The 144,179-nt window shown below is 41.4% G+C and overlaps 6 protein-coding genes across 22 annotated transcripts in view; 2 read left to right on the plus strand and 4 right to left on the minus strand.

Moving 5' to 3' along the window:
• Positions 1 to 17,748: 17,748 nt before the first annotated feature.
• On the minus strand, positions 17,749 to 23,972 carry LOC126995728 (protein JTB-like). Its single transcript, XM_050855566.1, has 4 exons — positions 23,888 to 23,972; positions 21,036 to 21,190; positions 20,661 to 20,754; positions 17,749 to 20,057 (listed from the first exon to the last, which is right to left on the minus strand). Exons 1-4 carry the CDS (start codon positions 23,941 to 23,943, stop codon positions 19,895 to 19,897), a joined length of 468 nt encoding a protein of 155 aa, XP_050711523.1. The 5' UTR covers positions 23,944 to 23,972; the 3' UTR covers positions 17,749 to 19,894.
• A 4,289-nt stretch (positions 23,973 to 28,261) lies between these two features.
• On the plus strand, positions 28,262 to 43,114 carry LOC126995729 (uncharacterized). 2 transcript variants are annotated; one of them, XM_050855568.1, is made up of 7 exons: positions 28,262 to 28,409; positions 29,123 to 29,264; positions 29,790 to 29,875; positions 30,129 to 30,233; positions 30,710 to 30,856; positions 35,878 to 35,914; positions 38,146 to 43,114. In XM_050855568.1, the coding sequence occupies exons 1-7, from the start codon at positions 28,353 to 28,355 to the stop codon at positions 38,166 to 38,168; spliced, it is 597 nt and encodes a 198-aa protein (XP_050711525.1). In that variant the 5' UTR covers positions 28,262 to 28,352; the 3' UTR covers positions 38,169 to 43,114. The 2 variants fall into 2 exon arrangements, with proteins under 2 accessions (XP_050711525.1, XP_050711524.1); XM_050855567.1 differs by lacking the exon at positions 35,878 to 35,914.
• Positions 43,115 to 43,682: 568 nt separating this feature from the next.
• On the minus strand, positions 43,683 to 51,687 carry LOC126995730 (putative uncharacterized protein DDB_G0291608). The gene is made up of 7 exons (XM_050855570.1): positions 51,606 to 51,687; positions 50,389 to 50,542; positions 49,617 to 49,802; positions 48,011 to 48,122; positions 47,251 to 47,582; positions 46,701 to 46,817; positions 43,683 to 45,993 (listed from the first exon to the last, which is right to left on the minus strand). The coding sequence occupies exons 2-7, from the start codon at positions 50,536 to 50,538 to the stop codon at positions 45,313 to 45,315; spliced, it is 1,578 nt and encodes a 525-aa protein (XP_050711527.1). The 5' UTR covers positions 50,539 to 50,542; positions 51,606 to 51,687; the 3' UTR covers positions 43,683 to 45,312.
• Positions 51,688 to 57,530: 5,843 nt separating this feature from the next.
• On the minus strand, positions 57,531 to 63,591 carry LOC126995733 (inositol hexakisphosphate kinase 3-like). Of its 5 annotated transcripts, none has more exons than XM_050855583.1 (6): positions 63,493 to 63,591; positions 61,168 to 61,247; positions 59,844 to 60,100; positions 59,249 to 59,481; positions 58,646 to 58,821; positions 57,531 to 58,245 (listed from the first exon to the last, which is right to left on the minus strand). In XM_050855583.1, the coding sequence occupies exons 2-6, from the start codon at positions 61,216 to 61,218 to the stop codon at positions 57,565 to 57,567; spliced, it is 1,398 nt and encodes a 465-aa protein (XP_050711540.1). In that variant the 5' UTR covers positions 61,219 to 61,247; positions 63,493 to 63,591; the 3' UTR covers positions 57,531 to 57,564. The 5 variants fall into 5 exon arrangements, with proteins under 5 accessions (XP_050711540.1, XP_050711543.1, XP_050711541.1 ...); XM_050855586.1 differs by lacking the exon at positions 63,493 to 63,591 and adding an exon at positions 63,342 to 63,403; XM_050855584.1 differs by lacking the exon at positions 63,493 to 63,591 and adding an exon at positions 63,178 to 63,331.
• Positions 63,592 to 63,877: 286 nt separating this feature from the next.
• On the plus strand, positions 63,878 to 88,563 carry LOC126995734 (uncharacterized). Of its 2 annotated transcripts, XM_050855588.1 has the most exons (4): positions 63,878 to 64,989; positions 85,975 to 86,130; positions 86,463 to 86,556; positions 87,101 to 88,563. In XM_050855588.1, the coding sequence occupies exons 1-4, from the start codon at positions 64,549 to 64,551 to the stop codon at positions 87,223 to 87,225; spliced, it is 816 nt and encodes a 271-aa protein (XP_050711545.1). In that variant the 5' UTR covers positions 63,878 to 64,548; the 3' UTR covers positions 87,226 to 88,563. The 2 variants fall into 2 exon arrangements, with proteins under 2 accessions (XP_050711545.1, XP_050711546.1); XM_050855589.1 differs by lacking the exon at positions 86,463 to 86,556.
• A 5,430-nt stretch (positions 88,564 to 93,993) lies between these two features.
• The window catches only part of LOC126995731 (A-kinase anchor protein 13-like), a 198,806-nt gene continuing 148,620 nt past the window's right edge, over positions 93,994 to 144,179 (minus strand). For 7 of the 11 annotated variants that reach the window (XM_050855573.1, XM_050855579.1, XM_050855578.1 and 4 more), the window contains 24 exons: positions 141,440 to 141,570; positions 138,209 to 138,336; positions 132,146 to 132,212; positions 131,583 to 131,694; positions 130,722 to 130,795; positions 129,580 to 129,612; positions 127,781 to 127,974; positions 124,972 to 125,103; positions 121,132 to 121,191; positions 114,585 to 114,640; positions 114,166 to 114,254; positions 113,473 to 113,577; positions 111,945 to 112,187; positions 110,905 to 111,129; positions 109,131 to 109,285; positions 108,658 to 108,790; positions 107,708 to 107,865; positions 107,426 to 107,529; positions 107,068 to 107,252; positions 105,800 to 105,977; positions 105,321 to 105,585; positions 104,773 to 104,956; positions 104,291 to 104,450; positions 93,994 to 96,035 (listed from right to left, as the gene is read on the minus strand). In XM_050855573.1, coding sequence (XP_050711530.1) covers positions 95,263 to 96,035; positions 104,291 to 104,450; positions 104,773 to 104,956; positions 105,321 to 105,585; positions 105,800 to 105,977; positions 107,068 to 107,252; positions 107,426 to 107,529; positions 107,708 to 107,865; positions 108,658 to 108,790; positions 109,131 to 109,285; positions 110,905 to 111,129; positions 111,945 to 112,187; positions 113,473 to 113,577; positions 114,166 to 114,254; positions 114,585 to 114,640; positions 121,132 to 121,191; positions 124,972 to 125,103; positions 127,781 to 127,974; positions 129,580 to 129,612; positions 130,722 to 130,795; positions 131,583 to 131,694; positions 132,146 to 132,212; positions 138,209 to 138,336; positions 141,440 to 141,570 — 3,944 coding nt within the window. In that variant the 3' untranslated portion in view covers positions 93,994 to 95,262. Of the gene's footprint in view, positions 96,036 to 98,885; positions 99,003 to 104,290; positions 104,451 to 104,772; positions 104,957 to 105,320; positions 105,586 to 105,799; positions 105,978 to 107,067; positions 107,253 to 107,425; positions 107,530 to 107,707; positions 107,866 to 108,657; positions 108,791 to 109,130; positions 109,286 to 110,904; positions 111,130 to 111,944; positions 112,188 to 113,472; positions 113,578 to 114,165; positions 114,255 to 114,584; positions 114,641 to 121,131; positions 121,192 to 124,971; positions 125,104 to 127,780; positions 127,975 to 129,579; positions 129,613 to 130,721; positions 130,796 to 131,582; positions 131,695 to 132,145; positions 132,213 to 138,208; positions 138,337 to 141,439; positions 141,571 to 144,179 lie in introns of all 11 variants that reach the window. The other 4 variants (XM_050855582.1, XM_050855581.1, XM_050855574.1 and 1 more) reach the window with 4 other exon arrangements.

Consider the following 144,179-nt stretch of genomic DNA (forward strand, 5'->3'; position numbering starts at 1 on the left):
ATAAACTTAGGCAGGTCATATCAGACGTATGACTGACAATAACTGGACGAGCAACCTAGCAGAGTGGCAACCCAGAAACTGTAGGTTAGGGCGAACAGAGGATTAGGTGGAGAGATGAAACTGAAGCATTTGTCGCAACAGGAAGGAGTAGCTTGACATCAGACAAGAGAGAGATGGAGGGCATTGGGAAAGACCTTAATCCAACATTAGACTATAGACCAGTAGTAGTAGGGACTGTTGAAGATGATGATGATGATGATGATGATGACTTTTTTTTTACAGCAAAGGAGTCAGTTTAAGGGCATAAAAAAAGGAAACAAATATGAATGAAAAACCCGCTACTCACTGCTTCCAAAAAGAGTTAGAGGAGTGGCCGAAAGATAGGTCAATTTCGGGAGGAGAGGTGTCCTAATGATGAAGATGATGATGGTGATGATGATGATGACCTAACTGACCCCGAAACACACAATAATATAACATAGTAACACATTAAAATCACTCTTCCTTCATTTTCGCCATCCAAAGAAAAATAATTGAGAAAACTTTTATTTTGGAGAAGTGCTTTTGGAACATTTTTCTGCCGCTTTCCCCTTGAGCAGCACCCTTTACTATAAAAACAACAACGAAAAGAGAGTTATCAAAATATGCACAACCCGAAACGATGAAGGAGGAAAACGTGACGTGGTATAAAGGGGGAAAGGAGGTAGGCGTCATGTGGTAAAGGGGAGAGAGAGCCGCGGAAGGCCATAAAAAAAAAAAAAAAAACACGAAACGCACAAAGAGCCTTGGAGGTGCGTAAAACATCCACCCGAGGGAGCCTGCATGCACTCGTCTTCTTCAGCGTTTCGGTACCTTAGTTCGCCGGTTTAAAAGCCTCTCGTAGACCTTACTAGGGTTTTCACGGCCCGTTTTGTGATCCGCGTGATAGTTGTACCCGACTTCTGCATCTTGAGCTGGAAAATCGCCAATGAAGACAAGGTTAATCTTCTCAACGGCCTTAGGACACTTCTACTCAATTCAGTTAAAATAAAATTAAGTTTCTAAAAATTAACTAAAACACATAACTAATAAATGTTCCCGGCCTCTTGAATATGGACCCTGGAGCCTCGCTAAGCATGGGAGTCACGCACGCACGGGGGAAAGAGGAAGAGGGGAGGAACACAAAGGAACACAAAGGAAGAACAAACAACAGCAGAGGAGGAGAATCAAGGAGAAAGGAGTCGAGTATGCCATTTATCGCTTGCAGGGGTAAAGGATAAGCACTGGTGGCAGAAAGACCTTTAAGTGTCCCGTCGTTTATCCTTCGAGACAAGGCCCCGAGCACCAGTCCCGGAGGCCGCCGATGACGCTGGTTGGCCACGCAAATATCACCGCCAATCAAAATACGTCGGTCACCCCTAATTCGTTGAGGGTAAACTGGCCTAAGGTTTTGTTGCACTCTTGCCCAATTACCTCCGTACGGTTAAGTGGGGGTCACTGTTGGTCTTCCTGGTGAAACGCGAGGGAAAAACTATGATTTGTCCCCGTCAATCAGAGTGAACTGGATACTCTCACCCCGGCAGCGTGAAAGGTGCTGTGTCTGAGGTGGTGTTTTTGCATGGCGTGGTGTGTGTGTGTTCTTGGCCAACTCCCTGCTCCTTACGGTTATATGGTGGTCTTGATATTAATTAATCTTCCTGCTGAGTGTTTGTATGATAGAGAGATATCGTGACTTTTGCTTCAACTCACGAGCTTAATATTAAACTTGGTGTTACGAAATTTATCCTTCAGATGTTCCTAGGGAGATGTTATTTATGTATGTATGTTTGGGAAAGATTATTATTATTATTGTTGTTGTTAGTATCATTATTATTATTATTATTATTATTATTATTATTATTATTATTATTATTATTATTATTATTATTATTATTATTATTATTATTATTATTATCATTACTAGTCTTCCACAGCACGCCCTTTGCTTCCCTTCCGTTTCTCCCTCAGCTTCCCGTACATATAAGGTTGTACCATAAGAGTCTTACAATAAAAGGCCTTAAAATTGGAGAATAAAATATTTTCGTTTTTTTTTTTTTTTTTTTTTTTGGCCTTCCGCGGCTCTCTTTCCCCTTTACCACATGATGCCTACCTCCTTTCCCCCTTCATACCACGTCACGTTTTCCTCCTCTCCTCCTTTCTTTTCATTCTCCCTTCCGCCACTAACACCCCAACACGTCTCTATCAAGTTGTATGCAATAATTTTCCTTTCCTCCCTTATACCGCATCACGTCTTCCTCCTCTTCTCCTTTCGTTTCATCCTCCCCCCTGCCACAAACACCCCCCACGTCTGTATTAAGTCGTCTGCAATAATATAACAACACAGGACTAAAATAGGATCAAACTTTGGCCTCTCACAACAAGTCTCCTCTGTTTACACGCGCCGCAGTCCCGTTGGTGGCCAAGGAAAAAAATAGTACGGTTGAGTCTCCTCTTTGCTCTTCGATAACTCACCCAGCACCTTTTTTTTTGTCTCTGTTCTTCATGCGACTGCTTTCTATACCATAATCTTTGGGTGCATGTATTTTTTTTGTGTGTGTATAATTATGTATGTATGTATGTATATGTGTACGTATGTATGTATGTATGTACGTATGAATGTATGTATTTTCGTGAGTCAGGGATAATTTGAGGCGGTGGGAAGATGTCACGACCCATTGATCCCTGTGTCTCCCTTGGGCGGTGATCATATGTTTCCTGCATTCCCCGCCGCGCACACCCTCGCGGCGCCGGCAAAAAGTTCAGTGTTCCTCCGGGTCACGCGGCGTCCGTTATGGAAACTGGCGTGGCGGCTGTGCGGACTGCAGGTGCCAGATGGCCTTAGCGCCGCATGCTGGACAAGAAAGGAAAACAGAAAGCCTCAAAGATACATACAAAGGAAATGTTGTTTTTTCTCTCTAATTTCGTGAAACTGAAAGGTCGGGGCGGGGAAGGCGGTGACCTTATGGCTGCGTGAGGGATGGGGGAGGGAGGGAAGCAGGATGGCGTGATGTGGAAAGGGAGGAAGAGAGTGGCAAAGGGCCAATAAACCACAGGAAAATATATTAGCCTTTCCATTTTAGCCCTTCCTTTGACGCGCCGCCGTGGTGTAGTGGATAGCCCGCCAAGCCACGAGTCAGCTGGCCAGTTTTTAATTCCCGGCCCGGGCTGTAGACGCGCACCCCGCCCACTTGCTCGTGCTTCCGGTTTGAGCTGCTCGATTAATGAGAACACGGGGTAACCTGGGGAAGGGAAACTGAGGTAACCCGGATGTCACACTTACCGGATATCAAACTTGCACCCATCCATCTGTCCATACATTCATACATACATACGTATATACACACATACTACATACATGCATACGTACATAAATTGATACACACGCATATTCATTCATAGAGACACAGACAGACAGACAGACAGACAGACAGACAGACAGACAGATAGACATAAATGAAAAAAATCGCCGCAGAATCAATGTAGCAATCATATATACAAAAAAAAAATGAGTTGCATGAGTTATCGGGAAAAAAACCAGAGGGGATTATACCTTTTTTTTTTCTTCTTTTTGGGTGTTAACAACGGGATTGCAACGCCTACATATAGAGAGAGAAGACCTGTCGTTGAAGGCCGATAGAAGAAATATAGCTACAAGGCCGTGAATATACGAATCAAAAGGTCCTTAATAGTTACTGGAACGATCTGGCTGCGGGGACAGGTAAAAAATGCACAGGAAATAGATCAAATTACAATTGAAGTAGACGGACATAACCAAAGAGAGAAAGAAGACAATGGAAGCTTAATGAGGTCAGTTAGGAAATAGTTAATATAAAAGAAAAGGGTATTGCAGGTGTAGGATATAAAGAAAAGTTAGATTGAGAAAGACAAATACACATTGACTTAGAAAAATAGGGTGATTGATAGAGATACAGATAAACACATAAGTAGACTGACAAAGAGATAGATGGATGGAGAGATAGATAGACAGATATATAGAAAGAAAGAGAGAAAGAAAGAAAGAAAGAAAGAGGGAGAAAGAAAGAAATGGAGAAAGAAAGAAAGAAAGAAAAAAAGAAAAAAGGATAGAAGATAAAAAGAAAGAGAGGAAGGAAGAAAGAAGGAAAGAAAGAAAGTTAGAGAGAAAGAAAGATAGAAAGAAAGAAAAAGGAAGAAAGAAAGAAAGATAGAAAGAAAGAAAGAAGGAAAGAAAAGAGGGATAAATAGAAAAAGAAAAAGAAGGAAGAGAAAGAAAATGAGATAGATAGATAGATAGATAGATAAAAAAACAATAAAACCTAATTTCACAATACATTATGGCCTAACATACTTTCCCTCAACCTAACCTTACCTCACCGAGCATAATCTCCCTCACTTATTGATCTCACCTCATCTCACCTCAACCTAACCAACATCTGTTTCTCCCGACCTTTCCCCGATCTTCCTTCCATGACCGCCGTCACTTATTTCAAAACCTGCAACTCATGGAGGAACACATCAAGGACAGTTTTTATTTCTTCTCCCGGCTGTTTCTTTCTTGTGCCTGTCTGCCTATTGCTCCATCCGGGGAACCTCGAGAGAAACACTTTCCTTGTCACAATGGGGAAACCAGCTGCAGGTGTTGTGAACCAGGGAAGGAGTATTCGTATTTATTACTTCTCCCGGCTGTTTCTTTCTTGTGTTTGTCTGTCTGCCTATTGCACCATCCGGGGAACCTCGAGAGAAACACTTTCCTTGTCACAATGGCAAAACCAGGTGCAGGTGTTGTGAATTATTAATAGAAATCAAGTATCCTCATTCTCATTCGCGCACAGAACATCCGAAAACTTCCTGTGTTTCCCTCTTTCTTTCTTACTTCTCATATTTCTTTTTTATTATATGTTCCTTATCTTTAGTCGTCTGTTTTACTATTCATTTACTTATTATTTCGCTCTTATTATAAAGATAATTGAGTAGAAAATGTCCGGAGGGGGAAATGTCCAGAAGGGAATATGTCCAGGGCGGGAACATGTTCGGCACCCACTGCTACTACTGCCATTACTTCTACTACTACTACTAACACTACAACTACTACTACTACTACTACTACTACTACTACTACTACTACTACTACTACTATACTACTGGAGAAGGAAAGGATGTAAGTCTCTCTCTCTCTCTCTCTCTCTCTCTCTCTCTCTCTCTCTCTCTCTCTCTCTCTCTCTCTCTCTCTCTCTCTCTCTCTCTCTCTCTCTCTCTCTCTCTCTCTCTCTCTCTCTCTCTCTCTCTCTCTCTCTCTCTCTCTCTCTCTCTCTCTCTCTCTCTCTCTCTCTCTCTCTCTCTCTCTCTCTCTGTTAAAAGTTCGGGGAAGCTTAACCTATGTTCTCATTTATTTCTTCAGGTCTGTGATGGTTTGTACACATTGGGTTGCTTAAAGCACTCGCATTTCATATAATGATTAAAAGTTGCGTGTATATGATGCCCTCTTATAGCTTAAAACTCACACCCACTAAAGATACACAAGCCAGGACACGTTTTACTTCACCAACCAACCCTTTACCGATGCATATTCGTAAGAGCATCCTCGTAATGCAAGGAAACACGAGGCGGATAACCACTCCTCCCTCCAGCACGCAGCACGCCGCCTCGGGCCCGGTAGTTGCACAGAAAATTGGTATTCTGAGGTCTTTTATGATTTTTGGTGACAAATCTATTATGATGAATTACTTTAACTCTTTTATACTTCCTGGTCTGGAGTACTGATCCCCAGTTTGGTCATCAGCTGAAAACTCTCGTCTTAGATTATTGGATAAAAACTTGCGTGCAGTTAATTTCTTATTCCTGACTGAACAACTCAAAACACTTCAAAAAAACAACAAAAATAGCATCACCATCACCACTACCGCCACGACCATCACCACCACCGCCGCCATCACAAAAAACAACAACAATAACCCGCGTCCGTCACACCTTGGGAACTTTTTTAACTACTCATTTTCCCGCCGCGCTCAGAGTTCCCCGCACCGCAAGGCCGTTCATTATTCTCTTCACCACACACGCCGCCCCTTCCAAGGCTGCCCCGTGACCTACCCTCAAGAGACACCAAAGTCATTCTATCTATCTACGTTTCAATCTTCATATGATACCTTTTTTTACCTTTTACAGTAATTACGTGGCAGTGGAATGTAGGGATAATGAGGTCCCTATATGTGTTTTATTCTACCTATCCTTAAGAGACGGGAAAGAAGGCATGCTATCTATCCCAATCTCAGTCTCCGTATGGTGCCTTTTTTACCCTCTACAGTAATTACGTGGGAGAGGAATGTAAGGGTAGTGAAGCGAGGTGAGGTGCATTAGCTGAATAGGGAAGTATACTGTGAATGTCTACCGATCTGTGTTCTATTCTGCCTGTCCTTAACCCGGTAGCAACGACGGGCCAAATTTGTGGTTTTACCGTGTACCAGCGACGGGCCACATTTTCGTCGTGATATAAACCCCCAAAAGAGATGATGTATAAACTGATCACAAATGCGTTGATATATATTATGAAATGGTTTGCGAGAGTGATGATTTTTTCTCATTAATTAGAGGAGCCTTTAAGAAACATGATCCCCGCAGCTACCAGGTTAAGAAACGGGAAACAAGGAAGTCTGTCTATCTCCATTTCAATCTCCATATATTCCTCCTCTCTTTTTGTCCTCTACAGTAATTACGAGGGAGAGGAATGGGTGGGTAGTGAGGCGTAGTGAGGTAAGTTGGTTGAATAGGGAAGTGTACTGTGACATTCTATCTATCTAAGTTTCGTTCTTTGTCTCCCTTTTTTTATAGTAATTACGTGGGAGTGGAGTGGAAGGGCAGCGAGGCGAGGTCCGGTAAGTTAGTTTGAATAGGGAAGTAGGCTGTGACATTCTACCTATCTAAGTTTCGTTCTTTGTTCCCCTTTTTTTATACACGCCGCTAGTGATCACCTGGACGAGGGAGGAATGGAAGGGCAGTCCGGCGAGGTGTGGTAAACAGGGCGAATAGAGAAACACACTGTGACATTTTACTTATCTCCGTTTCTCTGTAAACCATTTTTTGTTGCGTCGAGGGATTACATGTTAGAGGTATGCAGACTGCTACACTACCGGTGGCCTATGTCTGTCCCTTCCCTATCCTAGTAGGGCGAAGGAGACGTGGGGGAAGTCTAATGAGCGGAACAGTTAACCTTTTACACGACACACACGTCACTTACAGCTTCAAGGCGTAAACAAACACCCACTTGCTGATATTCCGTATAGGTCATCTCTCTCTCTCTCTCTCTCTCTCTCTCTCTCTCTCTCTCTGACTCACTCAAGCGCACTAAAAAGGTGGCATTCCGTTCTACTTGATCAGTGCTTTAAATCAACGATCTGTAACTCTATTTGGAATCTTGCAAACATTTGATCTACACACACACACACACACACACACACACACACACACACACACACTCTCTCTCTCTCCAGTAGCTTCGAACAATGCCCTCACTTCCGTCTTTTCATTACATACGCCATGCACGAAACAGTCCCGCTGGCGAGATGTGACACTGTGTAGCTGCGGGAAGTGTGAATGGAAGAGGGAGGAAAGAAGTGGCTGGGCGGATGTTAAAGAGAGATTTGACTAATTAAGAAGATGGTAGTAATTGTTAGTTAAGATATACAGAGGTGACTTGAAAAAATGCAGTTATATAGTTGACTAATTAATTGATGAGAAGTAAGAAGGATTGGTCGAGGGTAAAGCAGATATGGATGATTAATATGACAGTAATTGTGATGGTAGCCAAACAGGGGTGACGATGGGAAAACACACCGATAGCTAAGTAGTAATAATTGATGGAATATAAGAACATAAGAACATAGGGAGACTGCAAGACCCCTAATGGCCTACACGGGGCAGCTCCAGATTCCCCCCCACCAAGAGGAAAAATATAGCAGACAGACCAGGAAAACAAAATTGACTGATGGATAAATGAAGACAGATATAAACAGATAGCTATACAGATACTGATATGGAGTAGTGATAAAGTGAGAGAGGAAATTGAGTACAGATATCAAGGAAAGAGAGAACAACAACAGAAGAGATAAATAAGATAACATGTGGAAATAGGAGGAGAGGAGATGCTCGCTTGGGCAGGAACGAGTGTAGGTTCAGATCTTTGGGAGGGAGAAGGAGTATAAGAAGCGCCTTGCAGATGGTGCTAAACGGACTGATATATAGTAAGATGAGGCTGGGCGGTCTAGTAGGCTTGCAGAAGAAGGCTGGAGTTAACGTCTGATCAAAGCGATTAGGTCTAACTTACGACTGGGCGAGGGAGGAGGATGAGACAATAAGCTGGGTAAGGGAGAGCGGGGCGGCGTAACTGGTGCTTGGAAGAGGAAGAAGAGGAGAGAAGGAGGGGGAGAACATTGTGTGAGATGAAAAGGAAAGTAGGAGAACACCGTAGGATGAGAAGGAAAGGATATAGGAGGAGGAAACTGAAGGGAAGAGAAGGGAAGAGAAGGAAAGGAGGAGGAGGAGAGAGGTAAGGAGGGAGATCGTGCAAGTTATACGAACAGAAGACGGTGACGAGGTAAATGTCGACGAAGAGAGAAGAAAACACGGTAAGGACAAGAAGAAAGAAGACAAGAGAGTGTGATTTGTACGGAAAGAATGCCATCAAGAACCACCTAGCCTAAGTCCACATTACCGGGGTGTGGGGGGGAGGGAGAGGGTGGAGGCTGCTGGGTGGTGGGGCGTGGGTGGTGGAGGAGGTGCGGGGGAGGCTGACCATGAAGGAGGAAGTGAATAGGCCAGCGCGCGCGTGTTAGGTATTGTTATTTTTTGCCTCTACACTCGCCCTGGCTGAATTTGTACCTTCGTCCCTGTTAAAATGACTTAGCACCGCACTCGTTCCTCTTCCTCATGACGTCAGGATCAAGTTCAAAAATCCCTTCACTGAATATCATAACGAGAGAAGTCTTTTTGCGTGCTAACGTGATGGTATTTGCGACGGAACAATTATATACCATCACCTTTAAGGATGATAAATGGATTGCCGGCCGCCTGTCTTCACGGATTAGGGAGTCGCGCCATTGTGATTTTCTCTTTAATGGTTGCCGCAGCATGACCAAATACGTGTGGTGAATAGCGTGCTGAACCTCCGGGGCGGTTCCGTGTACCTGCAAGATTGGTATTATTAGGCCATTTATGAGTGTCCTTTGCTTCCCCACCCTGCGTCCTACTCCTCCTCCTCGTTCTCTTCCTCCTCCTCCCGCTTCCCCACTCTCCATCTCCCTCTTCCTTCTTCTTCCCCACCCTGCGTCCTCCTCCTCCTCCTCGTTCTCTTCCTCCTCCTCCCGCTTCCCCACTCTCCATCTCCCTCTTCCTTCTTCTTCCCCACCCTGCCTCCTCCTCCTCCTCCTCCTTCTGGCTCCCCACCCTGCCTCCTCCTTCTCCTTCTGCTACTCCCCCACCTACTTACTCTTTCTTCTCGTCCTACTCCTCCTCTTCCTTCTGTTCCCCCACGCTAGTTACCTCTCCTTCTTTCTATTTCCCCACCATCCCTCCTCCTCCTCCTCCTCCGCCTTCTCCGTTGCAGGTTTTTTGCGTGAGCCAGGACAAGGTTTTTGCCGAGAGCAGCGGCCGCACACTCGCTCACTTTCCGTTTCCTACGACCTTGAGGCGAGCGAGGATGAGGGCGTCCTTCTTGCCCCAACACTCGGGATGAAGTATTTTTGCGCCTTATGTTACGTGTGTGTGTGTATGTGTGTGTGTGTGTGCTGATCGTCTATCTTGCAGCTATTATACACTCAGGCGATGTGAGGTTGTTGTTTTTTTTCGTGTACCGACGTCGCTGGAGTGATGTCGAGCGTGGCGTTTCTCATTTGTTGTTCGTCGTTACGCGTGTTTTAATTACTCCAATTTGGGTCTTGCCATGCGCGCACCTTCTCTTGTGAAGTGCGGAGAGCGTTACCTTTGACCGATGCGTGTTTTTGCTCGTAGGCGGTGTTTTTTTTTGTTATTATCAGCATGTAGATTTGGTGTTCGTCTCGTAGCCATGTGTAGGTATGTAGGTCTTGCTGATACACCGTTGCGTTCATCTGTCTGTCTGTCTGTTTGTCTGTCGTTGCCGGAAGGAGGATACACGCTTTTCATAAACAGTGACACACACACACACACACACACACACACACACACACATGGGAGGGTACCTGCTGGCGATTACGAGTCCAATACTTGATCAGGCCGTGGTGAAATTACACACACACACACACACACACACACACACACACACACACATCAGCACCCTCACATGCGCTGCCGGTGATGTGTAAGCTGCTGACCTGTAAATAAGCGCCATACCTTTCTTATGAAGGAACAAATGTGGTAAGAAGCATTACTTGAGACTTGAACTCTTTAAGAAGGAGGGTATCAGGGCACCTCTCCTCCCCAAACTGACCTATCTTTCGGCCACTCCTCTTGACTCTTTTGTAGGAGCAGTGAGTAGCGGTCTTTTTTACATTATTGTTTCCTTTTTTTTTTTTGCCCTTGAACTTTTTCCTTTATTGTAAAAAAAAAAGACGCATCATGACTCTCCCCTCCCCCACCCAAGCGCTGCCGGTGATGTGTAACCTGTCCACCAGTTGATGAGCTATACACTTTTGCTCGTGTATGTACGTTTCCTTAAATGTCCAGTGTTCGTTTTTTTAATATACATAAATGTTTACAGTTACTCATGAAGCACTCTCCTTTTTCCCCACCCTCGAGGAAGAAAGAATTTAACAAAGAAAGAATTTTAATTAAGCGAGAGCAAGTTTATAGAGTGACCAGATAACTTCTTTTGTCGAACCTTCTATGATGGGTGATTTTGTTTTAATGATGAATGAACGAAGCTGGAAAGGCGATAAGGCAGTAGGTACCAACGAGACAATATTTGAATTAGGCCTTACTCAGATGCATCCCTAACGTTTACGCAATGACGAGAGAATGAGCTTTGGCGAACCTTATGTGATGAGTGATTTTGTGCGTTGCCTGATGAATGACCGATGCTGGGGAGGGGACGAGACAGCACTAAGGAGATAATACTTTTAACTAGATGCCAAACTACTCAGATGCCTCCCTTGATCGTCGCCCCTTACATCGAAATACCTCAAGGGGAAAAGACAGTACTAACGAGACATTATTTAACCAGATGACAAACGTTATTCAGATGCCTCTTTGTGTGGGTCGTCCCCTACGCACTGACAATGTATAAAATGTTCCTCAAATACCTCTTTTTATGTGTGTCGCCCCTTGCCCCGATGTGTCTAAGGGGACAAGACAGTATTAACGAGACAATATAAAAATGTTCCTCAAATACCTCCCTTATGTCACCCCTTCCCCCGATATACCTAAAGGAACAAGACAGTATTAACGAGACAATATATAAATGTTCCTCAAATGCCTCCTTTATGTGCGTCGCCCCTTGCCCCGATATATCTAAGGGGACGAGACAGTATTAATGAGACATAATTTAACTACTAGATGCTAAACGTTCCTCAGGTGTCTCCCTTATGCGCGTCGCCACTTACAGCTAGATGCGACAGAGCAGCCTCGCGACGAGCTTCATCATCGCAGGACCTTTCGCGTTAGGACAGGCCTTGGCGAAAACATTTTAACAGCGATGCAAAAAAAGTGTTCCGCATAGTTAACTCCATTAAAATCAGACAGTAGGTGATTTTTTTCCTCTCATATTTCTTTAAAACTCTAAATTCGTTTATTTTCAAGCGTTTAAATGAAACTCGTGGATCACTAGCTGAACACGTTCAGTATACGTAATTATGCTCTCTCTCTCTCTCTCTCTCTCTCTCTCTCTCAATTAGACTTTATTATTTACGTTCGCCTAAGGCGCCGGTAGGCTTTCTTGGTGGGCCTGGTGGTCGGCCCCAGCCCGTTATGGTGCAGGCAAGTGTTTATGGCGTTATGTGCACCATCTTCCTTGGCTCATGCTGTCCCCCGGAGCTCATCTCTAATCCTCTTTGAGAGAGAATCTAGAGTCCCGGTTAATAAGAGGCCTTCAGGATAACATGTGGGTAATCTTAGGCCAGTCAGCGATGACTGAAAAATTGCCAGCTTGTTTGTAGCGGCGGGGGGGGGGTGGGGGGTGCGAATTTGAGTCCTACTGGACGCCGCGCCCGCGCGCTGACCACTCAGCCACCGCCTCCCCACACACACATTCTTCATTACCATGGATTCATGTTCCTGATAATCTTGACAAAATAATAAGTAAAAAGCCATACAGCTACACACATCCACGGGAACAGAATCAGAAGAAATGAGTAACTGTGCCAAAAGTCATTGAAAGGAAAACAACTTGTGCACTCCTACGCAATTATAATTAGAAAAACGCAGCAATTGTGCTACGTAGTGTGGCTCTGGCCAGCCACGCAGCCTGGCCAGTCACCCCCAGCCGTACAGGTTCTTGCGGTGATATGACGAGCAAGGAGCCGTTGTTGCTGGCCTTCCCGACTGTAATCCTCCTTCCCTGCATTCATCCAGGCACCTACAGCTAAGGTGTGGCCTCAAACAAGGACAGCCTAGAATCCCTTGATGGTAAGAAAGGCTGTTGCGATTTGATATTCGCCAGCACGAAGACCGAGGGAGCTATGCTTGAGCCCAGTAAGAAAGGAGACAACCGTGGTCTTCCCTGCACACACCCACCCAGCTCGCTAGAGCCGGGTCAGTGTGGCTCAAGGAAGGACAGTCTAAGTGGCGAGAAAGGCGAAGGTCCCACCACCAAACACCTTGGCACTGACCCGTCCCAACACCAAGCCTGCCAGGTTGATGACACTCGAAACTGTCCGCCAGGAAACGCTGGATTTACACACTCATATTCTGAAGCTCATCTAAATAGCTGTTTGGATATAAGTCTACAGGTTTAAAGTATGAAGGTCAATGGTAAGTTATCCAAGGAAAGCTGATATTCACCGAGGACAGAAAAAGAAGAAGCGGCTGGGTGGAGGCGCGGCAGATGGTAACCCGGGAATTCTAGGCGACCAGTTTTTATGAGGGAAGGCAAGGAAGAAGGTCTCCCAGAGATTGCTAAGCGCCGGGACGACTCTGTCCCTCCACTTGACATTGTTTACTTTCACGGTGAGGGTCACACAAGGCCATAGCAGCAGCTTCTCCTCATAAGACGAGTGAGATAAAAGTAGCTAGACGTAAAAAGTAAAAGATATTATTACACTTCACTGGTTTTATATTATATCGTAACGTTCATCGATATAAAAGACATTGACAGCCGGCAAGGACGATGGTCAATTTGTCTTCGGTTCAGTGGGGCGGAAAAGTTAACAGCAACAAAGACCGGCGTAAAGGGTTGTCCCTCCGATTGGGGTTCCATGAAATACCGTAACCAACACAAGCGAAAGGCAAGCCCAGAATGAGGTAAAGGAGGCCCCAGAGATATACAAAGTTAGGAGATTTAGAAACAGATAACCACGAGACTGATATACAGCAATATGAAACGATCCTTTTCTCTCGTTGTTTTACTAGAAAAATATATATGAAGAGCACTTTCATTTATTCGAAAGTATGATGTAATGGGGAGCCTTTTAAAACACAGGTAGTCCTAACCGAAGGCACGTCTGTTAGTCCCATGTCAGCATTGCCAAAACCCTGTTCTCCCTGTCTCATGGTCAGTGGTTATTCGTGTGGTGAAGCGTTCAACATTCAAGGTGGGGAGAGGGGCATCTTTATATAGGGCGCAAAAAACTAGTTAAGTGCGTTCGGGTTGAGGAAAGTTTGAGAGTGAAACATACGGACCTGATCAAGTGCACAAATGACAAAAATGCTAATGAATAAAATAATTCAGTGTAAACAACGCGTAGTAAGTGGATTTTCTATCCCTTGAACCTTCATAAAAAAAATCCCTGACACTGAAAAGTTGCGTGATTTTTTTTCTATTGAATGTGGAAAATAATCGAGAACGCAGGTGCATAGAAGAATGTAGAAGTGTTAAGGTATATAGAAGTGTATAGACCCGGCGTGGTGTCGTCAGCCATCCCGTATCGTGAGACATCCCATCCTAAATACATACATGAATTTCGACACGGTACCGTGTCTTTTGTCGATTGCTCGTCGGGATCTGTCCCACCCAAGTTTATTTATATTATTATAAAAGCAAATGATGACGTATATGTATATATAACTAGGATATCAACAATCACTCTTCTTCCCTTTTGCATCGCTTTTTAGTTCCTCCTTGATACTTTTTCACACTTAGATGCTTCACTTAGTTACTCTGTGATAATAAAGATTAGGTTCCGCCACAGTATTGCGTCGCGACAAACAAGTTACTGGATCGTCACTTCTTCGATAATAGATAACTGAGCACCAGACGGCGGGAGACACTCAGCTCTGAAGTCCATATTCTCACACACTTCGGGATCCCAAAAAGGAACACAACAGGGGGAATGGTCGGTGCCTCAGAGAACAGACGGAGTGAGTGAGTGAGTGGCGACGCTGAATATTCCTAATCTTCTTGCCTCTTCCTCTTCAGTTATCCAGCAGCAAAAAAAGAAAAGTAATGGCAAAGTATACCACTGAACACTGCGCTGCTGGAAGATCATTTTACACTGATAACTGAATTAGCTCACGACTTGCAGCACGAAATTTTGACTTACGAATATAAATAAAAAAGGAGTGTGGAATGAAGTGCGTTGGTTAATAGTCCACAACGAAACGCTATCATAAAAAGTCTGGCAATTTGGCAGCGAAAAAAAACAGTGTACTACCCAGAGTGAGCAATGCAGTAACTCTCTGAAAGGGTATTACGGTCGATATTATAAAACACTTTGGCTTCACACATTTCCTATTTCTAAAGGTCAAAGAGAGGGTTAATCGGGTTCTAATGAGTGTTTCTTTAGGTTCACGGCACAGAGGAAGGGTCAAACTACCACCAGGGCCATGAAACTACTCCTGGAAATGTCCCAAACTCCTATGAAAGCCTTGTTAAATATGTGTTCTTGGACGACGAAATGTTTAGTAAAACGGCCCAACATGTCTGCGCTTTTGTGCGAGGCGTGGAATGCAATAGCAGTTAACAAGGTCACGTGCAAGCAAAAACTCAACCGTAGACTGAATAAAAACACGCTGACCTCACAACCCTAGGTGCACCGTAGAGCAGCACCTACAATGGCTGTTGTTATGTTGGTCCATTGCCTTATTTATATGCATTTCTAAGTGAAAATTCCAAACTTATCGGTGATGAAGTGCACGGTGAAGCGGTAGCAGAATCGTCACTAGCTCTAGGGGCGTGGGATACGAAGCTGTACATCTGTTTCCAGTAAAATTGCATGGCACTCTAATCCATCAGATATGTTTGCTAACACCGATATTTATATTACAGAGAACCATGTCTCTCCTCTCCATTTTGGGGGGGGGCAGTAAGTAGCGGGATTTTTTTCATTATTGTTTTTTTTTTAAGCCCTTGATCTGTCTACTTTGCTGTAAAAATAAAAATAATAAAAAATCCTGCAAGTAAATCTTCATCGTGCAAAACTCAATGCATCATTCACTATTTAATGTGGACGTGCCTTATTTAAACACAAGTAAGAACCGTGGAGTGGCATGAGAATGAAAAAGATGACCACGCCCACCAGGCCATGATCTCTGTACCAGGATATCGCACCTTATTCCAGAGCACCACATACAGTAAGTACTTGCCATTTTGCCGGAGCAGGAAGGAGTACATTAACATCAGACAATGAGAGGTGGAAATGTTGAAGAAGACATTTGTCATGCATTTGAATAGTATTGGCTATAAAGGTGATTAAATGATCATCGAAGAGCATATCACTCGGCTAGGGTTACAAGCATAGAGACTTCCTTGGTTTTAAGAAAGCGCTGCCTATCTCACCAAGAAGCCGCCGTGAGCTGGGATTGAACTCGCATCCCATCAGTTGCGAGCCTAGCACCAAACTCACTGAGCTACTAGGTCCTCTCAAAGATGATGATGATGACTTCATTATTACCGTTCATATTCGTGGATGATGCCCATTCAGCTAATATAAAACATATGGGAGCTTTAATTCATTAACCTACTGACTGCTATTTATTACCTATTTATTTATTATCTTCTCTGCAAAGGATTAATTTACATGAGTCGTTTATAAATGTACGAACACTACTATTTTGTCTTGGTTTCCTTTAGGTCCGAGAAACGAGAACCTTGCGGCGAAAACGATCCTAAAGAATGCTGAAGAGCACTTTGAGACCTATCAGAAAACATGTTTACCACCAGAGTTGAGATGGCGGAAGACTGGAGTGATACCTTACTTAATGATAAGCATTGGGTGTGTTTAACATAAAAACAAGGCATGTACTTTAGATCGCTGAGGTGGCGTACAATGCTTTGCAGCCCAATACTTTGCTCTTCCATCTCTGTGCGGGCAAAGCGTAAACGCATGCTTTTTCCCTCACCCTTCGATGGTTAACTCAACTATCGCTGATGCGGCAGGCCCACCACCTTCTGAGAAAGTAAACCGAGAAGATCAAAAAAGTAATATAATGAAAGTATCTGTAAAAACCGTTGACGCGGCATACTCACCACTTTTGGGCAATATATCTGCGTCAGCAAAACGCCGCGCCGTTGAAGGGCAGCAGGAACCCAAAGACTAAACATGATTAAAAATAGCAGGGTGTTGTCATTGAGGAAGATAAAATCACTTCTGCCACAGAGAATAAGAAAGTAACAATATGGGGTGAGGATGTGGACGAAAGCGGAAGAGAACGGCCTTAGATTTCAGTTTTTTTCCTTTAATTAAATCAGTCTTGCCTGGTCTTGCCCGTCCGCCAACACCACAAACCACGTTAATAAGACAGAACCTAAGACATCCCTCCCTCCCCTTGCCTCTGTTTCACCCCCCAAAACACCACCTCTGCCACCCATCCCTCCCCCTGTCTTTGTGTCACCCCGGCAACACCATCCCAGCCACCCACCCCTCCCCTGCCCCTGTTTCACCCCCAGCAACACCACCTCAGCCACCCACCCCTGCCCCTGCCTCTATTTCACCCCAATCAACACCCCCCACCCACCCGTCCTCCTGCCCATGTTTCACCCCCAGCGACACCACCTCAGCCACCGACCCCTGCCCCTGCCCCTTTTTCACCCACAGCAACACCATCCCTGCCTCTGTTACACTCCAAACACCACCACCCCAGCCCCTGCCCCCGTTTCACCTCCAACAACACCCCTCCAGCCACCCACCCCTTCTCCTCCCTCTGTATGCTAAATGTACTAAGAATGCATATATATTGAATCATAAATGTAATCAACTTCAAACAATACTGATTTCTGCCACTACTCCCTCTTACCTCGTTCTTGGAGCAGCATATTACAGGCCTCTATTCTTGTCTCTACCTTCTTAGATTAGGCATGTTTCCTTATCCTGTAAAGTAATAAATAAATAGATGCCTATCATGATCATTGTCCTAAAGCAATTAAACTATTTATATTTACGTTGTACTTGCTTGTACTTTAAAACAAACACCTACCCTAGAACCATTAAAAAAAACATCTTTTTATGGGGGAAAGGGAGTAACAGCACTTTGATAGTAGTCAATGTGACATAAAAAGATGTGCAATTTGCAGATAATTAATTTTTTACAATTATATTAAACATAATGACAACGATATCAACAAATCTTTTATCCCCAGTGAAAGTTGTGGTAATCTCATCAAAACTTGTTAGGGAAAACACAAATATTACTACATTAAAACGTTATCATTTATTGAAACAATATCCATCACGGTAAGGGAAATAAATAAATATATAATAAAAGATAAAACTAATGCAGTCACCTCATTGTCCATGTACAAAACAATTTCAGCATTATGAACATTATCCCCAACAGTTATGCAGGTTACTCTCAGAACTGGTATCTAATTCATGGACACCATCAACATGAGCAGAATTTCAATATTATGGAAGACTGACATTTTACTCCACTGTACTTGCACTGTATACTTATGAATAAATACTTAATCTCTTAATGAAGTAACAAGTTATCTACACTTCACAAACACATACATGCAAAGCAGCAACATATACCCCTTTGAGCCCAATCCAAAAGATCAGCTGTAATCTAAATGAGCTGTAGTCACACTTCCTGTTCTTTATATACAGAATTGTACTCCACTATGCATTTGGAGCTAAGAGTAAATCTTTGTTCAACAGACTAAAGTAGAGAGGCCAATAGTATGGCCCTACTGGAGTTCAAATTTACATCTCTGGTCTTGCCCTACCTCACTAAAAAAAAAAATTCCAGCAGCATTTTAAACTACAGTACTGGAAAGGCAGTAAAGGATTGATATGTAACACAAGGTGATATCTAACAGTGTATTATAGTTCAGTATATTCTGCTTTATAAAATGGGTTTCACACTGTCCCTTTGCATTCAATAGTACACGTTACTATGCTTTCTCAACCAACCTTAGGAATCTGCTGTGGGGCATCATAAGGTAATGATTCTGCTAGGGTTATAAGACACTCATCACCTGTCTCTGTCTGGCCTGACAAATTATTTTCTTCCTGTAGCACCTTCTTGGTAACCTGAAGCCAATTATGAATGAGACATCAAACAAGAGTACATACTGTGCTTTCCATACTACTATGCTTTGTGTGTTGGGGGAGGAGGGGGGGGGGGTGCATGTGTGTGAGGGTGGGTGTTGTGTGTGTGTGTGTGTACATGTTGTGTGCTTGGAAGGGAAGGGGGAAGGTTGAGTGAGTTTCTGATTTCCACACTACCAGTTCCGAGAGGTTATACCTAAACATAGCTGTCTTCATCTTCTGCTGTGCAATGGCTCCCAAAACTCTTTGATGTGCAGGGCGAAGGATGGCACAGTGAACAATATAAAACATGCTGCCTGACCGTTTATCTCTGTAAGGTTGGTGAGAGTGGTTAGCCTTCAGAGGCACTACTGCTAACAGGCTAATCAACACCACCCCACCATATGACTGCAAACATGCATCAAAATTTGTTCACCACTTCATGCAACATGTGTCAGATTCATTGTTTCAGATTGTAGAGCATATTATAATTCTATACCTTTGGGAGTTACAGTACATATAAATTTTACTCAACAACAATTGCAAAGTGAAAATATATGCCAACTTATATATACTTTGATGTACATGTTTTGAAGTGTTAAAGAACTATCACAACAAAAGATTATGACATGGAAATAATGAATCAAATTTACTCCTGATAGTTACTTGGATTCCTCTATCAACATACACCAGTTGTTTGGAAAGACTTACATCCTCAACATATATTCATGTAAATATTATGATAAATATCTACTTCACCTGCAGAGTCATAAATAAACAGCAGCCATACAATAAAACCTCTGTCTGATGAACCAAGGTGGAAGTGAGTGAGATAATAAATAAATCTTCATTCAGGAACAACTTTCATGCCATAGAAAGAAGGATAAAATGGCATTCTTATCCATCCAAGTTCATCAAGGCTTTACACAGCTAAGGAACAGAGTATACTTTAGTTTATAAGGCATGACCATTGGGGCAGCTGTAAAGTGTTACCCCATACACTTAAAATAAGTATTCTCTCAACTGTTGCCGGAAGGTAATGCAGTTCGTCAAGCAGAGGCTTTCGTGTATATGTGACTAGTGGATAGGATGAATCTGTGATGACAGTGACAGAAATGGAATGATAGAAAATTACATTACCATGCTATTTATTTCTCTAACCAAAAGCAATTAGATATGAATACATGAAGGAAGAAGGAAACTCTAACATTACTTTTCATAAGGTCTCAATATAATAACTTCATACACTCACAACTCTGAATATACAAAATACCATACACATACACACATTTATACATACATACAAACAATCAAACACCTGCTGCAACTTGACGCTGTATCCTCTGAACAACTCTGTGGTCAAGAATTTTCTGTCTGGCCATGGTTGCGAGTCCAGCAGCCATCCCGACCATTGCCATCACTGCCTCAAAGGTCCAGAAGTGGCGCTCTTCTAGCCATACCACACGATCACACCTGCAGGATTAGGAAATTACCTTAAGAACCTTAGTTTAATGTTTAGTTTGAGTGACTAAGCTTTGCATATGACCATAAAAATGGAACTACTACTCAGAGGAAGAACAGTTTTCTAAATAATTTAAAGAGATAGAACAGAGGAGGAAAAGGCTAGTACATACAGATTAGTACAACAGGAGATGAGCAAATAGGTAAATAGATGGATAGATACAAATGAAAATAAAGCTTTTGTCACACTGAGCGTTTTTCCTTCAACTAATGGAGGTAGACACAACTGTAGTTGCATGTACACCCAACCAAGAGCGAGTTGTTGGTTGTCTGTACGAATGGAAAACCATTGTAGGTACGAACAACCATGCTACTGTATGTAAACAAACAGATGATGGTAGTGGCTGAGGAGTAGTGGAAGATGGCCTAGCAAATGAATCATAAAGTGGATTGGCAGAGGTGCTTTGTCTACACGATAACACCCCGTGCTATGAGACCACACACATGAAAACTTTGCCAAAAAGAACTTAAAAAGAAGTGAATGGTCTATGATTGCTGCTGCTCTTCACTCATTGTTCTGGCATCTTGCTATGGATAAATTCCCAGTCTACTTACTTTCGGAACACTTCTCCAGTTTTACTGCAATTTATCTTTTGGCGGTACTTGGCTGAAGTACACACTGATGGATTTCCACTTGTTCTTTCAAATGCTGTAAGGGATGGGAAAGCAACAGTATGAGCTAAACCTGAATGTTCAAAAACTGACCAACAGCTTGTACCTACATATTTCCCAATACCAACACACTGAAAACATTACTTATTATTCAATACAAGGCACACACACTCGATCCATTACCATTAAAAGGTGAACTTAGTCTCACCAGTGGTATGCACACAGCACATACTCATCCTCAAATACCTCACATTACACTGACCCATCAGTAAGACCACAACCTACACTCCCTCATACATTTATAAGAGATCCCCTTACCAGTACAAGGCTGACACTCCTCCAGCTCTTGTGTGTCCTCTCTGGTCCAGCATAGCTCCTTAAGGGTGGTGTTTGGGAGTGCTGTGGTGTGGGTGTGAGGCCGTGTGTCGGATGGGGTCAGCTCATTCTCCACAATAAGAACCAGCACAGACAGGCTTCAGAAAAATACAAGGAGAAAAGTTATCTCAACCCTTGCAAACTTCTCTCAATCACAAGTACCAGTAGTATATTATTAAGTCTTATTAAGGAAGAATGTGCCCACAACTTTACAGTTTTGGCAGCACAAAGTACAAAAACACCTACTCTTAAGTACACAAGGTTGAGGATTGGGCACAGAAAGATGATCTAATTCATATCCAATCCCAGAATCTGATCCTTTGTATATCCAGTGTTCAGAATATCTTGAGAAGCACATGCAACTAGATAAATAGCCTTATGTGTTTTCTAATCTATTTATGCTTTCACAAGACTGAGTCAAGTTCATAATTTGACATTATTTTTAATCATGTTGTCAGAGAACTCCTGAACTTACATATATACTTGGCACACAAATGCTGAATTTTCTTACATCTTTATCACCTCTTTTCAATTAATATTTTAACTGCTTCCTCTTCATGTAAGTTCCTATGGAGATACATGCCTCACAGCCAAAAGATTAAGAGTTCAATTCCAGATCAGAGGCTATTACATTGTAGTGTAGTGCTTAGAACACATTTCAATGCTGATTGGGACTAATTGTGCTAAACACTAAGAAAACATGTATATATCAACTTTTTAAGTTCACAAACTACTCAAATGACTCAGATTACAGTATGAATGATGGAGAAATGGAGAGAATAAAAACTGTATGCTTTGAAAATCATAATACATCAGATAAAACTTAATGGTATTGTTGCGATTTTTACGCAATACACCTTCTAGGCCGAAATCACACTCCACCGACTCACCTTATGGCGCTAGGCTGTTCTACCCAGCTAAGCGCCCACCCAATATCCCCTCCCCAAGAGCCCAGAGGAAAGAGATAATTAGTGGGTCACTTAGTTTCTCGTAGTAGGGTTTTCAGAACAGTTTTCTGAAGTACTAAGTCGGCAGAGTATGCCAGCCTTGTAGTAATAAGGTTGAAGTAGAAGGGATGTAGTCGCCCATTGCCCTTGTGACACTTAGTAGAGTATAGCTTCTGACTGGTGTGTTTACACCGCGAGGAGTTACTGCGGACTGGTTGCGGGGCGGGCTTGGACATAACTCGTCTCTTTCTGATTCTAGAACTTTCGAAACCCAACGGCTGATTCGACTGCTCGGTTTCGCCACTGAATTACCATTACTTCCCGAACAACCCTTAATTCCTAACAGTATTTTTTCCCCATTAAGAAACTAATGAATATAATGAGGGCCATGGGTACTGTTTTCTAATCTGCATTGATTTTAGAGAAAAGTTACATATGAAGTAGCATACACCTGAAAACACGATGTTGCTGACTGGGTGACTGATCTTAACAAATAATTCACAATATCTTTCAATCCTGATCTTGACAATAATGCACAGGGCACCTATCAGGTGCATATCACGCAAATTTATGTTGGCTGTTGGGGGATGAGAAAGCTGAGTATGCAGGGGAGGGAAGTGAATCAAGTGTAATTGTTAGTATTGGTGTGTTGTGGTGACAAGTGAGTTTGTATTTGTTTTCTGAATGAGTCTATTGTACCGCTACTAGTTGTAAATGTGTAGTTCAGCTCCTCCACCTCAAAATACCATATACACCTTCATATTATTGATAAAGGGCAAAAATACATGCACTTCAACCATAATATGAAGGCACATATGGTTAGAAACTAACCTAAACTCACCTAACCTAAGCAAGCATTGCTGCTGCACCTCAGATTGCAGGCACTGCTCCAACTATTTCTGCACTGGGGACATTGTCATGGTCATGTTAGGTTAGTTTCTAACCATGTGTGCCTTCATATTAAAATTAAAGAGCATGTATTTTCACCCTTTAAAAATAATATTAAGGCAGACATGGTATTTTGAGGTAGTGGAGCTAATAAGCTACACATTTACCTGTCAGAAATCCTACTGGCAGTTACAGTGCAGTTTAAAGTGGAAAACCAGGTAAATCTCCAATTTTTCACCAACTTCACTCTGAACTGCCAGTTCCCGACAGTCAGCAATGCGTCACGCCACCGCTATGCATGGCAAAACAGGTCACAATTCTTTTTTATTTAAAGTCCTATCAAAGTTAATTGAATCAAACAAATCAAATTAAAGTCAATCCCCAAATGGAGGAAGCTTTGGGCCCCCTTGAGAAATGTTGAAGACGACGACAAAGAGATCTATCAGACACAAAATGCCGGCCACCTGAGTGACGCTGATGAAGGACTGGAGCAATAAGCAAAACTGGACATTCTTAGCTGTTATGGGTCTAAACTACATGCAATATCCGCATATATCTACTTTAGCTACATGTAACTGGACAATGGAGAGGAAGACCAAGAGTGAAATACACGGACAGATTGGTAAAGCTGACACGGGGGAATATGACGGGTGGACAGTTCAGCAGAGCCACGAGGGACAGAAGGAGATGGAAGTCCATGGTTGCCCACATCCTGGAGGATTTGGCACAGCGGTAAGATAAGGTAAATGGACGAGTCGGGTGAATTTCCGTCGTAATAGCGCTGAAAGAACAAACTACTGAAAAGGAAAGTGTGTAAATAAGAAGAAAAGAGGAACGAGAGAAGGACCTAAGAAGCGATACAGGTCAAAAGAAAGAAGGCAGACGTGGCACTACCAACTTATAGGCGACACGTCCCCCCAGAGCCCCCTAGTCTGGCAACGGGCACGGCAGGCCACTCACCCGATGAGACAGGCGATAGCGACGATCATGCGCTTCTTGGAGCAGGACTCTATCATGGTGGCGGGGCGAGGCGGCCGCTGACAACTCAGTTGAACTCACCCTCAGCTGCTTCCTTCCGTGTTTGTTGACGCCGCGTGGACCGTCTCGAGGCGGGGACGGTCACGGTGCTCCTGCTTTTCTTCTTCTTCTTCTTTTGACCTGTGGAGAGACGAGTGGACGAGTGATTGAGGCAGTGAAAGAGTTCTTGGAGGGCATGTGGCGTGCAAGGTGTAGGGAATGATATCTTGCCCCGAGAACATAGACTTTCCGCATGTTTTGTTTTCTTTTCGCAGGAGCTGACGATACAAAGGCCTGGCTGGGGAGAAATCCCGAGCCACCTGTGACATCAAGATCAGGAGCAGGACGCTTTGTATCGCTTCTTAGGTCCTCCTCCTCTCGTTCCTCCCTTCTTCTTGTTCACACCTTCCTTTTCAGCGTTATGTTATTTTCTAACCTGAGATAAAGCCACTTATATTCACTTATTCAGACAGTTGTGCCCTTTTTTCCCAGCACTGCGCGAGGAACACTTTTGCCAACTTTACCATTCTTCTTTCTGTTTCCTTTTTGTCTCCATCCAGCCCCAACACCGTGCAGATCGCCCCGTTTTCCTCCTCTAGCCTCCTAGCCCACTCCTCTCTGCCTCTTGCTCTTCTTCTTCTTCTTTTGACCTGTGACGCTTTGTATCGCTTCTTAGGTCCTCCTCCTTTCGTTCCTCTTTTCCTCTTTTTCACTTATACACACTTTTACTTGCAACAATAAACTATCAATCAATCAATCACTTTTCTTTTCAGTATTACATCACTTTCTTAAGAACTTTATTCTGAACTTAGGTTTTCTGTTTTCTTTCCATGATTTATTTGCCTATATGTGCTTTGCTATTTTCCACTATTACATTTTTCACTCCACTTTCACGATCACGGTGCTCTTGCTGTACCTGCTGACCCGTTGGAGAGTCAAGGGCCATATTTTAAAACACTTCTGCGCCCAAGAACACGTAATTTACTAGTCTTTCGTGGGAGTTTTGGGGATTTCCAGGGCTACTTTTATGACCCTGGTGGTAGTCTGAGGTTTCTTCTGTACCGCGAGAACACTCATTAGAACTCTCCTTTTGGCCTTTGGAAATTGTTGATATGAGAGGCAGGGTCGTTTAAGAATATCAACCTTAATATCGGCACAACCTGTAAAAATACCTAACCAGCCCGCCCCCTAAGACACTGAAGAAGAAGACCCTGTAAAAATAAAAACAAAACAAGCAGTATCCGTTAAAATCTTCCTATTCCCTATTTCTCGCATACCACATCTTTTCCAGAAAACTCTTCATGGCTTCTATAATTCTCTCATTTGCTTCACCACTCAGTCCCAGCAGCAGCAGCAGCATCCATTCCCTCTCTGTTCTTGCAATCCTCCCATTCACATCCCACCCCATCTCACTCAGTGCCACCCTCATCATCTCCGTCCTTTCTCTCTGGTACCTCCCACACAACACCCGGGATACACATTTCCTATATGCTCTCCAATCCCTTAAAATCTCTCTCTCTCTCTCTCTCTCTCTCTCTCTCTCTCTCTCTCTCTCTCTCTCTCTCTCTCTCTCTTGATAGATAGATAGATAGATAGATAAAGTAACGGAAGCAGCTTCGGGAAAAAAGAAAACCGCGTTATTCCTGAAATAAAAACGATATTTTCAGAGGCCAGAAGAGTGGTCAATTTCGACTGGAGAAGTGTCTTTATAGTCCCCTCCTAAAAAGTGTTAAAGTCGTAGGCAGGAGGCTATACAGACGAGAAAACTGTTCCAAAGTTTCACCTACAAAAAGATGAAAGAATGAAGACGCTTGTTGACTCTTGCATAAAGAATTTGTAGAAAGAAGAAAGTAGAAAGTAGGAAGTCCTGTGCAGCGAGGACGCGGGAGAGGTGGAGACATGCAGTTAGTTTGTTCAGAAGAGCAGTCAACCTGAAAATATCAACAGAAGATAGAGGCAATATTGCGGCGCATATTAAAGGTAGAAGAGTGTCAGAGGAGAGTAACTGTTGATGAAAGGAAAAGCCTCTGACTCCACTATATATCCAAGAGAACTGTATGTGTGGAACCCCCCGCCCCACCCCCACCCCCACCACCACCACCACGACACATACATGAGATGAATACTCCATACGAGGGGAGAGAAGGCCCATACATATTCAAATATTAATGAACAATAGAAAAAGAGTGGGTGACAACAGAACCCTGCGAAACATTACTGTTGATAGACTTAGGGATAGAACTATATATGACCGTCTACTATGATAAATAAATGCGAGTTATATTTGGATCTTGCCGCTTCTCGCTGCCGGGTTCGTATTTCCGTAGCGTCGGTAATTTGGGTGAAAAAAAATCGTCCGTAGATAAAAGAACAATTCGTATCTGCGGTATCTAATCAGGCGTTGATATTTTGTCATGAGCCCGCTTCGTACTTATATATTTACTTTTTAATTGTTAGTTATCTATTTACTTTTCCTTATTTGTTAACACACACACACACACACACACACACACACACACACACACACACACACACACACACACACGTTATTAGTTACCAAAACGGTATTGTTCTTCAAAATTTACCCCTGCAACCCAGTTTTCATTTAAGCAATACTCCCATCTTATATTGTAAGCCCCTGACACTGCTAAGAGCCACCTGCCTCCCCGCTGGCTGGTATTAACTAGGTATTCGATTTTGTGAAGAAGGGGCGACCGAAGTAACAATTAATCTATCGAGGCCCAGCACTAGGCCGCGACCTGTCCACTCAAGAACCCTGTTGGCCTAGTCTTGTAACTCTGCCTTTCATGATTCGCGTTCACTTTGGTGTTATTTACGCTGCCATAGCTGAGAGAGTGGGTATGGAAAGTCTAGTGAGTCGTTATGACACGATAGTCACTCCGAGGAGGAACAAAAGCGTGCTGGCTTACGTACCACGCTGCAGAGTCGGCGAGCCAGCGACGCAGCGTGGTTACACCTCCCAACCCTTGCAGCCTGATGTGCTTTCGTCAGCAGTTTTATCAATCAAATATTTACACTTCGCCAAGCGAGTTAGGCAACGTTGTGCTTCGTCATACCTAATATCCATCTGCCTCCTTTCGCCCTCCTTTACTTAGCCAACCAAGTATCGCTTCGATACAAAAAAAAAACTCCTCTGAATTATACACTGAATGACAACATAGAACTGCTCAGATTAAGAGCGAACATTGATTAAAAGCAAAATAACTGACATCCTAGTAGCCCTGGACGTAACACCCGCAAGAGCGAGTCCCTCACATTTTCTTCACTGAAGTCGATCAGATATCCAACAATAGCTTCTGACTAAAGAATTGAAACCTCTGGAACCCTCAAGAAAAGATAAGAATAAAACTCGCGATCTGTATCAAGATAAGTTGAGCCTTCCGTTTCCTGCCGGATAGACTGAGCCGCGCGTCCCGGTAACTTATTCTACGGCCTCGCCAAACACTACAACACGGATCAGACCATAGTGCCGCAACTCTCACTTTTAAACGAAACTGAAGCCGAGAAGCACATCAGTTAACTAGATAAGGGATGAAAAGTGAAAACGGAGCAGCACAGGCAAGCGTTCATTCGGTCATTGGGTGAACTAGGACACGCTGAACGGAATGAGATGGCACGGCGGAGGGTGTGCGATAAGATGTGAGAACGGAACAACTGACAGCTTTTTACACTACGATAACATCTTAGTAACTGTATCAAACGTACCTCTCTTTTAGCTACTCTGCCTTTTACTTTTGTGGGAGCGGCGAGTAGCGGGCTTTTTTGTGTGTGTACTCTTTTTGTTGCCCTTGAGCTGAGTCCTCTGATGTAATAAAAAAAATATAGTCCTACAAGTGACACTCGTTACTCATACTTTTCACGGAACAATCAGCCGTGAATCATTCTTAATTAACAGTACAAATTAGGGAGGTGTCTGATTTCATGATGTCAACTAGGTGCATGAGCGGAGTGTGAAATGTGGATGCGAAGAATGACATATCAGAGAAAGGTGTCAGCTAACCGAATAAAGGAACAGGCGTGATAAATGAACAGCCAACAAAGACGTTCAGTCGATCACAGCATTCCATGCATAGCTACAGGCTGGTCAGTGGCTGCATGCATATATTGTGGTATGCGCGTGTGCGGGGGTGAACTCAGTGCGGGATGTCATGGCATGGTTCATTCCCTCGTGCTTACCTCATGTTTACCACCTCCCGTTATTAATCATCCTCGTTATTGAAGCTGACAAATACCTGTTGAAGATAAGATAAACACGACAGAGGTGTAGGCTGTGGGCGGCGGGCAGTGTTGAGTGAACCCAGCAGCAGATTAGTGACGCTATCCACGCAGCGCCGCTAGAACACTGCTCCAGATAACAACACTATAGTGCGAGGCGTCAGGCGGCAAGATGTGTGAGCTCAAGGGACTGCGGATCACTGGTATTGTCTTTGCTTCTTTGGCTACAGTAAGTGATGTTACCATTCTGTACTGTGAAAGATGGGTCTAAAAAACACGCCACCTTAACTTATATACATCACTGTTGGTATTAAGGAAACGATCGAATTCGTGTCTTATCTAGCTGACATTCACTTTCACTGTATATCTGCTGTGTACCTTACGGATACATGCAACCTAAGCAGCAACCAACCAAGGTAGTAATAGACAAACAAGGTGTTACTGGGCGAAGGGATCATTTCTACGGCCAAGGTTGTCGAAAACATGCACGAAGGGGTATTTGTTTGGATGCTTGAGAGAGAGAGAGAGAGAGAGAGAGAGAGAGAGAGAGAGAGAGAGAGAGAGAGAGAGTTTGTATTTACCTAGTTGTAGTTTTACAGGGCCTGGGCTTACGCTCGTATGGTCCGGCCTCCATATCTGTATTTGTCCAGCTTTTCCTTAAAGTTGTGCACTCTTTGCCGATACTATATCCTCATTCAGTCTGTTCCAAACCTCTATGTTTCTTTCCGGGAAGCTATATTTCTTTATGTCTCTCAAGCATCTTCCTTTCCACAACTTTTTACTGTGCCCTCAATGTGGCTGACGTTTCTTCCTTCTCTCAGTAGTAACTCCTCATTGTCTACTTCCTCCATTTTTTTTTTGTGTGTGTAACAAGACTTACGATTTATAGAAAATAGATATTGGCAGCAGGTGAGACGTCTGCCGTTTCTCTCTCCCATGCAGCTGGTAGCGATGGGCAGCGAAGGCTTCTACATCTGGAAGGCGGTCGAGGTGTCCCAGTGCACCAGTACAAACAGCAGCGCCATAGGAAACTACGATCCTTGTCAGGACTCGAGAAACGACTCTGATGTTTGCTACTATGACGGTAAGCATCGGCTGGTTCGTTTTCATCTGTATTTCACACTTCCTATGACCTGAACTCTGTCAAAAGGGGAGTATCAATGCACCTCTCTAGCCCTCTTTTTTATAATATGTTTTCCATTTGTGTGAGCAGTGCCATAGCGATATTTTTTCTTTCTAAGTTTACCCTTTCAGGTGCTTCCTTTGTTGTAAAAAAAAGGCCCGAAACGACTTCAACTGGTGTCGTATTAATAGACAAGCTGGGATTAAATATGTCTTGTAACCTTGAGGATGGTATAGTTCGTTTCTGCACTCAGTTTAATTTCTCTATATTCGACCCGTTGATCGTGACAGCACAATGTTGATGAATAAAAGTAACGTGTATAACAGAACTCCCCTCTCCCCCCCTCCTCTTGTGGACGAAAATAAAAGGGTACCATGATTCAACATATCCTACCAGAGAAACGACGTGGCGAAGGTATGAGCCCTGCTTTGTCAGTTTGATCCTCTGTTTGTAACACTGATGGCATAACGTTTTCCTATATCGCAGAGTTGGAGGTGCGCAGCTACGTGGGCATCGCGGAGGGCATCGTGGGCATGATCACTGGCATCTGTCTCATCAACGGGTTTATCTTTGTGAGCAATGTTAAAATTATTTGTTGTTTTTGGCTGTGATTTAACTTTTTTTCTTTATAAGGGCTCATTATATAACTTTTCTAGTGTTTGTTTGTTTGTTTGTTTGTTTGTTTTGTGTGTGTGCGTGCATCACACACACACACACACACACACACACACACATATATATATATATATATATATATATATATATATATATATATATATATATATATATATATATATATATATATATATTTTTTTTTCCCAATAGGTCATTGTGCCGCTCATGTGGGTGTGGGTCGTGTGGGCGCTGGGCATCACCGCCTACAACGCGTACTGCATCTACGACTATTTCACCACCGCTCAGGACTTGTCGGTAAGTTCCACGAGTACAATGCCTTGAGGTACAAAATAAAGTCGTTCAACTCAAATACCCTCGCCATCTTAGCATAAACCTACACGAGTTTTTTTTCTTTTTTTCCATAAGGGGACGAGAAGGAAGAATTTCTCGTACCCGCCTAGACGTGACAGTGAACTGTAAAAGAGTGCTTTCAACGCTCCTAAAAATTGTCCTCAAGTAACCTCGTTTAACATGTCCGTCGAGGCCACGGGGATCTTCATAATTATGGACAAAGAATGGAGCTCAATGCCTTGGCCCTTAGCCCTGAGCTCCAGCCCTCTAGCCGAGTGATTTCGGATGGTCCTCTGCCTCAATCTATTTTTTTTCTAGTTTTACCCTCGATTCTTTCCTCAATCTCTTCAATATCACTTTCCTTCTCCTCCCGTGACAGCCCATTACATCTTCAAATATACCCCATATGGTCTCTCTCATCACACACTGTCCACTCTCAGGTTGACTGTGTCGACGACAGTGAGTTCTGGGACGTGTTCATCGATCTGGACTACGCACACTTCTTCATCATGGTCACTACTGCCCTCTGCGGGTACGGCCTCGCGTTCTGCGTCATCATCCCGGTGGCGGGGGTCATCACGCGCATGGTGAGTCGTGAAGGCTATAAGGGATGCATGGAGACTGAGATTGCTTTGGGGAAGGTAGAAATTATATAGAGAGAGAGAGAGAGAGAGAGAGAGAGAGAGAGAGAGAGAGAGAGAGAGAGAGAGAGAGAGAGAGAGAGAGAGAGAGAGAGAGATACCCTATTTCTCTTGTAAATACTCCATCTTAAATGTCCACCTGCGATGTCCTGCACCCGTGTTTGCTTGATTGTCCCTGTGTGTGGGAAAGTGATCATGGCCGGTGTATATTGATTTTGAAGATCATCGGTACCTCAAGTTTCAGATCATTTATTTGTATATGTGGTATTTTGTTTCCTGTTAGCAACCCGGAAACTTCTAATTGAACTTCAAACTTTAGCTTCTTGTGTCAGTGTGTTCTTTCCCAACGTGTCACATTTGAATGTATTTTGAAACGATTTAGTGAAAATGAGTGATTAACATATTTCACATTCAACAATATATAACTCCAAACTACCGTGTCGCTAGAACCAAGATCTCTTGCAATCCTCTGATTTTGTTCCACATCTTGTATTGTCAACTAAATTCCTTGTACGAAAAGTACTGAATTTCGCGTCGGATCTTGCAGCATACATCAGCTTGGCTTTCACTAATATTTTCATCGTGTTCTTCTCCTCCTGGCATAATTATCTTTGTATGTATTTCTAAATACTTCATCAATGTTGTAATTACGCTGGACTGATATCCTGCGGGTTTTACTGTTTTAATTGCCTTCAACAGTCAGTCGGCGTAAGGGAAAATTATTCTCTTTCGTTTGCTTGCCATATCTCTCACTGAGCCACTACTTCGCCCCTCCTGGCAAACGCTTTCCTCCGTCCATGATTCTAGATATTTGTGTAAGGAAAGAGGAACTTGTGCTTGACTTTCTTCAAAACTGTTCATTGTTTACTGCGGAGCTTACTTACGAAGTTGGATTATTAGTGCCTGTGTGTGTGTGTGTGTGTGTGTGTGTGTGTGTGTGTATTTCACCACGGCCTGATCACGAGTTGGACTCGCAATCGCCAGCAAGTACCCTCCCGATTAGAGCAACTGCAGGGCTCATTAGTCGATCTCTGGGTACTGCCAGGACCTCACACACCACGCATTCCATCCTCCTTGATCAAGGGGGGCCTGAGCGGGGCTCGAACCACCGCTTGTCAGGCCGAAGAGCCTGGCAGTGCAGCGCTTTACCGACTGAACTATCAGTCTATCAGACATGTGTGTGTCTGTGTGTGTGTGTGTGTGTGTGTGTGTGTGTGTTCTTACTTATATGGAAAAAAAATTCTTGGATCTCTTTTTGTAAAGGTTCTTCGTGTTTCCTTTTCATATGGGCTTTCCATAGTTGATGCAAAAATTCATATTCCCCCAACCTCCCAGTCACGCACCTGCATGGCTTCACGTCACCTTAGTTATTTTAGATTATTTCATTAATTTATATTTCTTAGGCTAAAGACTCCTTTGTACAGTAGCTGTCTTGCATCTTTTCAATACGATCAATATATTTTTTTCTTAAATGTTAGTTTTATGCTGCAACTGTATATTAGCTTATGAATGTTTTGCTCATTTTTCGATATATATATATATATATATATATATATATATATATATATATATATATATATATATATATAATATATATATATATAAATTTATATAAATATATATATATATATATATTATATCTTCATGTATATAACTAAACATTATCTTTTCGACAATTCTCCAACCAAGGAAAAGAATGACCCCAAACACCTACAGACTTGTGAGCACACAAAAGTCGGGCAGCCCTTACAGGTGTGACGCCCACCTGTTGAGAGCCTTATCTTGCTAAGCTTGTCAGGGCGAGATAACACTACAATGAACGAGAAAAGAAATCAATAACTGATCAGACATACTAGGCTTTCCTGTTACAATATATATATATATATATATATATATATATATATATATATATATATATATATATATATATATATATATATATATATATATATATATATATATATATATATATATATATATATATATATATATATATATATATATATATATATATATATATATATATATATATATATATATATATATATATATATATATATTAAATCGTCCTACAAACATGTTAATACTAAGTCTGCACACAATCCATATTCACAAAAAAGGATGATACACACTATAAGAAAAATTATAGTAGCATAATTGATAATGCTACCTATGAAATAAACTAAATCCGTGCACTTCGCATTCACGCACCATTACAGCACACTCGCTCGTTGACAGTTCAGTCTCGTAGTTCACGTTGCGTTACGCGGGTATACCTGATGAACCGGCAGTCCGGCACTGCTGGAGGACCTCGAACGCCAGGGCCGTGTGCTATATAGGCTCTTGCCGGGAGATTTAGGACGACTTAGATCACCTTCCAGAAACAATTATCGGGGGGATTTTGTGGGTAAGCCAGAATCGATGTGTTTTCAAGAGTAACATTTTGAAATGGGCATTAGGAAACACACCGCAGGAGAGATCGTAGACCAAACCTTAACTATGGCAATTTTAATTGGAAAGTGACTTAGAAACTGCAGCACAAGCAGGCAACAACCACTTGAGGAAGGTCAGATGAAAACAACAGGATATAGAGTATGATTAAAATCAAGTCTTGGCACCTACCTGATCAGGAAAATATATCTTGATGGTCTTGGCCTCTTGGAAGGCTGGGTAATGAGCGTCGGGGAGGCGTTGGAGGATGCCCGGGGAGTCCAGCGTTATCTCTGCAGTTGTGGGGAGGTCACTGTTAAAGGCGCTTCACACATAGGCAACGTGGTATTAAAACATTACATAAGACACGTTACATCAGAAACTATAAGGCACTGGGAAAATTATCCGAGATGCATCACATTGCACGACAGTAGTACAGTAGCATTGTAGCCTATAATTCAATCAAAGCTGAGCAGTCACAGTAAATATATAGAGTACAAAATGGAAAATGCAAAACGATGTAAAAACAAGTAATCAAATAATTTTACTGAGAAAATTTGTACGTAATGGTGTGGTTCTTGTCTGGAGTGATGGCTCCTCGCGCGGAAGTAGCGACATGCACACAGTAAGCTGACTTTTTTTTTTTTCTTTTTCTGTTGATTAAGAATACAGATGCGTCACTTTGTTTATTATTTTCCCGTGTACATATATTGTGATTTGTTAATGATGGATTGTAAATATTATGATTGATACGGATTTAGATTAAGAGAGAGAGAGAGAGAGAGAGAGAGAGAGAGAGAGAGAAAGTGTGTGTGTGTGTGTGTGTGTGTGTGTGTGTGTGTGTGTGTGTGTGTGTGTGTGTGTTCTCATTGAAAAAATGTCTTCAGAACTTCAGGACTTATTGAATTTACGTGCCTACTCTCAAAATCAAAGGCTTGTGACAAGGGAACGCCTCACTCATGACCTGCCAAGTATTCCAGTTAAGTGTTGAGGGCTGAGTGTCCGGTCTAGTAAACAGTAATTTTGGTCCTGCGGAAGATCAGATGATTATCCAAATATTTCACCTTTAAGTGAATTACTTTTTATTGATAAAAGTATAAAAATGAAAACTGCATTCTGCTGCCAACTCTTTCCGCCTGTGGCCTCACGACATGGCCACCACTCCTCCCGCTACCGAAACAGAACCTAATGGTGGAGTTGTTGGTCTACCTGGTTCTGCACCACAAGACGTATTACCTACACTGGGAATCTAACACTAAAAAAGGGTAGATGAAAGAGACTGAATATACCGAATCCAGTAACCGGTGTTGTCACTCGCACTGGCCAGCCTCCATGGAACTCGCTTTCGTCGACTCTACGGAGAAGTCACGCCTAAGATGACAATCGGAAGGTGTGAAATAACTATATCTAAGTGCTCCCTGGCACACGGCTGCTATTAAAGCTGTACAACTGAAAATATGAAAACGATATACTGTACAGTTTCCGGTGGTTTTGGATAGATCTCTCATTGTCTGTCGCCATCGTAGGCACAGCAGATACATTACAAAAAAGGTATCCAGATATGAGTGCTTGGGCAGACAACCCATCAGTTTGGCAGTCGTCAAGTATCATAAAACTGAACTCTTATTTTAATTTTTTTTTATGTCTTCGCCTATAGCGCCGGTAGGCTTTTTTCAGGGACCTGGTGGTAGGCCCAAGCCCGTCGTGGCGCAGGCAGTTTTTATAGAGGCGCCATTTATGCTTGGCTTATGCTGCCCCCCAGAACTCATTCTTGATTCACTTGGACAATTCCTTCTAGAGTCCGGGTTGATGGGTGGTCTTCAGGACAGCATGTGGGTAGTCTTAGGCCACTCGGCGGTGACTGAAAAATCCCAGGTGGTAGCGTGGGGATTCGAACCGACGTTGTCCATACCGTGGTGAATGTGGAGACCGCACGCTAACCACTCAGCCACCGCCTACCCATTTATAGGCATCATCTTAATGGGATATCGGTTTATTATCAAGAAGGAACAGAATCGGTCATCATGGGGCTCAGATCTTCATGTAGTCAGTTCACGGGCATAAAAAAAGGTAGCAAATGTGAAAAAAAAAGCCTGCTATTCACTGCTCCTAAAAAGAGTTAAGGGAGTGGCCGAAAGATAGGTCAATTTCGGGAGGAGAGGTGTCCTGATACTTGCTGGAATGCTTGGACAGACAAGAGCGAGCAGGACTCTTAAACCTAATACCTATTCCCTTCTGAAGACATAGGAAGCTACATAGAAACTGCATGAATGAAGTTTGTATGAATTGCAGAGTAGAAGAAACCAACTCATGGCACATAAAAACAGTCCATCACTTTATGAATTAATATTAACTATTTTTTATGTAAGTGAGGTGCAAACTCATTTATATTTTTTTATAATCAGTGCCTGTAGAATTATAATAAAGTCAGAAAAAGCACAAATAATGCTGCCCTTGTTTGAAATCAGGCAAACAATGGATAGCTGAAAGGCACATAACTCAGGTAATACCACAGCATGGACATCTCTTGCCCACAGGTTGGTCCAAACTCTGCTACAATGGGCACTTATGAGTGTAAGTAAATAAGACTCCTTAATGTTTACCTTCATATCAGAGCTGTAAAGACTTTCATATGAGATTACAATTATTTATACACACTAGTTACTAAATTTATCTTCCAAGGTATAGAGATACACTTGAGTTACAGGTCTTGTTCAAATAATTATGTATAATCACTCAAATATTTTCTTTCTTGGGGATCCTTCATCAGAACGGCCCATAAGAACACCCCATCCAAGCACCCCTTAGCACTGTGTATTGCTAGGACATTTTGTACACCTTATATAGGGCAGCCTCTTGCCCTTGCTGACATCAGCCAATTTTAATGCAGAGGTTAAGTAACTATGCGTGACAGGGACAACCATTTCCAGAACAGAGACATGCCAGTTGGATACCACCTCAGCAATGTTATTGGTAAATTATCTAAATACCTGCTCTTGAGAAATTATCCTCTTTTAGTAAAACATCTTATTTTCTGATTATCACCAATTTTCATCTAAAGTTAAAGACATCCACAATATAAAAATTTGTAAATCTGAACCCGAAGAATAAATGGTGTCAGTTGAAAGGCCACCAGTGTGCTAAAGTTACGTTTCATAACTCTTAAATAAACCTATACATGAATCAGCTTTTTTAAAAAATTATTAACTTAAGATTTAACGAAGTTCTCAAAATAGTATTGCTGTTGTCCCACCATTCCTTTCTTCTCTGTCTTTATGAAATACAGTTCCAATCCATCCCCATCTCATATCTTATTCAGCATATCCTGAATAGCCATAATTTTTAATGTCTGTGTTGAAGTTATACCCTCAAGCAAATTTATATTTTTGAAGTGTAGTACAGAAGCCTTTTGGCATACTGGTCGAACCCTTGGTGTTATGGAGTCACTCAGCATGAGTATACAGCACTGTCAATACTTGTGCAAAAGAACAAAGATTCGGATTTTCAAATCACTTGTGCTACGTGTCTTACCTTATATCTGTGAGACATGGATACTAAATATTGATTTCAAGAGGCAACCTGACACCTTTGGCAATGTGGCTTTGCAGACTGTAATCATGGAGAATTGCTGTAACGACTGTGTCAAACCAGCAATTACTCCGTAAAACTGAATCAAGGTCTATTACCATCATAGTTTGTGAGAGCAAACTACAGCTATATGAGCTATATCAGCTATAAGATTAGCTATGCTCATTGGGTTGCATCTGTAAGAGACAATCCTGTGTGGAGTAGGTCAAGGGGGTGCTCACAAAGTTAATTTCTTAAGCAAGTGGATGGATCCAGTCTTGAGTTAATTAAGATGGGTCTGAAGGTGGCTTGCATGGAGGTTTGCTCGGGGGAATCCCAGGGGAAGGCATCATAAAGCGGAGGATACAATACGCTAATTGGTTGATGAAGAGACTTGAGAAACCTGCTATACTCTATTGCAACAGAGGAAGTTTTCTAATAAATTAAGTATTGGAAGTATTCATTCATGTGGTCTTCCCTCTTGATTACAGACTGCAGAATTTTTTCTATGATGGATTATCTACTGAAGATTTTTTTAATAAAAAAGTGATCCCTTATAACCAACTAGAAGCAATTAGAAAACATACACCATGGTCTTGTTATATGAAAATGACATATGTATTCTACAATAATCTGAAGTTCACAGAACTGAACCATAACAGATTCTGCTTCCCTTGCCTCTGCTCTGCCAGCATTTAAAGCTTAATTTGTGATGTTCTTTAAGACTTGTTTGAAAGGTCATTTTAGCAATGGCATGATTTTGACAATTCCAGCATGCAAATTAATTCCCACTGCTTTTTTTTGCACATTCATATATTTAGGTTCTAATTCAGTGCTAGTTCTTGTCGTATAAACTGAATATTTGGTAGAAGTAAGTTCAGAACATAATTGCAAAGTTGCATGTTCCAAGGACTCATGTGATGAGATTCTATTTTATTTGTTTCCTAAAATAAATTAAGAAATTCAATGATTCTGCACATTCTTGCTCAAAGTTTATAGAACCTTTAGCATAAGCATCACAAAATGACCACATTGCTTCTTAGTGATAAAATGAATGAAAGTGGTCAAAACTATAACTTGCAAGTTATCATAAATATGAACTTTCTCAAATCATTCATCATATATACTTTTGAAAGCTTTGTCAACACTGGTTAAAGCAACATTTTTTAATGTTGGTTTGTTATACTGCGGAGATTCATGTATAATCAGGCCTAACATAATTTTGTTTGCCCTTACAGTACAGGAAAGGACAAATGGTTAGCTATGACTTCAGTGAGTATGTGTGGGAAAATGATGCCTTTGAGATGGACTGACACCTGTTCCTTGGACCCCAGATCTTCGATACTCGGCAAAGCAGAGTAGAACAAGTATAAAGTGTGTTTGTGTGTGTGTGTGTGTGTGTGTGTGTGTGTGTGGTGTGTGTGTGTGTGTGTGTGTGTGTGTGTGTGTGGTGTGTGTGTGTGTGTGTGTGTATCTGATACACACACACACACACACACACACATAAACAGACACATTAAAATTCTCTTTTGTAACAAATCAATGAAATTAGTTAAATGGTTAAATCTCAATTTAGCACTTTCCTGTCACACATACATGAATGTTGAGTGTAAACATGTGTTTTGAATATTTCAGAGCACGGTCTCATACCTGTAGTACTATTTCATGATGACACTAAGTCACATAACTTCATAAATGCATTAGCATTCATTTGTATGGAGAAAGTATTGCATGATGGGATACTTCACTCAGCAAAAGGATTACCCTCTACATCCAAGATACAGTGTAATAAAACCTCTCCACAACAATATTTTTATAGCCACTGTGAACGAGAATGATTTGATATCTTATCTATAATTATTATGTGACACCACTCTGTGTAGCAAGTAGTCTTAACGAGAAAATATTGTTTATAATAAAAACAATGGTATTACTTGAGAGCTGTAAATTGCAGTGTTGGCAGTTTTGTGATCTCAAATTTGTATAAGCTTTGAGAACCAAAACTGTAATTGCTTTCCAGTTTCTTGCTCATATTGATAATTATCGAAACTGTAATGTACTTTATACAAATTATCGTTCATTCAAAATATGAACCCTTAAATGACTGTATACATTTTGCAACATATGAACATTCTAGGAGGTGGGTTTAATACAGGGCACTCTCAAGCATCCTCCAGGATTTTACTTTTTCCACTTTGTTCCAATGTTAAATAAATTACAGTCCATAATACATGATACACATTCAGTGGGGGCAAACAGTAACTAGAGCAATGTATATTCACAAAATGTTATGTCTCTGTGGAGAAAGATTTGCCATAGAGAATAGATTTAGCTCTAAGGGGAAGATATAAACCTTCCTGCAGAACAATCTTCCTTACCTTGTATATTTTCATGTGTTATCCTCAGTTAAGTGTATATGTGTAGCCTTTACCAAATTCAAATCAGACAGTCAGTCAGTCAGTCAGACAAAATGGAAAGTGAAGGCAGATGGGGAGAAAGTTTGACAAAAAGAGGTTGATGGAGTTAAGTATAAAACTGGAAAGAAAAGCTTTGTGGAAAAACAATGAGAAACTGACTCAATCATTTCATCATTATCTCAATCAAGAGAAGATTTAATGAGTGAAAAACTCCGCTCCAATAATATCCATGTTAGTATCTTCCCTATGTAGGATAGAATATTAAGCAGACCAGACCTGATAACCTTAAAGAAAGGAGATGAGCAATGTTTTAGTTTGCTCCCCAATGCATATATGATAAGGTCTGTGCGAGCATAGGCTTTGTAGGGTACTTGTTGTGATATGAAATGAGGGATTCTCAAGTGAAACAAATATAAACTGTTCTATCAGTAATCTTAGCAGCTATTTCAATACTACATCATCCTCATCCCTAATTACTCCATTTTAGGGAAAGAGTCTTACCTAATGAGTTCCATCCCTCTGTCTGATGTTAATGTACTTCAGCCTGCCCTGGCAAAGGTTCCAATTTCCTTTACCTTTGGTTTTCTGTCTATACTGACTTCAACAATTCCTGGGTTGCCACTCCCTCATACTGTGCTGTACTATCAACCTTTGAAGTGTTTATACCATACCTGTTAAACATGAGAGAGACAGTTGTTTTAATATTTATTTGAACAATAAACATAAACAATAAACGATATAAATGTCTTCCCCAGTTAAATTATTGCACATCCACATACATAATATAAAACGTGTAAAGAGATTCTATTGTAACTGACAGGTATACCAATACATCACACTGTACTCAACTTACTGTATATACGAACATGTGGAAAAGTCAAATTTTTTGGAGTTTTACTTTTAACATCAAATTTAGAGGGTTAACTTTTTAATTATGAACAATACTTTTTAAGGGGTTAAATTTATTCCTCAATCGATGTATAACCTTGAGAATGTCGATTATTACATGACTGACTTTTAAATAAGTCTTCTTTGTCATGTCAGCCTTAACCCATGTGTATATGGGGTCGTTGTTTTAGGGGTTGTGGCTTGGAGTTTAAGACTGAATGCCCTTACTGACATCACATGGTGGGACTGGGGTTCAAATAGTCTCACCCCGGCTCAACACTTACAAGGCTTGATGCTCTGACCCACTCGGCCACCATGCCCCTTACTGATTCTTACTCTAGTGCACAAGAAGTAATAATGAGAGCAACAAGTGCTTCACCGATTGAGCAATAAAATGAAACATTCACTTATATAAAACATGAAAAGTGGTCCTCTTTACAAACATGTAGTTATGTTTAGCCACTTACATGAACATACAAGCATCAACATGTACAAAGTCACACAAGAAGAATGAAGAATGTAATACACACATGGCTGAACTGGTGGAAAAACAAATCCAGTCCAACATTTTGCTCAAATACAATACTAATCAACTCCACATGATAGAGATGCATTCCTAGAAGCCTGACAAACAGCAAATTATCAAGTGGCAAAGCAGTTACAATATGCTCACTGGACATATTTTTTTCCAAATACACACCACAAATGAAAAAAAAAGAAAAGAAAAAATGAGCCCCTGGAAGCATACTTCTATGAGGCAGACTCACACATGCATGTATTTAAATTCACAAATTAAATGATATAGCAGAACAGATGATAAAAGGGCATATTTATCTAGTAAAATCTAGTTTCCCCTTGACTAAGGCTGAGAGTCAATGAGTTATAAGGGAAGAATGGAAGAGTTGGGAGTTTCATCACGTAAATGCTCGACACCAAGTATTACTGAAAGCTGCAAGTGATGGCTGCCATGTAGCAAAACAGGGCATTAGAGTCTAAAATCACTAAAATCATGTAAACAATAATTCAATAAAATTTAATGAGGTAGCTCAGTAATACAACTCAATGATATGTTAAGCTGTATGATTAAAGCACAATCAACAAATCCATGTGCCTTCGTGGGTAAGTGCTTAGCATGCCTATCTATGAATTCACAGGCCTCTATTCAAATCCCACCCCAGGTAGTTGGCACACAGCCCACACAGCTGTTCATCCTCCCCTTTGGATTGGTCAATAATTGGGTACCTGGGGAAACCTGGGGAAGGTAACTGGTGACCCAACTGTCCCACTAGCCTTGTATTCTCAGGTAATGGGATATTTCCTACTACAGGCTCAAGGGCCAATGAGTTGAGATGAACATTGAGGCCACACACAGCTATAGGCTAGCGTATACCCCCAACTTTACCTTACCATGCAAGAGATATCAAAAAATTTCTAAACCACGAGTGAGCTATACTGTTACACACAGAAAAGTACACACTTTGATTTTTGTGTAAATGTTGGTAAGTCATGAGTTACCATATCACTCCTCCTCATCATCAACCATGAGTATTACCATCCATACATTCTGTTGTAGCATCATGCCACTTGGTTCAGTCGGCAGCCATATATGGCCTAAGAAGATAATAAACATTTAGTGTAACAAAAGTTTATGATATGCCCCTTCAAATGGTACTTGATGTTTTCATGTATAAGGTCATTATTTTAGTCATCTATTCCTCAAAAAGTTTAGGCTTTCTTAATGATAACATAACAAATCTTGAAGCAGAATGATCAAAATAATTGTGCATAATGTGAGAGATACTATAGGAAACTTGCCATAAGTGGAAGGATACACACATTATGCCTTAAAAGACACAGTAAAGGCCATAGCAAGTACATTTTTTTCACTACTCTGACACTCAACACATCCACCACAATGAATCAAGACCTTTAATGACTAGTTACTGTTACTCAGTACAATAAAAAAAAAATATTCTCAAGTAGCTGCCTTCTGATATATTCAAAGGAAAATGGGTTTTCATCTTAGTTTATATTCTAAAGGGATTGATCACAGCCTCTTTTTGCTGTAAAAAATTAGCCTAGCAGTAAAAGAGCTGTAAGTTATGAATCTCATCTTATTTTGAGAGACTTCATATATGCTTGCATGTATCAGTCCTTAATGGTGACTTTCTATTTGGCTTGATCTCCAGCAGCCTCTCTGTCTGCAGCCAGGCACCAAAGGTCTTTCAGTGTTCCCAGTTTCCTTGGTTTACCTCAACCAACTTTACCTTTAACCACTACCTCTTCCACCCTTCCCACCCAAGTACCTTTACCCTTCCTCTCCACATGTCAAAACCATCTCTATCTACCTCCCCATCACAACACTGATGCAATCAATACGTATCCCCTCAAAGCTTCAGCCAAAATATGAACCTCTTTAGGCCTATCATTCAGAGATACACTGCACATCCATCTAACAATACATATCTCTGCATGCATAAGCTTGCTAACACCCTTCATATCATGTTTCACTACCATATAACAATACTACACTTTTTCACACAAGGCGCAAACAGGCTTCTTGTAGTTTAGAAAAGACCACCTAATGAAAACAAAGATAAAAGCTCCCTGAATTCCTTCCAAACACCTCTAACCCTGGAAAATGAGCTAGCACCTGCCCAATCTTCTGTAAAAATCATGTCACCGAAGTATAAAAAAGGACTCTCCATCAAGGTAACTGTACTCACACCTTTCCTATACCACCTCATCTACAAGTTATTTCCTTGAACTCTGAAATGTTCCAGAGACAACTTCAAAATCCCCTACAGCTTTTGTGCACCCACTCCAATGATCAACTAACTCTTCAATAAGAAATCACTAGCATAGTCCTGACTGAAACTACCCCTTACCCTTGACTTGAACACGAGTAATCAGTAATGATTGTCCCTTCCTTGGTCATTCATAAGATGTGGCAAGTTATGAGGCACATTCAGGTTCTAGATTATTGCCATTATGATTATGTGTATATGTTTTTAAGCATAGTTATTGCTCCTTAAGAACACCACAGCAAATAGACATAAGGAGTATACGTACAGTAAATTAATGATATTCAGGTGACTACAAGAGACCAGACAACTTAGACATGGCAGAGCCTGAGAATAAGTTATTCACAAACTCTCCTCCCAATCCATAATTTTATCTAACCTTCATTTGAAACTTTCAATAGAGTTTACATCAACAATAGACCTGCTTGGTGTGTTCCAGTCAGTGAATAACTTTGGAAATATTGCATCAACTTGCAAAACACCTTTCTTAATTAATTGGGATTTTCTTGTTTTCCTATGGTAGTTAGTGACTGTCATGCTGCCTACCTCACTATTTCTTTATATATATATATATATATATATATATATATATATATATATATATATATATATATATATATATATATATATATATATATATATATATATATATATTTATTTCACCACCTCTATGTATGGGTCATCTATACCCAATATAATTTTTTGTAGCTAGGAGAATGAGAGCTGCCTGAAGGTGGGAAGATTAAGTTCAACCTCTTCCCAGCCACTGAACAGGATGTCTCGCATCTTCCCAGCCAGCCATGTGGGCTATATTTCTGAGTATGAGTGGAAGACTGTCAGCAAGATGTCCAGCTGTCACTCTGCCCACCCCTGCCTGGAATGTAGCATCCCCTGGGTCTCTCCGGGAGCATGGAAGTTCATCTTTATGATCTTTCTCCTGTTTCAGTTTCCTTCTCCTCCTATTCATATTCTTCTACTTCTTGTCCTTACAAAAGTGACCCCAGTGCAGGTGTGGTAAACATATTGTGAACTGAAAGTTCAGCTAACAAGAACAAGCCATTTGCTGGAACTGAAGTGAAGGTAACACCACACATCACATCAGTAGTCTGTGTGGGTTTGGTCATGAGTGTGGGTCCCATGGACACCTGCAGTGTGGGGCAGGTGCAAGCATACAGTGCAAAAAATATTGTGTGTAAAGTGAGGGCAGATTAGATTCTAAAAATGCCTGCAAGTGTGTGTGGGTACTGATGTATGTACTTGTAGTAGGTACAGGGTGGGTGTGGGGAAATCTGTGAGTTGAGGTCAGTTAAACAGCAAGATGGTACGTCAGGGAATGTACTTATAATGTTTTCTGCAGCAGGGACAAGAGGATCAGGACAAGGACTTGTTTTTATGGGGTAGGGGTAAGGGAGATGTGAGACAGGCTGGACAGAGCTGTATCAGAAATGCGTGAAGAACACATTGTGTGTTTCAGAGTAGGATGGAATAACATTGGCAAGATCACAAATGAAGAGTTATGTAGGAGGTACTGTAGAGTATATCCATGACTTTAGGAGAGTGGTGGTAGTGTGTGGCATCTTGCTGCATTGAAACATGCCTAGCAAGTGGCTGATTCCACAAACATTTGCAATGAACAACTGGCTGGGTTTAGAAATCATGTCTTGTGAAGGGTGCCAGTGAATGAGTGACTGTTTAATTCACTTGCACAGAATGTACATACCAAAGGGAAAAAAAAACATGTAGCTAAATGTGTGTCCATTGAGAGGGATTAACTTTTCTCCTCTGAGTAACCTTTCTCTCATATAAATGTCCTATCCTGCCAAGTGTGTGTGAAACTGAGTTAGAATAATGATGGTAATTATTGTGCCATTTTAAATACATTATGTGATTGGGAAAATCACTGATAAAATAAGCATTTAATTGCTTTCTTTTAATTCCAGAGGAACATTAATGCCCTCTGATCTAAAAGTATAAAATTCTTGTACTTCAGTTGACACTAAAAGCATTACTTCATACAGCATATATATGTCACTTCTGCCTGATAGTTTCTGGCTAACTTTCTAACTAACCTTTTGCCTCTAACAAATAAATAAACAAGGTAACCAGAAGTCAGTGAGAAATATCAATGTTTAGATCTCATTAGTCATAACAAAATGGTCCCAGAAGGTGTAGTTACTGGCTACACAGGGCAATGATATGTATTATGACATGGTTTAAAAGACTGATATGCACCAATCATTGCTGAGAGAAATATGCGGAGCAGTTCTAAGCTGAGATCAATACTAAAACAACTCACTTACTGTTTCTTCCTCTCCCGACGCTCTGGGAAAGAAGGATCTGCAGCAAGGAGGTTTTCTTCACTGGCAGCCCCTATATTATTCTGGGATTGTTGCTCCCCTATATCCCTCTGCAAAGCTTCTTCCGGCACTGTAGAGTAACCTAGAGATGATGTGGATGAATTCCTCTCCCTGGCTCCAGGTACAGAGTTTTCATTGCCTAAAGCATCTCTGATCTGACGAGCCACTGAAGCCTTGTAACTGGCAAGAGAGGCTGAGTCTGGCCTGGGAGAGAGCGGAGGTTCAGGTGGTGGTGAGGGACGATGCATCTGCAGGCTGTGGGTGTGAGAACGTGATGAAGGCTGGTGGGGGCGTGGGGAGTGGGGAGGCCGATGAGACGAGGGCAGAGTTGGGTGATTTGATTGATGCGTTCTCCCTAAAGACTGAGGAGACTGTCGCTGATGTGGTTGATGTATGGTGCGTGTGGCCCTCAGAATAGATCTTTGAGGGTGACGACTTGAGGTCTGGTGAGGACTGGACCTCAGCCCATGAAGTTTACCTGAAGGAATGTGACTACCCAACATGTCTGCTCTTCCATCCCCACCAAGCTCCACCTCTCCTGCCCCCCACAACCCTGAGGCCCTTGCATCACTCACTTCTTGCAGGATGGCCTCTTGCTGTTCTTGAATCTGCAGTAGCTCCTGGAAGGATTGCATCAGAATTCTCACCAATATATATGTAACAACAAAATGGTCATATGTACCAATACAGCCTTAATAATGATAAAAACAAATTAATAGAAGCAATAATAATAATAACGAGATGGAGACACTTCTGCTGCGGCCACCCCCTGGAGGGAAGTTTCCGTGAGGGAGCAGAGCGTTGGAGATATAGATAGATAATAATAATAATAATAATAATAATAATAATCATAATAATAATTAATAATAATTATGTGTAATATTTAACTTTACCAATTAATCAAAATAACATTAATAATAATAGTAATGAATAATAAGAATCCATTCAACAGCTTGGAAAATTTACTTTGCATTGCAACTCAGGAGTGAAGAACCCTTATCTTAGATTTGCAGTAGACTGTGATATACTGTTTCAATGACAATGCAACTATAAATGATAACCATATGTGTGGTCATTTGTACACATATACTGAGAATGTATAGTGTAGCTTATTTGAAGACTGGGAGTTCTTCCCTTGCCCCTGAATGTTGCCAGACTTAGCGAGTCATCACTTGACCTTCCCATCTATTTATGCCAGACAAGGCTACTGATAATGATGTCAATTAAGGCTTTGATACTGATGATGATGAAAATTATGATGATTTAAACCACACATGACACTGCAAAATCATTCCAACAATGTTACAAAAACTGCAGCATTACTCACGGCTGTTAAGGTTGTGATGACATTGCCTTGTTGCTGCAGCTGTTGCTGAAGATGCTCCCGGGTGAGCCGTTCCTCCTCCAGCTGAAGCCACAGCTCCCTGCAGGTGTTTACCACCATCTGGGGGGGGGGAGACATGTTTTTCAACACTGAAGCACAATGTACCACACCTGCTCTCTCAAGGAGACATGTTACCCAAAGAACCACATAGCAATTATAGTTTACTTATTTCTTGGTGCTTCTCACTCCTTTCTCACATAGTTTCTCTCACTCCCTCTCCCTCTTCTTTCCTTCACAATCTAAATTAATATACAAAAATATTAGATAAAACACCTAAACTGTGCCATCTTCTGTTAAAGACAACAATGAAAATACATTATGAGTCACTACAATACACAGATCAAACTTCAGAAATAAAGCATGAATCATTAGACAAAAACTTTGTATGAATTCATACAAATGTTGTGCAAATAATATTGCAAGCTTCCACTGAAAATACACTAAATTCAGCAGAAGAAGAAGAATTATAACTTCAAATGAATACCATACTAACAGTTATTGTGTGATCAAGGCTTGTTCTTGTTGCAGCAATCTGGCTCCTGTCTATTGGTCTTGAAGTTTCCCTGGCGGTCCTCAGCTCTGTCTGTCTACGTTCGGCAATATTTCTACACGTATCAGTCCGAGAAGTTGCTTTGTATTGGTCAAGATTACAAGCCCCCTTTGCAGGGAGGTCAAGTGCCTTTCCTTTATCATTTTCATTACCAGCTTTCACATTGATTGTAAAGTTGCTGTCATTTGTAGTCACACCACCTCTCTCTTCATGGTCAGGATTTAATTGAGACTTTTGATTTTGGTCCACTAATGCAGATTCTACTGCTGCTGTCCCTACAAAACAAACAAACAAAAACATAATTATCAGACACTCTTGGTATAATGTTGAAAAGTTTGTCAGAAACATTTACATAATACTGTGCAGTATATCAAAATGACCTCATCAATGGTCATGGCATCCTTCCTGCTACTTAAAAAGAGGTGTATACACAGTGTATTTGACAATGTTAGTGGATGGCAAGGATGATCATTGAAAGATATGGGGTTGAAATGTATGAGACACACTGGAATGATATGAAGAAAATGTTTATAGGGACTTCAAAGATTGTTCAACCTTCACAAAAATATCAGTGAAGAAAGTAATAACAACCCAGGATGGTAAAATCAAGACAAAAGAATTTTGCAATTTGTACTAAAAGATTAACATGAAACAATTTCCTTAAATAAATTACAGGTATCATCTAAGATAAGATCAATATTACTTGACTCATGCGCTGGCTCCTCTTCTTCCAGTCTGACCGTTGCCTCCGTCTGACGCACCTTCTGAGAGGCAAGAAGGGTGCTGTTGGACTGGGCAAGGATGGAATCCACACTCTGGTGAAACAAATTGTTTTCCTTTTTACCATTTTCCTCAAACAGTTCTCAAAGGCAAACAGAATGAGAGAAAGTGGTTCATTAGTAGGAATTAGTTGGCTGAGGGTAAATACATTGAGAACATGTTGACATGTACATAACAGCATCCAAAATTTACCACATAGGTCAAAGAGTAAGAGGTACACAAAATATGAATTGAGATTCTGACAAAATTATATAACAAAGATAAAACATGGCAGAACAAGGTGCCAATCCCAGAAAGGACAGCTTGAGTAGGAAGGATTGATCAAAGCAAGCTCAGCTCATAAGGAGGTTGTATGCCGAGGCTTAAAGCAGCAATGACCTGATATCCTGTCCAGCACAATCACACCAGCCATTGTTGAACTAAGGCCACTGCCAAATAAGATCAAAGTACAGTTATACCTCGGTTTACAAGTTAATTCGTTCTGGAATTTTGCTCGCACACCAAAACACTCGTAAACCAAAACGAATTTCCCCGTTGAAATTAATGTAAAAAACACACACAGTCATACATTCATATATACATGATGATATATGTATTACAACTATGGATGTCTATTTGTATACAGAGACATGTAAACATCTACTAACTCAATATATGTACTAACGGTTTCAGGTGCTGTGTTCCCCTGTTTTTTGCAAATAAAACTTTAACAAAGCGTCGGACAAGGATGTTATTTTGGCAGTGGATGTCTGAGACCCCGACCTAATGGGCAAAAATATGATTTGGTGTCGCATGTGGATAATGCAGCACTTATATGAGTAAATTTAGGGTAAACTTGGCTAAAAGTTAGACACTGTGAGCGAGGCTAGCCCCGCCCCGCTCATCTTCTTGTGACGTCGATGTGACGTTTAGCTCTGACGTATGAGTAATCATCCATCCAACCAGCAATTATGTCTTACTGCTTCACACACACACACACACACACACACTGTAGCAATATTCAATCTACTGTAAATATGGATGTTCCTTATATGGACTATCAGTTGAGGAGAAAGTTTTACTCGAAGGAAATCACTTATCCTTTACATGGAAAATGTGGCTATTGGTAGTACTTGTTGCATGTATGTAAGCGAGCAGTAGTTTCTGGCTTCATCCCTCGTTGGTTCACCAACCTCCCCCATACCCAACCTTTCTTTCCTCACACAATCATCCCCACCCAACTACCCAACAACCCCTTTGTCGTTGGCGGGGCTAGCCTCACTCACAGCGCCTTTAACTTTTAGCCAAGTTTACCCTAAATTTACTCTTATAAGTGCTTCATTATCCACATGCGACACCAAATCACATTTTTGCCCATTAGGTCGGGGTCTCAAACATCCACTGCCAAAATAACATCCTTGTCCGACGCTTTGTCATACTTTTATTTGCGAAAAACAGGGGAACACGGCCCCTGAAACCTTTAGTAGTTCAATTAGTTATGTATCAAATTTGGGTGTATGGGAAAAAAGGTCAATTAGTAATTTTCTCACCTGTTGTCTAGCTTGGAGTCTGGCAGCCAAGACAGGGGGTAGGAACAGACTTTGTGGTCCAGACCGTCGACTCTGGTCCAACAGCTGAGCACGTGCCAACGCCATGTTGGTAGACTGCCTCGAGGCAAGCTTGCGTGCCAGCTCAGCAGGAGTTAGCCGCATTGAGGCCAAATCCTGAACTGTGTCCTAAAATAAGTTAAACTAATTTTCACAATTATCTCACCTGAAGTACTACTTTCTTTTCTTTTATGGATTTAGCTCCTCCAATTATGCATTTATTAGATTTTCTTTGATAAATGACATGGACTTAACTAATCCCCAACACATACATTGTAAACATTTATGATAAAATAAAGCAGCAGACTGTCAGTGACCCTGGTATTGTCAATAAGTGCTCCATATGATTTCTGTCTACAGCTCTGTCTAATAACCTGTCTAAACAAGTACTGCAAGCACTGAAATGTGACAGCACAGACACAGCCCTGCCTCCCTCTCAGATTCACTTCAAAGAAGCTGGACAAGCAACCCCCACACTTCACAGCACTCTCAGGTCCCATAGTATAGATCAGTCAACAAACCAAAAAATCTTGCATGAATCCCACTGAGTTGCAGATTCTAGAGATCCTCATGCTAAACTGAATTTAATGCCTGTTTCTTAATTACATAGGCTGCAAGAATCCCTTGTTGAACTTCAGTGTTATTTTTTACAGGCAGAAAACTTCAGGAAATCTTTTAGGCCTATAAGAAAATAAATCATCTATCCAATACATACATCCCAGACAGGCTTATTGGGCTTGAATCTATGGGATGGTGAACCACTGTGATGCATCCTTCTTGGGGAGTGGCCGCCACCGCCATCCCTTCCATCACTGGACCAACTACTATGCCTTCCCCGCTGCCAGTGCTGATCCTGCTCCATCATGCACCTGTAAAGATAGAAGTGTCCATGCTGCAATTGTGAACCTGAACCTACAATGCTATCTCTTAGAAAGAACCAAGAAGAATCAAAAAGGTTCTTTACAGGTTAAAGAGCAAGAACTGCATATGTTACAGAAGTTATTGATGAGAAGGCTGGAGAAGCTATCACGACATCTTTTTGGGTTGTCATAAAAAGTGGGATCTCACCTGGGAAAATTTATAGTCCTTACCCAAGATAGGAACCATGTAAAATTTTGAAGAATTTTTTTATGAAGTGGTGTCTGTGTCATGTGTATGTAGTTTGGAGTGAAAAACAAGAAAATAATGACAAAAAATGGATAATTAAAGTGCATAATGTAACTTGCTTATAGGGAAAGCTGACATGGCAGTGTTTGCTAGCCAAGCCTTTCTATTCTGTGTTAGTCTTTACCCTCTGAGAAGCTAACCAAGAGAGTGACCAACTGACCCAGTGACCCCTCCCCTTAACTATTCCTGTGGCACTACTGGCAGCACACTAATGTTACTGTACTAATTTTGAGGCCCCAAGTAAAGTACTAAATGAGAATGAAATGCAGAAATATAATAATAAGAGTCTCACCCCTGACATTTTGCATTACTTTGAAAATTCTTAACATTCTAGAAAGTCTTAATTCATCTCCTCATGTCTGCAGACCTAATTTTGCACCAAAAGGCATAGTTACGAACCATTGTTATATTACTTCCAAAAATAGTGACATTGGTTTTAAGAATGCCAGCCCAGAACCATACATCCATACTCCACATGTACAGTTTCACCATATATTTCCTGCAGCATACACTCTTTTACTCAGCATATACTTCCTTACTCAACATATATTCCCTTATTCATTACACATTCAATACCTTACCACCCTCACTAACCATCCACTCCCTTACTCACCATACACTATACATTCGAACACCGTACATTTCTTTACCATACACTTCTGACACCATAATGTCTTTACCATACACTTCTGACACTATAATTTCTTTACCATATACTTCTGACACCATACACCAGGCCCCTGCACCATACACTCCCTCCCTCACCATTTATTCCCGCGGCGGCCGAAGGAAAACTAATCAATTCAAGACAAGCAGGAGCGCGGGCAGCACCAAGCGAGAGTCTGTCCCTTGGTGAATAGCGGTGATAGAAAAATACACGGGAAGTTTTTAAAGCTAGGCATGTTACTGTCTTTAATATTTGATACTGCAGAATGGCGAGAAAGCTGTAGCGAGCGACTCTGCACACACTTAAGTAGTATTTTAATAAGAGTTTCTTTTGACTGTTAGGTGTCAGATTGTAAACAAACATCATGTCAAAGAAAATGGACGTTGTATTGGGTGACTCTTTCATTGTTTAATAGCTGAGCATATACACCACGGAGATTAGTATAGAGCTCCTTGAAATATGCTAAGCTTCCACTGCTGCGGTACACAGCGTAATAAATAAGAACACCAACTGCTAGCATATTAAAGTGAAATGTAAGTGTACGTCCTCAGCGGTGGTTTCTTTTTCGTTCTTTTATTCCAATCTATAAAACAAAAATCCGTTCACTTCCGTTGACGATGACGGTGATTTTCGAGTTAAAAAGACACACTAGGCTTTTCTATTATAACAGAGAGGGTAGGAATGAGTGGCTACAAGGGGGAGAAGGAGCTTATTATGGAACGAAGAATAATTAGTGGGCTCATTACTCGTCATGCTAACATATGACCAATATAGTGGTGTAGAATTAATCTGTTTTGGGGGAGAAATAAATCTGGGGTGTATGTTCGGTTTGTCCATCGCGGGAGCCAGTAATATAAACGTGGCTTGCTTTGTCCGCAGACTTTTACGAGTCATTGTACAAGCAACGTTTAGTTTACTCCGAGAAAAAAAAAGGTTGTCTCGTATACGTACATTAAAAATTGGTGCCCTAGTGGAAATATTGCCGAAAAACCTTCTCCTGATATCTGCTAGTGCTAAATGTGGCCAAAGATTTCCCGAGAGTTTATGTTTCTTGATGTATAAGGTATAGTCTTTAGGTCATTTTGAGTTTGTAAAAACTTGTACTGAAGCACTAACTGTACATGCTGTAGAATTTATAAAGAAGAATCTAATAACTATTGGAAGTAGCTACTGCACAGGGCATATTGCTTTGTAAGTCCATAATTGGAAAAAAAAGCAGCAAACAAAAGCCATCTCAAAACCAGCAGTGACTTCCTTTGGGGTTTCCTATGGCCATCATCATTTTCTGGTGACAAAAACTAATATTGGTTATTGTGGTGTTAGTTATATTTTAATCTTACTCTCCAATTTCTCAAATAATAAGTGTTTCTCACCATGGATTCCTTGTGCTTAGTTTGGTTGCATGTCTGAGTGCTTCAACACATATAGGAGTAGGCCTACTCTTACAATTTCTTTTCCAAAATCTTAAGTGAGATTATATTGATGATTGTGCTTCTCCAGACACCTCCATGTACAGTCAGTCTGTCTGGCAAACTGTTTGTACTTTAGGTCATCCCATCATGAGGCACTTCTACATTCTACTGCCACCCTTCCTATATGCTTCTAAGACCTTTCATCATTATAGTAATTCTTTAATAAGATAAAACTGTTGTACCTCTGACTATTTTGTAATCATACTAGGAGACTTTAGACACAATACTACCAAATCAATTACATCAATTGTATTACATCTTTAAGCTCTAGAACAATTCTTTAGAGCCAAACACATTTGAGACAAAAGATCAAAATAAAACATCATTCAGTAGACTTGAATAAACATTTTCATTAAAAGTGTGGCAAAGGAAGAAAATGTGATGAAATTCAATAACACATTGTTATACAAAAATATGAAACACTTGAGCTTGAACACTTTTTAAGTGCACATATCTAGAGTAGCTCTGAGTTAAATGGATGGTAACAGCAACCTGTTGATAACTGCTCATTGAGTGCCTATTTGTAAGACAAGACTTACACAAACCTTCAAAATTTAAAGTTTAGAAGAAATTAAATAATTTTTGAGCTCGGCAACTCAATGTAACTCTTTTGGGACTGTGAGAACTTTCCCTCTTCCACCACGAAGCCATGAACAAGGCACCAATTTTCTCCCTGCAAACTTGAACCAAGCACTATACTACACAGCCACATGCCTCCAAATACTGTAATTTTAAAAATATGGAAAAGAAGAATAAATGTGGAGAAACCTGCATATCAGCCTCTGTTAAGAATAATATCCCATAGTTTTGCAGACACACTTAAAACTGAATCAAAACCACCCAAAAGCTTTAAAATAAGAGAAAAAATGTTACATACCTGAGCAACCTTCTACTCACAAATACCTGACACAGGCTACACCATAAAACAACTTTGATTAATTGGAATTTTCATGATGGGAAAAATAATCTTTTCTTGTGTCAGCCCACCATGCCTTTGCAAGAGAAAATTTGACATCTTAAAATAGTGAACTTTTGGATAAGAATATGAAAATACTCAATCTTTAGTACTGCTTGTGGGTTCAGACAGCACCTAGCACTTAGTTAACACCATATCCAGCAATTTCTAGTTTCAACATTACTCCAAGGGTTCTAACAACAATAGTACATGTTGACATCATTATGTGTGTGTGTGTGTGTGTGTGTGTGTGTGTATTTCACCATGCTATGATCATGCTCTGAACTTGCAATTGACTGCCAGTACCCTCCCTTTGTAAGCTTTGGTGACAGATAATTGGGAGCAGCTAGAACCTCACACCCACACACACCCAGGAGATGGAACACAACCCATGATTGACACTGGGTACACGTTCACTGCTGGCAGGACAGTGGGCACAGATTAAAGGAGGAGACTGCCCATCCGTCTACACTGCCCTGGGCCTTTTGGTAGTGAGGCTGGAGTGTTAACCACTACACTAAAGAGTTGCATGTATGTATGTTTGTTTGAGTGTGCATATTTTCTTGGTTGCAATAAACAGGATTAAATCTAAGTTAATGTTGTCCTTACTCCATGGGTTTTTTTCCAACTTTGTTTTAAATTCAGATATTCTAAACTTTAATTATTTCCACATCTAGACTATTCAAAGTATCAATCTCGTGTGTGTGTGCGTGTACGTGTATTTACCTATTTGTAGTCTACCGAGCCCGACCTTAGCTCTGATAGTCCTGTCTCCATATCTATATTCATCCAGCCTTTCCTTCATATTTGGACACTGTTCGCCTCCACCACCTCTTCCCGCAAGCTGTTCCATGTGTTAACACTTCTATGTGGAAAACTATGCTTTCAAACAGGTTCCTTTATTAAGTTTCTTTCCATGTCCTCTCAGCCCCTGCATTCTCGCAGTTGAGAAGAGATCATCTCTATTCACCTCATCAAACTTATTTACCAACTTATACAGCGTGATCAGATCTCCTCTCTCCCTTCTTTGTTCCAGTGTCGTCAAGTCCATCTCCTTCAATCTGTCTTCATACGTCATATTCGAGAGTTCTGGGACCATTTTAGTTGCAATTCTCTGTATCCATTCCAACTTTCTGATATCCTTCTTTTTGTAAGGTGACCATACAACTGCAGCATATTCAAGTTTTGGTCTTATCAATGTTGTTATTATTTTCTTCATCATTTCTTTGTCCATAAAATGGAATGATACCCTTATATTTTGCATCATCCTGTAGGTTTCTTCAAATAGCTTGTTTATGTGCTTTTCTAGGGATAATGTGTCTTGCATCATTACTCCCAAATCTTTTTCTTCATGTACTACCTTTAACTCCTTCACTCCAGCAACGCCGACGTCGCCGTCCGACAGGCATCCGACGGTGTCACCGTATGGAAAGGGTTAGTCCTCTTCTAAACCTCTTCCATTTCCTCTTAATCCTCTTCTAAACCTCTTAAGAGGAAATGGAAGAGAATTAAGAGGAATTTAGAGGAGGATTGAGAGGTTTAGAAGAGGATTAATCCACTCCCATTTCCTCTTGACCCTTTCCATACTGTGATGCCGACGTCTGCGTCACGGATGGAAAGGGTTAAGTTTTCGTCTCCCATCCTATATGATTTCCTCGGTCTTTTTTTACTTTTCCCCATTTCCATAACATGGCATTTGCTTACATTAAATTCCATCTCTGCATGCACGCGCGTATATTTACCTAGTTGTAATTTTACAGGGCATGGGCTTGCGCACGTGTGGTCCCGCCTCCATATCTGTACTTGTCCAGTTTTTCCTTAAAGTTGTGCACACTCTTCGCCAATATACACCCTCACTTAGTCTGTTCCAAACCTCTATATTTCTTTGTGGGAAGCTATATTTTTTTATGTCTCTTAAGCCTTTTCCTTTTCTTAACTTTTTAGTAATTTTTTTTGTGTGTGTGTGTGCGTGTATTGCCAGCCTTGATCATTATATAGTGTTTGGAATAAAAAGTAAAATTGGTGGATGTAGCTAACTAAGGTTAGTTGTACTGTGAGGACATCTTTCAAAGACTAAGTGTAGCACTTCACATACCTGATACTTTGCCAGCCGTCACACAGGCGATAACCTCCAAAGGTAGGTCAGTGAGCCATGGTCCACGGGTCAAAGCACACCAGCATACTTCAATTACTCGTTTATAAACCCAACACAGTCTCTTATAGAAATAAATGCATTTAAGAATATATGAAAATGGTATTTGTGTCAAGATGAAATGCAGCAAGAACAGAACTTCATAAAATTTTACACCATAAAAAATAACTTTGTGTAAACATGGTGCAGTGCATGAAGCAACTGTAACAGTAATTTCTATTTCATAAGTGTTACTGTGCTGCAAATAGTGAAAGCAAATCTATTTTTTTATAATATACGATGGGATTGATATCACAAATGGGTATGCTCCTGTCAACCACAACACCCATCATTACGTAGAAGTGATAACAGACTTGTAATGTACTGGAGAGCCCATCTTATGGCTATGAACCTTCAAGAAGGCCTGCCATGCCCTGGTGGCTTTGCAAACATACCACTACCAATATTTCTGCATCACTTAAAACTACCATGTTGATTTTAGTTCCTTTTTGTGGAACACACTTGAAGTGATGGTGCTTTGGCACTATATTGTAATATACAACACAGTATTTACATGTGAGATTTTTTTATCATAAAACTTAATATGAGTCAAAAATGCCTAAGTCATAGGCTGCTATATCTATACTCTGATTATGGAATATAGAATTTATACATCTTATATACAACTCTTCACATGGAATCATAAATGTACAACGTTTTCACATACACAACACACTGAAATACTTATGACATGATGGATTTGAGTGAGATGTGATGTCTAACATAGACAATAATGAGAGAGAGAGAGAGAGAGAGAGAGAGAGAGAGAGAGAGAGAGAGAGAGAGAGAGAGAGAGAGAGAGAGAGAGAGAGAGAGAGAGAGAGAGAGAGAGAGAGAGAGAGAGAGAGAGAGAGAGAGAGAGAGAGAGAGAGAGAGAGAGAGAGAGAGAGAGAGAGAGAGAGAGAGAGAGAGAGAGAGAGAGAGAGAGAGAGAGAGAGAGAGAGAGAGAGAGAGAGAGAGAGAGAGAGAGAGAGAGAGAGAGAGAGAGAGAGAGAGAGAGAGAGAGAGAGAGAGAGAGAGAGAGAGAGAGAGAGAGAGAGAGAGAGAGAGAGAGAGAGAGAGAGAGAGAGAGAGAGAGAGAGAGAGAGAGAGAGAGAGAGAGAGAGAGAGAGAGAGAGAGAGAGAGAGAGAGAGAGAGAGAGAGAGAGAGAGAGAGAGAGAGAGAGAGAGAGAGAGAGAGAGAGAGAGAGAGAGAGAGAGAGAGAGAGAGAGAGAGAGAGAGAGAGAGAGAGAGAGAGAGAGAGAGAGAGAGAGAGAGAGAGAGAGAGAGAGAGAGAGAGAGAGAGAGAGAGAGAGAGAGAGAGAGAGAGAGAGAGAGAGAGAGAGAGAGAGAGAGAGAGAGAGAGAGAGAGAGAGAGAGAGAGAGAGAGAGAGAGAGAGAGAGATAGAGAGAGAGAGAGGGGAGACAGTGAGGCAGGAACATGGGATTTGCTTACAAGTCAGTGCTTGTATCTGTCTCTGATATCTGTAAAAATTTTGACGAGACTGTTTAGGCCCAACAGAATACCCTCATCTGGCCCACTATATAATTTTGAGTCACCCATCCCTTTGTGAGTAGCATGGGCAAAATCTATTAGCCGAATGTCAATTGGTATCCGGTAATTTCTATTTCTGTGTCTGCCCTTAGATTTATATGGAGCATCAGCTTCACATCTGCTCACCTGCTCCCTTGAGGTTTTCCCACCTCCTGTACTGGGCAGCTCATTAATATAAGCTGGATGAGTCACCTTGATGCTGGAGGTGCAGGAATCTTTGGGGGACCATTTGTCTTGAGGCAAGCTGGGGCCTTCACCCTGTGGGTCTGGCCACCAGTTTAGTCTGCTGGCATCTGAGGCCTCTCTCTTTCTTTCAGTTTTGGTGTCTACTTGGTTTGATACACAAGGATCAAATCCATCATAAAGAATTAGTAATGATGAGGTAAAGAATCGTACAGAGTCTAATTTTGATATTATAGAACTAAGTTCTTCTAATCTTGAGATAATCAAATCTGCGATATCAAGGCGAAGCCCATGTCCATTGTGAAGAAAATGAAGAAGGGTCTCCTTAAAACCCTCCTCTGTAAGTTGTTGGCCATAGTACTTGTTCTTGCAGTGGTATCCTTTTTCCTCTTTATTGTAAACCTGGAAAAAGTATAAGGTGTTGAGAAGCTGCACATCTGGTAGAGATGTTAATGGTAATGGGTATGATGAAAAATATTTGTCACTCAGGAGTGGCAGCTCAAGCAATAATGCAAAAAAATGACTGGTGAAGAAATTTTGAGGTAACGATGGAACTCACATGTGACTAATTTCATAATCTGAAAACAAAATTGAGAACCATCTCTTGGTCAATAATACAACTTAAGAAAAGCTAAAAATTTCCATTCCACAAAGCCACATTTCTCTATATATAAGCCTTACACTGAAGACCTACTCATTTTTTTTATGCAAAATGTCTTGCCTCAGTGGATCCATAAGTGAACTAAAAAAAATAAATACAACTCAACACGCAGAACAACAGTGAAGTGCTGAGCTTTCTTACCTGCATCCCTGCCAGTCTTACACCCAGGGTAATGGTGGTAGTATTGGCAGCCTTGGCAGTTTGACTTTTGCGTTTGCTTTCAGGAGCATCATCACCATACTGTCTGGTGCCCATCTTCAGATCCAGTACACAAGGGTATCGGAACTTGTGGGTAAGGTTCTCCAGCATTATGCATTCTGTAAGGTTAGAAAATCTAGATTTACTTCTGTGCCTCATTTTAATATATGCTAACACCATTTCTTGACCTTCACAAGACTACAAATGAGTGAATAATTTTCAACAAAACAAAACTGTAATTTCCAAAATTGCTACATTTCCTCTTGATAGAAAAGTTTACATTGGTTTTGACATATGCAGAGCAGACAAGGTGGAGTGCAATCCACAGTTCATCTTAAGCTTTTTAATGCATTGCCACATTGATTAATGAGAAGAGCTGTTATAGATTCTCAGCTACATAGCACATGCCATTTGTACATATGTAATGTTACCCAAAAGTGCCCAAAGTTGCCTTTCACCTTAGATGCACTAATTATGTATTACTTACGAAGCCCTGCATTATGATTTTCAAATATTTTAATTGCAAAAAGTGTAATATACTCTCACCTACAACATTGGAGGAATCAGATTTCTGCTTTAGCTTATGTAATGTTGTTTGGTGGCACTGCTGTAGCCATGGGTTGTGGGTGTCAGGAGGTAGAGAGGCCAGAGAAGTGGTGGTGGTTCTTGTGGAGGATCTGGAGGAGAGGTCTGAAGAGTCCTGTGGACTACAAGGTGACTCCTCCTCTCCTTCACTCTCCAGTTCTACACTACTCGAGCTCACTCGGCGTAAACACCGCCTGAAGGAAAAAGTGCTCTGAATGCCAAATCACAACTGAATTTCTGACACAAAGGAATGCACCTGGGAGAGATATATAAGTTCCCCATAAGAGCAGCACCTGGACTTGTCTCAAATGTATCAAAGCTTATCAAGAAAGTAAAAGAAATATAAATATTTTTTATAAATCATAGCTCAGGAATTGATTAATCCCCCAAAATGTACTTTGGATAAACTTTTTTTCTGTGGGGGGGAATTTACTATTATGTATAGTAACCAATTAATTAAATCTTGCAAGGTCACCAAATAAGTGGGTCATGAGGTTAGACTACAGTGGAAGAGTATCCTCCAAACAAATCACACATTTCCTCTTCTATCACTCACCCATGCTGGTAGGCCCCATGAGTGCCTCGAGGGACAGGTATGTGTTTGTTGGGAAGGGCTGCCAAGGTAAGGCCATCCTGAGCCTCCTGAAGGACTACCTGCAAGGTGCCATGGAACTCTGGGGTGTACTGCTTCACCTCAGGCGGGAGAGTGCGGTAAAACATGTACTCCCGCCCAATGAGAGGCTTGCATACTGTGACATCGTCCAGGACAAACATAGAGGAGTGGCCACCCACCTGATGCACCAGAGGCTCTAGCTGGAAACAGATGTGACATTTGTTATTCATGAAGGTGATCTCACATGGCCTGCAATATTTATCTTTGCCCCATTTTAATTTGCCTAATGCCTTAAACCTGAATACCCATTTCTAGAGCTATTACTATATAGGAGTAAATATAAGAAACTCTCATCTGTATAGGCAATGCTACTGGGCTCACTTATATGTCTGCAATTTAACTGAACCAATGTAACATAACATGACAAAACATTAAAACAAAACTAGGTGCAATGAAAGATAAGGATCACAATTATAGCAAACACAACTATATGGGTGTTTTACAGGTGTGAATGCAAGTTTGAGTGTTTATTGAATATATATTAACTCAGTTAGGCTGTGACAAAGCAGCACACTGGTAATGAAAATTAATTAAAGACAGAGGTAATGAAAATTAATTAAAGACAGAAAGTTTTGCAGCAATGTTAATTAAGTCCACCAATAGCCTGGGATGATAGATTGAAGGGTAGATATATAAATATAGTACATTATAAGAAATAAAAATCAAAACATTAATGATATTGCATACACTGCAGCAGACAATTAAACACTGAGCAGACAATTAAAGTACTTTTATTCATACATAGACATGTACCAAACTTTTACCACTACAACACTGAAATTGGATGATGTGGCAGGCTACGGTGCAAGAGCCAAAGTTTTGTATTCCCTCTTGCTTTATTTGTGCCACACAAGGGCAGAGGATATAAGATGTCCTTGATATTTGATAATTACAAAAAATCCTCTGCCTCTGTTACTCTCAGCATCGCTATTTTCTGTTGAAATTGTATTTCAACTTATATTTCATGGGCATCATCAAATAAGTGTTTGGATAGTTCAATAAAACCATCCAATGCATTCCATGTTTAAACTCACAACACAGATTCTGGCTATGAAATAAAAGCTTATTGTATACTGCAAAACTTAATGTACTGGTATTCATTATTATATTGATAACAATTGTAAAACTTCCAAGGAGTAATATTTATGGAAGAAAATATTTTTGAGAGTAATGCACCCTCTGTCCCAAACCCTCCACCAGTCAGCACCTGTATGAGATCCCCTTTGTCCGCGTCATGGTTCATGGTCCCGAGGGTCATCTAGATGGACTCAGGGCTTCCTGACACCACTGGAAAAAATTTTAATCATCTTTAACAATCTTGCATAATCATCAACCAAAAAATGTCATCTTTCAAATAGATATTATGAAAAAGGTAATATCAATACAATGCCATTTCCTATCATATTAAGGTAACATTATAATTAATTAAATGGAAGTCAACTGCACAACATTTATAGAGAGACTCTCTCAGAGGGAATAATGTAGCCATTTCAGTTGATAAAGGACAGTATTAATTTCTACTTTAAAAAATATAAAAAAAATAGAAATGTTATAAAAATATACAAACAAAAAATGCTTGTATGCAGGGTCCAAGCATTGGGAGGGAAAATGGCACATGCTTCCTTTGCTCTATCAGGCTTGGGGATCCACAGCTGGAAGCTAAGAGATTATGTTGGTGGGTGTTCCTTTGGGAACAAGATAAACTTCAATAAAAGGAGGTGCTGGGATTCCTACACTGCACCAAAGCCCCAATATTCAATGCTCAGGGCCTGTTCTTTTGTGGTGAAGCTTGTAAGGATAATTAACAAAAGCAAAGTTAGTAAGGTCTAAATGCAATTCAAACATCTAAAAAAAGAAAGAAAAAGAAAAAACTTCATGGGTGCCAGATATAAATTACGTAAATCATTTTTAATAAAAAAAGTATGCAGCCATGCATCCCAAATCTGGACAGCTGTGTAGTATGACTCTCAGCTCTGAAGCTGACAGGTTTAGTCCCTCCCTGCTGCAGTAATGCTGAAAGAGGGATTACACATGGTGTGTGGCGCTTCCACTCGTCAACTGTTTATTGATAGGCTAGTTGCCTTCTTGCCTCCCTATTCTAGTCAACAGAGTCTTAAATTGTAGAAGCTATGAAAACAAAATCAATCAGCTGCCTGCATTATAATAAAAAATAAAAAATAATAATAATAATAATAATAATAAATAAATGGAAAAATACTATGAGTGCACTGGGTTAGGGGGATTGATTAGGACAATTTAGATAAAGTACTTATACTTAAAATGATGTTATGACACAGTTATGGGTATAAAATGGATACATTCACAATCATGAAGAAAACTGAAAACTTATTTACAAATAAGGTAATGGATGAATGAATTATATTAACCTGTGATGTAGTTCATGCAAATATGATTGAAAGATTTAAAAAGTTTATAAATATATAGATGGGAAGGGGAGCTGGTAAATAATGCATTCTCCAGAACCACTATGTATAAGCCATCTGGCCTCAATTAGTCACCTTATATCCTTGTGAGTGAGGAACATGTAGCATCAAACATACAAAATATAGTGCCAATGGGAGAGGCTGTGGGTCTTGATAGTCAAGCCCTTCTGTGTATTATAAACCGTTTATTTGAAGGGGATCAGATCCCATATCACTAATATAAAATTTAAAGTAGTGTATAAAACCCTGCGAAAAAAAAGGGCCAAAATCAAACTGCATGATAGGAAGGGAAACATCTTTGAATGCTTTCACCATTCAGCAAAATATGAAACACCTTTCTACATATTTTCCCAAATGGGGAAACCAAATGTTACATTGAGTTTTTACAACATATTATATAATACGAGACATAATTCAATATAAAATTGAAAATTCATCACAGACTTTTTGAAGAGCACTATATATGCACGATGCATATCAGGGAAGGTACAAATGAAAAAAAAACGCATAATGAGAAAAAGAGTCAGCCCTTCATTTTTACCCGTTAACAAAGAGAAGCCTACCCTAACGAATAGCAACCTATCTATATCTAACCTATCGCTGCTATGGACAGCAACCTCTTAATGCTGAGTATCCCCATTGATGGGGTGCAAGGCTGGAGCAAAACTTCACTACCACCAATATCCACGGCCGTGGCAAAGATACAGATGTGTTGCAAGGCACCCCTGTGCAATGAGTGGCACCCAGCCGTGCAATCAGCTGACCCAACCTGCCTGTACTCAGCACCAGCCACGGCACCCGGACCGCCCCAGCCAGCCCCTGGAGGGCCACGGCACCAACACCCTTGGGGTGCTGGTGCCCGTGGCCTGGGTGGCCGGGTGCGGCTCCCCCAGGCCAGTCATGTGGCGGAGGTGGTATAAAAGTATTGGCGGCTCACCCTCCTCGAGTCAGAGTTTGTCAAGGGGCACCACGGCCGCCCCCTCAGCCCCCAGCGGCCCCCTGCCCCCGCCGCCGCCCCCCTGGTGCCCATGGTGCAGGGCCAGGAAAGCTGTGGGAGGAAGGAAGAGCTGTGTGACGAGATATCAAACCTTAATATTGTCGAGGCTCTTGGAACTTTCCTAGCATGAATATGGCGGTCCCGTCAGCCAATCAGCGGCCACCTAAACCTCGCTCAAATGAAGCTCCAACAAATTGCCTTGAAATGTAAATATGAAGAACAAACGGTCATGCAATTTTTTATTCACTCAATTATTATTTCAAATAATCATTGTCAAATTTTATGTGAAAAAATGTTACTGTTACAAGTTAAGATAGATTTTACCCTCCGAGACTATAGGGCCTCAGTTGAGCGTGTTTACAGTTCCAGCTGATAGAGCCGCGTGTGTCGACCAGCCCGTAGCGGCGTGTGGCGGCCGTGACGTAAGAGGCGAGGGAGTGTGGCCAAGGCTACGTCTCTCAGACACAGATTAGAATTTTTGTTCAGTGCACTTGGTGGCGTTCAGGGGTTGCGTCTAGTAGGCGAGGTGGTCACTTGCTTTACGAGTGTGTGAACTACTATGCCTGTTAAATAATCTCTTTCACTGTAGTTTTCATCGCTGGCTAGGCGATGATATCTATATTTGGTGAACTGGACGAGCAAAGTTAGTGACACAATAAGTAAAGCAACTGGGAAGCAGTGATGATGCTTTGACTCAGGCTTCCCATTGACACGCCCGTAAGAGTGAGAATTTACGTGATCGTTGAACAACAGTGACTTACCAATACCGAAGGTCCTGTTACTCTTGATTACCATTCAGCTGAAAATTCACAACTACAGTCTTAATGCCCAAGCAAGCGGTGTCTGTCTGGCCAGATGTCAGTCGTTGCTCTGAAAATAAAGTTTTGGTGGAGGTCTAACTTGCAAGAACTTAACCCCTCTTCTTCACCTGCCACCCTCCCGGAGCACAATCCCTACCGAGGTTGAGGCGAACCGAACAGTAATTCAACTTTTCCCCCTCGTCCACGTTTCCATCTGTCTTCCACACAACAGTCAAGGACTCCCCAATCCTAAAATACCTTCCCATGCAACTGTGAATAGAAAATACCTCCATGCTACAGGAGAGTGCACTTTAAAGTATTAAAAGCCCGTCTGCATTGCTCTCAGGATGCACGCTCAAGCCACTTCCGACAGCCAGCATGTCAGCAAAGTGGAAGACGTTGCTGCCCCAAGGAAATCACGATCGAAATCTCTCTACCCAGACACTGATCGCCCATCACATACATCTGCCTTACCTTCATTTAAAACCGCAAGGCGACGCTGTAGCACTACCGTCGCTTCCACAACTATTTATAAGTGCGATGCGTCGAGTCCCGCGACGACTACGGTGACTAACTACAGTTCAGATGTTTCCCGAGACTCTCTTTCTACGCCAAAGACCAGCGGCACCTGGAGCAGCAAGGCCTTCAGCAAGGGTAACAACAACAGTCGGAACAGTTTGACGACATCCAAAAGTAAAGGCGTGTGCTGTGGCCGCCGCCGCCTCATCGACGAGGAGGGTTACATCAGGAGAGCGGCGTGCATATGTGTCAACAAGGAAGAAACAGAGGTAAGTGTGCCGCTCGTACGGCTAACACTACCATAGCGTCTATTTATACTAGAACTACTACTACTACTACTACTACTACTACTACTACTGCTGCTACTACTACTACTACTACTACTACTACTACTACTACTACTACTACTACTACTACTACTGCTGCTGCTACTACTACTACTGCTGCTACTAATACTAATACTAATATTGCTACTACTATTATTATTATTATTATTATTATTATTATTATTATTAGTCTATTACTATTATTATTATTATTATTATTTATAAGATCTTATTATTATCTACTATTATCATTTTATTATTATCATTATTATTATTATTATTATTATTATTATTATTATTATTATTATTATTATTATTATTATTATTATTATTATTATTATTATTATTATTATTATTATTATTATTATTATTATTATTATTATTATTATTATTATTATTATTATTATTATTATTATTATTATTATTATTATTATTATTATTATTATTATTATTATTATTATTATTATTATTTCTATTATATTATTATTATTATTATTATTATTATTATTATTATTATTATTATTATTATTATTATTATTATTATTATTATTATTATTATTATAAGTACTACTACATCTACTATTACTAGTACTACTATTCCCACTACTACTACAACTACTATTACTACTACTACCGCTACTACCACCACTACTACCATTGCTATTTTTTTTATACGGATAATCTTAAGAAGAGCGGCTCCTAGCGGGTGTGCGTTTAGGGCACGGGGTGGTGGTAATTACAACATTTCTAGCACGTACGACGGGGTTTTGACAAGCGGACAGGCGTGTTTATGTCACAAGGGGTATTTTTCCACGCTGGCCTCACGATTTTTTCTAAGTACATTCCCTACAGGTCTAAAATTTTTCCCAGTTTCAAACCAGTGATCCCGCTTGCTGCATTAATAAATATTATGGAGTATTTGGGTGGCGTCCTCAGATTTGAAGACAAAAAAGGCTCATACAAGTTTTAAATGTTAATGATAGGTCGACTTTTTTCAACAGATATTAGTTCATTCGTATAAGCATGGGTATGTCGGGTAACTGACGACAGGCTGAAGATAGTCGGTCCAGATTGACCTTTTAAGAAAACTTACGATATATTCGTATCTTGGGTTCTATCAGATACCTGAGTCTAGGGCAATGTTGGAAAACTTTAATTTGTGGTGATTTTCTTTAAAAAATGGTTTTCATTTTGGTGATTTCGTTCAGGTCCTCACTATTCTTGCGACCCTCAAGGTTAAACGGTTCGGGTAACCTACTCTCGAACTGACTCAAGTAAGCTCAGGCATTACGTGCATCACATCCACATCCATGGAGTCACTCACAGCGTTATATAGATTTTTCGTTTTTACTTATATTAATATTATTGATTTATTTTGAGGTCAGTGGATCCTCTAATCACCCTAGCAAAGGAGAGGTACTAAATCTCACAACATTTACGTTCATAAAATAGAAAAAAAGAAGTTGAGTGAGGGGAGGAGAATCCGTAGGTCACAGTTCACGGTGCTAACCCCTTCCTCCGGGCAGCACGACTTGCCCAGCCATTGCCAGCAACCCTCAGCCTTGCTCAGGGCAGGAAAATGTATATACAATATTGTCCATGAATGGCCCCCGAAGATATGGGATAGTTATAATCTTTGATCTTTATTAACTTAAAGGACATAGGTGAGCTTTTATGATTGAGATGGATTCTATCAGTAACATTTTATTAATTATCACATTCGACAGCTCAGTTTCAAGGACATCATTGTCTTCCCACATTTGGAGGCCTGATTGCATAGTAGTCACCGATAAGGAGCCTCTTTTCCTTCGTCAACGATTGGAACTTCAGTGTGTTTGCACCAACAATAATATAGAGAATATGTTGCAAAATTAAATGATCAGCGTGGTAAGTTTTGCTTGGCGCCACGACCTTGAGCTGACGAGACCTTCCCGGCCCCGCCCTCCACATGCCGCGTCATCCTACTCGTTCTCTCACTCTTCCTCTTCACTTACTGCCGGCGCTAGTGGTCCAAGGATACAGAAGGAAGTGAGAGAACGGACACTCCCTCTTTACTTAATGTCAGCGTTAGCGTACCGTGCATCCAGGAGGCAATAAGACTCACTGGCTCTAAGAACGTGCTATCAACGCTAGTGGTCCGATCATACCGAGAAGGTAATGAGACTGACATTCGCCCTTAAAACTTACTGCCAACGCCAGTAGTTTCAGTGTACAGGAAGCTGAAATTATTTAGAAACCGCCAAACAACCATGATGAGTTTTCACTCCCCTGAGAGGCAACAACTTTAAAATTTTCAAAGTTATCTGCCCAGGTTAAAATATTAAAGTGAATATAGATGACTCACATTCGAGGCTTATTCGTGCTGTTCATCTGAAAAATGTACTCGAGTAACAGATATTCCACGCTACGCTATTCACACGCAGAATGATAATTGTAGTAAAGCGTCCCACCCGGATGGATGGATGCGGCGCCTGCCCCAAGGACGCTGGAAACGGGAAGTGCCGGACCTAAGTAAAGGATGTACGTGTGTGTGTGTGTGTGTGTGTATATATATATATATATATATATATATATATATATATATATATATATATATATATATATATATATATATATATATATATATTCTCGTATGAGCAAATCTGTCAACCTTAACACAAACGGCGGGAGAGATTAATGCTATTCATATCTGTGAAGTGGCCGCGTCTTGACATGACGCGGCTGAAAGCATTGAGATGATTCTTTGCAAGAGTTTTGTGGCAGTGTTGTGATGTTAGGCTGCTGCGTGGCCTTGCCGTGAGTACAAACCGGTTCAGCAATGCTCAGAGCATGGTCAGAAATAGTTTTACTGTTGTTGTTAAAGCCAGGAAGACGGATAGTTAGACGCGTGCGTGAGCAGTCCAGACAAAAACAGGTCCTGAGGCCTCACTGGACGGAGACACGTGCCCGCTGATTGTCATTATCATTATTTTTTTTCAAAGCTTTCAAAAAGTCGTCGGAAGTATGAGACTTTCCTGCAGTGAAAGATGAATACAATTATACTCTTAGTTCGAGCATTTCCTTGATGGAGGCGACACACCATCCAAGCGGCGTGATCGGCAGCGCAGCCGCGGCCTTGGTGCGGCCCCAAGGTGTGACTTCCGCTACGGTGGCTCGCGCTGGGCATGGGGTACCATCTATCACTTTACTTGGCCCTCACGTCTTGCGATTATTAGACTCCCACGGGAGTCACGTGGCATCTGCAGCGGGGCAAACTGATGCTGCCTATCGACGGTCATCTCTGTTTGGGACTACGTAAAAGTTTACGAATCACTTAATGTACAGATGTGGGTTGTGTCCTCTGTGTTGTGACTGTCCATATATAGTGCAAGGGTCCGCTGGTTCCCACGTGTCGCTGGTAGCCTCCAAAGAGAAACCCCGACTCGAGAAAAGTCGGTCGTAGTGATGTCTGGACTTGTGTGTGTGTGTGTGTGTGTGTGTGTGTGTGTGTGTGTGTGTGTGTGCGTACGTGCGTGCGTGCTTGCGTGCGTGCGTGTGTGCGTGCGTGCGTGTGTGTGTGTGTGAGAGAGAGAGAGAGAGAGAGAGAGAGAGAGACGTTATTCATTGCACGCTAGAATGAACACTCGGCGAGTCATGGTCTGTCACTTTCTTTCCTCTTCCTGATTCGCACACCCTCGCACGCCTCCCTCCCTCCCCCGCGTCTCTCCCTCCCGCCGTGACACTGTCTGGCTCGCCGCCTGTGCACCTTGTGAGGCTTCAGCGGTCACCCTGACAGCAGCCGCTCCTTTGACCGACCCGTTTGTCTGCTTATGGCGACACTTCACACACACACACACACACACACACACACACACACACACACACATAAAGTCAGTTATTCGGTGTTCTGTAAGATATTAACATGCTTAGGCTGCGTGTTATCCACTGCCTAACACTGGCGCTGTGGCAATCGCAACCTAATTGTTTGCTCAACTGTCGGCAGCCGCAGAACCTTGATCCAGAAGTGTTTTCTCAATAAACAGTGAATAAGTTTAATTCTATCTCTGGTTCATTGGCCTTACTTACTATTAGTATTACGTGTGTCTCATATTTGAAGGATAAACCAAGTAAATAACCAGACATTATTTTCTATTAACTTTATTGTCGTACAGGAAGTGCAGTCTCTGTGATAGAAGGGACTCAAAGCTTGACTTAGGGATGCCTATGTCTAAATGCGGGAATGCTGAGCTCAGGAAAGGTTAAGAAACGCGGCACTTTACATCAGTGATCTTCTACCTTTCTTTGATGCAGCCCAGCTTTCGTTCGTGCATTACCCTCGGCCCTGGGAGGGGACTGAGTGCCGAAGAGGAGTGAGGCGGCTCTAAAATGAGAGTGAAAAAAAGCACGGAAGCCTGGCTGATATACTCCGTAGAGTTTAATGCACGTATGGGTGGTAGTAGTGAACAGCATCAGTCACAAAATAATTGTTTATAATGGTAAAAATGGTAGTAATTACAATAATTTGTTATATATATACTACTACTACTACTACTACTACTACTACTACTACTACTACTACTACTACTACTACTTGCTGCTGCTGATGCTACTGCTGGTGCTACTACTACTGCTATTATTATTCCTATTACTACTACTATCACCTCAGGAACTACAACAACTACAAGGCATAATAATATATCAAGACGAAAATTTCATGACGAAGACAGGTTTTCCGCCACACAAGCGTTGCCTCAGGGCTTCACCGGACGCTGCTGCCTTGTGCGGGTTGCTTGAGTATAAACTTTGGTACGTGACGGTCGAGTGACTTGTTCAGTGTTGAGGCGGTCGGTATTTAGGGTTGTTCTCACGTTGTCTATGCCGCGTCGTGGCTCTCCCCTTCTTGTGGCGTGCTGCACGGCTTCCATTGTGTACATGTGTGTGTGTGTGTGTGTGTGTGTGTGTGTGAGAGAGAGAGAGAGAGAGAGAGACAAACAAACAAACAAACAAACGTAAGGCTTGCTGCTAACCCTCCTTTCATCACTATTTTCTGAGCTGCAAAATAATAAATAATGAAGACAAAAGATATAAAATGTTACAAATAGTGAATGTAGACGATGCCACTTGTAGTTACTCGTTGCCTGTATTCCAAGACGAGTGGTTTTTCCCGGCCAGATGACAGGTGTGAGGAGGGAGGTGCGACGGAGAGGTGTTGTGCTCATTCACGTAAGGTGCACGCTTCTACTCCTCCTCCCTCGAGTACTGTGTCGGGGTTTGCAGATGCGTGGCACTCTGGCGCTGTTCCCTAGTCGTATATATAGTGAAAGGCGTGTGGCAGTGTTTTCCCTCACAGTCGGATCGTGCCCTCACATGCCCGCCTCCCGCTGCCATTCTGTCACTCCGATGGATGGCAGCGCGCACCACGCCTCCCCTCAGGACAAGGTGCCTCTGCGGGGGGTAAATGGAGCGTATTCTATTTGGGATTATCTTTCACCTGCTAGGAACCAGAGGATGAAAATTTAAGGGCGGTCACAGGTCTGTAAACTATTTTGGTCATTCTCGAGGACAAATCAAGCTATAGAGGAGCATTAGAACCTATAAGAAAGGGATTCGAAGTGGGTGTGGTACGGCTGAGTGACGATGAAAACATGAAGGCGGTTGAATTATCTGTAAAATATTCTGGTCATTCTCGGGAACAAATCAAGCTATCGAGCAGCAGGAAGGAAGCATAAGCACCTGTTAGCAAGGGGTTCGACGTGAATGTGTTGCTGTTTTGTTCAGTGAGGACGGGCGGAAGATTGTAAGTCCACGTTCTGCAAAATGTCTTCAATGGGAGATCAACTTCTGCCTCTTCGCCCTTATTCCCTACGTTCCTGTGGCTCCGTGTCCAGCGTCCACATGTACTAGACGTAATGACGCCGACTGAAGAAGCGAAAGGGTTGTGACTCGCATAGTAAGCCATTGATACTGCTTCAGACAAACATCTTTTTATTCATGGCAAAGGAGACAGTGAATGGAAGGAAACTGTATTAAATGATGAATAAGGGTACCCATGGGTGCACACGCTGTAGTTGCGCGTGGCTGTGGTGCTCATCTTCAATCCGTTGGCACTTTGATCCTGTGGTAGGTAAGAACCAGTTTCGCCGGGACGCGGGCCAATGTGAAAGCCGGGATTGCCACAGTTTACTTTCCTCAGGTCTCCCCAGGTACCCATTTATCGACCAGCCCGAAAGGGTGAATGAACAGCTGGGTGACATTATTTGAGAAACTGCAATAACAGAGAAAATATCCTGGGTGAGCAACTACACCACGGAGGAGTATAAAGTGAGGAACAGAGGGGATATATAAAAAAGTGAATAATATAGAGGAAGATGTCGGGGGAAAAAAATGAACGAAACACCTTTGTATAATGTTAAGTGAAGCCCTCCGCGTTAGAAGACTGCTCGCGCCACCCCGGGCAAAACCGAGATAATATTCAGGGCACGCGCGCTAACCTGACGCCTGAAGGACCAGAGGGAGGAGGAGGAAAGGAGCTGGGAATGCCTTCACGGGAGAGAGAGAGAGAGAGAGAGAGAGAGGTGTCACCTGCTTAGCTGTGATCGCCAAGAAGTGTCAGGAAGGCTCGCCAGGGTGAAAACAATGCATCTTTTTAGGACTGAAGCGTCTCGTTAGTCAACCTGAATAACCAAAACGAAGAACAGGAAGCATGAGGGGAAGTCTGGTGCCATCATACACTCCTATCTCCCACCGCCACTGTGCTATAATGTGTGTGTGTGTGTGTGTGTGTGTGTGTGTGTGATCCCGTTTCCGGCAGACATGTGACACTTAGAATTATTGACGCATGCTCTAGGTAAATATTATAACGTGGCTGACGACTACCAACGTCAGCGTCCATATCGGAGGAACTGCGTCCTCTAAATTGTCACTTACGACACTGTGTATTTTGAACGCCATATCTTAGGAATAACAACAACAACAACAACAACAAAGATGATGATAATAATAATAATAATAATAATAATAATAATAATAATAATAATAATAATAATAATAATAATAATAATAATAATAATAATAGTGGAAGGGAGGGGTAAGGAAACACGAGAGGAAGAACAGTCGCAAAACCTGTCGGGAATAAACAGCTCACCTCTTTACTGAACAACGGAAAAAGTCGGTAAAAAATACATTAGTCGTTAGTATTACATTACCTAAATCATATAATATAATTTTGATAATAAGTAATTTTGTCTGATTAGTCACTGATTAATATTATCTTGGTTTTACGGCGGCAATGTCCACACGTTTCGGAATACGCGGTTATATAGCCATGGATAATTAGTGTGCGTGGTGCCAAATGATGGGAATTTCAGAAAACATGATGGTAAAGTAATAGCGATGAAAGGGAAATCGTGTTAGTATTGGTGCGGGCCTTGGCTGGGATGGCTCTATGAAGAACGTGCACACAGAGGAAGACAGGGAGCGTGCAATGATGACCCACACCTCGCTGCTCGTCCTTCTCTTCCTTGCCAGACTCGAGGGCCAGACGTCGAGGAGCCGCGCTATCTGTGCAGGCTGAGCGGCCAACTGTTATGCTGTGTCACTGAGACGCGTCCTTACGGATTATAAAGTGTTACATATTGTTACAAATAAGCACAACAAGTGAAAATATACACATGCATCCTAGGCTATTCTCCAGTATGGATGATAACAGTAACCAATCAGTTAGTTTAATTAAGGGACATAGATGTAGATTGGAGTAAAATTGAATGTCCATGTATGAATACTTTCGTAAACCCTTATCCCAAGTTTATGGATACACCAGGTACAGGAGCATGAGTTTGTTGGTCAAATCTTATAGTTTGTTTATAGTACTATTTGTTGCGTTCGCGAGATGTGCACCGCGCCTCCCCCTCCCTTAGACCCGAACCAGCGTGTGCCTATGTAAAAGTGATACTAAAAGGCATATGTACAGTGATGGATACATATATACGGTGATGATATAAGTGGTAGTAAAATCCATATAGGTTGATGGCACAATACACTGCGACCAACATACGGTTACAACAATGAGTAAGCAGTATATAGTAAGCAATAGCGGCACGTCTTATTTCCTATTCACAGGGTACAAAGGCGGACAATAAATAGCACACATACCGTATTTGGCAGTGTGATGATATAACATTCACCGCGATAACCACTCACTCAGCAATGCGGGTGCAGCGGGTGTCTGCTGTAGGCTTGCAAGCGCGTCAGTTGGCATTATTCCCTGACACTGAGGAGTGAAGAGGCGGACCGTCGCTAAATCTGTCACCCCTCAACACCTTCCGGCGCCTGACAAAGACCACGGCTCACCCCCACCCTCAAAGGACCCAGGTGTCTCTAATGCTACAATCTTACACTTTGCTATTTTACTTTTTGTTACGAAGTTTTCCAAGATGACGAATATCATTGATTTAGGGTAAAGGATGAGGGGCCAAGTTATGATAGGGTGAGGGATCGGGGGTGGGAAGGGTGAGGACCAGGGTGTGTTAGAGTGAGTGGCCATGGTAGGTCAGTGTGTTAGGGTGAGTGGTCATGGATTAGTGTGTGTGTGTGTGTGTGTGTGTGTGTGTGTGTGTGTGTGTGTGTGTTTGTGTGTGGAGGGGGAGGGAGGGGGGCTGAAGACCACATCAAGTTTAAAGAGTGTATACCGTACATGTTTTCTCTTTACCTTGGGGCACTTACTGTACGGATTAGTCGCCACATGTGAGACTTCAACCGGTTACAACTCCGCGTCCTTATAACAGTTTCGAGGTTTCCCGGTGGGCGGCTTAAACACACACACACACACACACACACACTGAGGGGAGAGCGACAGCCACATTACCTTCGTCGGCTCGTCTACCATGTCTTGTTACCATAATAAGGTTGTGAGTAGCCTAAACGCTGACTTACTTATGCCGTCCTGTCGTCAGCTCTTGGTGGTAGTGAGTAATAGTAAACGTTGCGGTGTTTCTCTCTCTCTCTCTCTCTCTCTCTCTCTCTCTCTCTCTCTCTCTCTCTCTCTCTCTCTCTCTCTCTCTCTCTCTCTGACCATAAAAGATAAAGGGTGGTTGGCGTAGTGACAGCCGTGACGTCTACTATTGGGAAAAAAACATGTGCAGTCGATTGTGACACCAACGTGCTGTACTAGTCTGTCTCGACGAAGAAAGATCACCCTTCTGTCCACTTGACCAACTTGCCCCCCTCCGCCCCTCCGTCATCCCATCCTGGCAGCCGTCCCCGCTCCATCAGAACTCCTCCTTGACCGCTTCAACAAACAAATACCTCCATTAAATAAACACAATACGATGACAAGCCAAGAGAGCTTAGCTAATCCTATTCATCTTGGCGTCCCTTGTCCATCAGTGGCTGGCCAGTGTCGGTCGCCAAGCACCATGCTATCAGTGGTCCACCTTCCTCTCCTCACAGGCTATGCGTCTCCCAACCCTCCCAGCTCATATAGTACAAGGACAAAGGAGGATCATTCATTCTTTTAAGGTGTAATGATCCCGGGTAACAGAACTAGCACATAAGGAATCGTGATGCTCCTTCCCCACCTCACGGGCTATGCGTCTCCCAACCCTCCCAGCTCATATAGTATAAGGACAAGGGAGGATCATTCATTCGAACTAGCACATAAGGAATCGTGATGCTCCTTCCCCACCTCACGGGCTATGCGGTTCCTAATCCTCAATCACATTATTACGAGCACTAAGGAGGTTCATTCACTCTCTAAGGCGTAAAGGTCTAAGGTAAGGTAACGGCACTGACAATGAAGAACCGTGATACTTAGCTTATTAAAACACATTGTGCGGGTAAATTCTGTCCCCTTGAAGTTGACGTTGATGGAGAAATGTTGTTAAAATGATAATATTGAAGAAATACAAAACATTCTATATTCGTTTTGGAAAATAGGAAGTGGTCGCACACAGGACATAGGACAATGTGTGTGTGTATGTGTGTGTGTGTGTGTGTGTGTGTGTGTGTGAGATCGCGCGCGTCTCTCTCTCTCTCTCTCTCTCTCTCTCTCTCTCTCTCTCTCTCTCTCTCTCTCTCTCTCATTTTTTTAACGTGTTTTCTCTATTTTCACCCTCCCCCTCCTCTCCCCCCCTCTACCACCTGCTGTTCGTCCTCCTCTTGTCGCCCAGAATTCCTTTTCCTCCGTGCCAGAACTTTGAGGAGGGAGTGAGGGGGTATACACATTTAAGGAGGGGGGGAGAGGGGGGGAGAGAGGTGGCTATTGGCAGAAGACCGCGAGGACATATTGCAAGGGAGGGTAGTGGCGGTCTCACCCACCCGCATCAAAACCTTTGTGTCCTCCCTGTTGTCTTATCTTCCTTCCACTTTTATGCGGGTTTTACGTCCTCCTAAACCGTGCTCCCAGACCCATCCTCTAATTAACCTCGGCGTCACATTACTCTCATTCTTCCAACCACTAGTCCGTTACTCTCTGTCTCACTGCAGCTAAATTCGCATACACACAAACATGCACAAACAAAACACTTGCAAGACAACGAAATAAACACACATGGCCGGATTGTTAAACACTTTCTCGCCCAAGCACACATATTTGGCAAGGCTTTCATAGGAGTTGTGGGCCTTTCCAGGGGTAGTTTAATAACCCTGGTGGTAGTTTGGCCCTTCTTCTGTACCATGAACCTACAAAAACACTCATTAGAACCCGACTGATCTCCGTTTTGGCCTTTGGATTTTGTTGATGTGAGAGACAGGGTCGTTTAAGAATACCAACCCTCGCCTTCCACCTCCAGCCAGTCCGCAGTCCCTAAGCAACTTCTCTCATTTCCCGACAACGAGGGGATACGAACGTGACTGGGAAAGCTGTACGAGGGCGAGACTCCTTACCCACAGCCAAGGAAGAGGCGCCATCTATCCCTTCATCCGGGAGAGTTCTGTATGCCGCCCGTCCCTGGCGTATAGCATAATGGCGCCCGTGCCACTATAGTCAGGTGATCACGTGACATCGTAGTACTACAAAGCCGCCCTTTCACCCCTCTGGCATACTCAAAAAGATGTCCCCAGCCTGTAGACGGCGAGGTGCATAAAATCCTCCGCCCTGTCACCCTGTTCGCAGACACGCCCAAGGTTTTTTTTCTCTCTCCCCAGAACCTCAGATACCTTCGGCTCTCCCAACAACTATATCCAAAGACCACAAAGAAGGTTATTCGGATTCGCATAAGTCTTGTCAACCATCACTAGGCTCATAGAACTACAAATGGAAATACCCACAACTTTTACGAGAGCCTTAGCAAATGTGGATGTGTATATAGGCCCCGATTTTGTTTTAGAATATGGGCCCAGCAGGGTAGGCTAATACATCGCCCACCTCATACCACACAGCGCGCAGACACAGCATTCTCCATCCCCAGCAACTCTGTCTCGTAAAACCACCCCAAGATGAAAATAGTGATGTGAGAAAGCGTGAGAGAGTATAAATAGAGTGTAAACGCTTCAAATGACCATGAATATAAATAATTGTAGACTCATGCACTGTCTCGAGGGGGCAGCATGGCGCGGCCTCGGTAATGGTGTTGTTGTTCATCCCCGGGTCTGCTGGCACGCCGGCATCATATCGTGGGGCTGATTTATTAGACAGATAGAATTTATCGTAGATGGCGTAGAACCAATGAATCCCAGGAGCCACAGGAAAATATATCACTTCTCTCAGTCCCCCGTGAATTCTCATCCTCTAACAGTTCACTCCCTTTAAACTATCATAAATTATTGGCCTTGTAAAATGTATTGCTCCCTTTCGACTCCCTTGATTAAATTCCTGGCCTCTTAAATATATGAGTCCCTTTAGTTTCTCTTAAGAAGTCTTCAGCTCTTTAAAATGTACCAGTCCCTTAATATAGTCTTCCTTAAATCATCAGCCCCTTAAAATTCATCAGTCCTTTTAGCCTACCTTAAGTCCTCAGCCCCTTAAAATGTGTGGTTTCCTTTAGTCTACCCTCGATTCTCGGCTCCTTAATTAAAATGTATTACGCCCTTAAGTCTCCTTTCATAAATTTCTAACCCCTTAAAATGTATCACTTCTTTTAATCCCCTTCAGTCCCCTTTCATTAAATTCCTACCCCCTTAAAATGTATGATTCCTTTTAGTGCCCCTTCATTAAATTCCTACCCCCTTAAAATGTATGATTCCTTTTAGTACCCCCCTGTATTAAATTCCTACCCCCTTAAAATGTATGATTCCTTTTAGACCCCCTTCATTAAATTCCTACCCCCTTAAAATGTATGATTCCTTTTAGACCCCCTTCATTAAATTCCTACTCCCTTAAAATGTATGATTCCCTTTAGTCCCCCTTCATTAAATTCCTACCCCCTTTAAAATGTATCACTCCCTTTAAACTCCCTTAAATCCACCCTTAAAACGTCACTCACTCCCTCAAACATGTCACTTAAACTTTGTATTTGCGATGTTTAAGATAAATAAAGGAAATAAAAACAAATATAACTACAGCCTATAAAAAATAATATATACCCAATAGTCCAGTCATGGCTGATGGCAGATAATAATAATAATGATAAATGTGTAAAACGAGACAACTTATTCGTTCATGTATAATTAAATAAAAAATCATCCTCTTCACGGCCTGACCTTCTCACGGCAGCTCGCTTCGCCCACGGGTTCTCTTCACCCGCACGTGACCTTAAAACATACGCAAAAAAACAAGAATAGAAAACAGGATGTATATATAGGCCAGAAAGTGGGCAGTAGGAAGTTACAGTCTTTTCACATTAGTTTCGATAAGGCCCGTATTTCTTTTTAACATTTGGGGGCTACCACACTCACATTTGACAAGGCTTCCGTAGAGGTTGTGGGGCTTTCCATGGGTAGTTTTATGAGCCGAGTGATAGTCTGACAGAGCAACAGGAAAGTGTAAAAATAACACTCATGAGAACACAGTTAATCTTTTTGTGGACTTGTGAAAAATGGTGACTGTTAGAGCTGAAAGCGTTTGAAAATATGAGCGTTATTAGCCTCTTCTCTTCCCCTTCATTAAGCGCATATTACTGATCAGTCCATAGGCAATCAGGAACGCATAGATATTCTCCTCGTATAAGCTTAGAAAATAAGCCTCTATAGCGGTCTAACTCTTCCTCGTCGGTATTATTGATCACAGGCAAGTAGGAACGCATAGCTATTCTGCTCATACTATCCTCGAAAATAAGCCTCTATAGCGGTCTAACTCTTCCTCGTCGGTAGTTGAGTGAAGTGTTGAAATGAGAGGAAGCATGTCGCGGAGTCGAGGTGAGGCGGAGGCGTGAGAGGGAGGGAGGGAGAAGGACGTTTCTTAAGTGTTCCTCTTCCTAGACCGAGTCCCCCGCCAGCCTGATGAACTATGAACTTCCGTAGACTCGCCGCCCCCCGCAGATTAGCAAAGGTCAGGTACTGTGCAGGAGAAGGAAGAATGACGGGGGAGAAGAAAGTGCCAACGGGGTCTCATGAAATATAATGTGTGTTGAAATATCATCGCGGGTCTTGTAAAATCATAAGACTTGGTTTACCGTGGCCTGAACTAATCTTATACCCCTCACAGATCAGAAAAGGTTAAGTGTAGGGTGCAACAAGGATGGCGGGGAGAGAAAAGCGCAAACGAGGACTCAGGAAATATGTTGTGCGTTGAATAATCTCCGTCTTGTGGAATTATTAGAGTCCAGTTTTCCGTGCCCTGAACTCAGCTTATACCCCACAAATCAGGAAAGGTTAGGTATGGCGTGGAAGAAGGGAGGCGGGGGAGAAAGAAAAGTGCAAACGAGGACTCAGGAAATATTATGTCGTGCGTTGAATAATCTCCGTCTTGTGGAATTATTAGAGTCCAGTTTTCCGTGTCCTGAACTCGGCTTATACCCCACAAATCAGGAAAGGTTAGGTATGGCGTGGAGGAAGGGAGGCGGGAGAGAGAAAAGTGCAATCGAGGAGTCATGAAATCGTGCCTTGAATAACCACCATTCCCGTTTTGTGAAACTATCAGAGACGTGAGCTTTCCGTGTCCTGAAGTCAATTTACCTCCCGCAGATCAGTAAAGGTTAGGTACTATATAGAGAGTGTGCAGCAAGGATGGTGGAGGAGGGAACAGTGAAAACGAGGTACGTGAAATATATCCTGCGTTAAATAATCACCACACCAATCTTGTGAAATGATTAGACATGTGTTTTCCGTAGCCTCATCTCGATATCCGATGATTTAGTCCACGCAGATTAGCAAAGGTCAAATTAAGTTACACGCCTGATATTTTAAACTTTATGTGGCTAGTTTGGCTTTTTAATTCCATTTTTGTGACGGAGTTGTTTTTTTTCACAACAAAGGGCACAAAAAAAAAGGAAACAATAATAGAAAAAAAGCCCGTTAGTTGTATAAGTGTTGGATTTTCACAGCTAAGTCGATATATTACAAACTCACTCGTTGGAAGTGTAATAAAAAACTCAACAAAACCAACTACCACGCCTTGAAAATTAAGTAAAAAGGAGAACTCAGCAACATTATTATTAACAGAGACTAATACGACGTTTAAAAAGACAAATCAGCCCCATAAAAAAGACAAATCAGCCACATTGTTTTTCTTAAAGATTAATATGACGTTTGGAATATCAGATGACAGTGTGCAAGAAGGGGCACTCACAATGAAGCGTTCAATGGACAAAACATCAGACCCTTCTTGTAAAACTGACTCCTACTTGCAGCCATGACGTTACGTATATAGATTAGTAGAAAAAACGCTCCTCAAACTTAACTAGGTTTTCTCACTGTGACCCCCAGTTTTATATTTTCAACCTCAGTACGTTCACGACCCCGTGGTTAGCCTCCTGACGGTGCTAACTAAAGGCCATATTTCCAAACCTCTCCGAGCCTTCACACCTACATTTAACAAAGCCTTCCTAGAGGTTGTGGGTATTTCCAAGGGTATCGTTTTGTGAGCTTATTGGTAGTTTGACAAGGCTTCTAGACCATGAACGTGAAAACACTTATGCGAACCCGACTAATGACCTTTGAGGCCTTGGGGAAATAGTTGTGAGAGCCGAGTGTCTGAATGTATGGACTTGAGAGCTGTGCATGTGTCTCCCTCCGTCTGGTATTTTATTGATATCGGTCCGCAGGGAAAGAGCGACGCCGTGCATCAAGTATTACAAAGATGCACGAAAGTAATGAGGAGAAAGGAAGCGTGTGAGGAAAGAGGAAGGGAATACAGTCAGTCCTTAGTTGTTTGTTTGTGAAGAAGTGGCAGTTTAGCGAGTATAAAGCAGGCGGGATTGTTGATGTCGGCCCGCAAGGAAGGAGCGACGCGTGCATCAAGTATTACAAAGATTGACGAAGGTAATAAGGAGAAAGGAAGCGTGTGAGTAAAGAGGAAGGGAATACAGTCAGTCCTTAGTTGTTTGTTTGTGAAAAAGTGGCAGTTTAACGAGTATAAAGCAGGCGGGATTGTTGATGTCGGCCCGCAAGGAAGGAGCGACGCGTGCATCAAGTATTACAAAGATTGACGAAGGTAATAAGGAGAAAGGAAGCGTGTGAGGAAAGAGGAAGGGAATACAGTCAGTCCTTAGTTGTCTGTTTGTGAAGAAGTGGCAGTTTAGCGAGTTTAAAGCAGGGAGGAAAGAAAGATGGAAAGAAGCAGAGTGAGAAGGGGAGGCGAAGAGAAAAAGAGGAAGGGAATATAGTCAATCCTTAGTTGTCTGTTTGTGAAGAAGTGGCAGTTTAGCGAGTTTAAAGCAGGGAGGAAAGAAAGATGAAAAGAGGCGAGTGAGGATAAGGGGAGAGGAAGAGACAGGGAGAAGCGTTGATCCTTTCGTTGACTTGTCAGGAATTTTACCGCCTGTGAAATACCAGGACCTTCGTGAAATACTCAGCAAACTACGTATCAGACACCCTTATTGTCGCTTCACCAATCCTTATTTCTGTCATTCTATTATTATTATTATTATTATTATTATTATTATTATCATCATCATCATCATCATCATTACACACACAAGGTAAACACAGTTGTTATTCCTTTCTCCCTCCCCCCCCTCTCTCTCTCTCTCTCTCTCTCTCTCTCTCTCTCTCTGGCTGGTTAAATGTTTCCTTCTGGGCAGACTTGGGTTGTATGTGGGCGTCTGTTGGTGTGTTGTGGAGGAGGAGCAGGAGGAGGAGGAGGAAGAAGAGGAGGAGGAGGAGGAAAGATAGGAAGAGGAAGAAGAGAAAGAGTGAGAAGGAGAAAGGGAAAACGTATAAGAGAGAGAGAGAGAGAGAGAGAGAGAGAGAGAGACTTGGCTACCCTCACACATCTGCCATCTTGGGTTCGCTTCCTCTTCATCAACGGCTCAGAATCTCTTTTTTCCTTTCCGTTTTATCTTCTTTATGATCATTAAGGCGCCTATCTGTGCTAAAGAGACGTCTGTTACAGCGGGGAGAGAGAGAGAGAGAGAGAGAGAGAGAGAGTCACCAAGGCCAATTTCCGCCCAGTACTACTATCTGTGACATGAGACTGATGGACAGACTCGAATAAGTAGTGTACATGACGCTAAATCAAGGACGAATGTAAGTGCTTGACCATTTGCTAGTGTGAAAAATAATACTTACAGGGTCGCGAGAGAGAGAGAGAGAGAGAGAGAGAGAGAGAGAGAATAAAACTGTGAGGCCCATCGCACAAGCTCTCCCTACCTAGGCTATTCCCTTCAAATCTGTTCCAGGAATATCAGATTATGGTTCTATATTTTTTTTCTGTTTTATCTTCATCGAACACTGATACACCGGATTCATGAGGGAGAACGCAAAAATAAGTTATCATTTCCGACCACTTGCATTCATATTTTGTAGTCTTTCTGTAGGCCATCAACAGTGTATTGGATTCGTGTTCTTTCTCTTCCATTCTTATATTTCCTTAGTTGTATAATCACACTATGTACTGCCTGGGGGTTGGGATGGCATGTTCCTCCCTTCTCCTTTGTTGTTCACTTGCAATAATAAACTATCAGTCAATCTTATGTTTGGCTCCATAGTTGTTTATATAATCGTAGAAACAGAGGCATCATACTACATTCGTGTCTCTTTCCACATTGCTAACATTTTTTTTCACTCTTTATATCACCGTAAAGATCAACGATGCACTGGATTTGTTTTCTTTCCCCTTCATGTTCCCTTCTGCGCGCTGTCACTGTAGTAAAAAAAAGCATACCTCACATACTTGTCTCCCTGTTATATCACCGTAAGAAAAAATTGAACTATATTGGATTTATGACTTCCTCTCCTTGTTCCCTACCTCAATTTTTTTTTTACAGCAGAGGAAACAGTGCAAGGGCGTAAAAAAAAAGAAAACATATCTTATTACTTGTCTCCTTATACATCCTCGTAAAAATAATGTAATATACTGAATTTATGACCTCCTCTCCTTGCTCCCCATCCTATTCTTACTTCCATCAACATCTTTTTTACTTGTCCCTATAGATCACCTCACAAAGATAACATACTGAATTTGTAACCTCTCCTTACGCTGTAGTCCTCAGTCACTGGGGGAAAACAAAGGTTATTGACTTCGATCCGAGAGCCACGCATCCGTCAGGCTATCCGAACTCCCCTCTGTGGCCTGGGTTGTGTGGGGCGGACAGCAAAGAGGAAGAATGGCACTAGGAAGAGAGGAGTGTTGCAACGCCGCCCCCTCCCCCCCTTCGACCCACTAAGGCTGAATGAGTGAGGAGAGAGAGAGAGAGAGAGAGAGTTTTAATTGTTTACGTGTACCCAAAGAAAACACACACACACACACACACACACACACACACACACACAGATAACCACTATCATGCTGGAAACACGTGGGAGCTATTCGCGTCGCCGAGGCACGAGGGTGAGGCCGTAAGGCGCAGCGATAGGCGTTACGAGCGTTGTACTTCCTGGCCGGGGCTTGCGACTTGCGGCGAGGGAACACTCGTGACGTTGCTCTCCGTGATATTCGCCTTGAAGATAAGGTGACGGTAATGGTTGTAGACGAGGCAAGGAAACTAATTCAACACGCTGGAGTCTCTCTCTCTCTCTCTCTCTCTCTCTCTCTCTCTCTCTCTCTCTCTCTCTCTCTCTCTCTCTCTCTCTCTCTCTCTCTCTGTGTGTGTGTGTGTATATATATATATATATATATATATATATATATATATATATATATATATATATATATATATGTATACATATATGCATATATGATGTCGAGCTTCTGGCCACCTGGTTCCCATTACCAGATTCGACACGCCCCTCGCCACCCTCTGTGTTGGCACCAGCTGACAGGTCAAGTCTCCGCTCCCACCCTCCCGCCTTGGCTCCTCTGATGGGCTTCCAAGTTAGAAGCGCCTGACGTCAGTTGTTCTTTTCTGGTACCTTAGCTGAACCGAGGACCAAGGGTGGCGAGGGGGGAGGGGAAGAAGAATGGGCTGCATCGGGAAGTATTCCTTTAGCACGACGAGAGGGAGGAGGGAAGGTGGAGTTATGACATGTGTGATCAATATGCCCAATAAATGTCAAACCTCTCCATCACTCTTTTTCCTTCCCTTGAGATCTCGGTAATGTATTTGAATACCTATGTCAAGCACCTGGATTTCTCGCCACCCGTGTTCCATTGCCACTCCCCCAGACCTAGCCATGACTGCTGCATGACTGGGCCAAATATGAACACCTGGCCGCACTGACATGTCAAATGGGAGGGGAAGGGGAAGGGAGGATAAGGCATAGGAGAGTGAAGGAAAAGCTGAGAGGAGCGCTTCTACCTTCCTGTCTGGCGCCCACAATAACGTGCCGCAAAAACTGGATGCTCTTATTGCCAAGGCAGCAACCGCAGGGAGGCACAGGAGGGGACAAGGTAAAGGTATACATGACTCTTTACAAAAGCGGAACCGTGAAAAGTAGACGTTTCAGGCACTGGACATAGGTTTGAGGCAACAAGTGAAGGGAACTGTGTGACCATGGCAAACACACTTTCCGGGGCAACTCACGAGGAGGGTTACGCAGAAGAACTTAAAATGGTGAAAAGGGAAGTTCACATCCTAAGCATCGAGTAAGTCACGTCACCCCGGAAGCCTACGAAGGACACTTTCAAGAGGAACATCATTTGAACTTTTATGCCCCAAGGTCGCCCGCTGCCGTCGCCGTGACCCTGGCTGGGCGGCTCGTGTGTCAGAGGGAGTGTTTGCTCTCCGCCCCACACAACCCTTGCCACGTGGTAGGACGATGCGCATAACTTATACCCAACACACCCAATATGCATGCATGGTATTGCTTATGGACCCCGGGGAGCAGGCCGATAGTATCCCACGTGCCCAGGCGGCTCGTCTTTTACTTTGCTCGAGTGTTCGGTAAAACTTCCTTTATTGATGTGCTTGGCCGAGTGGCTCAATATCGAGACTGCTCTCTGAGTGGGGTGTGCTCTTAATGGTTAGTGTCGTCACCTGGGACAGTGCCAGGCAGAGTCACAAGTTCTTCCTGGCAAGTAACGGTTGAAGTTTCTTGCAACACAAAGAGTAACGCATTCCAAAAACAACTGTGGTTTACTTTCAAATTTGACGAACTGAACAAAATATGAAATTTCACTGATACATACATTACCTCTTATCTCCATTATTTCAAGGGCAAAGTTAAACTTGAACCAGTTTGGGTAGATTTCTCAATAGGAAGAGAACACTAACCATTGGAGCCTAGCATAGGTCTCCTTGCCTCAGGAGACGGGACACGACCACAATAATGCAGGAGGTAGTAAAGGGTGCAAGAATGTGAATACCTTCCTTATTGGAGACAACTAAAGGAACTTGGATTGGGACAGCATAATGGAAACCAAAGAGTTTTAATGTATAACAGGATAATTTCCTTTAGGACATTCATAAATTAGAAGGTACCAAAATTTTGAATTAAGAAATATCTATATAATAGCATGTAAATATAAAATGTAACTATTTCAACCTTTTCAGAAATTATCTTTATATAGCTCATTTTCATATCTGACCTTATTTTCACTTTGATCCAACTCGTGTCCGTCTTTCATCTTGGCATTTACATTAGCAACACTCCTATCTCAGTCCTCCGTGCGTCAGGCATCGGTGCTCACGCCCTCGCCGCTCCATCCATCCCCCCGCGATACGTGACACAAGCACCGACAGGATCGCCGAGACGTTCACCTCTCGCCATTGATTTCACGTCACCGGGAGACACGCCTTGCCTTGCCCACCAGTAAACACGAGCTGCAGACTCAACAGTTTATAACAACTTATTTTTATCGTTCCGTTAGTCGATAAGACCCAACAAACGTTACCAGCCAGTTTAGACTATCCCAACAGTTATTTGTCTCGTCACATCGTTCTCGGTCCTTATAATTGCTGATTAAAACTGACAAAACTTAATTAAAACACACACACACACACACACACACACACACACACACACACACACACACACACATTGAAAAACGGGACAAATACAGATATGGAGACGGGACCACACGAGCGTAAGCCCAGGCCCTGTAAAACTACAACTAGGTAAATACAACTAGGTAAATACACACACACACACACACACACACACACACACACACACACACACACACACACACACACACAGAGTCATCGTTTCGTAAAGTGCTTGTTTGTAGAGATCCTAACATGCAGCAGAGGCACAAGGAATGCATCAAGAACATCATTACCGGACCCCCGATGCGAGGCACGTACCGTTATTAATGCAACCACAAGCAAACAGCGGCCTCAGGTTACCTTTCTCTCTCTCACATATTCGATGACAAACCGACGACGATGACGACAACAACAAGGACACTCATTCGATCAGTAATTCACATATTATACTACAGAAGCGACACATACTACTGTTACTAACACTAATACTAATGGTGCGTTGGTAGCTAAACTAATACATATTCCCCAAGTGACACAGTTTGTATTGCAGGTGTTGCTGGTGACGAGTAAGAAGGACCCGTGCGCGTGGCTGGTGCCTGGCGGGGGGCTGGAGATTGGCGAAGAGGCCGTGGCCGCAGCACACAGAGAGGCGTGGGAGGAGGCTGGCATCCAGGGTGTCGTGGAGCGCTTTCTGGGGCTGTTTGAGGTGAGTGACGGGGCGGCGTGGGGCTGGGGCAAGGCAGGGTATGGGCTAGGGAATAACAGTGAGGACCAAGGTAAGGACTGCGATTGGGGCCAGTGGGGGCGAGACTGTGGAACGGGGCGGCAGAGGGTTGGGCCTAGGGTGGGGGACGCATGTTAGGGTACAACAGTGAGGACAGTTCAGGTAAGAGCATGATAGAGGTACCCATGCGGCGGAGGTGATAGCAGGTTGGGTAGCAGGGAGGGGTGGGGGTGGCGTGGCATTAGGAGTGAGGGGAGGAGAGGAGGGCCCCACAGTGAGTCTTGTACGCTTACTCTCGCCGTGTCTCCCGCCAGTCCTGCCACCACTCCGGGTCCAAGAAGCACCGCACCGCCGTCTTCGTCTTCGTGGTCACCAAGGAGCACAAGGACTTCCCCGAGGCCAGACTGGGTGAGCAGGACGCCTCGCGGCCGGGCTCAGGGCTGACCCTTCATGTGGACAACACGCTGCGGGGACATATCATTTAACTGACATTTTTAGTCTATGTAATATTAAGATCGTAATAATCTAGTTTAACTTTTATTTTTTATACAACACACACACACACACACACACACACACACACACACACACACACACACACACACAGATCCCCCCCTCCCCACACACAACATTAATAGGGCCTCTAATATAAACAAATTTTAAAGGCCGTAACATAGATAATATCATTCATCCACGAACTCGTCAAACAGGAACACAGCAGAAGTAGTCACCCACGAACACGGCACACAGGAATACAACAGTGACATGTACTCACGGACAGATTACACTTACTCATAAACACCTCCGTAGCATACACGTCACGAGTACTTCAGTAACATAAAGCAGTGAATACGGGAGTAACATATTTATGAACAAGGCCGTGTAATGCTTTGTGAATTGCATAGGCACACTAAACCTGACATGCTCATTAATCAACTGTCTTCAATCACAGGACGGCGCAGGCGGTGGTTCCCTCTCGAGGACGCGCTGCTGCTGCTGGCCCGCCACAGACCCCTGCAAAGCGCTTATCTACAGTTGCTCATGATGTCCAAGCTCAAGATGGCGGCGGCCTCTTAGTGACTGCTACGTGGTGGGAGGATGGTGGGGAGGAAGCGGATCGTTCTACTATTTTCCCGTGTGAATGAGAGAGAAGATTAAGTTACGATTTGTTATGAATTTTGGTGTCGAGAACGGGTCATGAAGGTACTACTTCCTAAGTTGTATGAGAGAGAGAAGGTCAAGGTTACGTCGTGTATTAAAGTTCTGCTGTGGTAGGCAAGTACGACAGCACGCAAAGTTACATTAGTACTAAGACCTCTGTGAAAATGATCGCATGTTATAACCCATAGTTTCAAGGTGCGTGAGATAGAGAACCATATATTTAAGAAAGACGAAATAAACGTTGTCAAGATTAATAGATTTTTTTCGTGCGGTCTGCGTCGTATTTAAGAAATTATATTAACCTTGCCAGGTTACTATTATAGTTCTGTTTTCTCTCATGAATTCTTCTTCGCCATATTTAAGAAAGACGAAATTATCTTGAAGAATAATAAAGTTTTATATTTTCGTGCATTCATCATATATAAGGAAGACGAAATTAACCCAAATAAAAAATATTTTATGTATTTTCTTCATCCTATTCACGAAAGACGAACTCAACATTGTCAAGACCATTACAGTTTCATATATTCAAGCAGTTTTCATCATATTTCAGAAATTAGTTTGAAGTTTTATGCTACTCACAAAAATAATTAATTTGGGGCTTCCCCGCTCCCTGCCCCGCCACCGCCTCCTCGCTCACCACTAGCACAAGTCTGATGTGTACCATACATTGTTATTTTTATAGCCTAGAGTGATTGTGTGAAATACTTTTTATATATATACACCAAGTGAAATATTAAATGTGGACTGTTATCTTAACACTAGGCAGACTCACCAGACGGTCAGTTAATACAAATGGTGGAAGGGGAAAGCAGGTTCTCTCCCCGTGGGTATTGCGTGTGTGTGTGTGTGTGTGTGTGTGTGTGTGTGTGTGTGTGTGTGTGTGTGTGTGTGTGTGTGACTCTTTCAAGATGTAAATTTTTTCCTGACTCGTTTGTAGCTTTTGCAAACAGTAACTTTTCTCGGCAGTTCGATAACCTACGGGGCCTCGCCTGTGAGTGTGGCCGTGTTTCCTTTTTTCACCTTTTATATTATGAGAGGGGCTGCTTGTCTCGGACCTATACAATTTGGAAATATTATGAAAGCAGTCTCTCCACTGACCCCAATCGATTCCCGCATGTTTTATTTTCCTTGACTCCTTAAGGATACAAGACCGGAAGCGCCAAGTCAGGTGTGCCTAAATAATCTTGCGAAGGTACGGGAAACCTCGTGCCTTGTGTCAGAGATTGTCAGCAATAAATATTTTATATACAAGACTGATTACTGACTACCCTCATTACCAAGACTTCCACATGTGCACTCAAGGTCCTCATGCAACCAGGCTTACCGGTGACCTCAGATTAACGGGTTCGGTGATATGTCATGTTGCTCTACAAAACTATATGAAAATTTACACAGTTTTATAAGGAAGTCATGACGAGTTACACACACACACACACACACACACCGCGTGAGGACCGTTTGGGACGCTAAGTCGATCCGAACCTGAATCTGAACGAGCAAGGTCTCGAAACATTCCCTTATTTGAACCAGCCTCAAGCAGTGTGTCACGAGGCAGTCTGCGCGGAGGCCGTGGTTTGGATGCACGCTACGCTACTCATCTGTACCTCCCGTCTTCGTTTACCTGTCTCCTACGCCTTCACCAGTCTTGAATGTAAGTGCTAAGATCTGACATTCAGAGAGAGGTTTAGGGTGATGCAGATAAACATTAAATGATGAAAGAAACAAAAGAATTGGCTGGGAGAATTGGGGAGGTTAATGAGTAACCTCGTAGTAACAGAACGAGTAGAGGCGGGTGTAAGTTATGCAGGAGGGTTGAAAGGGACATTGAATGTAAGGAAAAAAAATACAAGATCTTTTAAGATGGGAATCATGGAATAGAGTATTGTAGCCTACTCTGCCGTCAGTAGCCCTGAACTGTACCTACCCCGATGCCAACATGTGATGTGCTAGGCTGCGCATAAACTTTATACAGTTAGTAGTATACTGATTTTTTTAAAATTTTACGGAAGCTATTAGTTAGTGCACTGCATGCAGAGACCCAAATACAACGCTAAGTATTAACCTCCCGCGAGATGGCAACAATAAGTTCGGTATTATCCGAGGATTTAAGGCAATAGAAAATTGTGAGTTGACAAAATTTAATGACAAGTTTGCGTGGTGCAGCGGTTCCCAAACTGTGGCATGGTAATAGTTCCCGCAAAACTAGTGTTGACTTTTGCCGTCGCCATGCATCATCACTTTTATGACTTAAATACGATATTACCTCAGTTATAGACTTTGGTAAAGATTCGTTTTAGGTCCGTGCCAGTATCTCATAATCTGCTTTATGAAACATCACTATCTCTTCATATATCTTTTCTACAAACCTTCAACAGTCATGGAAACGCTTTGAAAATCCAATTCGATGACTTTTTTTTTACTCTTGAAAATAGGGGATAATGTTTATGAAAGCGCGTCGCCTCCTCTGGCGGCGGCCGCGGCGACGCTGCAGCCGCCGCTGCCGTAAAATAGCTCGCAGAGGGTTTAGGGTCGGGGAGCATATATAAACTACTCCAACCGAACTTTACGACCTACTAACGGGGGGGGCTGCGCCCCCCTCGACCCCCTCTTCTAATCAGGGGGGGCCTGGACCCCCCCCCCCACACACACATGTATATGTGACTTATTTCAGCGAGGAGGTCTTTCTCGCAACACCGGCTGCAGCGTCGCCGCGGCCGTCGCCAGAGGAGGCGACGCACTTTCGTAAACATTATTCCCTATTTTCAAGAGTAAAAAAAAAGTCCTTGAATTGTATTTTCAAACAAACAGACGATGTTGGGGCTGCGGTAGGGTGCGCGGGGCAAGTAGAGGCTAGTAACGTGTGCTAGTATTTTTGAAAGGGGAGTAATTACGCCAAGTGTCGTTTACACCCAGCAAGTGATTCAAGCAAAAAAAATAAAAAAATGAAACAAATAAATAGCCTCCCAGTTCGTGCTGCTTTTGGTGCATGCACGTACGTTTCTGAGACCACCTTGACAGGGATTTTTTTAAGTATCAAGAACACAACTACCGAAAAAAAAAAAAAAAAAACGTAGGTTCCACACCAAGGGTTCCCAACTAGGGATGGGCAAGCACTGTTAATATGAGTACCGGTAGTATTGGTACCGAAAACTCAAGTACCGTTAGTACCGGTACCGGTACCCGAAGGAGTTTTTTTTTCTTAATGACTTTTGATGAAATTCCCAAATAAATTTCCTGTAAAGAAAACTCTCTCTCCTTCAACTTAATACCAACTAGAGTAGAAATGCAACGTTTAGGAGCTCTCTGATTAATGTAAAATCACTTAGGTTGAAGGACAGACCACCTAGTCTGGACCATGGGGTCTGTGTGGTCTGATTTTCTATGTAAATCTATGTAAATTCTCTCTCTCTCTCTCTCTCTCTCTCTCTCTCTCTCTCTCTCTCTCTCTCTCTCTCTCTCTCTCTCTCTCTCTCTCCGAATGAAGTGAATATTTATTTTTTCGATAAAAAAATAGCATGTATAGTTATTATGGATGTACTCGATCATAGTCTAATAACAATATTTATTAGCAACCTAAAAAAGAAAAAGAATCGGACAAAGAATTATCCAGTAACTCCAATAAATAAATAAAATAATAAAATAATGGAAACGAGAGCTGTGATGGAAACGGAAAGCAGGACAAAATGGTGGGAACTTGGGGAGACGGTCAGCGGGGCAGTGACTCAGCGTCTACACACAGGGCCCATACCACATGGAGGCGGGCGAGCGCCGAGCGTCACTAAGATCCAAACGGTACCGGTACTAGCGGCAATGCGCAGTGCCGAGTGATCATTAAGCTTCCTGGAACCCAAGTGATCATGAGGCTTCGCGGTACCAGGTACCGGTACCTGGTACCGCGAAGCCTCATGATCACTTGGGTTCCGGGAAGCTTAATGATCACTCGGCACTGCGCATTGCCGCAATATTTATTAGCAACCTAAAAAAAAAAATCGGACATGGAGAATTATCAATAAATCCAATAAATAAATCCGAGCAATCTGGTACCGGTACCGTACCGTTTGGCTGGTACCGTTAGTACCGGTACTGGTACCGGTACCTGCCCAGTGCCCACCCCTATTCCCAACCGGTGGGTCGGGGAGGATTGCCTGGGGGGTCGCGAAGCTTTGCTACGGTTTGGGAGATATGAGCACAGTATAATGTAGGGGGTTTGGGGTGGAACCCATGAGTTTGGTGAGGGCTAAGATTCACCCACCTCTGGCTGTGTCATTGTTGGATGAGCTGCGACTGGCCAGAATTTCCAGTGGCTCCACTGAGCCTTGAAACGATCTTGTCTTGAAATTTCACCCTCCCAGCCATTTAGTTTAAATAGCTCATTTGAGGTTTTATTTTTTCTTATATTGTGTGGATTGCTATACTTTTTTGTACATAGGCTAGGTGTAGATTACATGTATTTTAAGTTGACCTAAGATGTTAGGCGTCTGACTATATACCCTTTATATGGGTTTCTAAAGAATATAATGTGTAACTCTCTTATATGTGAGGATTTCTATTGCCCATATTCTTGCATATTAGGCAACCCTATTGAATGTTATTTACAGGAAACCCTCAGTAAATTGGACCTCTATATATTTAATATTGGTGATATCAAACTCTTTCAAGGCTCCAGACACATACCCACATATCGGACCAAAATCCAGGATATATGGAGCATGTTTGGACAGTGTCGGGACGGCTGTTGTAAATCAGTCAAAGATTGGGTTTATAGTCAGGAATTTGGCACAAGTTCAGATCACATTATTTCAGAACAAAGGCTGCTTGTCTCCTGTGTCCCTCCTGAACCCTCATTGCCACAGAGCAAGAGGAATGTAGCTGCTCATTGATTGATTTATTTTTCGATCGTACAGACACACACATGGATAGTTAAATCAATTTTCAAATTTAACAATACCCGTGTACAGTAGTTTAAGTTTTTGTGCACTAGATACAATTCTTAACTTGTTCACACTAAACTATCTCTCTTGATAAACATAGCACGCCTCATACTTTTCTGTTCATGTTTTGTCTACATATGCTGCCCTCACCGCCATCACCTCACCCTTGCCGCCCCATTGCAGTACTCTAGAGCTGTATAAATTTATATTTATATGGCCCTGCTCTACTCCAGCTCCCCTTTGGTGTCTTAATCTTTTATGCTGCAAGAATTAATCAGATTTGCAGATCAAATTGAATAGCCTTGTATTCATAATTTTTTTTGATATTTTAGATTTTCAGCTATTTCACATAAAGTCTGCCCCCCCCCAAATAGTCTGATTTGTGGAGGGTTTACTGTAATTTCTTACATGCAGTGTGAGGAAAACTTCAAATTTTTGAGCCCCAAAAGAGGGAGTCTCCTATTACAAGAATATATGCAAGTGTTAAATATTATGAAAATGTGTATCACTGAGCTGATATTTCACATCACTGCCTGTGGCAAGAGATGAGGTGTTGATGATTGCATATGTATATAAGTACCATTGTTATCCATGAGTATTTGCTGCAGGAACCATACAGAACCCCATAGCAGTATTACTACTGCATTACCTAAAAGTATATCACGTTTTGATTAAACAGAGGGAATTTATAACGATAAACAGTTTATTTCTTGGACTTCTATTCACAAAATAATGTATTAAAATGCTTCTGCATCAGAGCAAAAGCTTCTTACAATGGATCAACTTCTTGAACCACATTAATGACTTGTCCACTGGTATGTTATCACATGCTTTTAAATTGACTCCAGTCTCCATTGGTACCTAGTTATACAAACATATAATCAAAAATGACACACTAGAGTTTAATGCATACATACTGACTTTTATGATAATCCCCTTTATGACATGAAAGTTGCAAGATTTTCCCATTAACTGTTCAAGCACCAGGTTTGTTATTGTATGACTGGAAAAGGCTCTATCAAGAGATAATTAATAGGAAAACTGCAACTTTAGCTTACATAGAGGGATGAGGTCATGAGTAAATTGTCATAAAGAACAAAAGTAGAGATCAGGTAAATCCCCCTCAACCAAAAATAGCTACGCTAGTGGACAGAATAGTACTCAACTCTAGTGTGATATTTCTGAATAATCTCAGGAAATTATGGAATGTTCTATTTAGTAACTAGGTAGCATAATCCCCATCTGGTTTCAGGTGTGTTGAGAGAAAAGTTTTCATTAATTCTCACACTGTTCAATTAACTGGTACTCACTGGTGACAAATGTTACCATTAAGCAAACTTCATGAAGGTATTAACTATGCTAGTTATATGAAACAAGGTGTACATGGTGTGAGACTATGATTAATATCAAAATAAGTGTATTTTCTTAACTTCACCATGTTCTTTTTAAGATACTCAAGCAATTCAGTTCTATGTATCAGCTTTCTCAAATTTACAAATTTTAAAAATAATTTGATATAGTTGTTTATAAAAGAAAAAAGTAAATTTGATGCGTATTAGAGCATGTTGACACTGTCTTCTTAAACTATAGTCATATGGAAGACAAGTGAGTCGGAAACAAGGCTGGATATTCATGAAGTCTTATGAGAGCTACACCCTTTTATTCTAATATCCATTCATGCTTGAAAGAAAGTGGGTGCTGTCAAAATGTTTCACTTTGTCATGGAATGCTATCAAAATAAAAATTGGTAACCATTTCACCAGCTTTATCTTCTTCATGCAGTAAATCATCAGTTGACTTTTCATAAATTTATAATGTATTATAAAGTATAATTTTTACCTAGTTCTACTGTATTTTCCAGATGTACCTCTCAACACTACTCCTTAGCCAAGGATCACAGGAACCAAGATGAAGCAGTAAGTGATGTAAACTGTATAATCTTATAATTCAATGCAGAAACACCTGTACATATTATCAAAGTTATTTCATTTCAAGTACACAAAAAATAACCCCTAGGAATGTTGATGTTTGTGCTGTAGTTAATTACACTGTACATCTATCTAAACATTCAGCACAATGGTTGCCCCCTTCTCAACAAGACTTTATAGTACTATACACATTTTTCAGCTGTATCCTTGCCAGGCTGAACTGGAAACGTTTGGCTGAAACATTGAGCTTTAGGAAAACATGAATTCTAGATATATGCTATATAAGGTACCCTATATTCCATCTGGGCTAACACACAGCAACTATAACACAGAAATAATTATTCTTTGGAATGAGCACACTGCCATCCTGGCTATCTGGAATTTCATATTTTGTAAGTTATATAAATAAAAAGATCCTATAACTTATTTGTTAATATTGATAAAACATTTAAACATATTAACAACTCAGCTATATCCACACCACCAGCGACAGCCCGTACGAGAATGCATTTTGGAAGACGAGCAGCCTCTCTCCCCTCGAGGCTGCTCCCTTCCCTACGCAGAGGGCAGTAAAGGCCACAGGAATGTGCAGTCAGTCATACTTTCATACTTCTGTAAAAATAACCATTCAGTTCAAACATTTTCAAACATTACATTATTCTCACTTATTCCCTACAATATTTATAAAAACTTACTATAACTTCTTAATATGAATACTGACCCAACAACCTTGCACATATGCTAAGCAATATTTCCTAAAAGATATTTCAGGGTGTATCTATCACACACAAGAGTACGAGCTCCCACCAGTGTGTGTACCAGTAGCCAGCAGACAGTGTGCAGTTACGAAACTCTTATGTACAAGGCCCACTTCTACAGCATACAATGCACACAGAACAGTATGATAAACATTGAGGATCACGTAACAGTGGTGGTGTGTATAAAGGAAGGAATGCCTTTATCACAATGACAGACACTATTTACGACTGACAGAAGTATGCCAATCCTGCTTAAAGAAGTGTTCCAGCAAATTGACAAACTTCTGACACTAAAAATCTAAAAAAAAAAAAAAGCTAATTCAATAGAAGCTCTTAGCAGAATATAATGTCCTGATTAGTGTCAGGGTCCTTAATACGCTGACCAGGGCGTGCACTGGAACCCACACCAGATCCCTCCTGCATTTCCTTTGGGGTGGTGTCAACCTGTGTGACAGGTGTGGAAGGTTTACTGGGAAGCTTAGGATAAGTGTTAGTGCGGGTGGCACGAGCACCCTGGGCGGTGGTAGTGGCAGTGGAGGGGAATGCCCCAGGACTAGTGGCTGGAGACCCATTTTGTAGTGTAGCAGGTGATGAGCCTGTGCGTTGATGGGAATGGCCAATAGTTGGTTCTTGCAGAGAGGGTGGAGGGGATGCTAGTCGTTGATACCCTACTGTTATCCGAGAACCCTTGTTCTCTCCAGGTCCCTGACTGAGCTTCAGGGGCAGCATCTGCTGCACACCACCACTGGCCACTGACCCTGCGTGGGTTCGATGGTGATCCTGGCGGTCTTGGCTTGGAGAAGATGCTCCTCCTGCACTACTAGACGATGATGATCCTGAGCTGCTGCTACTTCCTAGCTTGGCAAGTTTCATGGGCAATTGTTGTTTGACTGATGCTATATGGGTTTTCTGCTGATTAGCAGCTGATATGAGATGTGTAGGCAGAGACTGGTTGGAATCTCGCTTGATTAGGCTTGAGAGAGAAGCTGAGGAATTGCGGTGTTTGTGATCTGTGCGAGGGCGCGTTGGAGCTGCAGTGCTGGTGGGTGAACTGTGTGGGGATCCCTGAGTTGGCCCACTATCACTCCCAACCCCACTCAAATTTCCTGAAAGAAAAAAAAAATATGTATAAGTTTCTGCTGGCTTAAGAACCAAGTAGATTTGCTTAAAGATGTTTTACCATGATAATAAACTTGGTATGATGAAAGAAACTTTGGTAATTTAATCATGCTTTCATTTGCACAAGATGAAATAAACCAATTGATGCTTTAAAATTTAACTGTTTGACATTCACCATATCTGCAGCATAATTAGTACTGCAGGTAATCTCTCTTTACCAAGATTTCAAACATCAAACCTTCTCTGTATTTTAAAAACTAAAAACATCTCTCTTAATTTCCATAATTTATCGAACAAGATGTGAGGTAGTTTTACTGGATGAAGATATTAGAAGGGGTGAGGGAGTTTTATTGAATCTAAGATCAGTTCTGTATTGTGAGTGTAGGAACTGAAAAAAATAGTGTAGTGAAGGCAAGGTAGGTTACAGGGCTAGTCAAGGACTAAAGAATTAGGAGTGGGTGCATTGATTTAATAAGGTAAGGATTGATGAATAGCTGAGTTTTGCCCATCTTTCCCTATGGCTTAAAAACACAGGCATGGAATGAGTCACAGTGAAGTATAATGCTGACTGTGAGGTAATATACAATAAAAGTTCATTATTCTGAATTCCACTGGTCTGAAAATCATGTCTTAATTTTGAAAGCAGTAAGTTTTAATTCAACAAAACCGTATCTTAACATTTTATGGTAGAAAATGATGAACCAAGAATATTACCAAGTAGTAATTTATCTACAAATGCTTTATAACTCAAAATTTCTGTGTTACTTTTATATTAGAATGGTAGCTACATTTATCCAGAAATAAAAAGAATGTATAAAAAGAGTAACTTTACACGGATGCTCAAGAGTTCAAGGAAAACTGATTTGGAATGACTGCTCTACCCTGCCTAGCCCAATACCACCTGAGGTGGAAGTAAAACTTGTAGTGTCTTGAAATGAGAGGGATGAAGCTGCCTGGAATCACTGTCCAATTAGCGATGCACTTACCAAAGCAGCCTAAGCTCGAATTACAAGCTACGAATGAACCGAGTATCATAACTGCACAATACATTCAACAGAGTTATTGATGCAACATTTTGCATGAGGCTGGTGGTATTATCACCAAAACAAAACAAGGATCAAACTGGAAAATAATTTCTTGCTTTCAAAATTGGACTACTGGGATTTTCAGACCAGTAAATCCAAATTATTACTATTACAATAACTAACTTCTACCTATGCTACTACTACTACTACTACTACAACTACTAAAATGTACATGAACAGTAATATTTTGAGTAATAGCCTTCTCACTGTAACTAGCACATTTTGAGAGGTATATTCAATGTGACATGTGATTTAAGCAATACTATATAAATATAAAAAATAGACCACGACTGTATATACTGAATATATTTACACTTTTCTTAACATGGCAATATTTTTTGAGCCGTGATATCTTTAATGTGTGTGTGATTACCAATGTCAACTCATACTTTGATTTATATTCAGTTAGATAAAACTAATATACATATACTACCAAATATTGTATATGCAATGGTAATACACAAAAATATGCCATCTTCCCAAGCATTATCTTAATACACACTGTAGGCTGCCAAAGAAAATCATTTGTCAGAAAGTAATTTACAAAGGGAAATGTTAAACTAGTGTGAGTATTGTATACATTAGAACTTTGAAAATATCTGATCTTTTTTATTATGAGGTGAAAGATAAGGCTTGGCAATAACTTCCAACCTCCCAATATATATATATATATATATATATATATATATATATATATATATATATATATATATATATATATATATATATATATATATATATATATATATATATATATATATATATATATATACACACACACACACACACACACACACACATTATACACGCATAAACACACAACAAATTACAGTGGAAGTTATAAAACAAACAGCCTGGGATGCATATCATCCTACACAAATTTTCTCCCAATTTTAGGAGATACGATTCATTCATATAAAAAATGCCAGCCATGTACCCAACTTTCCCGACGATCAGGATTGGAATCAACAGTTGCTGTAGCTGCATGCTGATGGGAAAGGTTTGGTGTGGCAAAGTAACACACTGAAGGATGTCTTTGTGCCATTCACATGCCTACAGTATTGTACATAAAATATGATTGTGGATGCATTTATATAAAATTAACATGCTGATTCAATTGGTTAAACCAAGCTAACATTTGGTGTGGTACATTTGCAGTAGCCATTTTGTAACAGACAGTTGCAGTAAAGTAGTACTCAATATAATACATTGATTGTAGTCATGCTGAAAGCAGTATGTGCAGCAGTCACATGCCTCTGAAATCTTACTGCCAAGTAACACCTAAACTGATGTTTTAATAACACAGCCAGCCTAGTTGAAAACTAGGATATATGCTAAGCATAAATACAAAACAGCTGATGGTTAGTGAATGGTTTGTGTATATATATATATATATATATATATATATATATATATATACATATATATATATATATATATATATATATATATATATATATATATATATATATATATATATATATATATACATATATATATATTATACTTTTTTTAATGTTTGTTTTCATCATCATTATGACACCATCCACTGCTTCAAACCATGGCTGTCTTCTCACTGGCTCACCAGCAGGGTGCTATTGGGTATGCTCTGAGGGTGCCATTCTCAGCTAAGACCTTATAGGTGCTCTTATAGCTAGTCAGAGGGGAAACATCATGGGAATAAATCCCCATTCATCTTAGCAACATTTCCCCACCATTTGGAAAGCTAAGTGACTTTACAGCTGGACTTACTCACAACTGAGCTCTGCTTAGTTCCAGCTGCCACTTTTTAACAAGTCTCCAACAGACTGCACAGCACCATACCATGGCTCCATCACTTGGATAGAGGAAGCTCCAGGATCCCCAGGCCTAGTGTCACAAAAAATTTATAAATGCTCTAATACATAAACTATAGTCCAGTCTAACAGCAGCAATATACCATCAACCCTAATATCTAATATTCAATAACATTACTGGCAAAGATACTATGATAACGGACAGACGGACAAAGACGAAAACATTATCCTCCTCCTTGCTGGTAGCAAGGCAGGCAATAATAATGAAGCAATGTATGTATACCTAGCCTAACTGTACTTTCTAACAATGCTAAGTTGTGTAGTAATATTGTAACCTTTGGTTAAACTTTTAATAGTCATGATAACAGGTCACTCATTTATTTATTCATTCTCTTGCCTTTGGTGGTTTCAGGAATGATACAAGTTCAATGTGAGCATCAGCAATGTTCACATTCATATTTTTAAAATTTATGACGCCAAAAATCCCATGACTGGTGATATCTGTGATTTAGTGCAATAACAAATTTCATATGGTGTACATTAGTACATAACTATAGAAGCAATGGTATTGAAAGAAATGGTGAGTTATGTGCCCTTTTCTCTGAATAGTGCCAGATTAATATGGCCTGGTTTTAACTTTGGTTATAGCCCAATTTGTACCTTTAACCCTTAAAGTGCAGGTGTCAACATTAGTTGACAGCTGGTGCCTGGGATCAAACCGTGTGTGTCGACAATAGTTGACAAGACATTTTTTTAATTAGTACGCTGTCAAATTTAATTTGTTTGTGCTGAAATAGAGTAAGCATGTCATTTTCTTTCAAACAATACCCAACCATGCTCCCTTGACTAATTATTGGTCAGTGTACGCCTTGTGCTAGCTTTGAGATGTCTGCTAGACATCCCACCTCTTCTCACCCTTCAAGTGAATTTCATCCACAAGATGGGGGCCCTTTAACTGCAACAACCATCAAGGGCATCAGGAAGGCCCGGAAGTTAAGTATTTTTGGGGAGTGTTTCACATAAACTGTATGAAAGTTATGCTTTTTATTACTAAATCAAGGAAGGGTAGTCCATTAGGGGTGATCCTATTCAATATTCTGTACTCGTTCTACCAATGATCATATAGTCTTCAAATTAAAGTTAAAGGACAGTTAAAGACATGTACTTCACAATGATACTTCATTCAGTCATGTGAGTTAAGTAGGAGTGAAGGTATGAAAGACTAAAGTGGGGTCTGCTTTTGCCTGAATATACCCACTCAGGGAGGACTGGCACGGCAAAACAAACCTGTGCTTTAAGGGTTAACCTGGTCTAGTATGCAGGCATAAATATTATAAGATATAATGAGTGTTAGCCTACTCTGAGGCACACGAGGCATAATAGCAGGTTATACTAGAATCCACAGGAGAAAAGAAAATCCCACAAGGCAACCCCCTTCTGAAATGTTCCTCCCAAAATTTCCTGTATTCTTGTTGTCAACTGTTAAATGAAAAACAGTGATAGTTAAATTTAAGTCAGCAGGCTTCATTGAAAAACAGTATAATAAATTGGACCTAGCTTTTTTAGACAAAACAAAACAACAACAAAATACAATAATAAAAGTATTAACAGTCTGGTGATGAAAGATGAAATTGTAGGGGTTGGAAGACCACTTTTTTTCTGTATATCAAGTAGTACACAGCACCTGACTCGTTAAGTAATGATGCAGACATCTCTCAGTATCATGCTAGTACTGTTAAATGCATCTAAGAAATGTAGACATAACCTTACACAATTCCTTTTCATAATTAAAATGACTGAAATTATGATGAATACATATATTGGTGCTACACAGAAGTCGAGACAACAAATTTTGGCAAAAATTTGAAGTCCATCTCAACAAAAACATTGTATTTACTGATACTACTTTTCTAAATGCAAACATACAAGTAATTTCAGTAGTAGCAGTATTCTGGTGAGATGGACTTTTCTTTCCAGCTGAAATCTGTCACCTGAGCTTCCGTGTGGGCACACCTAAATATATGTTACCATTTCATGTTTAGTAATTATATACGTATATAAAAAATATATATGAAAGGTTATGTCTACATTTTCTTGATGTATTTTACAACTTCATGCTTGTCTCATCACCTGACTGCTAATATACTTATATTAAATTTGTTTCTGTTTAAAAAAGCTAAATACAATTAATTATACATTGTTTTTCATTGAAGTCTGCTGACTTTAACATCACTGCCTACGCTTTCCCAACATGCATAGTGCACCTTATACTCTTCTGTGTGGTGCTTTATTTACAAGCACTGCCACCCTCAGCAGTTGTTGTTCAGTCCAGCACACATACACATTCATTTCCACTATGTCCAAGAGGCCAACACCTCAATCTACGCCCAAAGTAAGAAGTTTACCTGGTAAACATATATTTAGATGACTGCTCTACTTCATCTTCCTTGTGGTGTTTTAATCTTCTATGCAAGAAATTATCAGAATCACTGGTACACTTTAGAGCAGCCTTGCTTTGTCTGTATCACCTCCATTCAACAATATGAACACTTCCAAAAGGGGAGTATCAAGACACCTAGCAAAATGACAGTCTCCTTTTGCTACTTTTAATGTCTTCTGCAGTGTATTCAGTATCTCTTTAATTTTGCCCTTGAACTGATGCCTTCACTTAAAAAAAAAAGTTCCACCAGTCCCAAATCAATAAATCCCATTGAAATAACATCTCCATTAAGTATGAATTTCTTTGATAACTATCTCACATTAAATAGAGGCTCTTCTGTTGCAAACTGGAATGTTGTTTTGTTACTAAATATGAACATTTGAAGGCTTTCTTTAATACTGCTTCAGCAAGTCTTGCAAATAACAATGACATGTAAATAAGAGTACGCTGCATACACATTTCAGAGCTGTTCCTTCACTTATACTCATCATAATTTGTTTATTTTTGCTTAACCAAATTTCAACAGATATTCCTAATTTACCTGCCGAGTCTAATGATGTTAATCATAACTATCTATTTAGTAAAGGAGGTGAGCTAAGGCAAATAATATAGAGATACCTGGCACAAGCGCATGTGAGACAGACAGACAATCTCCATGAGAGCAAGAAGAATCCAACCAATCAGGAGTGGTCTGACAAATGCCATATAGGTAGCAAGGGGACACTTTGTTTGAACAGAGGAATTTTGTTGACTTCCATGAGGTGCCATAACTTAATAAGATTACATCTCAGTCAATCAGTCTATTTCTATCTATATGCACAGTCAACTTGGCTTTGTCATGAAAAACTCTAAGCCTGATGGTCTGCAGGAGGGAGACTTGCAAAGAGCATTTTCCTTGACCTACAGAATCTAACTTAAACAGTAAAAACATTTGAGAGGGCAAGAAAAGTTTGCAACAACAATTATCAAAAGTAACTAGAAATATCTACCCTTCATGTAATACAACCTTACTTACTTCTACTGTAGCTCTTATTATATTAAACAACAATAATTATATAATACATTTATATCTTATTTCGAACAGTGCATTTGCAAAATTAACATTAATTTTTTCATATGCCACAATTATGAATAAAAGATGAAAAAAATATTGGAAAAAAACAATCTATCAATGGACAGCAACTTTGAAGCATGGAGAAATACTTGCCAATTCATTCTTCCATTTTCTATATTCTGTAAATAAATTATCCTGCAAATTACCTTTCAAAAAACATTTGCATAAATTTAGGCAACTAAAGCAAATGAAGCACTTGTGCCACTGGGAAATTACATGAATCTTCCAGTATGGTGGAGGAAAATATAAACTGGTATATGAATAATACAAGTTGACACTTTGAAGAGGATTGTGGATGAATTTGTTAATGTGTGTTAGAGGAGAAAGTAAATGATGGAAAGAGTATGGTAATGGTATGCATTTGAGAGGGCAAGAGATCAGACTAGATTTTTCAAAGCCATACAGGGTTAGGGCAGTTTAAGATCTGGTTGAGGAAATAAGAGGATGGAGGAAGTAATTGAATTTAGCCCGGTAGCAGCGATGGGCCAAATTCGTGGCTTTACTGTGTAATAGCGACAGGCTAAATTTGTGCCACGATACGAACCCCCCAAAATAGATGATGCATAAACTGATCACAAATGCTATGATATATATTATGAAATGGTTTGTGTGAGTGATGATTTTTTCTCATTTAGAGGGACCATTAAGAAACATGATCCCTGCTGCTACCAGGTTAAGTACATAGAAAAAGTTCTATGTAAAGATTGGAGCATAGGTAAAGAAGGTTATAAGGAAGAAAGTTTCTTCCCACTTCAGTCATATGCAGTCATAGTCGTATTTGTCTGAGCTATGGATGTAGAATGTAGCACAGTAATCACGAATAAGTGCAGTGAAAATGAGGTACATAAAAAGTATAAGTGGTGTCAAAATGGAGTGCAGAGAAATGAAAATATGAATAAGAGTTTTGGTATGGGTGCAGCAGTGTAAGGAGTGGATTGTGGAGTGGTTAAATATATGAAGTGTGGTGCTATGAAATGGCTTGGACATGTGATAAGCATAAATGAGGATGACTGAGTATGAGGGCAGGATTAAGGGAAAGGGTATCTGGGGAATGTAAAGTGAAATTAATAAAGTGGACAAATTTTAAAGAAGAGTTGGCAGGTGAGAGATTTAATATGCTGTGACAAGTGGTGGGAGAGGGAAAGTGCTAGACACTTCTGTCATGGCCACTTTGAGGGAAGTTCTGTGAGGGGATAGGGTGTCCTATATAGATAGATAGATCACTGGATTCTGACGCTGAAAATTCCTATTAAAAATGTTTTGAGATACCAGAATGAATGATGTATATTTCTTTACTTCCTTTATTTCATGAAAGCTAAGTATAAAGATATAGAAATGGCAGGCTGACAATACTTCCCTAAAAAAAAAAAAAAAAAAAAAAAATAATAATAATAATAATAATAATAATAATAATAATAATAATAATAATAATAATAATAATAATAATAATAATAATAATAATAATAATAATAATAATAATAATAATAATAATAATAATAATAATAATAATAATAATAATTATTATTTCCAAAGAGAAAATAATAAATAAAGAGGAAATCTTTGTTAATCCTGTCTTAGGTGTCATGTGTGCAAAAAGGCACCCCAAAATTGCTATTGCATAAAAGATTTATTGGTGTAGATATATATTAGGTAAGAAGTGTCTTAGACAGTGACAGAGTGGTCCCCTCTACTGCTTGTATATGTTCATTTTTCCAGGGTTACTACTTCTAAAGTAATATCTGAAAGTTTAAAGTGTTGAGAGAGGGAAAGGTACTTATTTTAATGAACAAAGTAATGCAAAAATTACCTCCTTGTTGTTCATCATGGACCAATTGTGAAGGAGGAGTAGTAGTAAACACAGTAAGGGTGGGGCTGAGGATAATGCCTTGGGCCTTCAAGGCTTCCAATTTTCTATAAAGTGTTTCTCGTTGTTGCTGGATATCTTGTTCCTCGCTACGCAGTTGTTCCTGAAAAGATATGCAAAAATGACCAATAGATCAAATATTTGTTTTCATGAAACACCTGTCACAAGTTTTCCTTTTCTTGTGTTTTTAATATTTTTCATTTTTTTTTACCAGACAATTAGATGGCCTACATTTTTCTTCAAGCATTAAAGAAGCTGATCATATTGAAGTATAAGAAGACGTTGGACAAGTGCAGGTAGTATCCTGTAAAATACAATTCACCTGGCAGGTTGAAACAAACTGGGATTATTTTAATATAAAAAACTTGATATATTCAGAAGTAATAATAAATTGGAATAAACTTTCACATTTCACTAGCACTTACTTGCTTCTTCTGAATTTCAATCTTCTTCTCAACAATCCATTTTTCTTGGGCATCTTTTTCTTTGGTCCACTGTGCTCGCTCTAAACTAATTTGTTCTTGAATATTTCGAAGTTCTTCAAGTTTTTGAGAATGTCGAAAACGACTATCAACTGAAGCACCTCCAAGGACTACCTTAGACCTTAATCTGAAAGTGACAGATGCAGAAATTGTGAAACTGAAAGAAAACACTGACTGTATGGACTTATGCTCCGCCAATGAATAGCATATTTCTAAGATGTGTCTGTGCACTAAAATTGACTGCAGTACAAATTGTGCAAAGAAATGCAAATGATGTTCTTATTGATTTGTGTTAAAATCCATTGTAACATCCATAAAATGTTCTAATGAGGAATGAAACTTGACCCTTTTCAATTAAACCCCTGCTGCAGTCTTATATGCAACAATGCTGGTATCAAGCAATTTATATTTCAGAAATTAATTTGCATCCAAGGGCTTGAAGAAAGATTAAACCATACAAATAAAACCAAGAAAATCAGAGTTGCACTTACATATCATATTGAGTTAAGTGATGCTGACTCAGTACCAGAGAAGTATGGAGCCAGTGTATAAGCTTAGCTGCCACATCCTGTTGTGGCTGAGCTACAGCCTCCCCTGATAGTGAAGAACTAATACTTAAATTGTCCTGAGAACTGCGAACAGCCAACGTACTACCAGAGGGTCGCCGGTTCTTGAGACTCTCAATAATATCACTGTCTGTAGTTCCAGTTGAAGTTAGTGACATACGGCTATCTTTTTTCTTTTTGCCACCAGATTCTGAAATTTTTTTGTTTTATCTATTTTTGTCTTATTCATGAATTACATGTACACATAAGATCACATAACAAGCTTATAACATACAAAAGGAATGTAGCAAGTCAAGGAATAACGAAGTTTCTTCTTTTGAAAATAACTGTATTCATTTCCAATCATAATAATAATAATAAAAAAGAAATCAACTAACCACTATGAAATATTGATAAAAACTTACGTTTTCCAGCATGACCTGCAGCATCTTTACTGGAATTATCAAAGCCTCCAAAGGTTTCAGCTCGTTTTGGTAGGCTTGGTGATACGTAGGCCTCGCTCTGGTGTTCTCCAACTGAACTAACTGAGCGAGCAAGGTTGGTACCCCATCCACAAGCACCACTAACCAACTTCAAAGCTTCCTGTAAAGATAAGTTTCTGTTTAAAACATTTGTTCAGCACAGTTTTTCTTCAATAATTTGTAAGTAAACCCTCTCTTTTACAGACCTCGATATAATGAATTTTGCCTTCAACAAACCTTTTTGCCTTTGTGGTATGTGCAAGGATTTACCGAACAAGTTTGGTAATTGCGGGGTTATATTTGATGGTGGGGTGGCCGAGCATGTACACACACGTTGGTCAGCGTAACATAATGTCCAATGTGAAATTATTGTTTTGATTTCTCTGTATGGGTGTAGTATATGTGACGACTGCACGTACGTAAGTATACAGACTTTCAGCTGATATAATGAATAAGCTTGTTTCTGTGAACCCTTAAACATGTCCAGCTGTCGTTCGTCATCTTGTCTCATCTTCAACACATCTGGGGATATACATATTCCAACTCCCTCTTTCACTCTCAACCCCACTCCTTTCACATTAGTTGAGTGCATAAATACTGCATCATATAAATGTGAATGAACCTATTGCATTGCTCAAATAAACTTACTGACACTCACAAACACTATATGTGATAATGAAACATTTTATTACATAATATGTGCATAAGAACATCAAATAGTGTAAATAACATAGAATGGTACACAACACCGGGTGCCATGGCAGCATTGCTTCCCATAATAGGCCCCCTTACTCTAGGTTAATGGTCCATCCACACAGACACTTTACAGTGGCTGCCGTGGTATATGACTCTTGCCTGGCCCATGCACTTTTAGCCCAGGATTCAGTGGGTTAAATGGAGGTTAGATGTATATATGGATGGGAAGGAACTTTGATGAATAACCCATCTTCAGGAGCAGCCGTGTGTAGTCCATCTGGCCTAACTAAAGTTAAATTGGTACTTATTACTCATTAGATGCAAGATATTTCTTGAGGGACAATTACAGCAAGGACACTGGGAAGAAATCATTGACAGTGGTGTGGCTACTGAGCTGGCAGAAGATGGAAGTTGAGAATAAAGAGTTATTTAAACATCTTAAATCATCAACACAAAATTATAACCCTAAAAGAATGTTACCAAATACCCATTTTGAACAATTAACTGGTACTTACAGTAATTGATGTAAGTTGTAGATCTCTTGCAGTGTTGTAATCTATGTTATTTTCATCCAGCAATGAGCGATACTGGGGAGTTGGATGTATTTCATCATGCCCAAGCAGCTCCAAAAGCTCAAGTGCTATGCTCATCCTTTCTTCACATAGTCTTGCCAACTCTCTGTCCTTGTGTTGTAGAAAGCCTGAAAATATACACACAAGCTTATTAATTCTGATGAATATTGCAAACCTCACTCAACATGAATTAGGTTCCAGAGGCCATTGTGCATGATGAAAAATGAGGTTAGGTTGCAAGATTCCTTAACAGTATACATGGGCCATGATATGAAAAGGAAGAGTGGATCCCTGTTAGTACCTGTAAGATCTTTGATCTTCTCTGTGTGTGCTTCTTGCAGCTTAGGGCATTCACCTGCATGGTCACCAAGCTCATCCTCATCTGGTCGGCTTTCAATTGCTTCTCTGTGGAACAGATAGAAAATTGTGGGAATATTTTAATCAAACCTTAGTCTGAAGAGTGTAGTGCCTCTCTTGAATACCTACTGAAAAAATCTAATACCAATATATACCATATTTATTTTTACAAATGCAAAAGAACACTTTAATCTTATGAAGTAATTAATAATTATTATAATATTACCTTATAGATTCAATCCATATTTTCTTGTCCTTTGGATGTGAACATTCAAACTCAAACATTTCTGCTGAATTTTTTGAGTAAATGAGGTAGATAACTCTTGACCCTTCACCAGCTTTTTCTCGTACAATGAGTTTTCCCAAAGGTATTACACCAGCTTGCTGAAAAGGAAAATTTGTACTTAAAACACACACACACACACACACACACACACACACACACACACACACACAAATATTTGTTTTTCAATGTCCCTCCTCACTGTACCATCCCAGTACCCACTGCCATTACTGCAGCGCCTGTACAAGTTCGTGGTACCCCGGGTGCCCCCTTGGTGTTTCCGTTTCTCAATTTTCTAAGTCTCGTTCTTTTTTAATTAGCTACTTCTTTCTTTGGTTTAGAATTTGAATATTGTATAGGAGGCTTGTGTGTGCCACCACACAGTTATTTCTTATATTTTTCAACAAAATCTCAGCTTAGTGTGTAGTGCTGCATCTACTCATGTCTGAAAACCTGTTACTATGATCAAAATTGCATAATTAAATTTATGGTAAAAAAAATATGCATAATTACCACCAACTGGGCCATCAACACTTTCCCTCCTCCTTCCTCTCAGACACACAATGCCTCCGGTGACTGCTCAGTGAAACGTGAAACGGGACCAATGAAATGCATGCCTTTTGTCACGTGACTAGTGGCGGCCAATTGCATCAGATCCCCTTAGATCCCCACAGCAGGGTTGCCAGGTTTGCACGAGCCTCCAATATTTTTACCACATTTTCTTATAACTTAACTTAAATGTAAATAGAAATCTTCTGTAGTAATCACTCCAAAGATTTGAATACTGAAAAAAATAATCTACTACAATATTTTTTCAGAGTAATCTAAGTATTTCATTACAAATAATTGATTATGCTCACCATTAACACACACACACACACACACACACTTACCTTTGTGTCTGGAGAGAAGAAATAATATTTCGCATTGTTTTCTAGTAGAAAGAAAACCAAGTCTGAGAGAACCACAACTTGTACTTGAATGGGTTTTCCTTTCTGTTGGCTCAACATTGCTGAGCCCTCAAACCTGGTGAAGAGATAAATATGCCCTTAATTAATGGCCATATTTACACAGGTCTCAAATTTCAAGGCTAGGTTGTGTTATTGTGAAAAACGTTGCATCACCACCAAAATGTTTGACGTCTTTACAGAAACTGCCAAGTAAAGATTAAAGCAGTATACAAATATATTATTCAGCTTAGTATTTCTTCAACTGCGGTCTCACCTAAAGCTATATTGTCAGCTCTTCGGGCATCTTTATTTCAATATAAATAATAATACACCTAAAAAGTACATATCCAACCATATAAAATTTGATTCATCATAAGGCAAAGTACAAGCAACTATGCTACTTTGTTATTACTTACTTGAGCTTTCTGCTTCTTGAGAAAAAGTCTGATTTCTTGAACTTTTGATCCTTATATATAGCAGAAGACTTGGCATCTATTTTATGATATATTTCTAATAATCTCTGCTCTCTTTCCTTTTCTGCAACTTGAGCATTAATGTTCACAAGGATTTCCTGCAAATAAATGAAGCATTATTAAGGACTGTACACATAGACATTACCATCATCAACCAGAACTGTCCATTGCAGGACAACTTTCCCTAATGTCTTCTCAATCTGCTCTGGTATTTCCAGATTTCATCACCCCAGCTGATTATCTGCCTGTCCTATCTATTTCAACACTGTCCTTTCAAGGGATTTTCTCCAAGGGACTGGCCATGCCAGAAGAATCTCCAACATTTCCTGTTCTGGCACTCCCTCGAAGTACACTCAATCCCTTGCCCACGAACCCTCTCTCTAATACACATCCATTATTGATCCATTTCAATGATCTCCTCCTAACACCCTCTTTCTCAATCCAACTCTCATAAATATACTCTTCACAGTCATCCCTATTCCTTCCCATCACATGTCCAAACCATCTCAAGAGCACTATGCTTCACCCATTCAACCACATATCAAACCTCTCATTACTTTCTTCATCCCACCCTGACACACCACATGCACCCCTTATATAGATCATTTCTACAGAGCATATACATGACTGCAGTGCTATACTCCACATGTCACGATGCATTTGACAGTTGTGAGGATGCTGCTGTTTCATATAACCATCTGTACTCCCATGCTCACAGTCTTTGATAACTAGCTCTAATCCACCAAGGTAATAAGCTCCAATCCACCAATTACCAATCTGCAGTTCACTGCTCTTTCCCTCCATGTTCCCATGTTCACAAAGAACTGATGACACAAAATTCTTTAAACTCAATGACTTCCTCCATCCTCTCTTCTCTCAACCAGATCTAACATTGTCATGCTCTCTGCCCTAATTCTGTATGGCTTTGCAAAATCAATAATATGCTCTTATTGCCCTTTCCAATACCATACCATAACCTTACTCTTGTCATCATTTACTTTTGACTTGACTCCGTATTAGACCAGTGCCCTCCCTGGGACACACTCATTGTCCTGGGCGACTTCAATGCTACTACTGGCACTGACAAGGTTGGCTACCATCCACATAAACATTAACAGCTATGGTGACATCACATATCTCACAGCCACAGCAACATCAAAACTTTCAATCAGCTCCCTGTTCATATGTAAAGAGACACTTGCATCCTTGTAATAAGGCCCAATCCCTTCAAGTGAATACCCCTCTACACCATATCTTCCAGACGTCCAATAAACCCTTTTGTCAACCCTGGCATAGGACCTTTCCACATCCATAAAGGAGCAAACATTTTTCCATCCTTCTTCAGGTATTTTCAGTTATCTTTCCCACTTCTTACTGCTTGACAGAAAATAATCTAAAAGACTTTGTTTACTGAGCATGCTCAAACAGTTAAAAGATTTGCATTTGCACCAACCAACCTAACCTTTAAGCTCAGTAATCCAAAGTATGTAGGACATTTTGAAATACAGAAAAATCCTAAGAAATATGACTTTCTACCATTTGACCTCCCATATCACCTTAGAATCATGCATATTTAGTGGTATTATTGAATTGCCCTTACATTTACTTCAAGATGGAGGTGATGAGTCTTTTTGGATTGAAGTGTGCAGTACTTCTAAAATGGTCAAGGTGTTATTTAACTAATTATACAGAATATAAAACCTGAGCAGTTACTTACTTTGACTAAATCTAAGGCTTTCTTAAGTGCAGTAAGCTCCTCCTCTTGATCTTTACTGTACTTCATAAGTGCTTCAAGCATCAGAGGATATTTGGTGACTCTGTGTGTCACAAATAATATACACTCTGGGATGCCTTTCTTCTTCATGAGAGGATGGGTAGATTTTTGTCTTACAAAAGCTTGAAATCTGCGATCATTTTTTAGCATATCCTTGTAGAAAGATACCTGTATAAATAAAAATACTATTAGAAACATGCACATCATCATCCCTGTAGATGAATTTTCTGCAAGGCAGAAGAATCAGTTTCATAATTTGCAAAAGGAAAACTACTACAATAAAGTAGTTTACTCAACAAAACTCTCCTAGTAAGGGATGGGGAAGCAACTAGGGGACATGAAAAGATATTGAGAAAGACAAGATACTTGGAAGATATCAAGGACTACAGTTTTCCATATTAATGCACTCAGCTGTGAATAACCCTGGACAAAGAAATTTCCCAATCTGAAACCTTAAAGAGTTTAAAGCTAAATGTGACTGATTGAGACACAAGAGGATCCCATGAATGTAGATACTTTCCTTTGTGAGGGTATATAGAATTGATACAGATGTTTGTATGGAATGGGGAGAAACAAGAGGACATGAAAAGAAATTCAAGGACACAATAAATACAGCTTCCCGAATAGATGTACTGAACTGTGCAATGACCTGGATAGGGAGAATGATGTCCAATGCAAAATATTAAAAGTAAAGATAGACTGATAGAGATGTGGTGACAGGACCCCACGAGCATGTCTCACTTCCAGTGTATCACAACTATACAAATACATACACAACCATAGAGAAGAAATACAATAACCTTTCTCCCAGGAGAAATAGGTGAAAGTTAATGAAGGAATTAATAAAGAATTTCATGGTAAACATGGAATGAGAAACTTAGATAAATAGTTATGCAATTAAGATCATATGACAATTTCCTATATGCATGGCAAAACTGCCTGTTAAGTAACTGGTTAAGTGTTGCTATGAAAGGTGAACTTACAGCATCCTGGTGCTGGGAGCAGAACTGGCCATACGCGTCTTTAAGGCCTCTGGCATTGTCACCCGTGAACTGATCAACTAAGAGGTCACCAATGGTTTCAATGTACTTAGTACCTCTTTGTCTTTGTCTCAGTCTCCAAAGAAATGAACAATGTAATGTTATAAGTTCATCTAGACATGGAAAAATTCTTTTAATTCTAGACTCTTGCATGTTTAGTTCACGAGCCATGCCTTCGGCAAACACCTGAAACAGAAAGATAACAAATATTAGACATGGCTTTTCATGTTTTGAAATGTTTCTCATGCATAAATAAAAAGCAACGCTCTTTTACCAGAGGGGATCACCACTGAGCCAACTCAAAGGTAATCCAGAACAAGGTGTCAGATACACCACTAAGTCAGGCTCTACAAGCAGATAGTGCAAATAATAGATATTATGACTATTACATTGTATCTTCAGTGTTGTGGTATACGGGCATTAGCTCTGAAGTATTTACCACAAAGAAAAGTGTGTAGTGAGATCAAGGCAAGGAGGCAGTAAGAAGGGACTCATTTAAATGTTGAATAAAGTTAAACAGATTATCCAGGAAGATCAAGTAAGTATTTAGGGACAATTCTATGCTTGTGAAACACTATTCAAAATAATTAAACTCGCTCACTTCCTCCCTCCTCTCTTCTTTCAAGCAGATCTTACACTTGTCCTAATTCTACATACCTTTGAAGAATCCATAGTCTACTTTCTTGCCCTCTTGTCAACATTTACGCTCAATTTTCTCCTCATACTCTCTCTCTCACTCTCAGTCTATGGCATAACTCCCCTTCCTTAGCTTATATTTCTCTCATCCACCCATTCATATAGACATTAAACAGCTATGGTGACATCATACGCGCCTGTTTCAAACTCACATCAGCACCAAACTCTCATTTAGCTCTCCATTCATATGCAGAGGCACTCACATTCTTGTAAAAAGAGCTGGTCCCTCTAAGTAAATGCCCTCCCACACCATCATTATATCCTGTGGGCATCCCATAAACCCTTCATGTTAACTCTGTTTAGTCCTTTTCCAAGGCCATGAATGCAGGAAACTGATTTCTACCTTTCTCATGGTACTTTTCATCTATAATTTTTTATCCTAAATGCCACCTTGTTCATTACTTTTCTTATCATATATTTTTATCATCCCTTCCATAAATACTTTTCCAGGTATACTGAGTAAGCTTATCCCCCTATAACTGTTACAATCATCTGAAATTTTGAACATGCAATATGATCAAAATACACAAATAGAGTGTCAAGTTTCCCCACCTTTTCTTGCACAATATGCAAGACAGTAATCTGCCTCTGATTTATGCAATACTTTGTTATATTTACCTGAAATTGATGACACAGTAGGATATGAATAATATTTGGTAAATCTATACCTGGAAGTAATAATGACATGATTTCAATCACATAAAAAGTTCAGAAATAACAAGTGTGCATGAAAAAGTGAAACTAAATATCTGCAATGCTATTTTTCAAAACACACCTTCTGCATAACTTTCAGCATACGGCAGTGATGTTTCTCTGTGATAATTAATTCATAAATGTGTTCCTGTTTTTTCACTTGCTTTTCTTTAAGCTGCTCCACAACCTGAAAAAATAAATCATTTTATATCAAATGCACTTATGCAGGCATACCTACAATGATAATAAGATCACACCTATCAAGATTTAGATAGGAATTAAAATTACTATAAAAAATAGTCTGCTACTCATATTGTTAATATTTTTCATTATTCAAAAGTCTGAATAGCATAGTTTAATAGGGCAAGTTTATTTAAGAAATATACAGAACTTTTGCTGCCCTTTTTTAAAACTCTAGTTCTCAATAAAGCAATCAATGGACACAAAAAGAATGCAGATTAAAAAAAAAAAAAAAGTCTGTTGGAAATAACACAGCAGTATTAAAGCTTTTCTTATTGCATGCTTTGGATGTTTTATAAACACATCATATTTTGCTTCATGTGATGGAATGGAGGATATTTTCAAAGTCATCAATATTAAAATGGAAAAGCACTGAAACCTTGGCTGAAACTCTCAAAAACATGAAACTTTCTTGATTAACTGTTAGTATGATCTGATACATGACTACTTATGTGAGTGGTTTCTGGGTTGCTAAGAACCATTTTCACATAGAAATCCAAACTATTTTGTCTGTCCAATAAGGCAAACTTCTTACTTCTTTTTCCACTGTGTACACCCACAGCTCTGGCTCCTTGTCCAGCAGCCTCAGCTCAGGGTCGGCATCAATGTCATCTATGCTTGGCTCTGAAAGACAGTGCCTATGATGTAGACAGGAATTTTTGTACTGGCGATATACTACTCACTTGACAATGTCTATTTTGACTTTCTCTACTGATTTATTTATTTGTCAATATAACAGGTTTGTTTGCTAAAAAGCTCAACAAATAATATATGTATAAAGAAATTTTTTTCATCAAGTCCTTCAATCAAAATAGCAGTGGACCTGCACCAATTGGATTGGCAACTTGTTGGGGCTTATGGATGAATGTAATCTTAGGAGAGGCCTTTGTCCTGCTGTGGCTACAGGTTGATGATGATGGAAAGAACATGTGACTGAATCCAGTTGTTTCATACCTTCATTACCTCCTTCATCCAGTGATTCCATAGATGCAGAATTGACCTCCAGAATGCTGAAAATATATTGCACATAAGCACTAAACAACACCACATGCAAAGAATTTTATCCCCTGATTCACACAAAATTTTAGATTAATGTGAAGGGGCTTTCAAAAGGCCCACTGTTATGTGAGTAACTAATATGTACAGAAAATTATAGGGATGCAGTGCACCTGGAAGTTAGTACATCACCAAAGTCAAAACATTAAGTGATTATGATACAATTCAGCAGCTCTTTTCACTTCTATAAACATCAATGCAAGTCCTGAGTTCCTTCAAACAGATCACGCAAAATAGTCCCTTTTCCCACCCGATTGCAAATGTGTGAATGTTTCATATATATATATATATATATATATATATATATATATATATATATATATATATATATATATATATATATATATATATATATATATATATATATATGATTTGCATAAGTTCCTTGCAAACTATCACTCCATCATATTTGGCAAATTACAAATACTGTGGCTTAAAGTTGAAGTTGGGTGCATACGTTATAGCTGCGCGTGGTGCTCATCTCTGTACCGCTGGCCCTTTGAGCCTGTGATGGGTAACACGTCTCATGCAGTTACTCCGGTACAAGGGCCATTGTGGAATCCGGGTTTGACACAGCTTGTCTTTCCCAGGTTTCCCCAGGTACCCATTTATCGACCAATCCGAAAAGTAGGATGAACAGGTGGATGAGCTGCACGCCGACTGCCCGGGCCGGGATTCGAACCGGTGTGGCGTTGTCTCGTCCCCCTGATTTGGTTTGTCCCATCCTGATCTGCGCATCGCGGTACAATGGAACCCAATCCCCTACTATCACAGAGTAACTAAGTGAAGCATCTAAGTGTAAAGAAGTACAAAGGAGGACCTAAAAAGCGATGCAAAGCGGAACAGGTCAAAAGAAGAAGAGTGATTGTTGATATCCTAGTCATATACATACATACGTCATCATTTACTTTTATAAAAATATAAATAAACTTGGGTGGGACAGATCCCGACAAATCGACAGACACGGTACCATGTTGAAATTCATCTATCCTGTGTATGTAAACAAAGCCCGGACAAACCAAATCAGGGAGATGAGACAACGCCACACCGGTGTCGTGTTCCTGGCCATCCTCCCGCGAACTGCGCATGCTCAGAAGCCAATGTAAACAGACGTTGATAAACAGAGATGTTCTCACGCATCCCCCAACAGCATGGCTTTGCTCACTTCGCTCGACCCCCCTCACCTCATGAACCTATGATGCCCTCTAGCTTTGTGCTGGATTCATGAATGTTTTTCCCATGAAAGAATAAAACAGTATGCCCTCCCGTGCTGGAACACTGGGGGGACAGCCATGTAGGCCTACACGCGACCAGCTACATACACGGATCCGTGTTCATAGTGATCCGCCTTTTATTTGTAAACAAAGGGGGGACAGTCAGGAAGAGAGGGCAGCCAGGAACACGACAGGGGTCGTAGCCAGGCACGCTAACCTATGCTAATGATCTTTAGGATTTCATCAGTGGCGAGTGGCAGTGTACAGGTAGCGTGCACAATTCATCGCAGCGCGAAGCGTGCCACACGTAAATAATTAAACTAATTAATTTAACAAAACTAAATCTAACTTATCTAACCTAAATCTAATATTTATCCTGACCTAACCCCCTCGCTGCCAAAATACGATGTGCCAGATTGCGCTCATAAATGAAGCTTTCTACATCAATATTTTGAAGTTTCTAGTTTTTCGGAAGCCATTAGCTGCGGCACTGCATTGAGAAATAAAATGCAACATAATGTCAGTATTAACCTCATATTATTATTACCCTCCTATTTGTTTTTAATCTGATTTTTCGTGTGTGAAATTTAATAAGCATAACGTGTCAGTGTTATTTTTAGCGAAAAAAAGTGTTTGCTTTAATAGTTGTTTCTGACTATAGGCAGCACTCACTTTTCTCTCTCTTCTCGGATGCTGGACGAGTCGGTGTCTCTGATAACGAGGTCACTAGGCGGCCAAGAGAGCGTCGAGATTCTTCTGTCTACCGTGGAGTCAACTTGATCAGACAGTTTTCGGGCTAAGGCGGTCCCCTCGGATTTTGATATAGTTCGTTTATTTTTGTCTACTTTCTTTTCAACCTTTTTATCCTCCTTAGATTTTGGCTTCCCTTTATTCCCACAGTGCTCATCCTTGTCTCCGTCATGAAGACTGATGCTGACTCCATGCCAGTCCTGGAGTTCAAAGAGGGTGACATCATCCACCTCCCTACTTTTATCACTAGGAGTGGACGAGACACTCTTATCCTTTTCCCGTTGCTTTCCAAACCTGCCGCTGTGACGCTTCTGACGTAACGACCGTTTTTCATACTTATTACTCGAACCATTCTCTTCTGCAGTTCCTTCTGTGTCACTTTTACTGCTCTTGTCCGAAAAGATGTGCGTCAGATCGTTCATACTTCGGGATATACCAAATTTCGATCGTAAACTGCCGATCTTGCGGTGAGCCATGATGTTGACGTGTTCAGGAAGTGTTTAAAGTAGCGACTACACGTAGCCTACTGGTCAAAGGCACATTGATAGCATTTTCAACTTGATCCTTGACTTCATGTAGACACAAAGATGCGCCACAAAAAAAATCGACTGTCATGTCAAAATACACTGAGGCCCCGACCTTTGTTTTTGTAGACCTACTTCTTTCGTCTTGTCCTTACGAGTCACATTTCGCATTTTATTTTGTGCACAGTATATCCAGCCACTTTGATTTTTATTTGTTTTTGTTGACAATTCACATGACTACCCGACCACTGCCTTTGGAATTCGTCCTTTCTACTTTGTTCTCCAGCGAATCACTTTACATTTCCTCTTCTGCACGTTATATACAAGCACTTCGGTTTTTCTGTTCTATGCTGCGAAAAAACAACATGGCTACTAGAGCCTGCACTGAGCTTGGCAAGACTGGAGAACACTGCCCAGCACCCTCGTTATCAGAACCGTGTCAGCTGATAACGATCGAAACTCACTGGCTCCTAAACAAAGGGGTCTCGGCTCCACTACCTGTAACGCATTAAAACCTAGAACAAGGATGAGGACAATATCTACACGCAGGCACCAGTGAATCAGAGTCGTTGCTGAGTCCAAGAAAACGGCGGTGGTAAGGAATGAACATCGACCTAACACTTTTGGCGACTGAGGAAACATTGCTGTAAGACTGAGCGACATACTTGATAAGGCTGGCATACCACAGATAAGAGAATAAAAGGATGGCACGGTAAAGATGATAACCAGTTCCAAGAAATTCTGTCCCCTGCTGACACCCTTGTCTTGTGTCATTTAAGAGCTACACGTTTTTACTGAACTACCTTAAAAATGACGTTAATTATTTTTCAGATTTTACGACGCCGATCAACAGATTGTCCATTTCTTAGTGTTGTTGTTTTTATAACTTCTGACTTGTATGTAAATCACGAAAAAACTCAACGAGAGATAAGCGGTCAGGTGATGATCGAGGCATCTTTAGTGGAGTAGGTAGGAAGACACCTACCGAAACGGGCGTAAGCCACTCCCGGTGAGGTATATATGGGAAGCGAGGAGGGTGCTGAAGCCCCCCATAGACCCTTCTCATGTCCACACTTTCCGTTTCCCTATTGTCTCATCAACACCAGAGAGTAGTTCAGCATGCTCTCTAAAGACAGATCCTCCCTCTTTCCACACTACACAACATTCACACAACATACACACCATTTCCCAAAATTTCACAAGTTCAAAATGGGTAAACTAAGCAGAGTCTTGGAGTCCCTGCCCCGGGGGGAGGGGGGGGACCACAAATTCCCCCAGGGAGGACTCCCCTTTTGGCTGCCGACTTGAGAGGTGTCTTGATAACTCCTCAGCCCTCTGTCTTATCGATTTCTGCAACATTCACAGCCTTCGTTCCAATTTCCATTCTGTGGAGCATCATCTTTCCTCCTCTTTACCTCACCTTCTCTTCCTCACCAAAACACAGGTCTCAGCAGCTACTGACAGCAATCTCTACTCTGTTCCCTCCTACTATCTCTATCCTAAATTTCAATCCAAAGCCGGATGTTGCACCTATGTGCGCAACGACATCACTTGCTCTCGTGCCCGCGACTTTGACTTTTCAGAATTTTCCACCATCTGGCTAAGACTTCATTGTCATTCTATTAGTAAATACATCTGTGCTGTTTATCTCTCACCTAACTCTACTAACTATGTAAAATTCTTTGACTACTCTGACTCTAAAGTGGAGCGCATCTTGGCCCACTCTCCCTTCGCTGAAATCTCCATCCTAAGAGATTTCAATGTTCACCACCAGCTTTGGCTTTCATCCTCTTTCACTGACCAGCCTGGTGAACAAGCCTACAACTTTGCTCTCCTCAATGATCTAGAGCAGTTGGTTCAGCACCCTACACGTATTCCTGACCGTCTTGGAGACACGCCCAACATACTAGACCTCTTCCTTACCTCTAACCCTTCTGCTTACTCTGTCAAACTGTTCTCTCAGTTGGGCTCCTCCGATCACGACCTTATTTCTGTATCCTGTCCTATCGCTTATGTACATCCTCTAGACCCACCGAAGAGGCGATGCTTCTAGCATTTTGCTTCAGCTCGGTGGGACGACCTGAGGATGTACTTTTCCGATTTCCCATGGAATGATTATTGCTTCCAGGAGAGAGACCCCTCTGTGTGTGCCCAGCACATCACAGAGGTGACTCTCTCTGGAATGGAGGCACACATTCACGTAGTTTCTCTATTCCTCAAGCTAAAAAGCCTTGGTTTAATCACGCTTGTTCTCGTGCTGTCAAAGATAGAGAGGCAGCTCACAAAAGGTACCAGAGCCTTTGAACTCCTGCTAACTATGACCTTTAAATTTCCGCCCAGAATCATGCCAAATCTATTCTTCGACTCTTTCATCCATAGTATGTGTCATAACCTAGATTTTTCTAATTCTTCCAGAGACTTCTGGCACCTAGCCAAAAATAGCTCCTCCAATTTCACTTATTCATCTTTCCCTCCTCTCCTTGACCCTGACAGCAGCACTGCCATCTCATCTATCTCTAAGGCTGAACTCTTCTCTCAAACTTTCTGTAAAAACTCCACTCTGGGTGATTCTGGGCACATTCCTCCTACTCATCCCCCCTCTGACTCCTTTATGCCTGTTATTAAGATTCTTAAGAATGATGTTTTCTATGCCTTCTCTGGCCTCAACTCTCAGGAGGCTTATGGACCTGATGGAGTGCCCCCTATTGTCCTTAAAAACTGTGCTCCCGTGCTGACACCCTGCCTGGTCAAACTGTTTCGCCTCTGCCTGTCAACATCTACCTTTCCTTCCTGCTGGAAGTACGCCTTCAAACAGCCTGTGCCCTAGAAGGGTGACTGTTCCAATCCCTCAAATTACCGCCCTATAGCTTTACTTTCCTGTCTATCTAAAGCTTTTTAATCAATCCTTAACCGGAAGATTCAAAAGCACCTTTCCACTTCTGACCTTCTATCTGATCGCCAGTATGGGTTCCGCAAGGGGCGTTCTACTGGCGATCTTCTTGCTCTCTTAACTGATTCTTGGTCATCCTCTCTTAGCGGTTTTGGTGAAACTTTCTGAGTTGCACTAGACATATCAAAAGCTTTCTATAGAGTCTGGCACAACTCTTTGCTTTCTAAACTGCCCTCTTTCAGATTCTATCCTTCTCTCTGTTCCATTATCTCCAGTTTCCTTTCCGGCCGTTCTATCTCTGCTGTGGTAGACGGTCACTGTTCTTCCCCTAAACCTATCAACAGTGGTGTTCCACAGGGCTCTGTCCTATCACCCATTCTCTTCCTGTTATTTATCAATGATCTTCTTTCCATAACAAACTGTCCTATCCACTCATACGCTGATGACTCCACTTTTCATTATTCAACTTCTTTCAACAGAAGACCCTCTCAACAGGAATTACAAGACTCCAGATATTCAAAACTTGAGAGGGTAAAAAAAGAGTAATTATGGTAAATGGACAACATATGTTTACACCACTTTTCTTATTATCAATATTTGCAGTAATTATGGAATCAAATTAAGAATAAAATGTTTGCACTCAAACATAAAATCCTCCTGAATATGATTGTACTTTCAGATTTTAAATAAAGTGTGATATAGGAGGAGGCAATGAAGGATCTGTAATAAGTTGTAAAAATATTAAATGTTATTTTCCGACTTATACTCACTATCATTACTTTTTTACCTTATCAAGTTTTGAAAATCACGTTATAGTTGTACACTCAATCCATATAATGATGCCAATAAAATTTGCCTATCTTATGTAACTGATAAACTAAATAAAGAAATATATTTTCGGAACCTAGATGATTGTGTTGGGGGATGGAGACGATAGACACCCCACTTGCCAACAGCCAATCAACAGTGTCTTTACTCACTAGGGTGGGGATGCAGTCACAGTTAGGAGGGACTATAGTAGATCTGATATGCCCTAGCTACCAATACAAAGCCCATGGGATACTTACTTTGCATCAGACGCTTCATGGGGGAGTAGTTCTGCCTCCTTCTCTTCGCTCTGCACCTTGCTGTGGGGAGGGGCCATGTCAGGCAGGCACAAGAGGAGTTGCCAAGGAGACGCAGCAAATATGGAAAGTAAAATTCAAGACACAAGGATAATTCAAGGGAGGTTAATACTGATATCGATATATGTGACTGCTGTAGTTCGATTGAGCGAATTATTGAAATATGTAACACGGCAACCACAAAAAGAAATAAGACGTAAATTAAGCAGATTATATTGAGAAGAAACACATGAAGTGCCAACAATTGGTAGGCTTGTGAGACCTGATAATAATGTCCAATGCTACAACATCCTACTTCACTGCAGACAAGACGCAGGTCTCAACTAGACTATCAGCGCTTCTGGGGAAACAAATTTACAAGCCTGCCTGATGCACGCACGCTGCATGTGGACTATGAAAATTGTGAATCAGGCAAACATTAAGTTAGACGCAATTAAACAACTTTTTTTTTTCACTGATACATTTATGTGCATAATGGCTATGTCAACTACGATAAGTGTGTGAGCAGGCCTGGTTTTTGGGGTGGCCTCCTGCCCCATGTTGATAGGCACTGCTGTGTCTCCAGTAACATTAAAGATACAGCTGATGCAAGAATGAAACTGATATTTGGGTAAAGACTGTAATGGAAAGGGTACAAAATTTCATGCTACAGGAGTTTCTGCCACAAGTTTGGGGCATAAGTAATAGTTTCAGACAGTAATATACATATAGTTTTTTAATGTACTTGTCACATTGTTACGGTCTTTGCTACTGTAATACTCATGTGGTGAGTATACAACACTGGAGGAAGAAAGCACTGTAGGCGAGAGTACACACGTGAGACTGAATATAGAGAGGCGAGTTAAGCACAACAGATTATTAGTACCTGACAGGGAAACTGGAAGAGAAGTGAAGAAGTAGAGGTGAAACAAGTAACATGGAGGCACACTGGCCACATTCAGTTGAGTTGTGGACTGGCACAGGGAAGAATGGTCACAACCACAATATAAAATGAGGATACGGCTTATGGGACACAATAAAAAACACTAGGCTGCTGGTGAAGTACCACATTAATAAAGAATACGATTGGAAATGGTGAACACACAAGGTCATCACCAAAGGAGCACTGGGAGAGAGGAGGGGGGCACCATGAGGCAGAGGGTAACCACCACATGGACACTACCAAGAGATGTGGTGAACACTGGGTATTGTATGGGTATGGTAAGACACTATGTAAAAACCAAGCAGTGCCAAAGTGCACAGCTCTCATTGCCCTATTACAGGCACTTGTGTTTGGTATTTCAGCTTGGGACTGAGTTCAGCGAGTATTCAGGAGCTGAATGGTAAATACAAACGTCAATCTTTATAGTGACAAGGACTGTGATTGACAAACTACAGCATGATTGAATAATAACTATCTTCTTTTATTGAAGGAATTAAAAGCAACTGCATATAATAGATCAATGACATTTAAATGCAGCTGTAGAAAAAAGGCAGCACTTGATTACCATCCCTGATAACAACCGGGCACAGCTTTTGCCGGCCACTTGCAATGATTCTGCCAAGGCATTAAAGGTCTAGTAAGTAAATCTCTCTCTCTCTCTCTCTCTCTCTCTCTCTCTCTCTCTCTCTCTCTCTCTCTCTCTCTCTCTCTCTCTCTCTCTCTCTCTCTCTCTCTCTCTCTCTCTCTCTCTCTCTCTCTCTCTCTCTCTCTCTCTCTCTCTCTCTCTCTCTCTCTCTCTCTCTCTCTCTCTCTCTCTCTCTCTCTCTCTCTCTCTCTCTCTCTCTCTCTCTCTCTCTCTCTCTCTCTCTCTCTCTCTCTCTCTCTCTCTCTCTCTCTCTCTCTCTCTCTCTCTCTCTCTCTCTCAATATATTTACTATCAGAGGGCACATTGTATGCACAACTCCATTATGAGAGAATGTGGGAATATGAGTATTTTGTTTGAGCAAGTTTGCTTACAACTTATCATTGAGTATTCTTGAAAACTGTCTGAATTATGCCCTTCCTTTCACAGACACCTTGTATGTGTGACTAATATGAATTTCCAAGTCTCATGACAAAAATTTCACCTACCATGTCTGCCTTCTCCCTTTGTGTGACAACTATGATTCATAATAGCCAATTCAGTTATGTATAGGAACCTCTTGACATCAAGAAACTAGAATTCAATTTTTTGTCATAAATGTAATTGGATCTTGTATCTCAGTATATAATGTTACTTCAGCTCCAATTTCAATTAAAGAGTAGTAATTCACATCTGCACTAATGCATCCCATTATTTAGGACTTGAGAGACAAGGGCGCCTGCACGTCTTGGAGGGTACGGTCCAGATACCATTTAGGGAAGTTGTGGGAACCATGGACAGGATGACAACAGCCACATGAATACAGACTGGTCGGAAGATTTACAAACTATACAGAGGATGTCGCATCTTAACATATACCACTCGAGCTATTCCTTAAAAAAAGGAAACTAATAAAATTGAGATTTGTGATGTGACAGGAAATAAACTGCATAATTTTTAGATGAGACCACAGTTCAGCTCCACTAACCATGGCCTGGACAGCATGGATAAGGGTGGAGGAAAAGATGAGGGCCATGTGTGACTGACCAAATATGAAACTACAAATTCAAGGCTAAAGAAAATAATGTAATGCTGTAAGAAGAACAGAAAGAAAAAGGATACTGAGAGATGGAGAACACTGGCCACACACACCCTTACCTTGGACATGCTCATTCTTCATTCATTCACGACAAACAAATGGCAGGAGCTAATGGGAACCTTAAAATTCCGGTAACGACTTCAGCTTGCGGCCAAAAAAAATAACAAAAGGATCACAAGAATAATAAATGCATACAAAATTATACATAAAGAACCATTTAATTCATAATAGCTCCAAGTCAAAGAAAATTGCAAAAGGTTTGAATAAAACCATAATGAATGGTTCTGTAACACCAAATTAGGACAGTGCATATCATGTAACACTGCACAGAACAGAATTGATTTACTAAATGACAGTTATGGGGTAGAGGTTCACACGGGCACATGCTTCATACAGCCTACCATAGAGCCGCCTTCCTGAGGCATCATCCTAGACATTCTTCAGAAAGTGCCTCCACTGGGTAGGAGACTCTCTGGGGAAGGCATAACATCCACAAAGCTACATGCCTCCATTAAACTGGTAACATCTTTTAGGGGAGTGCTTTTAGGCAGTGTGTTTCAAGTTCATCGTCCAAGCAATAAGGTTCCCGGAATGGCGTATCCGGGGCATGTCAGGGCTGCGTCATCACCTCAACCCTCACACCACTGTTACTGCTGCTGCTACTTCTGCCACTAGCTTGGGTTGTTATACGGCTAAGCCACTATAAAATAATGATGGAAAAGAGAAATGTTGATATGATTCAACCGGTTCAAAATAATGTATGTCGTCAAAACGCAATTTTTTTTAATATGGGTTCACATGGTAGCTTCCTTGCATGGTAACGCATCTTACCAATAAAGGATGAGACCGATGATAATGAACTTGAAACGACTTCGAGTTCTAGCAATGTTAATATTTTTCTGGGCAGGCAGAGGGCAGGAGGTGAAGGCGCGGCAGGACACGGAGGATGCATCCGACCCACACACCTGCTGGCCAAGGGTCGTGCACACCAACAATAAATGCCGCAACTGCCGTGGCTGTAGCTATCTAGCTCTACACGGGAGGGTGGCAGGCAGGAACCACTTAGCAGGACCTAAGGGGCTAGGACAGGTACGAGCGTGCGGGCGAACTGATGGGAGAGGTGCAGCGCCGCTGACTTACTTGACTCCCAACTTGGTAGCCACTCGCTTCCACTGCGAGAAGCCGGACAGTCTACGGACGGGGCTGGACACACAGCCACTGTTGGGGCGGGCCGGGGGGTTAGCGGGCCGCGGGGGCCAGGACACGCAGCCACTGTTGGGGCGAGCCTGGGGGTTAGCGGGCCAAGCGAGCCAGGACGCCATCAGGGGAGTTTCGCTAACCACCTCATCACGCAGAAACACCCAGGCTAGGGCAGCCCACTCGCAAGGTGTGTCACCGGTGGGGGAACAACACTGCTGAGTTCCACCGTGACCACTGGCTACTAAGAAGCTTGCCAAGACGTTACAATACCTCCAGAAGTGTAAAAGCTGATACTTGACTCGTGTTGTTTAGGGTATCTAAGGAATATCATGTCATCTAATATGACAAAAGCGTAAGGATGGATAACAAAACTGTTTTACAGGTAAGATGAATGATGCATAGAGCAATGATTGTAAATGCAAAATAAAAACATTGCTGTTCAATTATCTTCACGCCATAAATAAACAATATTCTAGAACACTGTATGGTTGTAGGGAGAAGGGGAAAGAGGTAAAATGTAGGAATGTTAGGAAATGTTGAAATATGTGAATGGAAAGTGAAAAGATTTTGATGGAATGTGGAAAAATCAATAAGAATGAGAATGACAACAAAGAAAAGGAAAAGATGAGGGGAAAAAAGGATAGGGGAAGATGGGAAGTAAGAGTGGAAAAGGGGGAGATATACAAGAGAAGTAGTCAAAAGGAGTAGGAAGTGAAGGAGAAATAAGATAACCGATTAGAATCAGTAGGAGGTGAATGAGTAGGAAGAGTGGAGCAAGGAAGAGACAATGAGAATGGATGACATAATGATAACTTTGCAATTTACATAAAATACCAAAACTAAAGAACAATAACATTGCATAAAAAAGCAAAACTCCCAAAGGCAGAGAAGCGACATGAAGTAATGAACGATGGAGCTGACGGATGATGACTGGGCGGTGCTGTGCTTAAAGCAGGAGCCTGGTGGTGGGGCACTTAGCATAATGCAGCCCTGGTGAGGTAACAGGATCCAGGCTGTTAATGGATCACCTGTGCTCCAGACAGGTGAAGTTTTGCTCACCACACCAGGCAAATATATTCATGCATATGAGATAAAACAGTATAAAGCCACTGTAGAAAATTAAAGAAAATAAGATTTTCGAATCATTTTCAACAAAAATTATGAAAAGCTTGCTTCCTTAGAAGATGAAAAAACATTAAAAATAATGAGATACAAATAAAATAAGAGTAATGTAGGAATGGGGAGGCGAGGTGTGTGCTCTGTGCTAACTACACTAAGAGTTAAGTTGCCAGGGAGTGGTCCTCCTGTTGGTGGTATATGCAGGGTCGGACACGCAGTGATTGAAATATCATTAAAGATGTTGGGGTGGGCCAGGAGGGCCCAAGGCTGCAGCAGCTCCCCACCATGCTAGCTAGCACATTGGTCCACGTGCTTCAGTTGGCAACACACATACACAGACTCTGTTGTGACTGCACACTTTTATCAAAAATAAATGAGGAGGGAAAGGTGTGTCACTAATACCATAGCAACAAAGTACCCTACAAGAGTATTATAAACACCTTAACTAACAGAACATTTAACTCAATTGGAAGCATTATTTTAAATATGAATATTTTGACTTGACACAGTAACACTTGAGCCCTTTTGGTACCAGTGCATCACACTTTCCCACCCTCTTCCACAAGCAGCATAAGTGCTGCCATTACTGTGGAACAAAATAACAAAAGAAGCAGCCAAAGTTCAGTTAAAAACAAAAACAAGATAGTTCAAGAAAAATCAATTAACAAGACGATCATGTGAGTAAATTATATGGGTATGCAAGACAAGTTTACCTATTTGAGTTGTGATAGTGATCTTATTGATGTGGACAAAGCCTCATGTCTTAGTCCTCGGAAGTCAACCTTAGGGCACATTAATGGACTTAAAATAGGTAAACAGGTCTTTTTCAATTGGCTCAGATGCTGGGATCAAAGCAGCTGGCAGTCCGGCTGTTAGCAAGCCTACCAAATTCTCCAGGCATGGGGCGCAACAGGCCAAGACCAGTCGTTGGGTGTTCTCTCAAGATGCAAAATAACATAAGTCCAAAAATACTCATCATAATAAAATCCAAACTGCAGTGGGTTGATAAACACAGCATATGGTCAATCAACCGAGGACTGATGGAGAAAATAAAACAAGTCAAAGCAACAATGAAACTAAAAAAATACAAATAAAAATTAAAGAAAAAAAAAGCACGAGTGGAAGCTTCGCAGTGATCTTTTTTCTGTTGCGGCAGTTCTAACCTTGGCTCAGTATGGATACAGAGGAAGCAATATGAAGAATGACACTAAAGTGAAGTGCTAATACTGGTGAGAAATACTTTGTACCTAATTATATCTAATACGGCAATGGAGTAAAATTATATGATGCTTCTTGAGTGATGGGACCCAGGTGATGTAGCAACAAAGACAGAGCCAGCCCGAGGCAGCTTCTGTTCAGTGCTGATCACCACACACACTGAACCAAAATACTTCTGTAGAAACAGTTTCCAGTAGTGGGACACATATACATACTGAAATGCGAGTGTATTATTCTTATTAAAAATCATAAAATAAAAGGTCAACCAAGATCTAGCTGGAAGTATATACATAATGGAGTGCTAGCCATGACTACATGAGGTTTCCATTGCACCTTTTACATACTGTATTTGGGATGACCCATAACTTCATTGTATTTGTAATACCTGAATCCATTTTTTACTATAGCTTACCTTGGTGATGCGACACTAGTGGGGCGTGTGGGAGAGGAATGGGCGGCCGAAGAGCGAGATCTGGCAACTACAGGTGCTTGTGCCTTGGTGGAGGTGCCCGGAGGGGCACCAGTTCCTGAGCCTGCATAGGAACCCAGACTGGAGCTTTTGGTTGCGGTGCCAAGTGTTGTGGCGGCCCCAGGCTTTTGAATCACCTAATGAAGTAGACAATGAAACAAACTGGTTATTATTGAACTAACTCAAAACAAGCCAAGGAAAAGATAATATATTATACTGATTTATTGGTTGCTGTATGTCAACATACTACCCCCAGCAGCAACACAAAATTCACACTAGGGTACCTACGGATCTAACTATAATAGTTGATTATTCATGCAACAACGAACAATTTAACAGTATTCTTGCTTAAGGAAACTGGTGCCTCCACAGTCAAATCCCTGGAGAAACCTGAAAATGAAGACTTATTGATAAGGTCACTGCTAAGTGAGCAATTTTAATAAAGTACAGTACATAACGGAGGAAGGACATCAAGCAAAAACTTTCATATCTGTAAATCAAGACTTGTACACTACAGCAGACTTTATGAAGTTCAGCGGGTATATAGTACAGCCAAATCCTGTGAAGAGACTGCAAACTCTACTATTCACCTAGAGATGGCATTTCTACATTTCACAAAATGTACATTGAAAGATAATTTCTTACATTACATGCAATAAAAAAAAAAAATAAAAATAAAAAAAAAACAAAAAAAAAACATGAGGAATACCTGAACGATACATTTCTACTGTGGAAAGATCAGAAGATAAGAAAAGAATTGATATATCTTTATCAAGAAGATCATGCAGCCTCAAAGAACCTGCCGGGCACGGAGTGTTATTAGCTGCAAATATCATAAATTTGACAGACCACGGTAGACTCATCATGAAAGGTAAAATCTACAGTGTACAGAATGTTTGTGCATCCTTAAATACTTGAAATGAAACTCTGAATCAAAATTTAGAGTAAGGAGTACCAAGCAAGAAATTTTCAAGTACTTAAGGAATACAAAGTTAGAAAGATCAATGCATGTAATTACAATTATACTACCATGGAGAAATAAACACTATACTAATTGAGGCAAGAAACTTTTTATACAATAAAAAATACTCTGGTAGAGAATCTTCTTAAACAGAATGCAAGCTGAAAATACAAAGGAAGGATGTCTGAGAGAGGATCACAGACTAAAAAGAAGGGTTGAACATGAAGAGAAGTTACAAGAAACACAACTGAGGAAAGTAAAGCAAATCTGAATCAACCGTAGCACAGATGAACAGAAGAATGAAACAGAAGCTCATATGGATGAAAGAGGTAAGAGTAGCATAACGAGATTATTCATGCTATATTTTGTTTGGAATGTTGAATATTCAATGAACTGTAAATTATTTTAATTTACACTACTACAGTAAAACAAAATGTTTAGTTTTTTTGTCGTATTTGATATCGTAACAAAAATTACACGAGTGAGGCAGGTGGAATATATAAAAGGTAAAGGTTTTGTAGGTTGTCATAATAAATGAGATATAAAAAAAAAATATAGTAATATAATTTTGGAGAGCAAATTACATGAAAGATTCAGCACTGTTAAAAGTGCTTGTTGTATTTACTAGTTTTCATTAGAACAATAAAATTGTGATGGGAATAAAGTAGACAGACTCAGGAGCTCAAGAAAAGTGAGAAATGGTAAAATGGTTTGTTAGAATAGAGGAAGTTAGGGAACTTGGGGACAACAGGGGTGGAGGGACACAAGAGTGGAGGCTCACCAGCGTTGTGAGTCCTGCTGCCAGCTGGATATGCTAGAACAAATGGAAGAGAGTAAACACCTGACAAAGGTCTGTGTCAACATGACATCAGTGAACCTTGAGGGGATGGCAATGCTTCATGTATAGTACTCAGTAAAAAAAAATAAAAAAAAAAAAAAAAAAAATAATAATAATAATAATAATAATTATTGGTACTCTTGAAGGACTATTTCAAATTGAAATGAATTTTTGTAATAGGTTTGAGGTTTAGCACATGTTCATGTTGATGCTAAAATATTGTCTTGACAAATACTGCAATGATGCAGTCAAAGAAGAGAAAGAAGACTTCTCTAAGGTGCATCACAGAAATTATAATGAAGACAAGCAACTGTCAAACCCACTTTGTTTGGAAACATTTCCACTTCTGTATCTAATCCAGAAATAAAACTTAACATGCTTGAAATAGTTTCGATTTCAAGACATTGTGCAAACTAACCTTGGAGATGAGGAAAAAAATTGATGAATCACGTCAAAATCCATAAATAGCAAAACTATGTTAATGGATATTAGGACAAGAGCTTGGGACAGGAGAATGCTAAGTTTAAAAAGCTGCAGTTGTTAAATTTCCTATGGAAACGAAAACTTATTGATCTGGTATTTTATGATAATCTAAAGGTTTGTTTTCTGGTGTAGTTCTGCTACTTGTTACGTACTGTCACAGGGCTGTAAAGGCTCCATGCAATCACAGGGGCAAGGTGGATGTGACTTCCTCAAAAGTGTTGTCCCAAAAGTAGGTTACAAAGCATAGCAAATTGTCTTTTCTACACAAATTTCATAAAAAAAAAGCTAATGTTTCCACTGTCCTACCTAAACTTTATAACTTATGTCAGACAGGTACATGAAGCAATGCAGTAAGAGCTAATTCACATTCTTATCACCTACCAGCTAGATATTATCAATGATGCTAACGATCACACCACATTATTGCTGAGGCAACTTTATGATAAATGTTTCATGCATGTCTGGCAGGACAGGCAACATTCACTAAACATATTGGAGAAAAAAAAAAAAAAAAAAAAAAAAAAAAAAAAAAATGTTGTTTCATCAAAAAGATAATGATTAGCAAGTCCTTGTGAAGCAACACAACACAAAAGGACTCTTACCTTGGGGTTCTTGAGTTTGGAGCAGTCAGAGATTTGGTCCTTGCAGGAGTTCTCGTGTACACACACCTGGCAGTCTGGGGGAGATTATTAATTTACCAAACAATGATGATGTTTATGAAGGGAGGGAATCATGCTGACATACAGAAAACAGTACTGGGTAAGGCATAGGGGAACCCACGCTCAAGTCTTCGACTTGTACAAAGAGACACGCCAGTCCTCATCGAAAGACCGACTTGGTCAGCAAGGCTGACGTAAGCTGATAGTTGGTCTACTGGCATCCTCCCCCTCCCCTTCATGAGCCATCACCTGGCAAGGGTTTGTGGTCCCTCCTCGAAGGGATGTATACACTTGACCCTGATGGCCTCCATATAGCCCGTGTCCCCCCCTCCCCCCAAAAAAGGAGGGACAAACAGGATGCTCGTATACCAAGTCACCACTCATAAACCAAGGCATTTTTTGTGGGATTTTTTGCTCTTAAATCAAATCACTCGTAAACCGAGATTTGATTGCAAAGGTTATCTCCATTTTCACTGTTATGATCAATAACAGTCTGCCTTCCAATGCATTATTTCATCAGTAACTTAGAGACAGTCATAGATAGATAATAATGTATAGATTTGATTGCAAAAAAGTTTTTATATGGAATTTTTAAATGAGGAAAAAGATGACGGAAGGGAGAGTGAGACAAAGATTATTAGGCATTTATAAAAAAGTGTTTGAGTTCAAACTTGTGTAGAGAAATAGGTAGAGGCAGAAGTGGCTTGAAAAAAATGTTTTTATTGCTCTGAAAGACTTTAAATTACTGATAATGGAAAAAAAAAACCCTTGAAAAAATAGAAATTTTGAAGTACTATTACTTACTCTCACATCGCAGGGCAGGCTTGTTGGTCATTGGCTTGCTGCACACGTCACACGTTGCTGAGTTACTGTAGCACACTGTTACAAAGTGGTGTGAACTCTTCTTGAGTTTGTCCTGACAAAGAAAGATGCAAATGAGGACAAAATACTGTGCAACATTCTAAACAACACCATCCTAATAATGATTGGGTCTCAAGATACTGAACAAACTGAGGCAGGAAGGGCAAAAATAAACTATTCACCCAGATATAAAACTAAGTGATGAAATTTACAGTGGGTTACTCTAAAGGACCAGGAAAGAGAGCTTAGAATGGTAGCTCATATAAAGAGTGTGTGTGTGTGTGTGTGTGTGTGTGTGTGTGTGTGTGTGTGTGTGTGTGAATGTGTGTGTGTGTGTGTGTGTGTGTGTGTGTGAGAGAGAGAAAGAGAGATGACTATACAATTTTCCTCTCTGCTCCATCCCTTTAATTTCCTTTGGTTTATTCCACTTTGCATTATTTCAAGCTTTCAAATCCTACTCTACATTCCTTTCCCCACGCTCATTCTCCCGTCTGGTTTCTCCTCACCTTCTTTTTCCTAAAGAAAAGGGAGCCTCTTTTTCTTCTCTTTGTGTCTTCTAACTGGTAATTGGATCTGCAAATAAAGGTGAGATTAGCAAGATTATATAGTTTCCTTATTTATGATTGGTACCATCAGTCTAAATTCCATAACTTCATTGCTACGAGATGCCAGGTATAAATCCAGGAGGTAATTTTCTTTATCACTCTGCCTTTGCATCTCAGCTTGACTTCTGTTTGACTAAAGGTCTGAGAAAATGCCTTTATAAAAAATGACATGGGGCTAGAGGCGTATTATGTTCATGAGAAAGTGGAGGGAAAGTCTACAAGTTTCAAGACTCATATGCAGGGATTCCACCTTTTAAAGGAATAAATTAAAACAGTAAATTTAGAAATTGGAAAGTTGGCCATAACCATGTGGCCCCTTATACACTCTGCACGCACACACACACACACACACACACACACACACACACACACACAGCCTATTCGGCAGGACTCGGGCTCTGGTAATGCCCCGCACCAAACCCGTTGCCTGTGTGGCCACAGCCTTGAATCAAAATCGAAAACCTTCCAGAAACGTTTCCTCAGAGAAAACCAAAAGTGGCGCAACAAGTCCCGAGGTTAATACGCGTATGCACGTGTCTTTGGCGCTTACAAAGAATACTTAACTTACAACTTCAAGGGAAGGATATTTTCAGTTGCGGTAAGATGGTGGCGGGAGGGTGCCTGGGGGGGAGTGGGGGAGGCTGAGCGGCTGCTGGCGGTGCCGGTGACGGACACGCTACGGCCCCAACACTTTGCCCTCCTGGGGGCCGGGGACGCCGAGAGGGAGGGTTGGTACTCCAGGCTGAGGTCCGTGTCTGTTTCGCTCAGCACTACTCCGCTGAGCCAGGTGGAAGACTGAGGTCAATTACTCATCTCGGGGGGTGAGGGGCAGAGAGAGAGAGAGAGAGAGAGAGAGAGAGAGAGAGAGAGAGAGAGAGAGAGAGAGAGAGAGAGAGACTCACCGCCGTAACCTTGTCAGACTATGCCACGGGGCCCAAGGCGGCGCTTGCACCGAGGCGGTGCACGGTGAGGGCAAGGCGAGTTGGGATTGGGCAAGGGAGGTGTCAAGGAAAGCAAGCTACACTTGGTTTTGTAAGTTAACAAACATTAGTACATGTTAGTGTTTTTCAAGCCTACAATATAATGAATGAAAACTTTCATATTTAAATTAATTTGTTAAATGTTGTGCAAATTTATTCATTTCGGTGATAAACCGTCACAATTTAATATGCATTACTACTGACCTTTAAAATAAAATCATGCAAGATCTGAGAATACACGGGGCAGTCATCAGGCGGGGTGGGGAGACAGGCAGCATGCAAGGGCAAGCTATTTGTGAATATCCATGCTGTGTTGTGCGGCGCTGGCGTGGCGCATAGTAAGAACACTCACACATGCACCAGGTGCCGAGTGTGGCGTGTCCATGCTGGGAAGGCGACGCTGGCCAGGTAAGTAAGGGCCACTTCTGGCCGAACGGGAGGAGAGACAGGAAGGGGGGAAGAATTAGAGGTAGAGGGTGGCACAGACGGCCAAGAAAGTTGAAAAAAAAAAAAAAAATGTAGATGTGCCATGCTAAAAACAAACAAAAAACAAAGCGGTGTGCAACAGCGAGAGGTTAGATGTCACGACTGTCACGGTTGACGTAAAAACTTCTCTACAGAGCGCCGGAACGAGGGCAATAATGGGTGTGGGGGGTGGAGAGCTGAAGGTTGGCAACTGGTGGCTTGAAGCACTAGCCTTGAGGATCTGGGCGACAACACGAACAGGAATGATTGATCAGCGAAGGGGAAGGAGGAGAGTACGGAGGAAGGGGTGGGAGCGGGGGCAAGGCAGGGTACATACAGAGGGGAGAAGTGTGTGATATTCCTGAAGCCTAGAGTAGAGGTAAGAGCTGGAGGAAGAGAAGGGAGAGATGGAGGAAAGAGGCAGTAAAGAGAGGGAGAGGGAGGGAGGGTGAAAGGGATGGATGGGGAGGCAGGGATTGAATAGGGAGACGGGAAGTGTAGGAAATCAAAAGGGAAAGAGAATGAAGGAGAGTGGAGAGTTTGCAAGGGTGGACAGGGGAGAGTGAGGGAAGGAAGATCAACGAAGAAAGAGGGCCGAGGGTTGTAAAGGGAGGAAAGGAGGGGAGGGGAATAAGGGTATGAAGTGGAGATGAAGGGGGAATGGAAGGGCAAGAAGGATGGACTAAGAAAGGGAGAGTATGGAGGCAGGCAGGGCTGAAGAGGAAAGAAGGGAGGATGGGAGAGTACAGAGAAGGGGAGATAAAGGGAATGGAGGAGCTACAGGGGGCGGATAGAGGAGAGTAGGCGCAAGGAGGATGAACGAATAGACGGAGAAGTATGGAGGGCTGGGGAGGGGAGGGGAAAAATATAAGGAGGAGATGAAGGGAATGGAGAAGCTACAGGGGGCGGATAGAGGAGAGTAGGGGCAAGGGGGATGAACGAATAAAGACGGAGAAATATGGAGGGCTGGGGAGAGGAGGGGAAAAAGATATAAGGAGATGAAAGGGGGGGATGAAAGGGCTGTAGGAGTGAGAAGCCTCCAGTCTTATACCACTGACGTTCATGACATAACTGAATTTTATCACTGAACCTCACGTCACGTCGGATTATTTACCCACACCCTCACCCACACACTTAACCCTTCCACCGTGTCACCAAACTAATAATTACTGAATAATTCCTGCCGCGACCCTCCCAACAGGTGTGGCGCGCCCAGGTGACACTAATTATGTTGCTTGCCGAGTAAAAGTTCAACAGGTGAGAGCGGCGTGACACTGCCTCGCCTCACGCCGGTGCCGCTAATTACGTACCACGGCGGACTAACTCAATTCATTAGCGAGATTATCATGACTCATCCCCAAACACAGCCAGCGGGGCGAAAACACAGACAGCAGCAGCAGCATTAACGGAGACAGCAGGAGTAACATTAGCAGCATCCAACACGACCATTTTGAGACCCGTGACGTCCCACCACCACCCGCTGGCCTCAAAACACAGCCAACGCAATATTCACGTTGTCAGGCGCCTCATCTTGGGTCTTCGTTGATGTCCTTTAACAGAGCGTGAAGTGATGACGTGAGAGCGACGGGGAGAAGCGGGAGGAGAAAATACGGAGGTGGCAAAGGAATAATGAAAATAGAAGGCTTAACTAGACAAATGAAGACGAAGATGTACTATGCAGAATAAAAAAAGGGGAATACACCCAGTCGTCTTTTTCTTCCTCGTGTCGCCCAACCACCCGCTAGGCTCAATACCCGCTGCTAACATAACATTCAGGCTATCTGGTTGTTCATCCTCCTAGGCCTGACTACGCGGCGAACACCATGTTTATGATTGCACGATCCAATTCGCTTCGGACGGAACATTTTGTCTGTCTGGTGGCTCTTCGGACCTGAATCCACGCACTTTTTCTCTCCCTTCTTGTTGTGGGAGACGTGTAGCTTCACGGGACTGACTACGACAAAACACCATTAAGTCTATGAATGTACGATCAAACTCCCTTCCTGCACAAGATTCAGAGTGTCTGTGTTTTGTATCTCTACGATAAAACACCATTAAGTCTACGAATGTGCGATCAAACTCCCTTCCTGCACAAGATTCAGAGTGTCTGTGTTTTGTATCTCTACGATAAAACACCATTAAGTCTATGAATGTGCGATCAAACTCCCTTCCTGCACAAGATTCAGAGTGTCTGTGTTTTGTATCTCTACGATAAAACACCATTAAGTCTATGAATGAACGATCAAACTCCCTTCCCGCACAAGATTCAGAGTGTCTGTGTTTTGTATCTCTGCAGGTTTTCGGTGATGCTGTTAGCCACGCACTTTCTCCTTTGTATGTATCTTCATGTGAATAACGAGGGTAACAGAACACCTTAACGTCTATGATTGCAAGAACCACCACGTAAACAAGACAGGACCTTGCACCAAGCACCCTGCGGTCGGTCTCGCTGTCAGCACTGGAGTGGGGGATGAGGCGGCCGCCCCTTAAGACTCCTTCCCTCGATGACATTATCTGAGGCGGAAGTGTTTCTCTCCCTTTAATCTCCTCCGAGCGGCACACTGACGGACCTCTCCTCAAGGGCAGAGGTGCTCGGCCTACTGATCTTGCACCACAACTTTTCATCGCCATATTGTTTGTATTTTTTTGGGGTGGAAGGGGAGAGTGGAGGTTTTTGCATTAATTTTGTCCTGCCGCATCCAGTATGAAGCATTGACGAACGAACGAACGAACGAACGAAGAAACGAACGAACGAAGAAACGAACGAACGAGCACACACACACACACACACACACACTGATGCTGCGAAGAGTGAGTTGGGGTGTGTGGATTAGAAGGAGGGAGAGGGTATGAGGTACATGAAGACGACGTATGAGAGGAGGAGGAGGAGGAGGAGGAGGGGAATGAAGAAGCACTACCTACCACACCCTCTCGTGGGAAGAACACCCTCAAGCTCACCTTCAGGAGAGGGTCAAGGCGCAAAACAAACCTGACCGCAACACACACACACACACACACACACACACACACACACACACACACACACACACACACACACACACACACACACACGAGCAAAACCAGACAGAACATAACAGACAGACCAACAGACCTCATCACCCTAACAATGCAACACAACGCAACGTAATGCCCCCACGAAAAGAAACACTGCCCCGCCAACCTTTAACGACGCAACACATCGCACCATTACACGACCCGGAATCAATACAAACCAAAGGGCAAACTTGCACTCTTAAAGCCAAACAAGGGAACACTTTAACACTGGCAACAACAGACCGACACACACACACACAAAAAAAAAAAACTTTAAACGCAAAACACCATTCACACGGACAAAACAAGACACACACACACACACACACACACACACACACACACACACACACACACACACACACACACACACACACTCGAGACTCACTAAACACCTAACAATATCACTCGGCCAATATTCACTTTCTGACCAGCGATAAACAGCCGGACACGACACTTACATCTGCTCACATTTTAAAGTAAAGAAAACGCTTGTGACGACTTGAATCCGAGGCGAGGTGATGAAGATGGGACAGTGGAAGGCTCATTGTGACTTGCGTTGGTTAAATCGTCTGCCGTGTTCGTGGTAGTTAAGTCGCCTGTCACTACGCCCTTCTACGCTCAGTCTACGGATACCTGAACCACCACCGCCGCCGTCGAAGCCAAGGGTGAATAAATAAGTACTCTCCCTTCACCCTTCCTCGCGGCCACCACCACAACCATCACCAAAATCGTAGTAGTGCATTCATAACAACAAGAAAATGGAGTCCCTTTATGTACTGTATGAAGCTGTAATTTTCCGAGTGCAATGTATATTCTTTCATTATATGGTGTTGAAGGTGACCAGGATGCACCCTCGTCCTTTTCACCCAGCCGCTGCACAGTCAACAGTCAACGCATTACAGCTGTCTTCAGTAACCTTCCCTAGACGGCGGGCATGCTTCCCCACACACACGATGCAACCCCAGACATCCATCACCGCCATTCACTCCACACGCAGTCTTCCCCGTAACACATACACAAAACATTCAACACGAGCCAGATCAACATGAAAATAAAGAGAGGTTTGTTCCGATGAAGTGTAGGTAAAGGTAAAATTAGAAGCGTCCCAGTGACCATCAGATTCCACAGACCGAGACAAGGAATTAAAGGTTCGAGTCAAACACACAAAAGTAAGGCCAGAGTCGATCCCTTGAAGAGTCCCACAAAGACAATGACACATACGACCAACAGAAGTTTCTCGAAGATGATTTATTGTGCACGGAGTTGTAGACGATTCAGGAATGTGAAGAAATGTGAACCCAAGCCGAAAGGTCTCCCGCAGGCATGGAGGACTCAACAGCCAACGAAGAGGGCACAGAACGTGTCTTCAAAAGGAACAGGAAACAGTTTTATCCCTTGAGTCTGAGGAGAGCCAGGGTACCGCAGTCCACGAGAGTAAGGGCGAGGGCTGACCAATACTTACTGAGGCGGCTGCTGGGCGGGCTGGGCTTGCACTCCCGCCAAGATGGAGGGCGTGGACACAGACTTCTGCAGAGTGAGTCGCGGCGCCAACAGCCTCGGCTTTTCGATGGGTCCGGAGCTCCTCTTCTCCTGAAAGGCACCAAACATAGTCAGTTAGCGGATCAAGACAAAATCTCCGACACCAAAACTTAAAGAACTGAACATAATGGGTAATGAAGGATCGGAGAGAGTTGTTAGAGGATTGTGAGGGTGCCTTGTTGCGTGGACCGTCAGGGGATTGTCTGGGGATTTTGTTCAGAGAGTTGTCGAGGGGTTAAAAAGGTAATGAAGGCGAGGGTCGGAGTCTTCCATATCCTAACACCCTTTGGACATTAGATGATACTCACCTGTTCCCTTCCCCCGCCTAATCCATTAGAGGGCTTAAGACAAACCTAGGATAAACCTTTATATCGGCTCCCACTTGATTGTATAAATGATTCCTGCTTGAGCTGGGCGCGACTGACATTTGTATCCTGCAGGCATTTACATTTTTTTTTGACGGTGTAAGGAGGCAGACAAAGAGTGAAAGAAAACGAAGGAAACGCTGGCGACATGCTTGTCCAACACATAAACCAAAGATATGACCACAGTTGTTCAAATATCTTCGTTTAAATGAATACTATACTGAATTAGGTACAGACGCACAGGCCTCACTATTTTACAAGGACGAGCGTCATCATACTCGCCACCCCTGCACCTTCCGGGACCCCTTCACCCCCTTCACGAGGCCTCGGCGGCGGGTTTCTCCTCGCCAGAGATTCTACAACTTTCTCATTCAGCAAATTAGCTACTTGAAGTTACGGACGACAGAATCCAAGGCAAGAATGAAATGAACTTTGAGGACAGACTTTTCTTATTCCCTCGGACTGGACTGGCGGACGGTTCTAATTAAATTAACCCTAACATTTGTCGAGCGAAAGAAAGGGAAGGATTAACTTTTACTTCCCTAATTTTAGCCTACTTGATTGCTGAGAGAGAGAGAGAGAGAGAGAGAGAGAGAGAGAGAGAGAGAGAGAGAGAGAGAGAGAGAGAGAGAGAGAGAGAGAGAATAAAAAAAAAGAACCAACGCCAAGTCGAACATTTTACAATTAGCGTCAGACCTTCCAGCCGGGCGGAGCTTCAGGAGTGTCACGTCTTTGGAAGAGTTGGCAACACTGGTCCAGACGCTAACTCTGGGGCCTTCCTTCCCTATCTTTTGTCACTCATATTTCACTCCAGCGTTATTATTTTCTTTACTACGTTTGAGTGCTTTTCATCCTCAACCCTTTCCGTGATATTCCATCCTTTCAGAATTTCTATCGTAGCTATATCTGTCCTTCACGCTACCGGCCTCCCACAAGTCATCATCTCAGTTAGCCATCACAGTGTTCCAACTCATTATAATTCGGGTGATACAGCAAGAATTACTTATTATGATCATTATTATTACGGAACATATGCTCTCCATGAGGTCAGGATACAGGAAACGCGGCTTTATCTCAATTTCACCTAAAAGGAAGAAAGAACTACCGAGGCGTTTAGTAATTCACGTCTCGTCTAAGGATTGACGCCGAACTCTTTTTCACTATTTACAAAACACAACGGAGCTCAATGCCTACGGGTTGCCCCCACGCACTAGGTTACGGCAGCCTACGCCCGAAGTCACAAATAGGTCACTAAAAGATAACGAAACACTAGACGGCGGGAGACATACATCAAAGGACTTAAAAAAAACAAGCTCCTGAGGGGAATCCTTGAAATAGAACTATGTAGGTGTAAAAAGTACAAGAGGCGGCACGTGTTGGTGGCCGGAGGGAGAGAGCTGGGATGAGGCGTAGGAGGTATGGGAGTGAACGTGTGGGTAGTGTCAAAGACTTCTACTATAAGAGCCGAGGGAGCGCAGGGAGAGACGTGAAGTTAGTCGGAGGTGGGCACGGAAAATGACAGTCTCTGAGCGCAAATATATAGTGCAGGGAGAGAAGAAGTGAAGGTACTGAAAGACTGGTACTGGATGCTATGGGTAATAAAGCGTTAAGGAAGAAGGACGATGTTTTAAGAAGTGGCGAGCATGAGAAATGGGAAGGGTAGGGGTGAAGGTGGTTGAGGAAAGAGTAGTAAAGGGGGAGAACGTGGTAAGTGAAGGTGCAAAGTGTGAGTGGCGGTAAAGGTGAACGCGTTAAGTGTTGGTAAGAGGGGAAATGATGGGTGTTGGATGGAAGAGGAGGCGCAGTAATGAAGGATGAGGAAAAAATAAGGGGACTGGAAGGGAGGAGATATGACTAATAGAGGGTAAGGCAGGAGTATTAAAAGGTAGTAATAATGAGGGAGCGTGGGCAGTGGAGTGCTAAGCTGGTGTAAGCGGCGGACGAGGGAAACATGAAGAAGCGTGTAGAGATAATGAAGAAGGAAGCGTGGGAAGTGGAGGGGACGGGGGTCGGGTGGTGGAGGAGGAGGGAGAGAGCAAGTGTAGGCGTTGGAGAGAGAAGATTTAGCCTTAAGCGAGCGGACACAAGTGAGTGACTAATACCTGATGAGGGGCGTGAAGACTGGAGGATAGGAAGACTTAGAGATAAATGCAACAAAATGGGAAAATACGAGGAAAAAGAGTTTATTAAATGAAGCCGACTGAGTAAAAAGTATATTAAATGTTTGTCGACTGCGTGGATAGAGGAGTTAAGACTATATGTCAGGAAAAGATGAAAGACATATACCGAGAAAAGATTGTCAGGGAAAAAATACAGGTAGAGGTGAGATGACGAGCTGGGAGACTCGAGAGAATGAGACGGTGGGTAAAAGTCGCCATCGAGATGTGAAGGGAGGAGGTGACTGAGTGAGAGACTGACTGACCGATTAACTATGACTGACTGACTGTATGAATGAATGATTAACTGACTGGATGGCTGACTGACTGAGAAACTAACTGACCGACTGACTGTGGGAATGAATGACTTACTGATTGACTGGCTGACTGACTGATCGACTGAATGTGTGAGTGAGTGACTACCTGATTAACTGCCCGTGTGATTGAATGACTAATTGATTGGCTGACCGTGTGAATGAATGACTAACTGACTGACTGACGAACTGACTGACTGAAAAATGAATGGATGTCTAACAAACTAACGTAATGACCATCTGACTAAATGACTAATAGCGTAAGAGTAAGTGATTGGCCCACTGACCGACCAACCTACTGACCGACTGACCAACTGACCTGCAAGTGGACGTCGTTGAGGGAGTGGGTGGAGGAGCCGCCGCCGCCATAGGTCACAGGCGAGGATGACCCCGACATTGACCTCTGCTTCTCCACGTTTCTGCGACACCCGCCATCCACGCTGTCCGATCCTGCGGGGGAAGAAGAGGAGTGTGCTGTGAGGACGGCAGGTAGAAAGGTGAAGTTGCTAATAGGAAAAAGAGCAACGATAATAAGAGTAATGGAGACTCAAAGGTAAGGTAAGGTAAGGTAAGGTAAGGTAAGGTAAGGTAAGGTAGTTAAGCTAGGTTAGGTAAGGTAAGGTAGGTAAGGTAAGGTAAGGTAAGGTAAGGTAAGGTAAGGTAAGGCAGTTAAGCTAGGTTAGGTAAGGTAAGGTAGGTAAGGTAAGGTAAGGTTGGAGTGGGGGGACGGCCTGATGAGCGAGCCTCCCATAACCCATTCCTTTTTCTTTTCTTTTCCCGTTTTCCTTTTTTTCTCGTTTTCTTTTTTTTCTCGTTTTCTTTTTCTTTTCTCGTTTCTCTTTTTCGTCTTCCATTCTTTTCTCGTTTTCTTTTTCTCTTCTCGTTTTTCTTTCTTTTCTCGTTTTCCTTTCTGCTCTCGTTTCCTTTATTTTTATCTTTCTCTTCAAGTTGGAACGAGGAATAAGAAGTTCGAATACGAAATGCGCGGCGTTAAACTCAAAAGCGTTCAATGCGTCAAAGACTTGGGGGTCAAAATCGCGTCAAACCTCAAATTCTCACAGCAATGCATCGATGCAGCAAATAAAGCGAACAGAATGTTGGGCTTCATTAAAAGAAACTTTGTATTCAAGAATAAAGATGTAATACTCCCGCTCTACAACAGTTTAGTCAGACCCCACTTGGAATATGCGGTACAGTTTTGGTCTCCCCACCATGCAAAGGATATTGCTAAATTAGAAGGTGTTCAGCGTCGGGCAAGGGTGGCAGTACGGTACGGTACGTAATAAATATCGTAATTCCGCATGCTTAAAAATACCGTACCGTAAATTTGTACCGTTACCAAAAAACCGTACCGTACTAGTATGAAAAAATAAAATTTCGTACCGTAATTTCGTACCCAATATCGTACCAATGCGATAAGCTGCCTACATCTCTAAAATTAACCAATTTTATGAAGTACTTGTGGAAACACTTCCTTATTGATGAGACTGAAGATTAAGTTCATATAACTGTTTTTAGTTTTCTTATTAATGAATATACCTTTTATAGTACGTATATTTATCACTAAATATAATTAGAACTGTAACTTTTTACTGTTAGTGAAAAGTTCCAGTTCTAATAGGTGCGGTAGTATGAACTTACATAATATGTCTTAGAAATGACGGGCCGAGGCCCGAAGGCCAACAGACGAGTTGCCGTCTAGTACCTCTCTCTCTCTCTCTCTCTCTCTCTCTCTCTCTCTCTCTCTCTCTCTCTCTCTCTCTCTCTCTCTCTCTCTCTCTCTCTCTCTCGTAAATAAAACTATTTTGTGTCGCAATCGTCCGGATATTCATATTAGTCTATTCTGAACAGAGGCAGTGGAATACATATTAGAATTTTAATAAAGTATGAAAAGGGTACGGAAAAGGTACGGAAAAAATAACGTAATTTCGTACCGTACCGTACTTGACAAAAAATACCGTACCGTAATTTCGTACCGTACTTTTACCTTAAAAAATACCATACCGTACCGTAATTCCGTACCATACCATACCGTACTGCCATCCTTGGCGTCGGGCAACGAAAATGATCCTTTCCTTGCGCAACAAATCCTACGAAGAAAGGCTTTCTACCCTTAACATGTTCTCTCTTGAGAAACGTCGCCTCCGAGGAAAACTGATCGAATGTTTTAAAATACTTAATGGTTTCACGAATGTAGACAGATCAACATTGTTTATGATCGATGACACTTTGCGCACGAGGAACAATGGCGTAAAACTCAGATGTAGACAAGTAAATTCAGACTGCACCAAATTTTTCTTCACCAACGTTGTAGTGCGAGAATGGAATAAGCTTCCACCGTCAGTGGTCCAGTGTAACACGATTGACTCCTTCAAAAATAAGCTCGACCGTCACTTCCTTCAACTTAATATCAACTAGAGTAGAAATGCAACGTTTTGGAGTCTCCTGATTAATGTAAAATCACTTAGGTTTAAGGACAGACCACCAAGTCTGGACCATGGGGTCTGTGTGGTCTGATTTTCTATGTAAATCTATGTAAATCGTTTTCTTTCATTCTTTCATTCCTTCTATCTATCTATCTATCAATCTATCTTCCTCCCATTCCCTCTCTCTCACCCCTTGACGAATGCCCACTCGACGCCAACAGCAGTGATCTTGATAACGGAGCCCCGCGGAGTGACATCGGAACAGACACACACCGACGCAGAGAGCAACACGATTACCGCTGCCAGGATCCATTTTTCAGGCGGCGGGAAAAGAGGTCACGTCAGTATAAAGGTTAATTAATTACTCGCCTAAAGGTAGAGAGAGAGAGAGAGGTAGAGAGTTCACGTTTAATAGTAATGATAATGAGGGAAATATATATAGCACAAGGCCACGCGTACGTATATATGTCAGTTATCTCTCTCGGTTATTCGTTTATGTCATTAATTTTTGTGCACGCAGTATGTATTCTCTCTCTCTCTCTCTCTCTCTCTCTCTCTCTCTCTCTCTCTCTCTCAAATTAAGAGAAAAAAAAACAAGCGTACCTAATCCTGTCACGCGTTGATTAATAGTAT

Source organism: Eriocheir sinensis, chromosome 8, assembly GCF_024679095.1.
Source record: "Eriocheir sinensis breed Jianghai 21 chromosome 8, ASM2467909v1, whole genome shotgun sequence".
Taxonomy (NCBI): domain Eukaryota; kingdom Metazoa; phylum Arthropoda; class Malacostraca; order Decapoda; family Varunidae; genus Eriocheir; species Eriocheir sinensis.

Coding starts and splice junctions, on each gene's coding strand:
- LOC126995728 (XM_050855566.1), bottom strand. CDS start 23,943: ATGATAGAGTCCTGCTCCAAGAAGCGCATGATCGTCGCTATCGCCTGT. Junction 21,191..23,887: donor GCTATCGCCTGTCTCATCGG/GTGAGTGGCCTG, acceptor ATTTTTCTGAAG/CCTGTCTGTGCTGGTTCTTA. Junction 20,058..20,660: donor ACTGGAGAAGTGTTCCGAAA/GTAAGTAGACTG, acceptor CTAATCCTGCAG/GTGTGATCGTGTGGTATGGC.
- LOC126995729 (XM_050855567.1), top strand. CDS start 28,353: ATGTGTGAGCTCAAGGGACTGCGGATCACTGGTATTGTCTTTGCTTCT. Junction 28,410..29,122: donor TCTTTGCTTCTTTGGCTACA/GTAAGTGATGTT, acceptor TCTCCCATGCAG/CTGGTAGCGATGGGCAGCGA. Junction 30,234..30,709: donor CCACCGCTCAGGACTTGTCG/GTAAGTTCCACG, acceptor GTCCACTCTCAG/GTTGACTGTGTCGACGACAG.
- LOC126995730 (XM_050855570.1), bottom strand. CDS start 50,538: ATGATGGAGCAGGATCAGCACTGGCAGCGGGGAAGGCATAGTAGTTGG. Junction 49,803..50,388: donor CCAATAAGCCTGTCTGGGAT/GTATGTATTGGA, acceptor AACTTATTTTAG/GACACAGTTCAGGATTTGGC. Junction 45,994..46,700: donor TCATCACAACCTTAACAGCC/GTGAGTAATGCT, acceptor CAATCCTTCCAG/GAGCTACTGCAGATTCAAGA.
- LOC126995733 (XM_050855583.1), bottom strand. CDS start 61,218: ATGACCCTCGGGACCATGAACCATGACGCGGACAAAGGGGATCTCATA. Junction 60,101..61,167: donor ACAAAGGGGATCTCATACAG/GTGCTGACTGGT, acceptor ATCTGTTTCCAG/CTAGAGCCTCTGGTGCATCA. Junction 58,822..59,248: donor TGATTCCTCCAATGTTGTAG/GTGAGAGTATAT, acceptor CTAACCTTACAG/AATGCATAATGCTGGAGAAC.
- LOC126995734 (XM_050855588.1), top strand. CDS start 64,549: ATGCACGCTCAAGCCACTTCCGACAGCCAGCATGTCAGCAAAGTGGAA. Junction 64,990..85,974: donor TCAACAAGGAAGAAACAGAG/GTAAGTGTGCCG, acceptor TTTGTATTGCAG/GTGTTGCTGGTGACGAGTAA. Junction 86,131..86,462: donor GCTTTCTGGGGCTGTTTGAG/GTGAGTGACGGG, acceptor GTCTCCCGCCAG/TCCTGCCACCACTCCGGGTC.